The sequence below is a fragment of the Anoplopoma fimbria genome, chromosome 19 (genome assembly GCF_027596085.1).
Source record: "Anoplopoma fimbria isolate UVic2021 breed Golden Eagle Sablefish chromosome 19, Afim_UVic_2022, whole genome shotgun sequence".
Lineage (NCBI taxonomy): Eukaryota > Metazoa > Chordata > Actinopteri > Perciformes > Anoplopomatidae > Anoplopoma > Anoplopoma fimbria.
Genome location: NC_072467.1, coordinates 14,690,721 through 14,807,071, shown reverse-complemented (window position 1 = coordinate 14,807,071; position 116,351 = coordinate 14,690,721). Strand labels below are relative to the sequence as shown.

The 116,351-nt window shown below is 41.1% G+C and overlaps 1 protein-coding gene and 1 non-coding gene across 2 annotated transcripts; one reads left to right on the top strand and one right to left on the bottom strand.

Moving 5' to 3' along the window:
• Window positions 1-11,473: 11,473 nt before the first annotated feature.
• lrp5 (low density lipoprotein receptor-related protein 5) lies at window positions 11,474-75,796 on the top strand. The gene is given in 33 exon segments (XM_054619227.1): window positions 11,474-11,732; window positions 23,393-23,593; window positions 23,713-23,929; window positions 26,827-26,895; window positions 27,046-27,174; window positions 32,448-32,644; window positions 32,760-32,891; window positions 38,264-38,352; window positions 38,502-38,720; window positions 39,458-39,546; window positions 40,496-40,638; window positions 40,641-40,666; window positions 56,055-56,271; window positions 56,361-56,514; window positions 57,599-57,734; window positions 58,106-58,350; window positions 59,372-59,556; window positions 60,823-60,971; window positions 61,149-61,326; window positions 62,440-62,636; window positions 64,987-65,192; window positions 65,306-65,496; window positions 67,549-67,758; window positions 67,883-68,008; window positions 68,877-69,113; window positions 69,908-70,018; window positions 70,111-70,350; window positions 71,176-71,318; window positions 71,684-71,781; window positions 72,332-72,402; window positions 72,405-72,536; window positions 72,539-72,628; window positions 72,631-75,796. Coding segments are annotated over 33 exon segments (4,932 nt in total). The 5' UTR covers window positions 11,474-11,650; the 3' UTR covers window positions 72,654-75,796.
• A 3,813-nt stretch (window positions 75,797-79,609) lies between these two features.
• On the bottom strand, window positions 79,610-79,681 carry trnap-ugg (transfer RNA proline (anticodon UGG)). The gene has a single exon. It is a non-coding gene; the product is annotated as a tRNA-Pro (tRNA).
• Window positions 79,682-116,351: the final 36,670 nt, after the last annotated feature.

Genomic DNA, 116,351 nt, shown 5'->3' with positions numbered 1-116,351 from the left:
TTCTAATGCGGCCGACAAATGCAGCCTATTTTCCCAGATTTGGAGGATACATCTGATGGATCCTTCACGGCCCAACATATCCCAAGATTCATTGCGTGCTGGTGAAGTTGATTTTTTTTTTTTTTTTATGACATGGCGACTAATGGACCAGCAACGAGAGAATTCACATTTAAATGTAATTATTGGGTTTTAACTTACCTGAATATCTACCTAAGTGTTAAAACTAAAAACAAGGGACCTGATCAGATCACACTCATGTTAAAATGATCGGTTAATTTAAGTGATGCCATTAACTAACCAGCTAACGCTACTGAGAGCCGCTGCGCTATTTATAGCAGCTCGTCCATTTTAATCTTTTCATTTAGCTTTACCTCTTTTATGACAACCACAGCTGGTTGCTAGGAGACGGGAGTGGCAAAAGGGTGGGGGTGCGAAAAGCTGGTGACGCAAACAGGAAATCATTTGTGGACCAGACCGTCTCATTTCGGGGGCCGCTCGGTCCAGCCTTCGCAGTATTCAAAGGACCCGGCCGACGTAGACCGCGAAGGCTGAGTCCTCCGAAGGCTGCAGCCGCTGGATTGGGACACAGTTTATATGTAGGAGACACAGCAGTGGATTGTGGTGTAAGAGTTCAGAAAAAAACCAAAACCAAAAACACACAATAATACAAATAATACATGAAATTAAAAGAATGATCCCTTTCTAAAGTTTTTTTATTTAAATCTAGCAGTGGCTTCCAAAGTCACAGCCATTGTGATCCATCAGCATACACTCACTTTAAAGTACATATCTGGTAAAAAAAAAAAAAACTGCCTAATTCTGACATTAAGGTATTGGGGCATGCACTTGCTCATGTCTGTAGCCTGTCTGACCTCTGCGATATGAAATAAAGTGCTGAAATGAGACCAGCTGACAGATGACACAGTGATCCAGTGCTCAGAAAGGCTACCCTATAACTAGAAAAACCACACGCAGCGTCCAAGTTCTCATTCGCCATGCGTCCATGGCCGCCCCAAACTTGACCAGCCCAGATGGTTCAGCGCTGATTGATTATTGTTTCTAAATTTAGATTAAAAAAACAACATGTAACTCTGCCAGCACCATGTGAGAGTGGCCCACTACCAGATATGCTTGTTTGTTCCCTTTAATCCCCATTAAAAAAACACATCCGTAATCCAACCAAGCTGTTGGTGAAACCCTAGAGGCTGCATTATTCATAGGACCCCACAAGGAGCTGGAAATGTTGGACAGAATGAGCAATATTCTGAGGATTTTGAGTCATTGACTGTATATAAGAAGTGGTCACCGTGTGTTACCCATTGGTTTGTGGACTACTTTTTCGGAGTCTTAAATTTGGCATTTTTGCAGTTACCATCTTCTTTTTTGCAACCAGAAGTGACACAAGAAAGTGTAGCTCAAACGAACGCTGAATAATAAACATTTATTGTGCGACCAAAAGGTGACATTTAACTTTCATAAACTGAGAACACACTGTGAAAGAGTTAAAGTTCTAAGACAAAAACAAGGACAACTTCCAGACCTTGACAATGACCTGTCAATCACAATGTAGCCCCACCGTAAAGCATAATCTGCTTTATGGTCTATTATAAATGGACCATAATTTACTAAATGAACATCATGCTGCACTGAAGAAGACTTGAAACTAGAGATTGAGACCATAAACTCATGTTTACAATGTTTACTGAGGGAATAAATCAAGAGAGAAGTAGAGTCATTTTCTCATAGACTTCTATACAACCAGAGGAGTCGCCTCCTGCTGGTCAGTAGAGAGAATGCAAGTTTAAGACACTTCCGCATTGGCTTCACTCGGCAGAACCAGAGGTTGCTGCCTGGGCATAACGTAAAAGCAATAACTGCAGTCTTGCGAGGAACGCGTCAATCACGCTGCACCTGCCTCCCTATCCCTCATAACGCCCCCAGCTCGCACGAGCCAATGGTAGCCTGGCCCAAAAACAAGTTCGACTGTCACCGAGGAAAAACACAAAATAAAGGTCATTTACCTAAATTATCTGACTTATCTGAATCAAATAGAGGAAACTATTGCAGGAGAAAGTAGAGAGAGATTTGTTGTTCAGATATATTTTATCCTGTGAGTGTTGGCAAAGATGACGGCACATTTTCAGGTCCTGTGCTACTGAACCAAGAGACCGCTAGCTAGAGCTGCTAGCACAGCTAACCGTCGCTGCTCCAAGAGAGGAGAGACAGCAGGTGCTATGTCAGATATGAAAAGACATGTTTTATTTTACTCTCTCACTCTTTAAGATGCTGATGAAACTTTCTTGTGCACATTTCGTGTGTGTTTTACGCACATGAGAAAGTAGTGAATAGAGATTTGCTATAGCATTGTTTCGATCGAGGAGCTTAAATTGGCTTATTTGGTAGTAACCTGATGTTGGACATAATGCTGTTGTGTCTCTATGTTTTATGAGTTATTATGCAGACCTGTTTGTGTACTTAAATAATGTTCACACTAGGAGAAACGGAGCATTACTATTTGTGTCTATCATGGAGTTTTTGATGTTACTGCTATGATCTGTTGCTAATAGAGGGGCGGCATAATTGTTTTTCGCCTAGAGCGGCAGAAGTCTATGCGTTGGTCTTGTCTCTAAAGCTTATTTTCCCCCAGTTAATGACAAATTTCCAGGGGTGAATTTTTACATAAGTCATCCGTTTTAACCATATTGCGTCTCAAAATGAAGCATAATTAAGGGTGTGGCTTCTGTGAGTGATAGGCGGGTTCCGTCTCAGGTCGCTAGCTGCTAGCATAAGATGCTAACTCCCTCCTGTGCTGCGTCACCCTGGCGATCCACCTCTTCGCCCGTTTTTAGAGTTAGACTGTCTCGTCACGGCCAAGATGGCGACAGCAGGAGCCACCCACTTTGAGCTTCACAACGGCTCCTCAGAAACATGTGGTAGACATCCCGGAGACTATATCAATATTGTAAACAGTCTCATGGGTCGAACCCATGTGCAAAAACGTCTGGTTCTGCACTTGTTATTCAGTTTGTAGACAGCAGGTGGAGCAGGAGGACTAATAGCTTTACCAGACGTATTGGATGCCTTGTAATTTCAGTTTAACGTTGAGAACACTTTGTGTTTATTCGTGTCCTTGACAGCCTGGTTGTGAAGTAGAAGGGAATGGATTTCTTCGGTTGAGTCCTATAAGTCATATTCATGAGCAGGCAATGATTCACCCCTGTTTTTTATGTTTGTGTCTGTCTGTTTGTTTTTGGTTTACCAGTGTAGAAATATGGCTCAAATCACACTTTTTCCCCGCAAAATTTAGAGGGAGATGAAATCTGTGTAAACAAACAGAGAAGCTCAAATTACAACAAACACAGAGGAAGAGTAGACATTACCTCTCCACCATATCTTTACATAGATAGTAGTTGTTTGATGTTTTATTAATGCTCTGAATATTGTATAGAGAACCTTTTAGGTTGGGAAAATTAGTTAAAACAATTATAGTGTAAAGAAATGGAGATCCTTTGGTCCGCCAGGTTACAGATCATACATACCAGCGTATATGTTTATACAGGATGTAAAGGCTCTGAGCTGGTGGATGTATATATCGAAATCTCTGCTGCTGGTGAGAAAAACACTCACACACATAATCAGGACAAGAACAATGTAAAGCACTCACTGCACTCTGAGTTCTGCATATACACAGAAAACAGTCTCCAATGCTGTATATTAATGTCTAGACATGGAAACATACTCAATGTCATGTTGTGGTACACGTAATGCAGGGGTTTCTGAAGGCAGCCAAGTCTCCAACATGTGAAACGGTTCGGTTTCATAAAGAGCCCTCCTCACCGTGGCCTCAGACAGCGGGGAGCCTCCACCTGTTCCTTGTTACCCACGGAGAAAGAGAAAGGTATTTGTTACACTCAGCTATATAACTCCTAAGCCTCCCTCTTTATGGAGCGAAGAGCGCGGACCAATGCAGAGATCGTTTTGATATTTGTGGAGAGCAGTGCGTGGATCAAAGCGAGGCCGGCGGCTGTTGGTTTGCAGGTGACTGGGGAAAGAAAATATGTTTCATTACAGCATTCCAGCACCGCGGCTAGGAGCCTAGAAACAGAATGAATAGAAGGGATGTGTTACGGCCTCAAATTGCTAAAATTAATGATTCCCCTCAAGGGAAAGTAGCAGCTGTCCAACATAAATAGAGCATAAATTCAAGAACATTTGTTAGAACATGAATATCAAGATGGATGTATATTTTATATATCAAAATATATAAAATATACATCCCCTCCCCCAGGACCGGTTGCTAGTCTATCACAAGGAAGACACATAAAGTTAGACCAAGGTTCAAGGTTTATTTATTCATTGTACAACCCAGGGTTACACAACAAAATGCAGTTGATGTCTCTTTATATTACATAAAAAAGAAATCTAACAATCTTTTATAACTTTATATCAAAATGTCAACATTAACTTTTTGTTTGAGACAGGACATGAACATCGGTCTCCTGGACAAAGTGCTGTGTTTGTTCATGCTCTTTACATACATTTAATCGCTATTATTTATAACAATAATTGCTTTCCAAAAGAAACAAAGGAAGTGACTGCTACCCACACACCCCTCGATCCCAAAAAAATTCCACATATAATATATTATCCTTAACAGATGAATAAATATAAAAGTAAACGAGGTAAAGTAAGAAAAAATAAAATAAAATTGACTATATTCAATTTAATATGAAATCTGTGCTTTAGCAATGGATATTTTAACGGCTATTATGAACATGAGGAATGATTACAACAAGCAATGTCAGTGTACATATGCTGTAGATGTAATGTAAGTATGGGAACCTCACTATTGTTTTTAAACAGGCATGAAAAATTCATTTAATGCATGGGCGGCTTATGAGACAGTGGGCCCCTTGGCACAGACACGCAAAAGGCCCCACCACTTCTCCTCATAGGAGCAAGACACAGACTTTCAAGTTGTTTGGCATCTTTTTGTTTTTGTGTATGTCAGTTTTTGTGTATGTTTAAATTTCTGTGTATGTCTCCCTGTAGTTGTTACACATTTCTCTATGGTTGTGTGTCTCTTTATGGTCCTGTTGTGTCTCATTTTGTGGTTGTTTTGGTCATTTTTGTGATCGTTTTGCATATCTTTGTAGTTGTTTTGTGTCTCTTCGAAGTCATGTTGTGTCTCTTTAAGGTAATTTGTGTCTCCTTGTAGTAGTTTAGTCTCACTTCGTATTTGTTTTGGTCATTTTTATGATCGTTTTGCAACTCTTTGTAGTTGCTTTGTTCCCCTTTGTAGTTGTTTTGTGTCTCTTTGAAGTCATATTGTGTCTCTTTGAGGTAATTTGGGTCTCTTTGTCATTGTTGTGAATGTTTTGCATCTCTTTGTAGATGCTTTGTGTCTCTTTGAGGTCATGTTGTGTCTCTTTAAGGTCATTTGTGTCTCTTTGTAGTAGTTTAGTCTCACTTCGTATTTGTTTTAGTCATTTTTATGATCGTTTTGCAACTCTTTGTAGTTGCTTTTTTCCTCTTTGTAGTTGTTTTGTGTCTCTTTGAAGTCATGTTGTGTCTCTTTGAGGTCATTTGTGTCTCTTTGTAGTTGCTTTGCGTCACTATGTCATTGCTTTGGTCATTTATGTGATATTTTTACTTCTCTTTGTAGTTGCTTTATTCCTCTTTGTAGTCATTTAATGTTTCTTTGTGGTCATTGTGTGTCTCTTCCTGGTTGGTACGTGTCTCTTAGAGTGACATTTTGCAGGTGAAGGCCAGGGGTGGACCTGACACATTGGCCCCTGGGCCCACAGTGGTAGGCCTTTAATCCATCCATGCTTTAATGTATCAATAATGAAATATACTCTGATAGGATCCATCTCTTCATGATGTGTACTTTATACTTTTGTTAGCTGTACATGCATCTGTAAAATATTTTTTAGATGTTGGTATTCCTACTATTAAAGAATCTAAATTTGCTCCCGACAATGAAACGTCCTAGAAGAGCCCCTACAGCCACATTTACCACAAACACTGCTGCCAAAACAGTTATACCTGGTCTGTGCTGCATATTCTACAGTGTGGAATAACTGCCTGCCTGTCTCACATGTACACGGAGAGGCAGAGTCGGAGAACATGTGCTTTGAGTTTACAGAGCCTTTGGAGTGGAGGCCAGTTGGAGCACAGGAACAAGGCATCCAGAAAGCAGAGGAGAAATGCCAGGGTTGGCTTTGCTTCAGGTGAGAGTGAAAAGCTCTGGGACGTTTCATCTCGGTTTCCATCAGTAGTGATGTGTGTCTGCTGTTATGATGCCATAAAGTCTCTCCAGCGGCCTTATCGCTGGAGAGTCCATTGTAGAACACTGACCAAATAATTCATCCTCATTATTCAGGATGTTCTGCTGTTGTATTGTGAATTCTTGGAAGATGTTATGAAAGATCTTTTGTTACGTACTGAAATGAAGGACATTGCATCCCAGATTTCAAGATTCTGTGAGCAGATGACAAGTCGATACTTGGAAAGCACAGTGTCCATTCTTTATGCCACAAAGATTTGTTTAAAGCTGCTTCCTTCACAGATACGCACACACTGTCTGCACAAGTTTTGAATATTCACTTAAGTATGTGGACACCAGAACATGAATGTGCTGCTAAAACCCGCCTCCACACTCCAACCTTGCTGCAGGGAATTACCATCATTCAGACGCACGAGCATTAGTGAGGTCCAACACTGACGTTGATCTGGCTCAAGGCTCTGTCAAGGTCAGTCAAGTTCTTCCACAGACACCTGGGAAAACCATTTGTTTATGGAGCTGTTTTTGTGCAAGGAAGTATTGTCATGTTCAAACTGGAGAGGGACAAAAAAAAAACAGTTGACACAAATTTGGAAGAACACTTTATCTGAAACTTAATCGTACACTGGACCAGTAAGAGCTGTTGTGAAAGCAAGTTACGTTGTTTATATTGCATTTAAATGTTCAAAATGAAATGAACATTTGAATAATCTGATGTGAAAATGAAAATACTTGATGTCTGAAATTTCATGTTCATGTTCATTTTAAAAGAGCAGTGTGAAGGAATTCGTTGCATCTAGTGGTGAGGTTGCAGATTGAATACCTCTCCGCTCACCCCTCTCTTTCCAAGCTTGTCAGAGAACTACGGTGGCCATCAGGTAACGTGAAAATGTAAAAACATGAAAGGCTCTCTCTAGAGCCAGTGTTTGTGGTTTGTCCGTTCTGGGCTACTGTAGAAACATGACAAGAGGATATGAAGGCCTCATTCTAAGATAATGCCAACACAACAATTCTTGGTTTCATTATACACGAATGAAAACATAGTTAAAAACATTCTATTCCATTTCTGCTAATAAATCCCCCTAAATCCTACACACTGTAACTTTAAAAATTTTACTCAAATAAAACAGAAGTTGAACATTATAATGAAATTGTGGAATTACGTTATTATCATAATTTTGATAAAATCCCCTATGGGCTTCCACAGAATGAGGAAGGGCATGACATGTAACAAAGATCAGGATTGGCACATTAACCCCTCAGCCTCAAGAAGGCTTCAAGACATGAAATTGATATTTGTCTTATCTAATAGCTCTTAGGGAGAAAGTAAATGAGAGTAGTTTCCAAACTATTCATTTAATTGAAACTTAAAGGCAAAGACAGAACCCCAAAAAAATCAGCTTGTAGCTACTTAAGAATGATATTGTTGAGGTTTTGATACGATTATGGTCTTATAATCATGGTTTGATATTGATTTGGTATTAAATAATCATAATTGTAATTTTCTTATTGTTACCTGCCTAAGACTTTTGTTTGGTTAATTAAAAAAAAAAAAGTGCCGCCTCTTTCCCTGGAAATTAACATTTCTTCTGAACATAATCAAGGCAAAACCACAAGACACATAACACGAAGGCCACAGATTGGCTAAAAGCACACCACATAGCAATCAGGGGAGTGTTATCTTGTCACAATTAAGGAAGACAAACAGAAACACCAAACAAAACTGATTTAGGATTCTCTTCAACCTTACACACAAACAGTTTGAGCCGGTTGCTGCGTGATGCCAGTTAAAACTCAACACGTAGAAAACAAGAGAACCTTTCCAATATATACAGGTGGTTCAAATAAACACAAGCTGGATAATCCAAGCCTTGATCTTTCCCCTGGCCTTATCTAACAGATTGATATTGCACTGTCTTTGGCGATGTACGCTCTAACATCTGAATTTACAGCAAATAATGCGTCCAAAAAAGTGAAATGCCACGCATCATGTGCAGGCTGTTTCCACTGAGTAGCAACTGTTTTTGCTCTGAAGTTGCAGCCTGATGGTAAGCTATAGAAAGCTCTGGTGTCAGACTTTTTATCCCTGACTGAACCTTTGTTAAAGCTGTTAAGGCTGTAGGAGTAATACAAATGTCAGTGAATTACTGTACAACACTTCTGTGAGGTGCAGTGATAAGTGCGGCAGTGTCTGAAGAGAAGGCTAGGCTTTAAGATAAGATAATCCTTTATTAGTCCCGCAGCGGGGAAATTTGCAAAGTTACTGAAACTAAAAACACCAGCTACTGTAATTTGGAAGCCCATTTCTGCCACTGTAATAAAAAAGAGGCCTTAAGACATAATAATGATAAGCTTTCTTAAAATAGTAAGTTAGAATCTTTAAAAAAAGCTTTCATCAGATTTGTGGAAATGGGCTTCCATTGAATCAAAGCAACAGAAGCTAGTATATAGAAGCCCACTTCCACAAATGTGATAAATATTTCTCATTATTTTGAGAAACTAACTTATTAGTTTGAGATACTAAGTCATTATTTTGAAATACTTACTTATTATTGTGGGATAGTAAATCATAACTTTGAGATGCCAACTCATAATTTCCGACACTAACTCATTATTTTGAGATTCAAAGTCATTATTTTGAGAAACTAAGTCATTGCTTTGAGATACTAAGTCATTATTTTAAGATACTAAGTCATTATAGTGACTTAAAGGACCTTTTTTTTTCATCACAGTGGCAGCAGTGAGCTTCCATAACTGAACACTGCCCTTGTGGTTCACACACTTAATTATGTTTCTATGGTCAGAACAATCCCTGTTGGTCAAATATGTGTTTGGATGTACAGGGTTCACCTTTAATTTGACACCATGAAAGACGTTCTGATACACGTTGGGTTATCTTTGTAAAGCATTTGAAAAATATTTGAAAAATATTTGAAAAATATTTGAAAAATATTTGAAAAATATTTAGCCTACACTTCAAATAATTTATAGGAAGCATGTGTTAAAAAACACCTTCATATTGATACAGAATAGGGAACTGCTTAAACTTGTACACTATTCCTCAAAAATGAAATAGCATAATAATGATAATTAGAGACGGAGACAAAGGTAAACGAAAAGGGGGATTAACTCGTCTAAATGCCTCTGATATTCCCAGCATAATCATTTCTAAATCTGGCTCCAGTTTATATATTGGAGAAGATGCTGATATTTTGAGCCAAAGGCTTCTTATCTTCTTATATTTTTATAGAGCAAGTATGAAGATATTGTTAGCTTTTGTTTGTGCTGATAAGAAATAGGTAAAAACATTTTGCTCTGGTGGTTGTTTCTTCCAGTAGTTTAGTCCTTGTATGTTAAATATGTATGAAGCGTTAATGATAAATTATTGTATATTATTATCTTACTCTTCTAAGGATACATGTTTTGATAACTGAGACTAAAATACAAGAATTCAACCCAATTAATGGAACATGTGCAGTAAGTATAATAAACAATATTGTTATGAATAATACAGGTGTTGCCTTGACGCCCCAATTGTTTTAGTACAATTAATGTACAATTAATTAATCTATTACAAACGTATTGCTACACAGCGTTAACTTTGGTTATCCGGGTCTTCTTGTCACTATCCATAAAGGATTTAAATCTTTTTCACTCTGTATTCTCTTTTTTTAAAAATTGCAGTAATCTCTCTATTCTGATGGCAGTTATAACCACCTACTCATCATGTCCATCAAATGATTGCAGACTATGTTAGTAACACATTTTTTTTTCTTATTCATTTTAATACAACAAGGAGGGCAGACAGACAATACTAATAAAGTTTTGCATGTTTAAATTTTTACTTTTGTCACCTATGCAGCAAAGTACCATTTACCTATTAGTCTGTGGAGGGATCAGAGAGGGAAGTTAGTCACGCTTTACTAGATGTTTTAATTGTTTAGCTTTGTCTTTATAAGGGCGTTATTTAGCTGTATTTTTATAAATCAGTTTAATTAAATTATTCAGTTGAATTAAAGTTATGATGGGCACAATTATCTGTTTCATCAGATCTAGATTGATTATTTTATTGATATATAATTTTTGGTTGAAGACCATCTGATTTTTTTTAAATGTCCCCACTGTACACAATATATTAACTGGTGATTTACTTTGTTTCACGCTACTGCAACTGTGTAAAGGTTTATTTTTTTACTACTTTAAACCTATCACCTGATATCCTGTTTCAGAATAACATTGACCACGAATACATTTTCTGTTTTAAGGGGAAACACAAAAAAACATTTTTCATTCACTGGTAATGTTTTTTAGTTTTTGGACAGTTTTGCTTCTATAACACGTCGGTTTTCAAACTATTGGAAAGAAAACATCCAATATACACTTTTAGGTGTTTGTTTTACTACTTTCTCTATTTGCATGTGTAGATTTCTGATAAATTTACCAAAAAGATACCATTAGATAATGCCTAATTTGCATATTTTAGCATAAAATGCCAGATAACCTTTTAACCAGATATTTAAAAAATATCCTTAATGTAAGTAATCAGCTGGTAAAATTTCACTATGCTATCTTTAAGTATATTTTTTATCCTATTCACCTGTATTGTCTTCAAAATGTATGTCATTTTACAAAAAATATCTCAAACGGGCCGTTTTCTCTAAATTAGTTTTTCTCAGACTCTGAGCCAGAATTCTCCACTTCAGTAGCTCTTGCATCCACCAACACTTTACAGTTTCATTCCTATCTATTGAAAATTCCTTCTGTTAAAAACCTTTGACTCTATTATGTCAATAAAACAAAACAACCCCTGGCTTTTTGGTCATATTTCACCTCTGAAGATGTATACAAACTAGCGTGTATTCAATAAGATAATGTCTTGTTTTCATTTTTAAACATACATTTTCCAAAATCTTGTTATACAAAAACTAATTATCTTAATGTAAGTAATAATATATGCTGCAACTTTCGTGCAAACATGTATTGGAAAAGAGTAGCCTGCGCTGCAGTTTTACATCCAATACACAGTTATAACAATAACACAAAAAGTCAAATTAGAGAATTAAAATCAAATAAAAAAACCGTGCTGCCTCGTGTCGGACGTCCCCTGCCCTTTCAATCCGTGCGCGAGCTCGACAGTCCAAAGTATAAAGCAAGAAGCGCGAGCGCCTTAACTGGGAGAAAAAAAAAAAAAAAGTCTAGTCGATAGAGGGGGGACGCACAGAGGAGCAGTCAGACTCAGGCGTGCAGACGCGTATCTAGTCGGTCTACGGAACACTGGCCCGTGCGTGCACATGTACACTAGGACAAGCGGACGTCTTTACAACTTAATTAAGAAGTAAATCACCAAAAAATGGAGCGGGAGTTATGGATTTAACGCGCAGAGGACTTGAAATGGGCGGTCTGCTGGTGGCGTTGCTGCTGTGGAGTTGCCTGCTGTCGGTTGACGGTACGTTGACTTTTTTTTTTTTTTTTTTTTTTTTTTTGTTAACAACATGGATCCTCAGGGAACAAGGAACGCGGAGCCACCGGGGGGGGGGGGTCGCGACGTTAAGAACGCCGTCGTTAACGCGCTGCGCCCCGGCTGTATCCGTGCGCCCGATCCCCTCTCACGTCCCCCCGCATTGAGTCCAGCACTAGCCGTGATTCCTTGTTCTGAAAGTTGAGGTTTTTTTGTGTGTGTGTGTCCCAAGGGTACTACAACACAGTACTCGCGACCAAAAGTCTCGAAACTTTTTTTTGCAATGGGTTCGCGCGTCACACCGGAGAACCCCCCCCCCAGTGTACCGAAACAGCCTCTCGCGCTTTGTTTCAGCCGGTTCAGCTGGTGGACGAGTGTAAATGTGTCGGAGCAGAAATGAAGTTTGAAGCTCGTGCCTGGGCTATTTTTCTCGGGCCTCGGCAGCTCGAGCTCATTCCTGCTCGGTGTCGGGTGTCACGCAGGGTTTCTGCTTTGATAGTGAAAAAAGAAGCCGGGATGTCTTCTTTTTTTTTGGGGGGGGGGAGAAAACGCGTCTGGACGCTCTTAAAAAAAGGATGTTTAACAGTGATGTCTTTCATAAGCATTACTTTCTCCCTGTGCCTGATTTGCGGTTTTACTATTTAATCTCAAATTGTCCAGTCAGAGGCGGAGCTTAGCTCTCCTCTCATATGGATGCGAGGCATTAGCTAGCTCTGCTTGCATCTTAAAACTAAAGCTTTTGCAATTTAATGCTCTGATAGTTCATATATATATATATACATATATAACACATATATGGAGATAATGGTTCAGTAAAAGATGCATAATAACCTCAAGTACAGATCTGGTGATGAGAATGTAAACATTTTCCCTCAAGACATGCTCTGTTCTTTGCCTTTTAAAGCTTTGCCTTCATATAACTGTCAGCATGAGCTCTAGACTAGTTCTCATAATGGTGCCCATCACTAGTTTTACAAGAGCAGGATGAGTTCCAGTGAGCTTACCCTCCAAAGAGTCACCTCGGTGAGTGAATGTGACGCTCTCGCTTTTGAGTCCTCGCTTGAAACGTCACATTGACCTCCCCTCAGATACATTTTGGAGTGCCAGATTTCTCTGCGCCTGCTAAACCAGTCAGAAAAACAAGGTGGTTAAAGAGTCCCAAAGGTCAGAACTCAAATCAGACTGAAGTGTCGTTGTGGTCCGGGGTGCAATTCTCAAGAGATTACACCGTTGATTTCAGAATGTTTTAATGGTGGAAATGAAGATATCTAAACAAACTGTACATCCAAATTTAGGTTTGATGTTGTTAGAGATGGTGTGTGTTTTCTCTATTGGGTCAGATTAAGTATATTAAAGAACAAAGGAAATGTATCCACTCGGTCTGTGGGTATGGAGCGAGCTGCTCCTTTAAAAAAAAAAAAAAAAAAAAAAGTGAATATAATATATCATTGTACTGCCTTTAGTACTCTTTTAGTTCAGTTCTTTTTTAGGGGCAACACATTTATGATGGAAAACCGCATGGTGCCAACTTACTGAATGTGTAGTCGGCTTCTGAGTCCTCTACCTGTTCTTTATTCAGATATTTCATGCAGTTTTTTTTATTTTTATTATTAATAATAATAATAGTTTTAATTTGTAAGGCTTTTGATCATTTTGTATAATCTCTGACGGCTCTATTTTCCTAAAAGTGTGAACATCAAGTCCACTGACGAAACAGAACGGTAATACAACAGCAACAGCATTTGCAGACTTACAACAGCATTATACCCATAACGTAACATATCTAAAGTGCAAAAATAAACGTTTGCTCAAGTAAGTTTTGCCAGACTTTTACTCCAGTCAAACAAGGTCACTAATCATTCTGACTCTATAAGGGGTCAAGAGTCCAACACCAAAAGAACACATTTACAAAAGCGTCATGATTACCAATGTATGACAACTATTTACAACCTCAAACAGAATGTTATGACACTGAGGAACTTTTGGTCAAAACAGTTGTGTAGTAGTGTACTTATGTTTTATGTATCACCAATCACAAATTTGCCTGAGGGTTGTTACTGTCTGTACAGCATACAACACCCTGCAACCTTTGACCATTGATTCTGATAAGAAGAAAAAAAGTTAAACAGGAAGAAATGGAGGAAAGCTCATAAGAGCAGCCGAGGAGGGATCCCTCAGCCTGGACAGACAGACATGCCATAGAGTGCTGCAGGGATGAAGTAGGCTAACCAGGAAGTCAGCGTCACACTGGTTCCCTCAACATACATTCTTGATACTTACACGTTTTGTTCACCGAGAGAATCCTCACCAATGAACACCACTTTTACAGAATAATAGTGGTGTAAGAAAATATTGAGTCTCTTGAGTATCCTGATATAATGTTTTGTGATACTGTATTGATTAGATTGTTAAAAAAAAGTTTTTGTGGAAAAAAGCACCTTTATTTATTTATTCAGTTATTTTTGACCAATTATAGAATGTTTTCCTAAAATGACACTGAACAAAAACATCGCATTGTTTACAGTATTGGAATTCATTGAATTATAACACCAGACAGTATAACAAACAAGTAAAACAACTGTTTATCAGTGGGACAAAATCATAGACATATTGTAAACATAATATGATAAATGAATCCTGGAGGACATCAAGGGGCTTCCAGGTGTTTGCGATCACACATTCCTCATATTACATTAACAACAGGCAGCAAAGTATATTGGCTCATTTTTGCATACAAGCATCATGACTATTAATATGTTACACCACGAGTCCGACCTAAACAGTGAGTGTGCAGAAAACTCTCGCTCTGGTTTGTTCTGAACAAATAAGAAAGCAGTCCTACGTTTGGCACTGAGGTGAATACATGTACGCACGCTTCACACCCACCGGCCAGAAACACCAAAGTGGTGTCAAACACACTTCAGGGCAAACATCACAGCTGTGTGTGTGTGTGTGTGTGTGTGTGTGTGTGTGTGTGTGTGTGTGTGTGTGTGTGTGTGTTGACGGGCTGTCGGATCACTCAGTAAATGGTGCTTTTTTTCATATGATATTAAGTCCACACCACGGCGTTTAATCTTAAAAACTGCGTTCTTGTGAGAACTACAAACTTGTGTCTCCATGTCAGTAGAGACCTCCGTCCACAGTGACATTTTTTCAGATAGCGGAATATAAAATAGTTAAAAATAAATACTGTAATTCCCAAAGGGCTGCCCTGCGGTGATGAACAGGGAGGAACAAATATTTTACTTGAGTGACTGAGTAATAATTAGTATATTAAAAAGTGGTTCTCCTGGTGCATTCAGAGTCCTGCACATGCTCTGACATAGTGTTGTCACAATACTGGAATTTTTATACTTGGATTATAATTCCTATAAAAAAATACCGGTATTTGATTCCATTTTCGATACCATTCGGATAAACTGATGCAACATTGAGGGCATGAAATTGTAGATTTTTATTAAAAGATTAATAATGTGTGGATGTGTCAACTCACTGTCTGAGAGAAAAGAGAGAGCAGAAAGTGAAGCTGGTACGTGTCTATAGATATTTATGTATTTATTTTGACTACTCTGACATTCAAAAAACGTGTATCAAATCTGTATTGGGCTTCAATACCTGGTGAGTACCAGCTGAAATGTGCCTGTAGCATTGAGTTTAAAAGAGTAACATTGAATGTAAGCTTCTTTAAAAAACAAAAACATAAAATGATTGACTTCTTGTTCTGTTGGATGATCGTAACACATGTCCACTTACTGTTATTATTGTTTTTAGGCGACGTGAAGGGCAAAGAGAGCCCATTTTGAAACGACTCCGCGTTGCATTCATGGTCTCTGTGGGTAGCTCACACGCTCAGTGATGTGTCTTCAGCTTCACTCGTTTGACGTGTTGAGAGTTGCAATGGAGGATGTCGACCTAAGACTCAGAAGTGTTTAGGTGTGTGGAGCGTAGAGCGTCATGAATTCTGCTTTGACTGCAGGTCTGCTTTCACTCTTTGGTTATTTGGTCGTGCATTACTCTATCTTAAAAACTCTCCGACAATATAAAGTGGAGTCCATTTGCTGGTTCTGCTCCAACAAACATCTTATACTTGCCTTGCTAAATTACCAATTGTAGCTCTGTATCCCCTTCTAATCCTGTGTAAAAAAAGGCCAGTGTCCTGCCTCCCAACCCTTTGTTCTCTGGAAAACTAATATCTCAAGATTTGTACAACAATGCATTTATTTTTACCAGCATTAAATATAAAATAAAGCAAACAGGTTCTTTAAGTGTAAGAATGCATTTAACCGTTATTTTCCTTATTATGTTTTAATCTTTAATAATTTGTCAAATGTCAGAAAATTGTGAAAAAGTCCTGCAAGTTATGATTGCTTTACTATGGATAAGTCTTTTTTACACACAAAAAAGATTACAATCATTAATTATCCCCCAGCTTGAAAAAAAGAGGAAAGATTACATTTATTTTGGGCCATAGCTGAAACATTTCATTTACTCTGTCTTACATTCTCTTCTTTGACCAACATCCATCTCCTCTGTCTAGTTTTTCTTCTGTCTATTAGAGCGAAGTATTATTTTGAATCTATCAACACCAGCGTGAATATTAGTAGTATCGGTATCAGACACTTAAAAAATACTTTCTTCAATATGTTACTCTCGTGAATAAATGGCTGTTTTTCTCCCCAGAATTCTTTTTTTTAATTCAACAAAAGAAGCCAAAGTTCTCATATGTTTAATGCCCAAACACGAGCAGCTCTAGTGATGTATGAAAGGGAAAATTCATCTTTTTTTGGGTGGAGGCTGGTCTATTTGGGTGGGCCACTTGGAAAAAAAAAAACCTCTTTGCCAACCTGGGTATTTTCTCTTTCCACCGCTGAGACCAACCAATAGGTGATTTCCACACTTCTCTCCATTAGCCTGCTCTATAGGACCGTTGCATTCACTGCATTCAGACTGAGTCTTTTGTCTGGACGAGGCACACTCGACACCCAACAAAACAGGGCAAGACCTGGTATAGGTCGACTGAGAGCAGAGCGCCTCCTAACGCTTTTCACCCCGACGCTTTTAGTATGTTCATTCACTCGTCAGGGAAATTACGTACTTTTCTTGCAAATGGAACAAACAACCAGTGTAAACAAAATCAGTACTTTTTATTTTTCTGAAACAACGTTCAACACCTATGGATGATAATTGTCAGTATAAAATACAGTCGAAAATTGCCAGACGTGTGATTGAAGTTAGGAATCATTGGATTGGTGAGCACCGAAAAGTCTTGAGGTTTGATAGCCATCCCTAAAGATAACAATGAATGATGTGCACAAGGAGGTCCTCCCTGTTTGTATTTCATACAAACCTGATGGAGGGAGAGATAGAGAGAGGAAAGGGAATGTAGAGGAGAGGAGGAGAAGTGGGGAGGAGACCGGGGAGACAAAGAGAGGAGGAAAGGAGGAGAAAAGGAGAAATAGGATGGAGGTGGAGGGAGAGAGGAAGTCTGTGGCAGTCTACCTTGATTTCTCCAGGGTCCCTGGAGCACACACACACTCACACACTCACACACACACACACACACACACACACACACACACACACACACACACACACACACACACACACACACACACAGACCGATTGCATAAATACACTCCCTGCGCTTGCCGCACACATTTTTCTCGTCCCAACTGGGGAGGTGTGAAGAAAATCGCTTCCTTCCTTGCGACCCTACACACACACACACACACACACACACACACACACACACACACACACACACACACACACACACACACACACACACAGACACACACACACACAGAGGGTTCTGTTAAGATGGGCTCTGATAAGATGTAAAGCGAGGGAGCCTGCTTCTCCAGGCAGAACAAAGCAAAGAGCTGTGTGTGTGTGTGTGTGTGTGTGTGTGTGTGTGTGTGTGTGTGTGTGTGTGTGTGTGTGTGTGTGTGTGTGTGTGTGTGTGTGTGTGTGTGTGTGTGTGTGTGTGTGTGTGTGTGTGTGTGTGTGTGTCCAGAAAGAGGTTCAGCAGTGCATTGCCTACGCTTTAGAAACTTCTTTTGGGACCCTTCTTTCTTTTCACGCTGCCACCTCAGTATGACCTCCTTCCCCCTCACACCACACACACACACACACACACACACACACACACACACACACACACACACACACACTAAAGCCCCCCAATCGTACTTCAATTGCTTATCCCATTGACAAAGTCCAATGTAGTTTTTTGGTCTTCTCTTGTGTTGTGTCGCACCCATGCCCACACACACACACAGGCCCATCTATCCATCCATATAATGCCAGGTGCAGTGATGTCACTTGTCCTCACACACATTTAGATGCAAACTCAAATTTAACAACATTTGTACCATTTCACAGTTACAACTGTTGGTTTGTTCATTATTTTTTATTTTCAATCGAGTCATCTGTATTTCAGTGTTGGATTGAATAGTGATCATTTATATTAATTACAACTGTGTTATTAATGAGTATTGAGCAGGAATGTAGGAGAGGTAGCTAGTTGTCCAATGTCTTTTGTGACATATTGGGACATATGTTTATTTATTTTTTCCAGCGGTGAGTTAAAAAGTAATTATATGAAGGAAGAAGCTGAGGTTTGACTTTTAAACTCTGATGGGGTTAACAACTGCCAGCATGTCGTATTTGCTCACACGCTGTACGTGAGCAAAGGTTTTTTGCTTTTGTTTTGCCTATGTTTGGTAGCGTTTTCACCCATACAGCTGCGTATTTCATATTGTGCTGCTGCCCCCTTGATGTCATTGTGACATTATTCAGACTGGACTTGTGCAGGGATGACACGAGGACTGAAACTACGGTACCAAGTCGATACCAGAATTCTGAGCTTGTGATGGTACTTGTTTTTCTACAGCACTGTAGGTATGTTCAGGGCTCGAGACTAACAGCGTCCTGTCCTCCCAAAGACGGTAGAAAGTGTGTTTGGGACACAGTTAAGTGCACTTAACTGTTTTCCCTGATGATGATACATTGTGAGCAACAAATCCATGTTGAAATCAGCGGGACAAAAGCTAGGACCGTTAGCCGTTAGCAGCACAGTCCTGAGGAGCTAACAGCTAATGGGAGTTGCCATTGTTTAACATTATGATGCATTTAGGCTCTATTCATTAAAAATGAGTAGTGGGCAAAGGTAATCTATCTATCTATCAATCTCAAACATTATCATGATGTGTTCAAACGTAATCTTGTAAAATGCAGTGTTTGGCAATGAACTTGAACATGAACAGTTTTGTGTTCACGGTAATATAAAATAGATATTAGAAATGGAATTATGACCTGTTTAACTTCCTAACAAAACCAGTATGCAAATAGTAATAACTACTGAATTTCTGGTATCGTGACATCACTAGACTTGTGCTGGGTTGGAAGTGTAATGGAAATGTTAATGTCACGAAAAAAAAAAAAAAAAACAACTGCAAAATTGCCCCTCACATTTACATCACGAGCTGTATGTCTAAAAGGGGTGTTAAAAAAAACGTTCTTTTCTGTCTGTGTAATAAAGCCAGACCCTTCAAGTGTACGTATTCCATGTGTGAGAGTGAAGTTTGAACACAGCAGTCTTGTCCTCTTAGTCACCAGGAAACCCCAGCCGGTCCGAGGAGGTTAGCCAGCACTAATCCCCACTGGAGCGTCTCTGTTAGGCCAGAGGTGACCTTAAGAGGCCCCCAGTGTGTGGTCTGCCCCGCTCTCTCATATTTATTTAGATCTGTGTCAGGTCGTATGGACTGTTCTGTCTGTCTCGATGATGAGCCGGTTTAGTGTGTTTTTATAACTGCGGGCTTGTGCCCTCACTTTGTGCTATAGTGTTTTCTTGGTAGATGGAAGATTACTTCTACGGTTCCTGTGTGAGCCAGATCATTACTTCCTCTTTGATGGGAACATTTGAAACTGTGATTTATCTGATTAGTCTGACAATTGTTGTCTCAATCAATTGTTTGGTCTATAAAATATCCTCGGGCTCAAGGTGACGCCATTAAATGTCCCAAAAAGCAACACAGACCACCTTTTCCCCTGTCTTACACACAGCTATTATAGCTGACCAGGATTTGATTTCCCATATTTTAAGTGCTTTTATCAGTGAACTATTATGTGACAGTCACATCTGAAAAACTCGATCTTGAGCGCATCATGCACCAACCTAAAATAATTAAGAGGTGCACGTCTCAGGCTACAATTACGTAATTTTCTAGCGCTTGCAGCTCACGCCGGCTTCACTACAGCAACTATACACTACAGTGTAAGGTGGCGGAACGCACACTCATGACCTTTGGCTCCACATAAACGTGCGTAAATCTACACACCGAATAAAGAAAATAAACGATAAAATGGGTTGCCAAATATACTTTTACGGACATTATTATACCTGGGAGGCCCGCCCAAGTAAAGTTTATGCACGGGCAACACTAAAATAAGTCACCCTCTAGCTGCGAGTATCTGTCCTGGGTATAGGGTATGTAAGTGCAGTACTCTAGTTTGAGTCTTAAGGGTGCTGTTTTACCAGAGTTTAGTTACTGATGGCAAGTTTTTATTTTTTACTTTCCAGAACCGCTTCAGTCAAACTTCCCATAAAGATTTGTTCTTTATCTCAGCAAGTCTGCAAGCTTTTAAAGTTACTTTCCATGAGATTACTGGACACAAAGAGTTTCAAATCTAGGCATTTTCTCTGTAAGTGTTTTTCATCTTTTAGGTCTTATCATCTAACCACCAACATATGACAGAAACTAATATGAAACAATATAATACACAGATAGAGAACAGAAACAGACTCTCAAAGCTCGATTAAAACGGGAGCTTAGTTGTAGACTGTTACAATCCACATTGATGTCAGTCAATTATTGACGGATGATATAATGTTGTGTCTCTTATAAGGACACTAGTTGCTGTTTTAGGACAGCGTCCACACTGACAGAGGCAGTGTGTCTTAATGCCGTGGGATTACAGTAGGCATGCGGTGCCAAACCGCAGCGTAGCAGCTCTGCCGTCCTGCCAGGCCCAAACCACAAGCTTCCCCAGAGGAACTGCGGCAGCTGCTGGGACAGCCAGTGCCTCCGACAGTGGGAGGTCAACGTCCCCGAGTCACTGACACACACACACACTCATGGAATCTGGACCCGACACGAACAGACTTTACAGACATATATATATGTCGTCCAACTTTTTTGGTTTTGTCTTTTTATCTTGTAGTGTATGAAGCATTCAAGGAAAGAAATGTAAAACTTGTTTGTGCGCATTCAAAAGGTCTTGTTGGTCTTTGTCTTTTTTTCCTTTTCAATGGCCTCTGCAGATTGTTGTCGGTAATGTTTGTGTTTCTGACATCGCACGGTTGAGCTTTGTTCCAATGAGTAGCATTCCTGCGTTGGGGCAAACAGGTTTTTTAAATTTCTTGTTTGGTGTTTTGGTGTCTTGTTGTGAACTTGACTGGGCAGTGCGGCACTGTGGGGGTGTAAATGTATTAGTCTGGATACACTGGGCCTTTAAATGTGCAATAAACGGGATTCAGAGCATTATTATTGAAGCTAAAACTTCTGTCTATGTCAAGATATAGTGGAGTGATACCACCTACCTGAGCAGAGAATGAAGTCCCTCTGTGTGTGTTGTTATCCAAGCATCTCCTTGCTTTGTTGACGTAGCCGGGCCCGGGCGCGTTTAGTTCATCTTAGCGTGCTCTACTGGCTAGCTCTTGCCCGCCACTGATAAAGACTTGCCGGCCCACGCCGTCGTTGCAGAAGCTTAGCACCCAGCAATCAGTTCCGCCCTCAGGTAAACACTGTGAGCGCTATCAACACCACTAGCTGCAATCCGCCCGCTCAGCTGTCGCCATGTTGAGAGCCGTTGAGAGGCAAAAGATATGCTCCCAATTTCATACTTAGCACCTTTAAACAATCTGCATAACTGATCAGTGAAATTAAGCTTCTCTTAGATTGGTGGAAGACTCAACTATGCTATTTTAAAAGTTCAAACATCAGCCTGATGTATGAACAAATGTTTATTTCATTCTGACTTTAGAACAAATTATGGTTGTGACGTTGATTAAAGTTGCTTCATGATTTAGTGGCTGGCTATAAGGTTTAAGAGTGTTTCTATTGTTTGATTCTTTGGTGTTAATTATTATTAAAGAGAAACCACAGTAGTATTTTTAGAATTTCACTTCCACAAAAGTGTGAGATTGACAGTTAAAAAAGATAATGGTTAAAATGGAGGCAGCAGAGGTCGAGGTATTCTCACTTTTAGTACAGGTCAAGCTGCAAAACACTTGATCCTACATTACCCACAATGCAACTGAATAGGTAAATGCCCACACCCTTCAAACCACACGACCCCAGTTTGTAAAAAAGGCTTTCGGTAATAAATTTGAAGGTTCCACGACCAAGCTGATGACATCATCAGGGTTATTTTGTCAGAATTGATTCAGGGGTTCAGCGTTTTTTGGTGTTATAAATCTAGTTGCCTCAAGTCAGTTTTTACTTGCCCCTGTACAAATTGTTTTATATATTAGCAGTTATCAAATTACAAAAATGGGCTAAAGGGGCGACTGTGGCTCAGTGGAGAGCAGGGTCCTCCTCCAATCTGGAGGGTTGGCGGGTCAATCCCCGGCTCCGGCAGTCCATGTCAATGTGTCCTTGGGCAAAACATTTACCCCCAAATTGCTACCGCAGGCTGTTCCTGCCGTGTATGACGTTAATTAGTGTCCTGATGGCCAGGACATTGTGAACGAAGGGAGATGGCTAACTTCTTTTTATAGCTAAAGATGTTTCTTCGGAGGAAAATTGAATTGCAGTGTCACCTCAGCAGGTGATTGGATGGATTAGAATTGTTCTGTTTTGCACAGTGCAAACTAAATGTTGTCTGCCATGTTTTATTTGTGAAATACAGCCTGGGTGAAGAAAGTCTCAGGATGGTGACCCCTGAAAGAAACGGGCGCCATGAGCTTTTGAGCTGTCTGTCCGTTTAAAACGTCGTATTGAAACAATAATAATGACCATAATATGAGATAGCAACATTCCAAATTAATCATTCCTTTGCCCTTTAGGTAAATAAAGGAAAGAAATAATACAATCCTCAGATAACCCATACGAGTTCAGAACCTCAAAGTTTTCCTGTAGACAGTGTGCCAAGTTTTCCAAAACTCGCTCGGCTTGTTAATTTTTTGTAAATAGCTTTTCTTCTTTTCTCAAGCAAGGCAAGAAGTGTCATTCAGCCACTTGGAAATTACACAGTTTTCCAGAAACGGAGCTGTACACAAATATTGCAAAGCCCTCTGGGTGAATAGTCAGAATGCATCATTTGGTGTTAAGAAGAACCTCTTGTGTTGAGTCAATTTATTGCTTCTCTATTTAGAGAATTGCAATTAGATCAGTTATTTCTCATAGGAGACTGATGCAATAATAATCATTTACTGGATATTAACATAATTGCAACTCAAAACCAAACAGCAGTCAGAACTTAAATGTCAAGCAATAACAGCATTCAAAAGGTGTGAGAAGTGAGTTTCTTTAGTTACAAAACATAATTGCAGTATTTTGGACTTGTGTACTTGGCGCCGGTAAAAAATAACCAAAAAAAAAACGTTGTAATGTTTTGAACGTTACTTATCTTCTCCTTTCCAGGCTCACCTCTCCTCCTGTTCGCCAACCGGCGCGACGTGCGCCTGGTGGATGCCGATGGCGTGCGGGGCGAGTCGGCCATTGTCGTCAGTGACCTAGAGGATGCGGCGGCGGTGGACTTCCTGTACTCTGAGGGACTGATATTTTGGACAGATGTCAGCGAAGAGGCCATCAAACAGACGCATTGGAATCAGTCATCCAACTGTAAGGCTGCGTGCTGTTTATTCTCCCCCCTTCCTCACAAAGTGTTAAAGAGGTTTGATGAAGAACTAATCTATTCTCTTGCCACCGTTTTTCACACTGTGTATGTTTTGTGGTTGCAGCCCTTAAAGAGGCGCTGGGAACCGGCACTACTGTGGTAGTGTCAGGGCTGGACAGTCCCGACGGGCTGGCCTGTGATTGGCTGGGCAGGAAGCTCTACTGGACAGACTCGGAGACCAATCGGATTGAAGTGGCCAACCTGGACGGCACCTCCAGGAAGGTCCTGTTTTGGATGGACTTGGACCAGCCCAGGGCGATCGCCCTCAACCCCGCTCAACGGTAACAAAGACCCGTCTTCACAGTACTCTTAAGACCTAAATGTGTTTTTTAAACCTGCTACCAATGTAAGTTATAACCCGTTACGTTAGTTGTAAAAGTGTGGTCAGATAAAAGGTTTCAGCAGTGACGTGTCTCTAGAGTAAGTCAGAATTCATAACAGAGGCCAGATGTGGTAGCACTGAAAGTCTGTCCTTTGTTATGTTGTCCCCTTCTCTTGTCAACAGAGAGGATAGTGACTGAACAAACTGTCCTACCACTAATGTCAGGAATTCATTAGACTCAAGATTCAGATTCAACACGTTTACAGGAAGAACTCAGTGTTTTTTATTTATTGATACACTGATTTTATTCCTAAATGTAATATATGATAGAAAGCTGATAGTGAATTTGAGAATGGAATTTGGTGTGGCGGTGGATTTGGGTTAACCCCATGGATTTTTAAATGCTGTACAGAGAACATGCGTCCTTTAAAAGAAACATAGTGGCATCACAGTGTAAACAATGCCTAAATATCTGTGGTACCCTAGCATACTTGAGCTGAACGTACAGGGTACAAAGATATGAGAATTAATTAAAAAAAGATGGTGGAGGAGAAGGCCTGTTCTGAAGAGTTTGCTCACTCCATGGTTTGAATTTAGAATTGCGTTTCAAGACAAGAAAAGATTAGAGAGATAAGATAATCCTTTATTAGTCACGCAGCGGGGAATTTTGCTAAACAGTTTTCCTGATGATGAGGGGTACAAAAGTCTCCAACCATGACCTCTGCAGAACTTGTATAAACACTGCTTAAACCAAGAGGTTCAATGAGTCCACTGACCTCCTTGATCTAGGGTAAATGCACTGAACCATTTCCTTATTCTGCAATTAAACACTCATATAGACAAACATATAGATTAGGATTACCACGGGGTGTGTCTGTGTTTAGAGTTGTTGGCATATCTGTTGGTAGCACTGTAACTTATCCTCGACCGTGCAGGGCAGGAGGGAGAGAAGAGGAAACACTCAGTGTTCACTATACAGTACAACCACTAGAGTTAAGGGAAAACAAATGAGATGTTACAGCCCCAAATCTGTCCTTTTTATAATGGCTTGTAGTTGGTGAGTCAAATGTAACAACAGGAATGTAGACCACAACTACAAGAAACAATATTCACATTGTTCTTGTCCTTTAAATCAGTATACAGTAGAGATGTTCTCGTACCGTTTTTTTATTTATTTCTCCATACCGTTACCTGAACTTGTTTGTTGGCTGTTGCTGAGTTCTGATTCGATACCAGTGTGTTAAAAACACATCGCTGATTTAGTCATGGGATTTCATCATCGATTTTAGATGCAGCGATTGACAGTTTACACTGCCTTTGGTTGCACATTCTGTTTTGTCGCAGAAAAGTATTGCTTTTCATTTCTCCAGGTTAGCACAACCCCACAGCTCGTATGAGCACCAAATGTGGATAAATCCCCCGTAAAAAATAGTCCCCAATAAATGCACTATTTCTTCCTTTTGAATAACATTTGATAAAACGCTACAGTGACCAGATGTTAAAAGAATTAACTTTTTAGAAGTGAAACTACTGGTCTATATTGTATATGTGAGCTGTTTTTTTAAGAGTTACGTCTTCAGTAGGAGCTTATTGGATCTTATTGGCTTAGAGCTGAGTGACACGAACGGGGTAGAGAAGTTAGAAAGTATTGAGAGACTAAAGACAACTACAGACTTCGCCTTTAAACTAATTTACCACTCGATCGTGTCGGCTCAAATAAAGTCACTTTCATTCAGGACATTCTTGCCTAAATCTGATAAAATAGTTTTCAAACATTCATCTTTCGAGTCAGGTTGACTTTCTTTGAGTATTTCGATTTCACTCAAGCCAGTCAAGTTCATATTAGTTAAAAAAAAAGTTAAGTGATGCTCAGTCAGTGTTGAGTCAGTTATATTTAAGACAACTTCAGTTGTGTTCAAACAAATTGAATCAAATCAGCTCAAGCCAAAGCAGTTCATCTGCAGTTAAAAACAGTCCTTCAAGTTTATTTTAGTAGATGGTGTATTGGACTCCTGCATTGTAGGAAACAATCACACAAACACAATCACACCACCTTCCTTTCTCTCTCCTCTCTCTGGTTTCCTGCTCTGTAATTGTTGTGTCCACGATGCCAAAGGAATGCAGATCACATTCATTCATTCTGAGACTGTATGTACACACACATAACTCTGTGTGTGTCTTGCTCTATTTTTCACACACACACACACACACACACACACACACACACACACACACACACACACACACACACACACACACACACACACACACACAATACCACAGCATTTAATAAGTAGCATTCAAACCAATAACTATCGGTTGTACGACAGGCTGATTTATTGGGCTACACTTTATTTTACTGTAGATATAATTTATGGTGTACTACACCTATTTACCGGTACATCCACTTTCTTTTTCATGAAATGCATAGTACTTAGTTTATTGAGAAGTGTTATTATAGTTCCTATACATGAATGGACTGATCATAAAATAAGAAAATGAATGACAAGACAATAGAATGACGTGTACATGAGAAACAGAAATGGCGTGAGAAACCTTGGGGAGGAAAACAAAAGCATGTGAGATATGTAGATACAATGGAATAACAAAGAGGAGGAAGGCAAAAAAAGGATAATAAAACTATATATATATACACTTACACATACTAAATTCATTTATTGTCTATTTGACCTTGTTTAAATGTGTGGCTTTTCATCTGTGAAGCACTTTGAGCTTTAAAAAGTGCTCTATAAATAAAGTTTATTATTACCCAACTAATTTGTATAGAAACGGGGCTATACATGCCTCTAAATGACAAAATGGTGTTTATTCATTGACTTATTTCTTTCCCTCCAGCTACATGTACTGGACAGACTGGGGAGAGGAGCCCAGGATAGAGCGTGCTGGAATGGACGGCAGCAACAGGTACTATAGAACTACACAACCAATAAGCAAACCTTCTGTAGTCACAGTGATATTTGTAGAGTACAGTATCCTCCAGTGTAGCCAGATGTACAGAAGCAGTAGTGGAAGCAGCAGTTGTACATCATGTTGTGTGTCTCTGTCTCTTAACAGGAAAGTCATAGTGTTGGCGGACATCTACTGGCCCAACGGTCTGACCATAGACCTGGTGGAGCAGAAGCTGTACTGGGCAGACGCCAAGCTCAGCTTCATTCACAGAGCTAACCTGGACGGAACAGCACGGTACGGCCCTTTGTATAAACTCATGAAAGTATTCTAAAAAAAAAGGTTATTTGAAGGAGATACACTTAATCTTAAATACCTGTAATCATAAATTAACTTAAATTAAGGGAGAGGAGAGGATTGTTCCAGATACCGTTGAGTTAAACAACACACAGAAAAGTCTAATGCTATGAGAATACAGCCTGGCTGTATAGTTGGCTCAGAACTCATTCCTCCCTGCAGCTTACACTAAAGCCAGAAACAGACAGAGTCAGCGCTGTGATGATATGAAATATCTTCCCCCAGACGACCAGAATCCGGATGCTGTAGCAGTAATGATGCTAGCAGATATATTTGCAGAGAGCAGCAAAAGATCTGGCAGAACAGGAGGAGCATCTTTACATTTTTTTTTGGCACACCTTAAACTACTTAAACTTCACTCCCTTCATGGCATGTTTCTCAAGAACTCTGTCAGTGCACAATGCAAAGAACATTTCCTTAAAGATGAATTAGACTTGGCGGTCACTGATCATAAACATACATTTTTTTCTTCCAAACAAATGAATCAGGACTTCCAGTAATGCAAAAGAATCTAAGAGTAACTGTGTGTGTGCGAATGGTTTATGTATATTGCCTTTTTAGGTCCTGTTCATTCCCACTGCTTACTTATGTGCTACATCTCTTCCCGATGCTGTGAGCTTCACAGGGAGGGTGTAACGCAGGAATCTTACGCTCTCAGTATGCTCTGTGTGGATACCTGTGCGTGATTTCCTCTGTGGGTGTGTGCTGCTTTTTTCGCAGAAAATGAACGGCTGGTGGTAAAAGGTCTATCTATTTCCTCCCGTTAATTCATCAGGTATCAGTAAAGAATAAGATTGTTAATAAAACCCGATCTTTAAAATCTTATCAATTCCCATCCCTGCAATTCTCAGTTCAGACTTTTACAGTGGCCACGGCAAGTAGCTGCATTGCTTCTTCTTGTCTTGGTTAATGCGATTGTTTTTCCAAAGAGGCAGAAAGGGGAACCTGGTTCCCTCGTTGTACCTCAACCAGACAGAGCTACAGTTACTGGGAATCGAAACCCATGTCATATTTTATCATATTTTATCTCGCTAGTCCTGTAACACAACCCCTTACACAAACATTTAAATAGATACTAAGTTATTTAATTCTTCCATTAATGAATGGTTTGTGATCCATTCTGCGGGTATCTCCACCACCCCAGTAAGCCCACATACCCGGTCCCCTGTTGGGTCGAGTCTGAGCACATAACAAAAGCTTTAACACCACTAGCTCACTCCATATGGTCGATTCAATTATCAGCTGCTACTACGGACAAACATACATTGTCTGTTTGATTAAGGTGGAAATAAAATGCACAAACATTACAGCACAGAGTACAATTTTTCACGATCCCTTATTGAAACTTGAACGATCGGCAGGAAATTCTTTGAGTGTTCGCTTCGTTCAACTTCTTCCCAACAGAGAAATGGGAGGAGGGGAAGAGAAAAATAGCTGCACAGACAGAGTGAAAGAAAAATAGAGAGAGTATGAGAGAGTTGTCCAACACAAACAGAGCTGTGGTATGGAGGCCCCAGTCAAAACACACACAGCACCACACACACTCCCAGTGCATCTCTCTCACAGCTCAATCTGTGCTTCTCTCCTTTAGTCAGCCCATCTGCCCTCTTTCTCCACATCTTATCGTTAGCTCTGTTTCAGAACGTATCAGGTCCGACCCAGTAAGAATATGACTTTTAGGTAAAAATAAAAAGGTTCAGATATGAGACCGACCTGTTAAATCAGCATCCGAACAGCCAAGAAGCTTTGGTTGCATGTCGTTCCCCATCTCTCCCCCTGTCATCTCTCTATCGTCATGGACACAAATTGTTTTTTTAAAAAGTAAGGCACATACTCATAGCCTTTATTCACACTCTTATTTTGGCTCAATATTTAAAGGCAATGTATCATTCCCGTTTCCTGGTTCATACTTGTTTTTTGGGTTTCTACTAGAACATGTTTACATATTTTAATGTTAAAAAAACTCTTAATTGTCTCATACTGTCTGTCTGAATATACCTGATTTACTCTCTGTTTGAAACACTCTGTTTTAGCCATAGAGATAAAAAAAGGAGAATAAGTAGACATTCCCATTTAAATCATCGTAGCAGGATGGTCAGAGCGGCGGCCATTTTTATGTGCACTGTTGCTGTTGTGAGCGTTATAGGCGGCTAACTTCCATAAGAACTAAACCGACTTAAAGCAAGTCGCAGACTCTCTGAGATGAGGTTTTGCAGCAACGACTAAAACAAGCAGTGGAGTACAAACTTTACGAAGCGCAGAGAGCCAGAGTAAATGAGAAAAATTTAACAACTTCATTGCTTCATCCACACACTCATGTCACAGTGTAGGAAAGCACATTGCTGTCGCCAGATAATTGACTACTTTTTTGGCTCATTTTCTCTAAAGTGTAGCATTTAAGTATCGTGGAATTCAAAAGTTAGCTAGCTAACTAGCCAGCCATCCATCTCCGGAGCTGTGTCCACTTTCTTCCCTGGCGAGCCCAGACAACATTGCACTGTCGTGTTGTAACCATGACAGCTAACAACATATGCCTTTTTCTCTTTTGTACTGGTCAAATGACCACAGGAAAGAATTCAATGTCCGCTCTACTCCTGTTCTATTTCTATTGTTTTAGCGCATTTCAACAGAATTACATTGCTAGGCGAAAGCTTGGGTCCATCTTTACATCCGTCGTCACTCCTCCGCATTCCAAATATGGTAACCTCCGTTCATTGGTTGTGAGAAAGCAACATGGCAGCGGCGAAATCGCCAAACTCGAGGCTTCATAACAGCAGTCCACAAACCAAAGGGTAACATCACCATGACTACGTCCACCTCTTTATACAGTCTATGCTTTGTACGTGTACGGACACAAACTGGTACACATTTAGAATGTTAATACCTAAAACTATGAAACAGTGTATATATTGTGTAGTTGTGACATCACAACCGTACGGAAAACATGATGGCTCGTACGGGCTCTGTGTATCTCTCCACGGATTGAGCGTTTGGATACTTATACACTATATATAAAGTACCTTTACTAAAAAAGACATGGAAATGTAACGCGGTAAGTCAGAAATGACTGTAAAGTCAGCCTTTCTCTTGGAAACTACTGCCATTGCAGCGTAATGTTACCTGCAGCTAACTTCTACAGATGTTACTATTCTACTGTGTAGAGGTTGGATTAAACCCAAACCAAAATTCTGTGGAAATGTTTTCACGCTGTTGGAAAAATAGGGTATTCTCAGCCAACGATTTTCTTCCAAGGACAGCAGCACACTATGACTGTTATCACTACATCCACTAGCTAACCCTTTTATTGCTTGATGCTGCATGAAGCTGCGTTTTTATGTAACTACAGCACTTAATGTGTGTAGGTATGTTAAGAAGATAGGATATTGTGTTGTACAAATGTTCATAGAGTCACAGGAAAGACCTGTGCAGCTCTGTCAAAAGGGAGGCTTTAATGTGAATATACCTGACAGCTTGAGTAAGAAATTAATTGGCCTGTTTTACAATTAATTTGCACACACACACATTCAAAAGTTGAACACAGCTTTGAAATCTGGAGTTGGTTAAGTTTGTTCTTTCTTTTTTTTTTCCTTAACCACTGCTGGCAGCCTTCTTTGCTTTTATAGCACAACACACACACACACACACACACACACACACACACACACACACACACACACACACACACACACACACACACACACACATACACACGCGACTAAAAATGATGATTAATGAGAGCCAGTTTCTGGTGTGTTGATATTCTACATACAAGCCTCCTTTGATCCGGCGACTAAGTGCGTTTGTGCGAGTGCGTTTTCCTGTAAGTGATTTCTAAAGTGTGTTTTTAGAAAAGAACCACTCTCTCCTGATCAAATCTAACGCACACTTTGCCAGCCGTCACGCTCTTTGTAATTGTTTGGCCCTAAGGTTGGAGATAGGGAATACCTTCACCAAGGCTGCACAATCTTCTAAATGTGTTGCTGTAATGATACTTCCACATTGCACTGGAATGTGGTCTAGATATTCATGGTCCAAACTTTCACTTTTACTCAAGAAATGTAATGATCAGATCGTGATAAAACGTAACGAACAAATTTGTGCACCACAGAGAGTAACGCCTTTACATTCCAATTATTTTATTATATCAGCTTTTCTTGAAAACCACCCTAATGCATAAATGTTCTGCCAGGAGGGCAAGCTCTTGTGATTTTAATGACCGTATGGCTTTCCTCTAGCGCCACTCTCATGACACATTTTACACTTAAATTTAAGTTTCACTGCTGATGAGCCCAAATCCTCTGCTTGTTGTTCAACACAATCGTTTTGTGTGGTCTAATAAACATTGGGGTTTAGGGGTGAAAAGAGGGACTTCAGACTTTTAGGCCTCTGTTTTTCTTCCAGCACACAGCCAGCAACAATAATGCAAAGGCAGTCAAAATGCTGGTGCTGAAACAGGAAGCCAACACGTGCATGTCTTTATATTGTACTATAAGTCAATAACGTCAAAATTAACGAGGTCAGGTCTCTATATCCTACGATAAGATGATAAGGTGAAGATTATTGAGGTCTTGTCCAAATACCCTGCGATAAGTCGATAGCATAAAACTAATGAGGTCATGTCTATATTTCGTACGATAAGTTGTTAACGTAAAAAATTAACCAGATCATCTATATATCGTACAATAAATAGATATCCTAAAAATTAAAATGGTCATATCTATATAACATAGGAGAAGTTGATACTGTTAAAATGAGCGAAGTCATGTGTGAAGTCAAGTGGTCTTGTCCATATATTGCACGATAGGTTGATATGGAAAAATGAACTAGGTCATGTCCATATATCGTGCGATAAGTAGATGACGTAAAAATGATCATGGGCTTGTCCATATATGGCAACGTTAAGGCTTATTAGGTAGCGCTGTGCACTTTTCACACTGGTTTTGCCTGACAATGATGCCTTGTCTTACAGCAAACTCAAGAGCAAAATGCAATTTTTGTGGCTTAAGCGGACAACTTCAAAATTGCGTAGAACGTTTGCTCAAAACCACATGCATTTGTATGATTAAGGAATATAGGGCTCTTATGGTGACACAATTTAAGATCCATTAAAGCAATAATCCATGGCAGACAAGTAGCATTTTGTAATAGGATTCTCAAAATCAAAATTCAAACCTTCCTCTGATTCTCAATACTCTTTCCATTGTGTCCTGCAGTGAAACAGTGGTGGAGGGCACCCTGACCCATCCTTTCGCCCTAACGCTGTCTGAGGAGACTTTATACTGGACCGACTGGCAGACGCGCTCCATCCACGCCTGTAACAAACACAGCGGGGACAAAACCAGAGAGATCCTCAGTGGGATTTACTCTCCCATGGACATCCAGGTCCTGGAGTCTTATCGGCAGCCTAACAGTAAGTCAAACGTTGTGTTTATGTTTAATATGCAGTACAGTACACATGCATGTCGCTTAACCTATTTTCTCCATCTCTTGTCTTCCTCTCTCTTTCTGTGTCGGCGTCACTGCAGTCCAGACTCCCTGCAGTGACAACAACGGAGGCTGTAGTCATCTCTGCCTCCTCTCTCCAGTTCAGCCGTTCTACAGCTGCGCCTGCCCCACGGGAGTCCAGCTGAAACCAGATGGGAAGACGTGCAAACCAGGTTTGGATCCTTTTTACACCAGTATGACTACTAACCAAACAGCCACTGGCAATCCCTAAGAAAAGAGCTCTTTTCAAAAATGATTATGACTTATAAATGTTGAAACTGCAAAACGGTTTGATAAACGTGCAAGACGCTGGAGTCAGATTTAAAACATTCTATTGAAACCCAAATTGTTGTCAAAGACTGAGGGAGCACAATTTAGAGGCTATTAAGAACAATTTTGTGCTCAAGTAAACAATTTAATTACACTGACACAACAAAATAGTCCCATCAACAAACCCCGGTTAACAAGACGAGGCTCTGTGTTTTAAGATTGGTCGGTAAATTGACGATATTCGCAGACCCCTCTCACTGAGGACACTCCATCCCGGTTGATCCCCTGTGATTCCCGCAGGGAAAGAGGGCTCACTGAGCACTAAGTCCACGACCCCCGGGAAGTGAGGAGGTCCGGGGTGGGGTTCTGTGAAGCTTGCGTTCAGAGCAGCAAGCCACTTTCACCTCAGGCCTTTATAAGCCTACATACTAGAGCCGGTCACGGCCCACGGCCATGGAGGAAATGCCCCTGGCCAGCCAGCAACCAGGGAGAGGATCCCCCCTCCCACACACACACGCCCAGCAGCCATCTCTGATCCCGCCAAGTTGAATCAACCAGGCAGCTGCAGACACCATGCAAAAATATATATGGTTCATTTTAAAACTATGAAGCAGGACTGTCTAGATTGTAGGCAATTAATGAGAAGTTTTCTTTTTCATATCAAGCTGAAAAAAGCCGTTGTAAAGAAACATCGATCTGGATGCCTATATATGTTTCAGTAATCGATGCAAAGTGAAAACATTGATACATATCATCATCTTTAAAATAAGGCTTTTATCTAGAAAGTCCCATGACGCGTCTTGTGTCACCATTCCTCTTTCCAACAGGGCCCAGTATTAACATTGTCCAGTCATATTTTAGTTGCTTGATGTGAGTTGATATAAATGTAACTGATTGTTTTCAAATAGGCAAATGATATATTGCAGGATTATACAACATGTGTATCGAATACAATTACAATTGCCTTTTATAATGTGTCCAAAGTATCGTATCTTTGTCCCAAAGGACCAATATGATATGGTATAGTGACAATTCACACCGCTAGCTTGACTCGTTTAGTTAATCTAGTATGCGGCCATTGTCTGCGCTGTGTAATGTCGTGTCCTAGCTGAGAGTGCATCAGCTTGAGAACGAGTAAAAAAACGACCTCTCTGCCTGCAGAGTGGGACACTAACTGACCGGCCCGCCATGTTGATTCCCACGGTGCTAAAACAATGGATCGCTTCTTCTGCAAAAAAACACAACACTGTGTTTGAGCACGTCTGTGTCTGTTAGGCTGCGTTATGTGAACGTATTCAATTTGAACGAAGCATGCCAGCCAATCAGTTAGCCACTGTTGACAATAAAAAAAAAAAACAATGCTCTATTGTGTCAGCCCGCAGTGTGTGTGTGCGTGTGTGTGTGTGTGTGTGTGTGTGTGTGTGTGTGTGTGTGTGTGTGTGTGTGTGTGTGTGTGTGTGTGTGTGTGTCTTTGTGTCCGTGCTTCTAATTTGTTTTGCTTGGCTGGTTAAATTGAAGCCGTTTGTTATGCTGGCAGCAGAGCGTGTGTGTGTGTGCGTGTGAGTGAGACTGTTTGTCAGGGGTCTCTAAGTGTCTCAGAATGAAGTCGAGCGAAGAGAAGAGTGGAATCACAGATGCTTTCCCTCCTTCCCTTTTCATTCTTTCCCTTCATTTACCCCCCCCCCCTGCCTCAGTCATTTAGGTAACGACGGAACAACTTACAATGTCAAATCTGATTGGTGCCAAGGCTGAGAGATGCCAGATTTTTGATTGGTTGTAAAATTAGAGCTGGAACTAGAGAGGGAGAAAGATTTACATGATTAGCAGAACTATGTGTTTTTAATATCTAAACTATCTGACATTATTTTCAGATATTGAAGATGATGTACTATGTAGTATAACGAGTGCATAATTTAATAACAGATAATTTTTTATCTTTGTAGATTTTTTATGACATTTTAAGTTTCTGTATCGTTTTCTTCTATACAGTCGTGGCTTTGTCTTTGAGATTCAGGTGAATCGGCCTGAAAATGTGAGACAAAGGACGAGAGAGAAAGACGGGGAACAGAAAGATAGAGACACTTTGAACCGCTTTAAACAGGAGCTCTTCAGAGTCAGAGGTGTAAGAGACAAAGAAAAAAAAAAACAGTTAATTGTCTCCCATGAGGTGAGTTTGGCTCCTGTTCAATCTGAAGCAACAGCCCAAACACAGAGGAGGATCCCTCAGGACAGTAGAGCCCTTTGTTTCCAGACTGGATGGAGTAAGGAAAGTGATGAGCAGGAGAGCTTTGCTCACGCTTCAAATCTTTTCCACCGCAGACCGATAGATGTTTTTCGAATTGGTGTCTATGACTTTACTTGCCTGTAGGCCATTATTATTATTGGGCTATATCCCTGGGGGTTAGGGGTTCTCTCTGCTTTAGGTAGTGCTGGAAAGTAACTAAGTATGTTTACTCCAGTACTGTACTTAGAGGTGCTAGATTTTAAATTCAGAGCATTAATATATCAATCAACAACTATTAACTATGTAAAGATATAATGTCTACCTAAACAGAGAATGAAGTCGCTCTCCCACTGCGTATGTTGATATGAGAGCTTCTCTGTGCTTTGTTGACATGGCTGTTTGTGCTGCACTGCGCTCTTACGGAGTTTACAGCTGATAATGCTGTCCATACCGACGGAGCCGAGAAGCACTGCTATTGTTGGCATTTTAAGCATTGGTAGCTCTGTTAGCGTCTAGCCGCCAGCTCAGCAGTCCCCATGTTGAGAGCCGTGTGGAGGCAATCCCTCGATTGTATATGTGCTCTGAATTGTTGAATTTAGCACCTTTGAAGTCCCCGTGAAACGGAGGTCAAGAGCATCTTTAGCTTCTGTACTGTGAGGTTTCCCCGAGGAAATGGATGGTTTGAGCAGTGTACGGTAAAAAGAAGGATTTAAATCAAACCCCTTGCATTTCATTGGAACACTATAGTGGACAGGCTACAGAGGACTCTGGCTCCACACACACCTGCCTTGTCACTAAAATTTGCTGATTGATATTTGCATGGCTATCATGAATATTCTTGGTTGGAATTAGTTGGCATTATCTTAAGTAAGCACACATCATATTTTGTTTCACAGGAAAAAAGGTTAAAAAAATCCACTTTTCATTTCATAACCTAAAGTACAATTTTGAGGAACTCTTACTTTACTTTACACATATACTGACTTGTGAAAGATTAAACCACGCATCAGATCTTTGAGTTGTTAGCTGTTCCACCAGACAGACATTTTCCCCCCTGAACCTCTCAGATTGTTTGAGGCCCAAAGACGTCGTCAAATACACTTTAACATTTAACATAAATATAGAAGCAAAGATTAGAGAAAAGTTGTTCTAAAGCAGACCTTTGTGTTGTTTGGAAACAGATTGTTATTGGACCGTGGGGTTTGGCTCTAATCCAGATACCACGTACTCAGACTTGGATCTGCTGGATGGTGCCTTGACATCTATACTTTAATGACACGAGCTTTGGCGAAAAGAACAATTTTCCCCAATGGGTGGAAAATAGTCTGCTGTTCGTCAAGTTCATAACGATACTGTCTGAACAGCAGAGGAGACTTAGATGTGCAGAACTTTCTTCTTCTCTCTCTCCCATTAATCATCTGTCAACCCCTTAAATGTATCTAGTGACCCTTGGAGCTATCCGCCGGACTAAACTAGCTAACTGGATATAAAGTAGTTAAAACTAGAACAGCTACAACAGTAATATGCTGCTCACACATTGATGCAGCAGTATTAACAATCTGATAATGTCCTATATATTGATATATCAGTCACAGGGGACATTTTACTGCGCAATCTCTGCTTTTAAGGCTGATACCAAGTTCATTAAGCTGAAAATACTTCTACTTGTGGGGGAGTATTTTAACATCTATTACTGATTATAACTTTGACTTAAGTAAAGGATTTTACCCCTGCTATTACATTTTTGGGGGGGTTAAACACATTTTGGATTGGGTCTAATATCCTTGAGGCAATTTGGACCAGATCATCTTTTTGTAAAAACAATTTATGCATGTTAGGTGTTTGTAAGTTTACCATGGGTCTTTTTTGGGGTTGTGAGGACATCTAGTCGGAAGTAGCTAAGGTAATAAAGTGCACAACTGTCAACAATTTCATCAAACCCTTGTTAGACACGATTTACTGTACCATCAGTTTATAAGCGTTGTTAGCACCGTAAACTGCTAGCCGCCGGATTAGCCGTCGCCATGTTAGAGCCGTGTTGAGGCAACAGATATATCGTACCTGAGCACCTCTGAATATCGTATTGAGCATCTTTATAACAACTGAATAAAATAGCAAAAAAAATCACTTCATTTTGTTTCAAGATGAAAGAAACTGTAAATATCCCTCATGAAATCAATGGGAAGGAACTTTACCTCAGATTTTTGGTGCTGTTTTGTATTTACTCACATTTCATCATTATCTAATCAAACTTAATCTTTTATCTGTTCATGCCACTTGCATAGATATTTGCATTGGACCATTTAGATCATGTGGTATTTGTGTTGGTTCTGAAAGGTTGTTCCTCTCGGAATTTTCCTACAGACCGACCCAAACCCAGACCATTTTTCCCAACCCGCAGTGTACAGACAAGAGGAATTATACCTTATCTGATCCCAGACCTTATTATATCTTTCCAAGCTGTTAAGGATTCCCTGGATTATCTATTGCTCCTTGTAAGGGGGGGGCCTAGTTATTGTACAAAATAACCTTTCTGAGGCTCATGCAATTCGGTTGTTGTTAAAATGGTGTCAGACAGGTGTTGACTCAACTCCATGGTATAGGCTGTAGTTTGTGGTGGTGTTGTATTAGTACATTGCATTACAAAGTACCGTATACTGTATACATAGGAGGGAAAGGGGAGAATTCATGTCTCATGTGATAGTCTCATGTACGCTACAACTAGCAGGGTGGAGATCGAGCATTCTCATTTTCGCCTCTTTTTTTCTTGAATATTTTCGAAGCGGTCACAGCTGTAGCAGTGCATCTGGTGCAATTTGACCTTTGACCAAAGGTATAACTTGTATACATTTTTTAAATGTAGTTCCCCTTTAATTCTGACATTATAAATATCACCCCTATTTTGGTGTTCATATGCATTTAACCCATGAGCTCAAAGAAAGACCAACTGTCTCAGAGCTGAAGCCGCTCCGTCACCTCCTGTGAGGGTTCTGCTAGAAATCAACATGAACTGACCCTCAATAATTAACGAAACTCGTCTGGTTTGTTCAGGAGCAGAGCAGGTTTTGCTGCTGGCTCGACGGACTGACCTGAGGAGAATCTCATTGGACCTGCCAGACTTCACCGACATAGTACTCCAGGTAAACACATACACACACACACACACACACACACACACACACACACACACACACACACACACACACACACACACACACACACACACAGACGTATCAGTCCTGTCTTATGGCACCCTAATGTCTTCAACATTGTTCCTCTGCTCATGCAGGTTGAAGACATTCGCCATGCCATCGCGATAGACTACGACCCGGTCGAGGGTTACGTCTATTGGACGGACGATGAGGTGCGAGCTATCCGGCGATCCCACATCGATGGCAGCAATGCCGTGACACTGGTTACCACGGAGATCAACCACCCGGATGGTATAGCTGTGGACTGGGTGGCCAGGAACCTTTACTGGACCGACACTGGCACTGACCGGATTGAGGTACATCTTCACATTATGGTTCTCCTACTAACTAATGCTGACAAGGTACATAGGTCACAAAACCTAATATATGGATTTTTTTTATTTTTCCTTTATTTGTAATTGCAATAAGATTAACCTTTTTAGAGGGAATTATATTTTCTTTTACATTATTATGCTAATTTTCATTGCAAAATAAATTAAAAGGATTATGGTGTGATTTTTGGGTTAAACAAACAAATGTGATTTTGCAACTCTGTAGAATATAAGTAGCACCAGCTCCAAAAGAGACTAAAGACCGTCTCTTCAGGCCTCTTGCCAAAGTGGCTCCCCCCCAAATTATCATTATGAACCTAAATAACCAACATGGCTACTTTAACTTCTCACAGCCGTCAAGATAGCAGCTTGTGTAAAACTCCATCTAATCCTTACAATCAGGCCAAATTAAATTATTTCTTTTTTCTTTACTTTTTTTGTCAGAGCATTTTTTTTTTTATTTATTGCTGTCGGGATGCAATGAGAATTTCAACTAATATAATGAAGAAGTGTTTTTGTAAAACTTAACCAACCCTTGCTTTAAACAAATAGAAAATTGCAGTAAGCCATATTGCGTTTACAATAAAATTAAGATGAATAGTTTGGCTCTATTCATCAAAAAACAACAACCAACCAGTTGTAAACAAACAGGTCCGATTGTTATAAACAATGTTTTACGGCAAGTATGTTGTTTTTTAATATTGTGTCATGCGGTATTCCAGGTCACCAGACTGAATGGAACCTCTCGGAAGATTTTGATATCTGATAACCTGGATGAACCCAGAGCCATCGTCCTGGACCCCATTAATGGGTAGGTTTTAGCATGTGTGTGTGTGTGTGTTTGTGTTTGTGTGTGTTTGTCTATCAGCAAGGCAGAAGCTATCATTAAGGACAGTAAGGTCAAATTGTCTGAATTATTTCAGGGGGGTTAGCAATGTTGGGAGAGTTATCGCTCTAAAATTCAAAAATAACCAGTAGTCCAGTGCTTTTAAGGCTCAGAACATTTAATTTTGAACGAGTATATTGAATAAAATAGAAACAAATCATTGTGCGTATTCTGACCTTTCACTCTTCAATGGGACTTATGTCATCCGATCACGCCAGGACGCATTAACTGTCAGGTCTGTACGCTCTGATCAGTCAGACCACATGCCGAGGTGATGTGGCTCACATTTAGTTTGGATCTAGTGTGGACAGCATGTGGGTATAATACAGACAATTTTTCAAACGTAGGTCTCCATTGGAAAATATTCATCACTGTATTAGCGGAGCTTTGTTAGCCTCTATTCTACGATATAAACAAGTCTACTAATACAGCAGTATTAGCATATCTGATACCTGTCCTAGACAGGTCACATTGAAGTGTGGACACACACATGCGGACAAAGCTGAGTCCAAGTTGCATTGAAAAGACAAGTATAACCGCGGCCTTAGATGTTCACGTTGAAAATAATTGACAAAGAAAATGCCTGGCCTTATCAAGCAACCACAAAAAAATATTCAACCTCATTCATCAAAAAGCTTTAGGACATTACACAAAGTGTAGACAAATCCAAAAAAACAAGATTGCATTAAACTCTACTGGTATCGAGGCCCATCTTCTTTAGAAAGCTGTGGGATGAAATGCACCTCATCTACATAAGAATCTTCATAAACTGAAATCTATAAACGCCATCTAATCTACATGGGAAATGTTTAAATATATGATTGTATGACTGGAAGTAAGCTCTATCTTGTCTTACCGCCTCTGCCTCTTTCAGCTTCATGTACTGGACCGACTGGGGCGAGCATCCCAAGATCGAGCGGGCCAATCTGGATGGAACAGAACGGTTGGTTCTGATCAACAGCTCTCTGGGCTGGCCCAACGGACTGGCCATCGATTACTTGGCAGGAAAGCTTTACTGGGGGACGCCAAGACCGACAAGATAGAGGTATGTCCAACAGCAGTCCATACAACATCTATGTTTGTTTTCACCAGCTCATTCTCAGCTGGGAGACCGCTGAAAGACGGATCCGAAAGGAAAAGTGAGAAATCAGAGGTGGAATGAGGATAAATTGGATGTGTGTGCGTGTATCTGTGTTTTAATGGCGACCAAATGGAATGTGGAGTTATGCAATAGCTGGAGACCCTCGCACGCCATTGTGTAAGATTGTTGTCATCTGGCCCGGTCTCTACTGGTCCGTTGTGATCCGGCCTGTCTTGTCTGTTCTGGTTTGGTAAGGTCTGTACAGGTCTAGTTTGACCTGTCGTACATTTTGTCAACATTCATTTGTTTATGAACCAGAGTATAATGGTTACGTGGTGGAAAACACTGTGAACACAGGTTACGTCACATGGCAGCACAGTACTTTACATTAACATTACTCTCTTCCCAAACTGTTGAATAATGTTAAAATTGGTTAGCACTTGGTTGAGTCGCTAAATGTTGACAAGCACAGTAGACAGACTAGCTTGTTTTTTTCAGCAAAGGTTTAACGTTCGTGATTCAACTTCAGCTAGGAGCAATGGTTTCAAATGTGAGTCCAGAGAGTTGGAACAAAACAATGAATGGGAGCCCAAAACACCAGCTAAATACCGGCTAACGGTACTTGTTTTGCTAGCAATGCCTCTTCAATAGCAGTGGTGCGTTGTTAATGTAAAATGGACCATCACATGACATGAAATGTTTAGCTTTTGTAGCAGTAGCTCACAGTGGGTGTGAATAGTATTGTTAAACACACTTCTTAATATTGGCTTACTTGTAAAGGGTTTAAGTATGGTGAATAGATCGATAAGAGACAGTGACAGTTAGGTCTAGATTTGTCAGTTTGCAAAATTGTAGGGTAATATTTGTGTTAATTGGTGTTCAGGCAGAAATGGTTAATATAATTCAAAAGAAAAGAGAGATTCATTAGAGTATGGTGCGATCCCTGTCTATCATACCAGAGAATGGGACAGCTGCAGGTGCACTGAACTGACTAACCGGGTAGCAGAGTGATATATATACTTCAAATATTTGTACGTGAGGTGTATTGAAGAAAAGAACACAAAAAAATATAAAGTACCTACATATTTCCCACTCTCTGCAGATATTTGTCTACATTTTGTTAATGTGTCACTCAGCTGCACAGGAAGCAGCAACAGTAACATTACAAATCTGGAGCCCAGGAGGTGTCCACACCCAAGAGAAAGACCCAAGAGAGAGGGGGGTTGGGGGGTTGGTGGTTGTTGTTCTGGCTGCCCTTCCCCCCTCTCCCCAAGACTTCTGTAGCTCCTTTAAAGCAGGTGTCCTCCATCACAAACTGTCTCTTGTTTTGGACACTACAATAACTAGAAGTCCCTCTCCTGCTCTTTTCTTCCCTCTGTTTGTTGTGTTGTTTTTTTCCCCCTTTCAGTGTGAACTACTCTTTGATCAGTATTCCATTCTCTTTCCATTTCTTTCTCTTCTGCATTTGTCTCAGTTTTTGTCTGGTCAGCGTTGTCGTCGCTGAGATTTGGTGGTTGTCGTGGCGCCCGCAGAATTGGACAAGTTTAACATATTTTCATAGCAGCGGAGAGGAGAAGGGCGAACGCTGGAGCAAAATAGTGAATGCCTGAGCTTTCTGGCTGAATGCTCACCAATTGAAAAGGGGTGGCTGCTCTCTCTCTCTCTCTCTCCCTCCTCTCTCTCTCTCTCTCCCTCTTTCTCTGTCAGGGTGAAAGGACCCACCTCAAAGGGCTTTTTTTTAACGTTTCAGCCTTGTTTTTATTCTGTTGAAAAGAAATTGCTGGGTGTGAAGACATTTCTATTGTATGGCTGCCTGCATCTGTGTGTGTGTGTGTGTGTGTGTGTGTGTGTGTGTGTGTGTGTGTGTGTGTGTGTGTGTGTGTGTGTGTGTGTGTGTGTGTGTGTGTGTGTGTGAGAGAGTGTGTGTAGTTTGACTTTGTTGAGTGTTTGTTGTGACACACATGTATGACGGCCCAGGCTCCCCACCTTAACGTTTTAAGAAATGTTTGCTGAATTTCCACCTCAATGACATACTGTACATTCACCAGAAGTTGTGTCATACAGTAACTTCTTTGTTGTTTTGTCCAGTGTTCTTTTTATAAAATGAATTGCCGACGCAGCACTGTGCAGTACGCCGCTTTGTCGGACTCCCTGTTTCTCTTTATTCCTCTGGCTCACATTGGAAAGCACGGCAGTGAACAATGTCTCATTGGAGAAGTTTAAATGAGGAATTATCTATACGACACTTCCTCATTTCACTAAATTAACCTAAATAAGGAGGCAGCTTGGTGGAGGGAGATCACCTGAAAGTTCTTTACTTGCTGTTGGCTACATTATGTGTCATTTCCAGTAAATGTAACAGTATAAGAAGTGTGTTTAAAACATCAGAAGATAGAAAGTACCACTCAACCGTCTTTTAAATGCTTACGTCTGATCTGGAGCCAACTTTTATTAATGTGGCTAATGTTTTATGGAAAGTTTACAAGCAACATGGTTTAAAAAGGTAGCTTATTCTGCATCAGATGAGGCGTGCTTCAAAAGACCCCAAGCATTCAGACAATTTGACTTTGGCCTCACTTCAACTTGACTCTGTATATGTGTGTATTTACAAATCTGTCCATAAAGTTAGTTATTGTTGGAGATCATAGACGAAACAGAGTTGGGTATATTAACAGCTAAAAGACTAAAATGTAACACAGACACCTGAAATTTTTAAAAGAAAATAACTATTGACTACAGTGACTTCTGTTTTTAAGCTGCAACGAATAATTGATTAGTTGATCGAAAGAAAAAGAACCTCCGACTATTTTGATAATCATTTAATTAAAGGTGCCTTTGATGGTTCTCAAATGTGACTTTTCAGTTTTTCTTTCTTGGTCTCACATTATAGTTGATTGAACATGTCTGGGTTTTTGAGTATTAATATCTCTAACATATCCTATTATTTACTGTATGAGTGGCGTGTGTGTAGCGAGCCTGCCAAACAGCCGAAAACTGAACAGCGCCCAGCATTTTACCTTTAGAAAGGAAGAAGAGAGAGAATGATAAATGACTGAGCCAGACCGAAGACTTTGTCCAAGAACACTGGAGGAATGCTCTCTCTCTCTCTCTCTCTCTCCCCCCCCCACCCTCTCTCTCTCTCTTTCTCCCTCTATGTTTTCAAGTCTTTTTAAAGAAATCTGACTCCCCCTCTGGAACCTCCCACCCCTCCCCCTCCTCTGAGGAAAAAAAAAAACCCTCTGAAGTTACCGCACGCCCCCCCCCCCACCCCACCCCCTTCTAAAAAGGAGTGTGTGTGTGTGCGCATGAATGTGTTTTTAGAGTGTTAGCCGCTTTGACTGATGTGTTGCTTTCGCTGCACACACACACAAAACGGCTGCTTTGTTGTGATTATGCAGATTGACCGTGTGTAGCGCCATTCAATCACACTGCTGAGCCATATGGTGACTGTGTGTGTGTGTGTGTGTGTGTGTGTGTGTGTGTGTGTGTGTGTGTGTGTGTGTGTGTGTGTGTGTGTGTATGAGGTGGAGCTCAGGGAGGTGTATATGGTGGAATTTCCCCTGCTTAGGGCCCTGCACCTTGATTCAATAGCTAGTCTTCTTGCCTGTGTCTAGTTTCTGTAACCAACCAGCTAAATGTCTCTACACCAACTTAGACAGTTACGTTTACTTAAGTATTGATTTAAGTATAATTTTGAGGCACTCGTACTTTACTTGGGTATTTCCATTTTGTGGTATTGATTCTTTTTACGTCACTGCATTTCAGAGCGGAATATTGTTCTTTTTACTATATTTATCTAAAAGTTGTTTTTGTAAATACAAGACTAAAATGCACTTCCACATAAATTCATCAATAACAGCATAATTTAATAATCTTTCCATATTGGTACTATATTACTTTTTTCTGTTAATAAGACAACATGAGCAACTTGAACCGTACTGTAAATTCAGACAATTCAGAACTGTACTGTAAATTTGGACATGAGCCATACTGCAAATTCAGGCGATACAGAACCGTGTATCATTAACATTAAACATTAAATGTACAGTTTCTTTTTGTCTGAATAACATTTATATATTTGTACTTAATTGAGTTTTCTAGTATTTGTATTCTGCTTGGCTTTTGTCATTGAAAATGTGAAATAGTTGTTTTAAAAAGAATCCCCCAAAACTGAATTCCCCAAAAGTTCTGTAACTCTCACCCTGTTGACATTATGACATTCTACATGAACAAACAGCTGCAATATGCCGCATTCTATTTTCATAGAAACTGTGCTAACAGTATAATCTAATTTAGTGAGAACATCTCAACAGGGGAGACCTGACTACATATTTAACCACAGTTATTACTAGAACTTCTACACTGTAACTAGTATTACAATATAACTGTAACTGACCGGTGTTAAGGTGTTCAGACATTGAAGATGAGCCAGGAGCAGCAGAATGATGCTCTGAGGACCTCCAAAGTGACAAGGAGAACCTGCACCACAAATAGGAGACACTGCCCCAACAAATAGAGAACCAGAAAAAGAAAATCCATGCAGACAGGCGGGCCATGAGTCAACAAATGGTAGCTCTTAAAGATCGGGTTGAGGGACTCAACTCAAAGCTTCAAGATGGAAATGCATTAAATGGAAAGTGTAATGCAATGATTGAAGAAAAAAGAAGACCTCCACTCTGCACAAAGCTTGAGTGTCCAGCAGTAGGGGAAGACCTCGGAGGAAGGGAACAAGCTTCACGAAAAGGAGTTGGTGCCCAACATAAGAGAGGACTGCAACAAATTGATCAATGCGTAACAGCAACTGCATGCTGACAAAGCCAAGGCCCAAACGGAGCGAGATGAGCAGAAGCTGAAACTGATGGATGGGTACATAAAAACAACTGAGAGCTTAATAGGCGGCTCCATGAAGTTGCAGACGGAGGCCGGGGGGCAAAAATACAATACCCTGCAATGAGAAAATCAGGAGCACAAATTCAAACTCCAAGAGGAAGAATATCTTGGAAGTGCAGGAGCAGTTGAGAGCCTTATGGGGCCACAAAGTCTTGATCACAACGAGCTGGTACAAAAGCTGAGGGAAGAGTTGGACAAAACGTTGCACATGAAAAAGGAGCTCCATGACTGGGTTGCTGAGCCACCGCCTCGACTTCACAGAGGAAAAGTTCAAGGTGGTGTTCCAGGAAAATGCTGCTCGGCTTTGTCAGATCCTTGAGCTGAGCGGGAAGCTTCTGGTCAAGAAGGGCTCATTTATTCAGCAGCAGCTGCTGACTGCTAAGGACGAGGACGAGCTCTGCGATCAGGTGGATGCACTCCAAGTTCTGCTACAGCTGAAGACCAGGGAGAACGAGACCCTCCAATCTGAAATCCTGCCCCTAAACTTGAGATTAAACCCCTGGAAGAGGACAATGCAGAGAAGCCAGACAGAAGACATGGAGGGCGGAAGTCATCTTACCTTTCTGGATGGTTGTCCCGACTGGTCAAACAGGAGCAGCAGAGACACGTTCACAAGAATGGTCTTTTTGGGCCCAGTAGCCTCATGTAACGGACCTGGAAGTTTTTATACAGTTCAGCTATTATGTCAAATTATTGGCGGTCTTCCTGTATCCAGTTCTCTTTAAACATCCACGGTTCAAACCCAGACCTGGGCGGCTGTGGCTCACAGAGGTTGAGAGGTCTTCTTCCAATCGAATTATTTTTTAGACACATGTGGATGGCTCCTAAAAGCTGTGAAACAATCTGAACATGGTAAAGTTCTCATTTAAAGGCACAGTTTCTAAATATGTTCTCTGTGTATTTTTCCTTGGATTGAGCGTTTCCATTCTTGCAAAGTATTTATATAAAACTTAGTCCTTTGAAATAAAAAAGCTTAAGTGAGTTGTAGCAGGAAACAGTTATAGAATTCAGCCAAGAGGTTAAGGGTTCTGGTCATCATTATTGGCACCAATGAAATTTAAGTATATCATGTGGAATATCTTGTGAAAAATAGTTATGTAGTGAAACAGCTTTGGTTTATAGATACTCATGTTTATTACAGAACAGCAAAATAAAGAATAACTGTAAAAACAAATAATACAATAGGAGAAATGATTGGCATGACACTGATATTGTATGACCACATGACTATCTGCATTTAACATGTGACGTTCAGATAACATTAGAACATATACTATAAATAGGAGAAAGCGCATGAAGGATAAGTCCTCTACAACTGTGACATAGATGTTGACTTTTCTCTTTCATTGCGTGTCTTGAAACAACAGTGAAGATTGGGGGTTTGGTTGGCTGCCTGGCAAACGACGCGTAGCTGAATGGATCAATTAGATAAAAGATTGAAATGCAGTTTTGTGTGGACATCGGCCTCCGAGTAGCTCTTTCTGCCCTGGTGCTTTATCCCCTGTGAGGGCCGTGAAAGACGATTTGAGGCAGCTTTGTGAAACGGCGGGGCTTCTCTTTAAAACACTGGCAGCGGTAATAATGGAGTGGGCAAACACACACAACACACACACACACACACACACACACACACACACACACACACACACACACACACACACACACACACACACACACACACACACACATTGGCTCCAACTCCCTGACAGGCAGCAAGCAAACTAAGTTGTCTGTTCACTGGTTTGACCAACCACCTGGAGACCTGCTATGCTTAGCTATAGTTCCCTCTTTTGGTATATGCTGTTTGGTTTGTATATGAAAGTGAGTTTATACTGTGTGTGCATTTTTGTAATGTAATGTAATGCTCATTCCAAGGTTGAGCTGGCTGGAGTTTTTATTGGCCCTGAATCAGTTTCTGAGGCGAAGTCCCGCCCTGAACTGGTTTTCCCACTATGGGACCATATTTCGGACAAAACAAGTATGGTAGTCCCGATAATTATGCACGTAAAAAAGGTTGCAGTTTGTCACAGATTTTTCGTAGTATCATTTAGTTTTGTGTGAAACCGAACTCTCTCGTCTCGCATAATGCAGGTCACGAACACCAGCACGGCTGTTACCTCGGCTTGCTAGCTAGCTAACTAGCTTAGTTATATCTATACATAAAAGTAACGTTATCTTACCTGTGTCTCATCCAGTGACTCTTTTTATCAACCGGGAAACAAAAGAACGAGCAAATACTGTTGTTGGTTTGAGTACATCCTGGTATCACACAGGTATCACACAGGTATCTTGCTTCAGAGAGAGACGTCACTTACACCACTTTTGGGTGTGATGCTTATACTTGTCTTATACTTCATTTTCTACAACAAAATGCAACTTTCTTAACATTCAGAATTATCTTTTAAATTGAAAAACATCATATTTGTAATTCATTGCACAATTCAAATAGTACCAAAAAATGATGTGTCTTTTGCCATTGACTACGGTACATATTTCGTTATTTATTTCCGAATCAAGGTCCCATGGCAATCCACCTGAAGGGGTTGGACTTCGCCTCTCGTCTATGTACATAAAAGGATCCACATGAACCAGTACGGTTATAGAAAAACAATACACCAATCCCCTTATTTACAAGTTTATAGTTTATAGTTTGCAATATGAAACGTGTATAAAATACTACTGCTTTGACATACAAAGTATCCACTGAAACAGGTTAGATGTTGTTATGCTAAACACATACAAGTTCTCAGGGTGAAATTCAATGACAAGTCAGATCAAGTCAGTCAAGATTGTTAATACTGTTCGTCATTACTGGTGACCTCAAAGAGGTCTACAGGGGTGTACTGCTCCATAACATGCAGTTGCATTATTTAGCATAAGTACATTACATTAGATGCAACATTAAAACATTTGAATACCATTAAAACATGAAAAGTCACATAAAAAATTGTACACTATTAATTACTAGGTTTGTATTTGAGTGCACTATAAGATGTTACAGAAAGTGTCCACCCCTTGAACATGACTAACTTCATAATATATAGAGCAGTCTAGTATAAGACACATCACTCCGTCATGTCATATACTGTCCTCTGTCCAGACTCGTAATTATAAACCTGCAAGTTCTGAGGTTTTCCCCTTTCTCCCCATCATGACTGTGATGACCGATTGTTCCTCTGACGCTGCTCTGACATGTGTCCATAAATCCTGCCCGAGCTCTCGGCCAGGTTAGAGGAATAACAGAAACACCTGCTGGTGCTCAGAGTTTCCACGGCGTCCAGCCAGCTCTCCATCCTCGCTGTTTCTTGCTTCCGGCTCCCTCCGTCCGTCCCCCTCGCTGTACGCTCCCCTCCGTCCCTCTGTGTCCAACAGTGACAGTAGCTGCATGTCTCATTTCCTCTGGGAGCCTCTGGCTCACATCTGTGTGTGTGTGTGTGTGTGTGTGTGTGTGTGTGTGTGTGTGTGTGTGTGTGTGTTGTGGCTGATCTCATGTCTTGTATTAGGATGGTAATATTGTGGTCTGATGTAAGCGCTTTTGTGGTGAGCATGCAATAGCGGCTACCAGCACACAGAAGTGTGTGTTTATTTCCACTGTGTCCCGTGTAGACAAGAGGCTCGAAGCTCTAAGTCGAGTCAAGCTACTTCAAATGCGCAAAACAGCTATGTTATTAATTATAACAAACTCAATTTCATGTACTATATTCATTTTTAATAACCTTAACTACATTACAATTACTGTTTATTTAACTTTTATTTATATAAGTAGTTTAATTATATTTGTCCAAGTACAAGAAATTGATGTCAAACAGAAATAAGTATAAAGTGAAGTCATCCTAAAGCTAGAACAAGTTTAGGTTTAAGTTTTGGCAGTCCCTGTGGACAAAAGCGGTAGTGTTTACCCAGCATCAGAGTCCCTTCACAAAAGCTCTCGTTTTACTGCAGCAGGGACCTGGCAGTACGCCCCCCTCAGTCCCGGTTCTGGTTCTTCTAGTCCTCTGCAGCGGGCCCAACAAAACGACCCCTGTCTCCAGTAGCGTTGGGTCGGTGTTGGCTCCCATCGAGGCCTCGCTTTGCGTGTGCTCTCCTCTTTAAGGGGGAACCTGTTTTACCTGTACACCAGATGACATGGTGTTGAAAGAGCAACATAACGCCCAATTTAATCTTGCATTCTGAACTCTGATACGAACCCCCCACTACCCGTTGCCCCCAGTATTGTAGTATTTCTACTGCTGCTACTCTCATTTGCATGCTTGCAGTCTTTCCATACCCCATACTGTTGACAGTTGACTGTTATTTATAAATCGGGGGGGTGGGGTGTGTAGGGATGGGTGGTGTGAATGTGTCATAGTCTTGTAATTTAGGGGTGGGGGGAATGTCTCAGAGAAAGATTTTTTTAACAGATTATTTGTCTGGTTTTCTCAGGAAAAAGGAATATAACAATAGAAAACTATATAGAATGGGACCAGGATCAATATATTACACATGTGACTGTACATGTCTTTTAATAACTCATTAAAGTTGGATTAAATCTTAGGCTTCACTTTAGAGATGAGATGGTACAACATCAAATAGTATGTTGGACAGGACAGGAATGTCTTGGAATTTAGGAATTATTACCATTTTAATGTTAGGAAAAAATGAATGTGCAGCCACAGACAAAAAAACAAACCTGAACTCAGTGGTGGCTGTTATGAAGTTTTCTCCCAGGATGACTTGAGTGAATCATCCGTCACACATTGGTTAGTCTCCAGTTGCACATTCCTGAGAAATTCCTCCATTATTAAACACCCACACTCATAAGTAAACACTCCCAGGGTGTCTTTACGTTCTCTGTTTGCTTATGTAGGAAACTGATAGCAGCACTGTGTGTTTGTGGGTGTGTGTCGTGAATGTGTGTGTTCTCACCACAAACCAGCACAGTTCAGGTTTAAGGTCAGGTAACTGATATGTCACCAGTTTGATTCCTGTTTTATTAAGTAAAGTGTTCTTGTGATGTTTTCATTTTTCCTTTTGATAACCTATTTAAGGTTTTTCATTCATTCATTACTATTAAAACTAACATGAAAGAGCTCTCAGTGTGAGTACCTAGATATAATACATCAGCACTTATGCTGCATGTGATATAAGCGTCAAATTTATAGTCAGTGACAACATGGAAACGATTCGGCAGTTTATCTAATAGTTGATTGACAGAAAACGAATAAGCAACAATTTTAGTATTATTTTATCATCATTTGGATGGGCAGATGGACGGACGAATGTATAGAGAGATGGATGAGTTGGTGGAGGGTGGACGAACGGACAGAAGGAAGGAAGGCTGGATGGATGGACGGACAGACTGATAGATAGATAGATGTAGTTATTTTCAGCATGTTATCCACGCATTACATAGGATCTGTAAATATACATATCAACATAACATAATAATACAAAGAATACACAATAAAGAATAGATTACAATACACTATGAATATACCAATCTACAACAACTAGAAAATCTAATGTTTAGGGAAACAAACTTCTGTATAACATTAGACATAAGTGTGCACATTTGTTGAAGTTGTATTTAATTTGTTTAAATAAAATTAAATAAAGTAGAGTGAGAGTATAACGGTGTGCAAATTCACCATGTGCAGGTTATTGAAGGAAATTGACATGAAATCACACACACAGAATGAAAAGTATTCTCTGGTAGTATCTTCTATTGTGTGAGGTTTTGCTGCTTTATAGCATTGTTTACCTAAAATCTTTGGGTTTTTGGACTGTTGGTTTGACAAAACCTTAAGACTCAGGGTTACTGAAACGATTCAACAAATCTAGTGATCAGTCTTTAGTTGCAACCCTGCATCAGTTCTTTGTAAGCCTCTCAGAGCTCAACATGATGTGTTTAATCACCGCAGAAGTCAGGTGAGAATGGAAATAATAGTGAATGAGCCGAGGCGAAATTGGAGTTTAGCATATGGACACACAGTAAGCAGTCAAAGATTTGGTCGGTGCGAGGCTTTCAGGGGTTTCTGTGATGAAACACTGCGACCCTCCCGTGTCCCGCAGGACTCCATTCATCCAGCGTGTTTCATCATGTCCATCAGAGGACAGCGTATGTGAACTGTCCCGCGACGGTCTTGACTTCTCCCTGCGTGTCTGATGAGACCTTTGTTACTTTTCTGTTTGCTCTCTTTTTTTGTCCTTTTTTTTTGCCCCCGTGTCCATCAAGAAATGAGACGTTCTCACACCCAAAATGAAAAAAGACTGAGGGAGAAAAGACAAAAAAAATCACACTCCCAGTGCATAATTCTTCCTGAAAAAAGCCAGCGCAGAGAAAGAGGCGAGCAGAGAAGAGGAGAGGGCAGAGAAAGGGAGTCTCTCTGCCATCTTTTCACTGGGATGGCCATGTCTAATTGTGTCACGGTGATAAATGAATGGGTTTTTTGTGGCGGGGTCAGGAACCTCCCTCGGATCAGAGGCCCATCAAAGTGAATGGTTTATTTTTTTCTTTTTCCCTGTTTGCTCACCCCCACCCCCTGAATGGATATTTAAATGAGTATTCACTCAACAGATAGCTGGAAACACCACTCCTCATCACAGTAACAACACTAATTCTTATTCTTTTATATGGTCTGGGATTCATAGCAACTTAAGAGTGCAGAGTTAATACTTGATGATGGAATGAAATCAAAGCCGTGGTAGGTTTGATCCGATGTCACTAGAGCTTCTCCAGCTCCTCGTCTTTACAGTCACTTCCTTGTTGTTTTCTGTGGAAGCACATCGGAGTGTTTTCAGTTGTGTTTGGCTCTGATTTGAAGGATAAAAGGGTCTCAAAGTGGAGAATTTTAACCCCAGTATCCAGCATTTTTGTGTGTGTGTGTGTGTGTGTGTGTGTGTGTGTGTGTGTGTGTGTGTGTGTGTGTGTGTGTGTGTGTGTGTGTGTGTGTGTGTGTGTGTGTTGACAGAGGAGTCAGTGTCTGTTGGTATCCATGCATTACTGAAGATGTCCATATACCAATTTTATTCCTTCACCATACCAATTCCGAAAAACCTGGACTTGCGTATCGGCAGATACAGAGTACCAAACTGATAGTAGTGTGTTAAAAAAAATATATATCTATGTTATCATTATTATTTCTTAACAGCTGTATACTATTAACCCTGTATGCGAGGTGAAACTCTTTGTAAAACATGAACAAATGCATACCGAGTATGGATGATATAGAACTTTCATTTATTATCAAGTTCAAAAGTCAGTCGTAACTGGAAAATGGCCCCTTGGACCCCTTTACTTCCAGCGCCCTTCTGATCCATCTCTGACAAACTTCTATGCAGGAATCAGGACACCACAGATGCCCTAGCCTCTTGAATTATTTTGACTATGGAAGCACGATTTATATAGCTGCAGTTACGTCCAAATTGGTTAATCCCTCATTGCAATATAAATAGTTTATAAAATAAAAGAACTATACTTGATCAAAGCTATATTTGACATGCAAAATATTGCGATACTAACAATTTTTTATTCCCCAACCCCAAGTTTATAGCTAGATGAATAATCTTTGTTGTCTCTGGCGGCAAATGTGTTTTCCCGAGCCGCAAATATTCATGTGAAGGTAGTCAGTTTACCCTCGGTCTCTATGATCACAGTGTAAACAGAAGATTGACACTGTTCAGTGTAATCTACTGCAGACGCAGTGCTGGATGAAAAAAGTGCAGAGTGTTATGAGTCTGAACTCATACTGTAGAGCCAGACCACAGCAAGGAAGATAAACACAGGGACAGCAGTTATATTTCATAGATCAGCCTGTGATTTCACCATGTGTGGGAATCAGATTCTCGTTCCTTGTGCTTAAGCGTTGAAAAAGAAATGCTGTTGTCATAATCCTGGCTCATGAAACAAACAGGTCTTTTTAACTGCTAAACACAGCACCAAACAATTTCCCAAGCATTCAGTTTTTAACATATCCGTTTGTCTTGAAAACAGAGTGTCACAAAGAGGCGGGCAGAATTCCTTTTCCCATCTGTGAAATCTCTGGCATGGCAAGCTGAAGAATTTCAGGCAGCGCGTGGCAAACACACACACACACACACACACACACACACACACACACACACACACACACACACACACACACACACACACACACACATCCTCGGGAGGGCTGCAGATGACTGTAGTGCGTCTAAAATAAAAGCGCGCGTCTATTTCAGTCGACGGCGGTCCAGTAATAGCACGGGGCGGTGAGGAGGAGGGCCGGACACCAGTTCTAATTGCAGCCTTGTCAATTGCAGCTCTCACTTTCGGCTCGTAGAAACATGCGCACACACACATAACCACAAGCACACACACACACACACACACACACACACACACACACACACACACACACACACACACACACACACACACACACAGCGGGGGTTTGCTGGCAGGGCTGGCTGTATCAGTTTTCAACGTCCTAGTAATAGATGCCTTGTGACTGCTATGCACACACACACACACATAAACACACATAAACATACACAGAAAAGAGAGACAGGTTGTGAGGAATTGTGGCTTTTGCATTTATGTGTTTGTCGGTGTGTGTGTGTGTGTGTGTGTAATCAGCAAAAACATTTCAACTAGTTTCCACTCACTTTGCAATTTTCTCTTTTTATGCGCAATTTGAAGTATCATGTTAGAAAAGTTGAAACTTCCCTAATTTGGGGAAAAACAAGAAATGTTTTTTACGCTCGTTTGAGGTGGTTTTTGTCTTTGCTGAATAAATTCTGACTTCTGACCAACATTTCAACTCACATGACCGATCAGCTGTTTCTGCTGTTTCAGGATATATGTATAAATTGTCATGGTCTCCGGACAGCATTAAACATGGCCGTAACTAGCTGACATTAAAGAACAACTGAACAAATACCTGAAGACCTCTCTGCATTTTTTTCTCGTAGATGTTTAGACAGCCAAGGCGACTTGTTTTGTTTCTAGTTTACCTCTACTTCTTCTTCTACTCTGTTCACTGGTTGATTACAGCCACGTCTAGCCTCCAGCACAAACTACTGATCGATAGTGCGCTTTTCTTTTTTTGAGTCAATGTTCTATGAACAGTAACAAGACTATTGTTACTGGCGATTTAACAAGAATCTCTCAGCTACGTTTTTATGGAACTCTGACTCAAGCAGCTTTTATTCTGTCCTGGTTTCATTCTGCATTTTTTCATCTGATCAGGTGACATCAGAGTTTTTTTCAATGTTACTACGATGAACTTTCATTTTTTTGTTGATTTTGGCGATCTCTGTGGACGAGAGGTGAAGCGTTTCCGAGCACCAGAGTCCCCTTAGGAAACCTCTCATTTTACGGCAGCATTCTCAAGCGTGTAGTCCTGGTTCTGGTTCTCCAGTGCCTCCCTTCCCTCCATTGGGCCAAGCAGTACGGGCCCGGTCTCCGGCAGCGTTGTGTCAGTTTGTCGGTCAAGCATTTTGAATACTTATTGAGAAATAGACAATCTTCTCTCTGATGGTCTCGTTTACTTATGAAGGTCATATCGAGGCTTCTATATGATATTGTAGTCAACCTTTTGGTTTCTAACGGCTGACTCTGTTGCACATTTAAGAAGCTGTAAACATCAAAAGTTTGATATTTTTGCTTTGGAAAAAGCACTGGAGCTATAAATTGATTATTAATCAAGTAGCCCATTCATTTCCTCAACTAACTGATTAACCGACTGATCGGTATGTGTTGTACCTCAGTTCTGTTTTTGTGTCAGTTTTCTGTATCTGAAGGAATGGCTTTATGCCACGGATGTGTCATCAAATTGGCAAATTTAAATAAAATAAAAAAAATTCATGTCTGTGTTGGCCCCATCTTGGTGGAGAGTCTTCTCTCTTAACTTTCATTCACGTTTGACCGCGCTGAAAAAGACCAGGGCTTTTTTCATGCAGTGCCTCTTGTGATCTGACGCAAAGAAATATGTCAAAGTCGGTAGAATTCCCCTTTTCCTGCTGAATATCACTTTTCAGCTGGCGTTTCCATTATTTTGTCCTGCTCTCTGGATGTTTTTGGACACATTTGGACACATAACTTCCTGTGGACATTCCCGTTTCTTCACTTTTTTGCCTCATCAGTCCGTTTCTCCCTCCATCCTGTTTCCTCCATCTCTCCTCTTCCCTTTCCAACGCTTTTTAACCCAACAACCTACCTCTGTATCATATGTGCCCCTTTATTACTCCCTGGGTGGAAATGGACCCCTCCCCTGGAAGGTCAAAGGTCAGGGTCAGCTACAGAATAGCAACCAAGGACATTTAAGTAAAGTTGTCATTAGAGGAAGTGTTTTACTTTTCCATGGTATTTATTTTTTTACTACAGTTGTAAAATGTAACTTTTATATTCTACAGTAGCTTTGACCATGACGAATGTAGTTTTAAGTGCACCATAGCCTTGGAACAAGCTCTAAAAGTGTCCCCTTCTCCTCTCCCGTCTCAGATGATCAACGTGGACGGCAGTAACAGGCAGACTCTGCTGGAGGACAAGCTGCCCCACATCTTCGGCTTCACCCTGCTGGGGGACTACATCTACTGGACGGACTGGCAGAGGCGCAGCATCGAGAGGGTCCACAAAGCCACGGCCGTGCGGGAGATCATCATCGATCAGCTGCCGGATCTGATGGGGCTGAAGGCCACCAAAGTGACGGAGGCGCACGGTGAGGGGGACGGGTTTTTCAGGGGTGAACGGAAAATGAGAAAAATAAGATTTATGAAATAAACGTTGAACCTTTTAATCCGCTCCCAGGTACAAATGGCTGCGCGGAGGATAACGGCGGATGCAGCCACCTGTGTTTCTGGTGTCGGCAGGCCGTCAGCTGTGCCTGTCCCATGGGGATGGAGCTGCTCTCAGACCTGCAGACCTGTGTGGTGCCCGAGGCCTTCCTGCTCTTCACCAACAGGTACGCCTGCCTATCAACCTGCTTAAAGTTCTGCTGTTCCTGTTACCAGCTCCCATTACAGATGACATTCATGTTATCCATATACATGAGAAGTACAAATGACAAGAACGAGGACACAAAACATCAGTAAATCTTCTTCATTGGCATAACGATTCTATTTGATCAGAATTCACGTGTCAACAAGTCTAATGCACCATTCTCAATGCATCTCAATGCATTGAATCCTCAATTTTACTATACTCCTGCAAATGGTTGCTTTTTCACACAAGTAGTCAGATACATCTGAACTCCCTTTCTATTTAGAAAGTGTTATAAAAAAATCTAACTGCAACATTCTATTATATAAAAAGCTACATATTATCATAACCAGTATCTCTGTGAGCCACCTGAGTACATTAACATTACAAAAACATAAATTCTTCTGCAGTACATTACAAGTATGCTGTTATCTACAAAAATATGGTTTTCACAAAGCGAATGAATGCTTTTGGTGTTTAATACTGCATGAATTAGCCTTGCTAGCGGACTGTTTCTTACTCTTAGCCCTTCTACTCTTACTTGGTTGAAGTCACTGCATCTCCCGACAGAACACCACGGTTGAATTTCATCCCACATGCACCGCATTTTTGAGCCAAACAGAAACAGACTATATTGTCCCTCTGCTCCTCGAGATCAAAGTAAAGGAGAGAAACTAGACAGTAAATGTCAGAAAAACGCAGCGGCGACTCATGCTGACTAAGCTGGCATCGATGCAGAATTGCTTGCGTTGCTCTTAGATTCGAGAAATGTCCACCCTGATTGACACACAACAAATCACTGCTGAATTCAGACGTTTGGTGCATTGTTTATGTTTTTATATTGGTCTGGGTAATAATGAGTGGGACACAACATGACAAACGCCTATACATTATGTATGTATTTATATTAATAGTGGTGAACAACGCTTTTACAGATATTTGTCAGAATTTGGGACAGTCCCAAACAAACCAGGATGTCTGGTCACGATGTGTGAAAATTGAATGAAGTAGTGTCGGTGTGATCCTACCTCGCATTTAATGTGCAAAATGCATTGTTTTTCCCTCAGGGACAACATCAGGAGCATCTCTCTGGGTACCAACAGCAACGACGTGCCCATCCCTCTGACAGGAGTGAAGGAGGCCTCAGCTCTCGACTTTGATGTCTCTGAAAGGAGAATATACTGGACAGACATACAGGCCAAGGTGGGAGGAATGTACTGATGTTTCAGGTGGAATTCAAGTCAGTTAGTTGTCTAAGGATTCCTTTGCTCGAGGACAGCCCCTCTTAGTATGTTTTCATGTGTATAATCACCTGAAAATAGGACTTGTTGTGTCTCGTAAGCTTAGAATGAACCGTTAATATCTACGTCATGGACATCAAACACTGACTCTAGAGAGAGACATTGGCATTTTTCCGTCGGCCATTGTAGTTCCCCTACAGCTTGGCACACATTACAAGTTTTAGTTGGTTGCAATCTTCAATGTTGAATGTTGAATGTGTGTATTTTTAAAAACATTTACGTTTGTTTCATGTCTTTGAATTGAACTCTGACTCCCTTTCTCTTTCCCCACAGACAATCAGCAGAGCGTATATGAACGGCAGCTCTGTAGAGCATGTCATAGAGTTCGGGCTGGACTACCCAGAAGGCATGGCCGTCGACTGGATGGGTCGCAACATCTACTGGGCTGATACGGGCACCAACCGCATCGAGGTGGCCCGGCTGGACGGCCAGCACCGACAGGTTCTGGTCTGTAAGGATCTGGACAACCCGCGCTCGCTGGACAACCCACGATCACTGGCACTGGACCCGGGCAACGGGTAAGAATGGGAGCTGCAACATTTAGGGGCCGTTCACATGTCGTGTTTTTTTGTTGTGCTCTCAAATTCAATGTTGTCAATGTAGACGCACAAAAGAAGGCAACAGCTGGCAGATATCTTGTATTGCTTCTGTAAATAACAGTCTCTATCTCTAAGGTACATAAATGGAGGATAAGTTAATTTTTTAAGTGCAAGCGGTACTGCTTGTGTTTTTTCCATGCGTTTTTAGACGTGACAAGTGAACGACCCATTAATAAACTGGCAGACATATTGGTCAAATTGGCAAAATAATGCAAAAATCTACAGCCTGGTCATTCGACTTCCCTCATACATTTTGAACAAGCTCTTCCACTTCCAACATGGACGGTTGTGTGAAGTACAGTGTGTTAAGCTGTGGCTTCAAACAGATGAACATTTTGATAAGAACAGTTTGTGGAGCAGCCCAGTGGAAGTGAGTCACTGAGAGACAACTGTATTACACTGTAGGTCCGTGTCTGACTTCATGTAGCGTGTCTGTTCACTCCGTCTGAGGCAGCGAGAGCGCAGCGAGAGCGCAGTGATGTCACAGTGTTGGTATGTGGGTACAACAGCCAGCGCCCTGCCTCTTTTTCCCCCCACATAACCTCCAGCAGAGGGAAGGGTGATGCTATTAAACCTGTTTGTTATAATCACCGTTCAACCTCGGCCAAACCACCTCGGGACACTCATTCGCCTCTGTTTGCTTGTGTTTGTGTTTGCGTGAGGGTTAAGTACCTGTCCCAGCGTGTCAAATTCTCTAACGCATGTCACTCACTCGGTGGTATCTCGATGATGTAATTGGCACGGGGCTGTCAACACGCACGCCCGTGGGGCATCTGATGTCATTTTATGATCACATACTCATGCTCGCACGTTAATGAAGTTGTCTCATTTCACAGAACTTAACAAAACAACTGTTGCAAAGTGGAAACAGGTTCCCACTCTGGAATAGATGATCCTATCAAATATTGTATCAGAAAAAAGCGGTGTTTTGTCTCCACAGCTACATGTACTGGACAGAATGGGGGGGTCGACCTCGTATAGCCAGAGCCTACATGGATGGCAGCACCGTCACAACCTTGGTGGACAAAGTCGGCCGGGCCAACGGACTGACCATCGACTACGTAGACCATCGACTCTACTGGACCGACCTGGACACGTGCATGATCGAAAGCACCAACATGCAAGGTTTGGACACACGCAGCGACAACCAGTCACCATGCACAAGCACTGACATGACAACGTCCTAATATTCTTTGTGCATATGACTCAGAGAGTGCTGCAGTGATGACATATTTTTGTTCGAAAACCCGGAAGTTAGCATCTCACTGGTCCCTCGACTAAAGGCCAACAGAATTTTTTCCATTGGATTTAGGATTATTGTTTGTGGCAAACAAACGTTTATGGTACGTTTGCAAGTTAATCTTGACAAATGAACAGCACAATATTATTTCTGAAGCGTGAATTCAATCGCTAGAAGTAAAAAGCTAACGTTAGGGTATAAAGGATCTCCACTACGGTCACATGACTTCAAATCACCACCACTAAGCTAAAGGAGGACTAGCGTTCTAGTGATGACGTTTAGATGCCTTATTTCAGGCATCTAACTAAAAAAAACATTGACTTTGAGACGAGGGAACTGGAAGTGCAAAAATGCTGACTCATTTTCATGTATTAGGACTCATTCCTGCACCACTCTTATTTCTTTGAGGATATAAAATGTACACCTGAACAATAAACACACACAGTGGTGTGTGCTGCTTACTTTTGTAGGATAATGTTGTTATTGTTACTGCACACTTATGGCACATGCTTTGAATTACCATCTGCTCTGTGAACTATGGGGGAGGATGAGGGGGAAATTAATGAATTAGACCTCAACTGTCAACAAACCTTTTGCTTACTCATATCCAAACACACACCTCTGAAACAGGATTAGAAGTTGTAAGTGAACCTAAGAAACAAATAATATGCAATACATATACACATAAAGTGGAAATCCATTCATCAGATACATGATGTTGTTGGCAATGTTACCATTATCCAGACCTATTGAATGGCTTCTTCATTTTGCACAACCACTGAATGGTTGCTGCCGTCTGTCGGTCTTTTACTGAAGGTTATTTACTACCTCTGTCTCTTCATTTATTTGTTTGTCTTTACCAGACTAATATCTTAAACTAATAGCTGGATATGCACAAAGTTTTGCAGTTCACATTCTCACAGCAAAAGAAATGGCAAACGTATTGATTCAGGGGACTTTATGACCTTCCCTCTAGTGCCACCATCAGGCCAACCCTGTAATTTCAGTGACTCTCCTGATGATGTACACACACCTAATCTCCATTTACTTGAATGCAAATCTACAATGATGCAGGAGGCTTTGCTTGATGCTCGGATGGTGACATGGCTGTGGTTAGAGTGAGGATAAAGATGTTGTCATATCTCCTGCAGGCCTTCAGAGGGAGATCATTGTGGACGACCTCCCCCACCCCTTCGGTCTGACTCAGTACCGGGACTTCATCTACTGGACGGATTTTAACCTGCGCAGCATCGAGCGGGCAGACAAACGCAGCGGACTCAACCGCACCGTGGTGCTGCAGGTGTGGAACCACCTAGATTTAGGGGTGTCAGCAAATTCAATATGTTCGATTTTTACCTTTATTGTGATCCTAATTTGTTCTTAAAGAGATATTTATGGCTTATAAATTAGCTTAAAATATCAGTCAGTAAATCCAGAGATACTGAGCTCCACCCCCGTCCCGTCACTGTGTCCTCAGGGCCAGCTGGAGCTGATGCTGGACATCCTGGTGTTCCACTCCTCTCGCCAGGAGGGGACCAACGAGTGCTCCCACAACAACGGCAACTGCGGCCATCTTTGCCTGGCCACGCCCGCCGGTGCCCAGTGCCGCTGCGCCTCCCACTACACTCTGAACCCCGATGGACGAAACTGTAGCTGTAAGTACCGAGCTGCTAGGAGAAATATAAGTGTGTCTAGGAACGGGAGGCGCTGGGTTGAATCCAAGGACCAGACCCCTCCTTTAATAAGTGTAGTCGAGGTGTCCTTGAAAAAGGAAAGAAATACAGTACTGCAGTTCTGTTGAAATAACGGCTGCCGCTGAACAGACACGTCATACTCACCACTCTGCTGCTGTTCATAGTGAAGCAATTTAGCCAGAGGTCCAGCCTTCAAAACTAATTTATCAGCTAATGGTGAGAGGAACTAAACATTAAATCAAAGTATTCTGAAACTACACAAAATAAAGTTGGATTTTCACTGCACTTTTACTAACAAAGTGACTTCTGAAAGATTGAATAAAGCGCTGGAAATAGACAGGTTTATGTTTCCAACATATTTTGATATCTTTAAGGTTCAACTACTTTAAACACTTCACGGTGGAGTTGCAAAACATCAACAGTGAGATGGGTGGAAATGTCAAGGATTCAAGGATAATTTATTGTCCTTATGCAATACATTGTTGCACAACGACATGCAGTTGATGCCAATTCTGCTGCACAATTTCAACATAGAAAAAAATTGTTCATCAACTTTGACTATGTTTGAGCACCAAACATCAATGATGTAAACACAGAGTCGACCTCCTCCTCCCACCGGAGTCCTGCTCTCTTTGTGTCAGAACCACACAGTTTAAGTCCAATCAGCCTCCTGTGAGGAGCTAGTGGACACACAATCACTGTCATCCGAGCAGCTTTAGTTGGGAGTCGAGAACATCATGAAACAGAAATGACTGCAAGTTAAAGGTGAAAGGATTAACCTCAGTTGCCTCTTGCTCAACATCCAGCACACAGACTATGTGGCAATCTGCACACACACACGCACACACACAGAGAGACTGAAATCTAGCATGCTTGTGTTGCTTCCAGACGTTTCACACATCATCATCAAGAGCGGTTTCAGCTGGTCTTCTGTGTGTGTGCGTGCGTGTGTGTGTGTCTGTGTCTGTGTTTTGACCCTGCGTGTTTGTATTTCACAACATGCATCGAGCAAACTCCAGCTTCCCGTGTGAACACTGTGTCCACTCATCAGGCTCTCTGCCTCTCTGTCTGCAGCTCCCTCTAGCTTCCTGCTCTTCAGCCAGAAGGCGAGCATCAGCCGGATGGTGCTGGGAGAGCAGAGTCCAGACATCATCCTGCCAATCCACGTCCTCAGGAACGTCAAAGCCGTCAGCTATGACCCACTGGACCGGCTCGTCTACTGGCTGGACGGACGGCAGAACATCCGCAGGGCCAGAGACGACGGAACCATGGTACCAAACTAAGCATGAAGCACACAGTGACAACTAAATGCCCACATGTCAGATCTTGATAATGGAGTTCTTCTGTAGGACAATACTTTAGTACACGTTAACTGAGTCACCGAGAAGGATTTCCTTCAGAGGGTTAGCAGGTTGATACTCTTTTTCCTCCTCCCCAACAGAGTGGTTTACAGAGGATTCTCCCCACCGGAACCAAAACTAATGGTGCAATCATGTGCTTTTAATGAGTTGGATCACCTCGAAATTTCCAGATTTACTGCACGGAAGTTACACTCAATCCAGTGTTGAAATACCAGCTGTGACGCTTCTATGATACCCGAGTTTACATTTTGTTACTAGTCACTTCATTGCGTGATTAACATTCAGCAAACAGTCTAATAGTAAATTGACGTCTGCAGCGTTCTCCTTCAATACTGGACCAATTTCAAAAAATATTGTCCCCATTAGTCACTTAAGAAACAAAAACATGGAAAATAAGGTTAGAACAATTAAATCTAAATGGTACCCTTTAATAGGAACAAACAGTGAAATTGATCCACTTCATGTGGTGATGATCAATATGTCACAAAGTCATGGTAAATACTCTGACTAGTTAATGAGGACTGCTTAAACACGAGAAGTAATTTAAACATCAAACAATAAATCTGCAGAGGCTGCAAGTTTTTTTTCAGCACTTAAATCTGAGTTTGAAACAAATACCCAAACCTTGGGAATAGAATGGCTGATGATTTTTTGTATATGTTGCTGTAATGCCATCTGTATCTGACATGGCATCAAAATGTGCTTGATTTGGGCACGTTTCTAGATTTCTCTGCAACTGCACAGTTCAGTTAATGTAAAAAAAGAATGGAAACCAGTACCTGGGGGAAAAAAAATATATTTGCTGGAGGATTGGTGAAAAATGTTTGTGGTTGGAAATGTTTATGTGGATAGGTACATGTTGTACAGTTCAAGATTCATGACTGTGCTCCCATTTTAATAATTAGTGTGCATGGTTAACTTTGAGTTAATATTGTTTCTGGCATGAGACGCCTGCTTTCAAGCTCCGTCTCTTCGCCCTCAGGCTACCTAAACTAATCTCACTGCCATTAAGAGGAAGCCGCAAAGCCACTCCTTTATTATCATCGTTGGCCCGGTCTCATCACAGCGTCATGCTTCTCTCCATCTTGTCTCGTGTCAACTAAAGGAGCGTTCATGGTCCTTTTAGCAAATCGGAATCAGAGTGAAATTTATGCTTTTGTTTTGTTTTCGATTTAGTCTTGTTTGGTTTCACAGCGCACTAATTAAAGCGGAATAAGTCAAAATCATAATTTGCTGTATGAAGGCTTTTGTCTTGAATTATTTAATAAACTGTATTAAGTATATTCTGTAGGTTCTTCAGCAAGTCAGTCCAGTCCCTCTCATGTTATATTGTCTTTTAACCTGCGTCCATCTCAACCAATGCCCACGCAGGCAGCATGCGTTTTGGTTCACTATCTGCAACTGGGTCGGATTATGTTCTCACTGCAATGTAACTGCATTAAGTTTTGCTTGGAAAGAGTCAGAAACCTCCCTTTGCAAGCGGTCTAGGAACGGTTGTTTTGTTCGGCACCAGAGTAAGATTGCTCACTCACAACTGTCCAAACAAACCGCACCAGAGCTTGATTAGAACTGACCAAATGTTGCCTTGTGAAAGCACCCTCACATTACCAACTCTAGCACAAACCCCTGTATTATCTTTGATAACCACCTAATTTCAACCATCAATGTTTTTCAAATTCAAAACAAAGAATCAAAGTGTCAAAAAAATTGGGCCATTTTTATCTGCCAAGAACTTAGAAACAGTAATTCATGCAACTCGCACAATTAAACCTCAATAAACCTCAGATGATACAGAACCAGTCCCAACAGGAGAGAACACGTCACACCGGTTTCCCTTCATCGCTCCCAGTCTATTTAGAGTGGATATTAGAATCAAACCATCACCTTTACAGCTCGTTCTGACGTGGTTTAGCTCCACAATGAATGCATCTTCAAATCCTCTGGTAGGTTGGTCCTGGCAGTTCACCGGTCATACCTTCAAAATAAAGGTCACTGGGCCTTTTTTGATGTGATCCCTTTTAAAAATTCACTATTTCTGACTTTTTTTTATTTATTTAACTGTTGTTTTATTACCTTTTGTTGTATTTTTTATCATATTATAACTTGTTTTGAAGTGTGTTATGTATAAAGGTATTATTAGTATTTTATCTATTTGCTCAGTGAGTAGGGATTATCTGTAGAGTCTGTAAAGCGTCCCATTACTTAATATCAAAACGAGTCAAACGTTGAACTCATCACCTATAATGTGTTCTCCTATCAGTCGTCCATGATCGTGAGCAGCAGCGTCCAGCCGGTGGAAAACCAGCTCCACGACCTGAGCCTGGACCCCTACAGCCGCCACATATACTGGACCTGTGAGACGACCAACACCATCAACGTCCAGAGGATGGACGGACACACCGTGGGCGTGGTCCTGAAGGACGACACCGACAAGCCGCGGGCCATCGTGGTCAACGCCGAGAAAGGGTGCGCTCATTTTTGTTACCTCCATAAAAGAGTGTACTGTGAACCTACTGGAGTGTCTCTGCACACAGTGAGCGATGTCCCATATAAATGTGTTTTTGTCTCCCCCCCCGCAGATACATGTATTTCACCACAGTGCAGGAGCGCTCAGCTAAGATCGAGGGAGCCAGTCTGGACGGGACAGAGAGAGAGTCTCTGTTCACCACTGGTCTGATCAGACCAGTAGCTCTGGCTCTGGACAACAAACTGGGGAAACTGTTCTGGGTCGACGCCGACCTCAAACGCATCGAGAGCAGTGACCTGACAGGTGAGTTACCATATTAGTTCCCAAATTAAAAACAGATATACATAATTAGCATATTAATACATTTTCAAACCCTTTGAACCCCAAGCTTTTTTTTTTTTTTCTCCTGTCACATTTTACTCACTGTGGCTGCGACTTTCACAATCATTGGTAGAAGTACAGAGAACTCAAACATGTCTCTTGTGCAGTGTGACACAGTTACAATGCCGTAAATCATCAAAAATAAATACAAAAGTCAAAAGAAATTGAATAAAATATAATCTATATGTACAACAAGTGCCTACAAGAGTAAGCAAATTGGGAGCTATACGTTCAACACATATTATTTACATTTTAACAACCTCTCTGGTCCTCTGCTTTCTGCTCTGTGTAAACAGCCTTCAGTTCAGTCAGCTGACTGTTGGTCTCAGCCCGGTCAACTGAGGAGCGCAGAATTTAATGTTCTTTTTACAGGATCTGGTTGATGCAAACTGGTAATTCTACATGTCTAATTTAAAATTTAACCCAAAATATGTGATTTTGATACAATTTAAAATTTTGGTTACTAGTGTTTGTCACACAGTTCAAGGACCGTCTGAAAGTTGGAAATCAGACAATAATCTCGTTTTTTACAGTTTCTGGTTATGATAAATGGTGTTATTATTGGGATTAAATAAATAGACAACATGCTTTTCAAACCAGCCGGTGGCCTTTTGGGATTCAGATGAATGAAGAACTACCAAACATAACAGAAATCTAGAGTAAATACACAGTATGGCAAGAAACGATAAATGACTCAGATGTTTAATGGGACACATAAAGAAATAATCATATAGCAATAATGGTTTTGAAAATATGACATGTACGGAGCCCGGTGAGACATGGACCCCTTTACTTTATTCTGATGGGAATTTACTGTCGGTCTGAATAAACAGCTAAGTGACTTTAACAATAGATAACACATGTAATGTTCACTGAAGCCATTCCACACACACATTGGTATGTTATAGAGCAAACAACAGAGACTTATTCTGCAGCACAGTTGTGTCTGTTTTTTTGTATGGACTGAAAAGATTGATTGACTGTGACAGCGTTTAGTTACAAACAAAGCCTCTACGCCATCTTGCTCTGTATTTATTTACTTTGGCTGATACAACCACAGCCATAGGAATTCAAACAGTGTCTGTTAGTGACAAGAAATGTCATTACAAAAATCTCAAAGATATGTTTGAGGTTGGAATCTGTGGGTCATTTGTGTATTGTTATCCTAAACCTTTCACTTTTTCTCAGTTGGGTTCACAAAACTTTTTGTAAATTATAATCAATGCCTCTAAAGATGCCATATAAGGCTACATTTCATTCACAATACTGTTACCAGAGAGTAAAAGGAAGAGTTGCTGTAGGAAAGTCCGTGAACATTTTCAGCAGTGTCACTGGAGAAAACGTTACAGTGAAGCTGCTGACGACGCGCTGCACTGTGCCAGAAATAAACGGGCGGTTAGATGATAAAAAAAAACGTCCTCCCAAAGCAAAGTGGTCCTTTAAATGAGAGGAGGTCAAGAGGGCGTGACAGTCACAGTGATTAGACCAGAGGACATCACAGTCTTCATTAGGGGACAGATGATCATCCTTCAGACCTTCAGGAAAACACAAATATATCATTAGAAAACACAACATCCAAGAGAACCCTCAGTTAATTGGAAAGACACGATGATGCTGATGATACAGAATATACTGTTTGTTTTAGGTTTCTATTTCATATTGAACTCTTTTCTCATGGCTCATACGTGACTCGGTCTGGACCACTCATGAATTTTGCACAAGGACTGTCGTCTCCATTATGTTTTACCTGAGAGCACCGTCATGTTCATTCTTCAAATGTAAAATACTCTGCTTTCTGCATATCTTGATCATAATTCTTTAAAAAAATAAAAAAATAATTTAAAGGACCCTTTTCCAAAATATCAGTTGAAAAAATGAATAGCAGACATATAGCATTTTGTTTAGTTTTTTTGTCTGAATTGGTCGGGATATACTATTTTCTTACGTTTTACCTTAACATCATCATTCCACCAGGAGCCAATCGCATCGTCCTCCAGGACTCCAACATCCTCCAGCCCACGGGGCTGACGGTTCTGGGGGATCATCTGTACTGGATCGACCGGCAGCAGCAGATGATCGAAAGGGTGGACAAGCTGACCGGGGATGGACGCACACGCATACAGGGACGTATCTCATACCTGACCTCCATCCACGCTGTGGAGGAGATGGACCCACAGGAGTTTGGTACGGACCTTCAGCTTTAGTTACTGCCAGACACATGGAGTGTACTTTGTAACAGGCTACATAAATCAGGCTTTGATTGGGTTAGGCAGCAAAGTGTGTAATGACTTGTTTCCCCTCTCTCTAGCATCCCACCCTTGTTCCCGTGACAACGGCGGCTGCTCCCACATCTGCATCGCCAAGGGAGACGGCACACCTCGCTGCTCCTGTCCCATGCACCTGGTGTTACTGCAGGACCTGCTGCACTGTGGAGGTGAGCAACGAAACCACAGCAGCAGTATTGTGGCGCAGTCAGACCTAAAGTCACTCCTCATTCATATAAATGTTGAGCGGGGAGTAATGGATCAAACCAACCTGCTGAGCTTTGCTTTACAAGTTCATAGAAGAAGATATGTTGATTGTCTGCGTCATAAAACGCTGTATGAATAACAACTCTGCAGACTTCTGTTGTCAGCACGCTAGCCATGCTAGCTCCCGTGGTTAATGTTTACAGCCCAGCCCACTTCATTTCCGGTCCAGTGTGGTCCTTTTGGCCACACTGCATGACGGTGTTAATACTGGCAGGTATTTTAGATTCAGTTTTAGTCTTACTCTTGAGACAGATTTGCTTAATAGTTTTTGTCACATTTTAGTCAATTCAATCCTTCATAGTTTTAGTTTGTTTAAGTCGAAGACAACTCAAAACTATTTAAATTCAGTTTTAGTTGATAAAAAGTATTTTAGTCAGAATGTTTGCTCTCTTAATTTTGTTAGCTATCTTGTTGTTTAGTCTTTGTTCTGTGTCAAATGTCCTTTTTTAGTCTCTAGATTATTTTGAACAATTCAGTCAACCTAGTCAAGCCAAAACCAATGATGTTGTCATTTTAGTCAGACTTATTTCAGATTTTTATAGAGAAGGTCAGATAAGATTTTATCTTGTTTGATTATCTGATGAAAAGCACAGGTTGAATGTTTAAGAATACAGTTTTGCTGCCTGAGTCTCCCTGACTGTGGTCATTAGTGAGTGATTAGTGAGTTGCACCGTTCTGGGAGCCGATCTGCACCACCCAACATGCAGAGATATGTTTTAATCAATGAAATCCAGCGTCTTCTCACTGCCTCCCCCTCTCTGTCCTTCTCAGAGCCTCCCACCTGCTCCACGGAGCAGTTCACCTGCTCCACGGGGGAGATCGACTGCATCCCCATGGCCTGGCGTTGCGACGGCTTCCCCGAGTGCGACGACAGCAGTGACGAGGAGAACTGCCCCGTCTGCTCGACCTCCCAGTTCCAGTGTGACAAAGGAGGCTGCATCGACGCCCATCGGCGCTGCAACGGCGAACCGGACTGCGCCGATCAATCCGATGAGCACCACTGTGGAAGTAGGTTCACACACTGAAACTTTGAATATTAACTTTTAGATGCTATGCTAATACTGTTGAAATGAGGTTCAGAGTGTTCCTGAAGATACAGTGCTGTAATGGAATGGGATTATAATTTATCCACACATAAACCAGTAACATAAAGGAAGTCTACAGAAACCTCACATGCACTTTACATGACAACAGTGTTTGTAGCTCACAGTCTCTGAGTATCGTAACGTCCTTTCAGTTTTTTCTTCCTAGGATGGGGTTTGCTTGCAGTTATTGGTGTATAATGGTTCATAGAAAACATAATACCCCAAAGGGCACAGAACTGATGACACAACATCATAAAATGTATAAATTAAGGCCGCTTTTATAGGCTGGCAAAATCATATTCACAATTAATTTGGTCATTATTGAGATCATAATTATTTAAAAAGTGTCAATCCCAAAGATCTTCTTTTAAATCAATAAAATAAGTCACTATCTATCACAGAGAGAGGTCACCCAAAGGTGATTGAGCCCATGTCCCACTGATGGAATTATTGCAATGTTTTTATATTTGCAGTATTACGAACTGGGTGTCTTTGGCAACATTCCCGAAAAAAAAGGCTTTATTATAGTTTTTCTCCCTTGTATACACACAAAGAATGGAACAATGCAAACAATTCTGAAAAGAGCAGGTTTGTATGGAATTTCGGACGAAGCCAAAGAATGTCTGCTTAAAACTCTATAGATATGAATGCTGCTGACATGGCAAAACCTCACTACGGTGATTATAAACTGACCATCTGCTTCTTGCTCTCCTCCAGCCATCTGCCAACCCAACCAGTTCCGCTGTGGAGACAACCAGTGCATCACCAAGAAACAACAGTGTGACAACTACTCGGACTGTCCCGACGGATCTGATGAGCTCGCCTGTGGTAAAAACTCTGAAATATGCCCTAAGCACACGTGTATTGTTTCTGGTCAAGTACTTGTCCCCTGACTCTGCATCCTCTGCTTCTGCTCCTAGAGTACGTGTCACCTCCCTCCAGTGGCATCCCCAACGCCGGGCCCAACACCATCGGCCCCGTCATCGCCATCATCCTGCTCGTCTTCGTGATTGGTGGAGCTTACTTCGTCTGCCAGCGCGTGGTGTGTCGGCGCTACAAGGGCCCCAGTGGAACGTTTCCTCACGAGTACATCAGTGGAACGCCCCACGTGCCCCTCAACTTCATCGCCCCCAGTAGCTCCCAGCATGGCACCTTCCAAGGTAAGACACACAAAGTGTGTTTAAATATCTGGAGGGAAGCAGGGAAAAGGTAGAGAGAGAAGGAAGTGAAGCTCCAAAGTGAGTTTATACGTATTGAGTTTGGAAACGGTTATGGAAATACCAGCCTCAGCTTCGCATGTGACGGTCACACTGGCCCCCGTTGTTTTAGGGTTGTGTATATATGTGGCATTTCCGTAAGTGTGTAAGAAATGGTTTAAAATAAGTCCCGAGTGAACGTGCAATTTCACATTCATTCAAAACGTCAGATTGTCAATTATAAATAGATAATGAATGATAATAATAAATTATAAATTAAATGAGCATTTAGTTTTTTGATAACTACTGCCTGTAAGTTGTATTTCAGAGAGAAATTAACTTCCATTTGTGTGAATAATTCAAGTCAAACTTGATAATAAAGAATACATTTCTAAATAGTCTTTGGACTGGATTTAAATCGACAGTTAGCCTCAGAGTGTTTTTGTTTCCCCAGACCTATTTCACTTCAGAATAAAAGCAGACTACCTCAGGTTATCAATTAGAAAATATCAGGGATTTTCTGATTTGGAATTTCAAAAGTAAAGCCCTCTTAAATGTCTTACACAAGAGGTTTCAGATTAGTGTACTAGAATGATCACGTTGGTATGATCATACCCTTCAAATGGTTCAATCATACTGTTATGTCATTTTAAGGAAAATATGAAAATATTGAGAAATGTATCGAGGTAAATCCTAAATAAATGTATCGAGGTAAATCCTAAATATATTATCGTTAAGCCGTATCGCCCAGCCCTAACGTATTAGTAAAGTGTGAACTGCTGTGTGCAGGTATTTCCTGTGGGAAGTCCATGATGAGCTCAGTCAGCCTGATGGGCAGCAGCAGCAGTGGAGCTCCTCTCTATGACAGGAACCATGTGACTGGAGCCTCGTCCAGCAGCTCATCATCTACCAAGGGAGCCTTCTACCCACAGGTCCAAACACACACACACACACACACACACACACACACACACACACACACACACACACACACACACACACACACACACACACACACACACACACATATATCCTTATCTTTGTAATTCAAGGACCCTCATTACTGTAAAGCATTCCCTAGCCCCTTACCCTAACCCTTACCATCAAGACCAAACCCCAAACCTTACCTGAGAACCAACTGAATTGTCCCGACTTTCCAAAGATGTCCTCACTCTGTTGGTAAAAAGACATGTGGTCCTCACTATGTAGCTAGTACAATTACACATACACACACAGTCTGGGCGGACGCTGTTTCCTGTCCACAGTCAGATAACACAGGGTTATTTTATGTCCACAGATCCTGAACCCTCCTCCGTCCCCGGCTACTGACCGCTCTCTCTACAACACAGAGATCTTCTACTCGTCCAACAGTCCGTCCACCACCAGATCATACAGGTAACACACACACACACACACACACACACACACACACTCCGTGTTACACACACTCTCCCCGGGCTCCATTGTTAGTTCAACTTGTATTACCCACTGCTTGCTCATTGCTGCAACCCAATGCTGTTCAGTCAAACAATTCCACAAAACTTAATATTCATTTCTGGTGGAGATCAAAAAAATACCACAGGAAATGTGAGGCAGAATTTTGTTGAAAATGTGTCTAAAATGATACACAAACATGTAGAGTATTTCCATTTGACGTAACGGTGCACTGCATTGCTAAAAAGTATTTATATATTCAATGAGCCCTATGTCTTCATAAGTGACGCTGAAGAAGTTGTACACTGACGACATGTCGCTGTGACGTTACTGTAAATAAATTATAAAACTATAATGAGGCACATGTGTAAATGTGACCGGCAAATAAATTGGAAATATGAGACTTATTGTCCGGTCACTAACGGTCAGCTGTAAACTGTCCGGCTTCGGTCGCTGCATCTCTAAATAGAAGTGAACCTGATCTAAACAATCTATGTCTCCTCCCCCCCAGACCCTACCACCCGGTCCGCGGTGCCGCCCCGCCCACCACTCCCTGCAGCACCGATGTCTGCGACAGCGACTACACCCCCACCACCCACCAGCCGGGCCGGCGTCATCGGCGGGCCGCTGGAAGACCGCGGGCCACGGCGGGCACGGCAAACACAACAAGTACTACATGGACCTGAACTCGGACTCAGACCCCTACCCTCCGCCCCCCACCCCCGCTCCCAATACCTGTCGGCAGAGGAGAGCTGCCCCCCGTCCCCGTCCACCGAGCGCTCTTACTTCCACCTGTGCCCCCCGCCCCCTCGCCCTGCACCGACTCCTCGTGACCCCCTCCCAACGGCCCCCCGGAGCCCCGTGAGTAAGGATCCAGTCCACTCGCTACACTTTACCAGGGATAGAACTCACGTGCCAACTTCCAGCCCTGACCGGCTCACACTCGCTGCTTTTTGTTCCAGCTGGTTAGGCCCAAGTGCCTTGCTCAAGGTCCCCTACGTCCCCGCAGCGGTCATCTCATCATTCCAGTCCTCTTGGAGCTCTCAGGGTGACCATCATCGGATCAGTTCTACCACGTGTCCTGTTCTCACTCAGTTGTGGCAGGTTGAAGGTCCGAGGCCCTCTCTGCCTCGCTGCAGGCCACAAAGGAGGAGACTGTGTGAATACAGCCGGCAGCTCCCTCTAACATTTTCATTCCATCAAAAGAAGGCAAACCTCCTTTGCCGGTCCACTTCTCCATCTACTGACCTCCATCTGTCCAAACTCACAGTAACTTTTGCCGCTTGCTGCTCCTGGCCTCCACTAAAACTCATCAGCATCCAGCTCACCAGCCGAGAGAGTCTCCGGTGTTGTGTGAAACCTTCTCCTCTCTCACAGCGTCCTTGTTGGCAGGACTGTATATAGTGTTAAAAAATGATATGGACGAAAAAATTAATCAGAGGGGAATTATTTTACTATTTTATTCACGCTGGCTGATCCACCGCTCCGCACGAAAAAGAAAGAAAGGACAGACGGACGTGTGTGCGTGAGCAAGTGACAGACAGGTGAACGACGGGACAGCTGATGTAGGATAAAAAGAAAAAAAAAAGCTGATACCTCCACCTCATTCATGTGTGGAGAGGTATGAACGAGCGGGTGGAATAAGGCTAAGATCAAAGTGTGAAAACTTTTCTGTACATTTAATTTTTTTTGAAATGTTGTCCCTCACATTTCAAATTGTGAATTATTTTGTCGTTGAACACGGGGGACTAATCTGCCAACAATCCTTCCTTTTTAATTTCCCATGAATCCACCGTGTGACAACAACATACCAAATGAACATCAACGTGTAAAGCTATTGTACATATGTGTAATGAAGTCAATGATTGAGTTGTGAGAAGTGAATCTGAACCTCTGCCGTCGCGTCTTCTTCACCCTCATCGTCCCGTTTACCAAAAGTATGTTTGCTGCTATCGTGTACATACTCAGTTATCAATGATTATTATGACGTATAATTAAACCGAAAGCCCCAAATTACCACTCTCATACTGACAGTAGATCATGAAGCTATTTTACAGTTAATAACAAATTATTCTTATAGCGCCTTTTGTAATTCGTATTTCTTATTTGTGTGTAGATCATCGTCTTTGTGTCTGTGTCGGTTGTCATGTTTGGGTTTGAAGGAGTCTTTTTTTATTTTTCTAATTGGAAAGTGAAAGAGTTCCAGCTGAGACATTTAGTTCAGAGCTGTTGCTGGAATCAAACCGAAGGTCTCGGTGTGCTTCAGATGCATTTGTGGTCTCAACACACCTCTACACAGCTGGATGATCACATAGGTGGGCTTGAAAAAAGGGGTTTCAGACTCCGTCGGGCCCTGATCAGACAGAGAGCGCTTTGCAGGTGGAGAGAACGCAAGGAGCACCGCACTGCCATTTTGTTCCAGGAACAGAGAGAGAGTTTTTAGAATTTTTCTGTCTTTTCCTTTTTATTATTATTTATATTTCGCTAGGCAAACACGGAACAAGTTCTAACGTTAGCTTAGCAAAAACCATGAACTGAATGCTACCTAATAGTTCGATGTATCCCCATCCAAAAAAGTTAACAAAAAGGTCAATACCTATGAAAACCAGCAACAGATGTTGTTTTCTGCTCGTTGCATGCATACAGTCTTTTCAAAATAAACTTCCGTCTTCACAGGAAACAATAGTTTAGGTTCAGGCACAAAAATCACTTTGTTAGGTTTAGGAATAGATCGTTGTTTGGGTTAAAATAACTACAAAAGTGCCATAACTGAAGTATGCCAGTTAACAAATAAATCAACAATGACTTCTTGTTTCACACGGGGAACGATCAGCGGTCTGCAGGCTGAAAGCTTGCTTATTTTGTTGAACCCACCCATTCGTTGGATATCTACGAATTACTGCAAATTATTTTATCGTGGGTATAGCTATGAGATGCTGGATGAGACACAACCGGAATAGTTAATAAAACAATTCAAATGAATGAAAACAACTTCCCCAAATCAGGTACTGCACTAATTTGCCTCCTGCTGTTTTTAAGTTCATTTCATGATAACTGCGGTTAGTAAACACAAAACACTTCATTCAAAACAATTACAAAAAGGAGCACTGAGCTGCTCAAACGCTCTCTGTCTGATCCGGAGCTCACACAGTCCAACAAGCACACCGAGGCCTTAAGTTGTGCCGGTGCTCTCCTCCAGTATAGTGAACCTATCTATTAAACCCTGCTGTGGAGTCAGAATGCCTTCCCAAAAAGAGAAACGTCACCACTGCAAACATAAAGTGAAAGGTTTGATGGGGGTGTCATCAGCGCTTGCATGGTGCAGCGTGCTTTGCTTGTTGTGTTTCCCCACCTCTGAGACCTGCTCAGATAAAAGCTCAGTGATTCTCATCATGTACCGTCGTGGTCTAGCTTTCGGTCTTCTCATTCTATATGTGGAGACCAAACGGTGTCTTCAGGGTTAATCCAGCACTTAATATCATTATGTTATAATGTTATCTACACAACACCCTAATATCAAACAGTGGAAAGACGTTTCATGCACTTACAAAAACAAAAGAGATCTCATGTTTCCTAGGAAATAAAGGAATGAGAATGCACTGGCCTTTCACCTGGATGTGGAGTTACAGCAGTAAAAAAAAGGAGAACACACCAAGCTTCCTCTAAGCTGGCCTTACGGTCACCTTTGTATCACAGTCATGTTTGAGCCCACAGGACCCTCTGATGTTATATAATGGTGTAATGGCAGCAAACCCTCAGAGGGGGACATTTCTGGAGATGGATCTTTATGTGTCAGTTGGAACTCTGAGCAGCACAACTCATTTCTATATTAAAGGCCATAGGCCCCGCCTCAAACCACTGTGTCAGTAAAAACTCCTTAAAACCTGTATTTGTTGTCTCAGTTAAAAATGCTTTGTGTAATTTACACTTGTGACATTTTTTGTATCAAAAGCATTTTTATATAATAAAGGTTCTATTTTAAGGAATTTGATTGAGTCTGTGTTAGCCGTGAGTTGAAGGTCGAAGACTGCTGAGGTTTCGAGTTCAAAACCTGCTGACCGCTTTGCCTGAGAAACAGTAATGGTGGTGATGTTGTCAATATTACGCAATAATGCTAATAAGACTATGGTTGGATGGCTCAAGTGAACCATTATTATTATTTTTATTTATTCTTTTAAATTTTGGGGGGGGAAACAAAATCAAAATTTGGGGAGTGTAGTATAGATGTAACCTTTTCAAAGATGGACAGATTTAACAATTTCCATCCATTTAGCTCCCCTAACCTGATATAGTAACCTTAAATAGTTCATTTCAATATAACTAATTCATTTATATTTTCCTATTTCTTTCATTAACAATGCTAGCGCTTTAACATCTGTTACGAATACCATCACGTCATCCGCATAAAAATGTATGTTCTCTTCTCAAATTTTCACTCCACTTATTTAAAAAAATTATATTATATTTCAGCCAAGGGTTCCTGTTCTCAAATAGAATATCAGATAGTGTCCTTTTAAGTCTATAAATTGCATTTGGTTGATTGTACATTGCTTTGAAATCCAAAGGCCCTGCATGCATCAAATATAAATGGTCAGTAACAGTCGGTCAACAGCTTTTTCAGCAGTGAGAATTAACTTGAGTTTCTGCTCTGTAGACTTTGCTGAATGATAAAACTAATTTAGAATGTGTCGAACATAATCTGACAATGATCTGCCATGTAAAAGAACAGTTAGATCTAAATTGAAAAGGTGAGGGGTTACAGTTAGAGATTGGGGACAAAATCCACAGTGAGCTGACGCTCATATGAGACAATCAGTACCGTTTACTTTTAACAAAAGAGCAATAGAAAGCATCCTGGCTACAAACATTACAAACTGGCATGGGATGTGCACGGCCCAGGACAGGAGGGCTCTACAGCGGGTGATTAAAGCTCAACTAAAAGACAATATCAACCCACAACCCGTTCTGCCTGCTGCCAGAAACGGATACAGAAGTATCAGCTAGATCAACAGACTTGAGAACAGCTTCTTTCCCCTGGCTGTGAGACTCCTTAACTCTGGGGTCACTAATAGGTGGACAGCGGTCTGAGGTCTGGACCAGAAGCCGTTGTTTCCAGACCTGGACCTACAACCGATAGATAATTGAGATTTATACAATTTTGAGGGAGCTCTTCTATTTTATCGGGCGCAGCTTTTCCAGCCTTTACGGCACCGTTTAGCGGTCCAAGATAAACACAGACCAATTGCATGCGTTGTCAATCATATCATGTGATTCTACTCAGCTAATCAAATATGTGTATTCCAATGAGCATCGCAGCTTGAGTGAGATATAAAATGGATATCGTGGCTTTTTTGGTTGACATCCCTTCACATCTGAATGAACTGAATTTAAAGCTGTGGGGCAAATCTGTTCAATTCATTTTTCAAATGCTTTCCATTATGTATTTTATTTTTAAATGCAGCTCTTATTTAACTTGAAATGAGAGAAGAACATTTATTTATAATTAGAGTATGTTTTATTTATAATTCATGCTGTTCAATTTGAAAACAGACCTTAAGCATTGTTGAGATATTATTCAATTGAACTTATTGCTAAGTGCTCCTCCATAGGTGGCGTTGATTTCCTATGAAAGTAACAGTAGGACAAGGATACAATTAAAGTTGTGATACAACCAATACAAAACACCTTGTTCTTCCTCACGTTAATCTTTAATATTCGCCTGGCCTCATTCAAGTGAATTTGACCTTTAGGTCGTTTGTTTATTCACCCCCAAAACCGCCAAAGACCTTAGCATCAGTTAGCTCTAGCTTAAGCTAGCTAGCAATGGACGCAGCTAGCAGTGCTAGTGTTTATTAGTGAGGCTGTTCAGCCTCTGACTGACCTCAAATTCACAAGAAACTCTGGTTCTTTTAGTTGTTTTCCTCGAGCATCTCCCATGATAGATCTCATCCTCCATGGGTCTTCATGAAGAAGGCTCATGGGACAGATGGTCGTGTTGAGTTACAGAAGGGACCAGCGGGCTGCTTGCTGCTAATGCTGGAGTCCATGCAGTTGTTGCTCCAAACGTCGGGGGTTACAACGTGTTTGTTTTTTTGTGTTCAAAACATCCGGTATACCTTGACCGTCAGTCTACAATGATATGTTTGCTAATTCTAGAAACTGTGACTTCCGAGCTTTCAAAATAACCAAAGTCCACCATGCCTGAAAACCTCGAAACCGCATCCGCTAACGTGGAAATGAAGCAGACAAATTCACATTTCACAGTCACACTAACAGAAATCTATTTTCTTTCTGAGTTTATGTTTTCTTCGCCAAAGACAGCATATTTTAGTTAGTTGCGGTTCTAAAGGAAAGTCTGGGGCAGATGGGAAGTCAGTTAACCTGTGGGAGGAGTCAGCAGCCTTCTTAGTCAAGTTTGACTGACTTGCTGACTTGGTGGCTGCATCGACACACTGACACCAACAAGCCTATTATTAATCTATTCAGCTTGCTGAGACAAATCTGCGCATGCCTCATGAACCACTGCATATACACACATATATTTTGTTTTATTAATTTGTAATATTCACAGTAAACAGTCAATATAGTATGTTAACAATGAACAAGGCCAAAACTGGATAACACATGAGTTTATATTTATGCTGTTTCATAACTGTTGTATTTTAGTGCATTTCATCAAATTAACAGTCACAGTGGCAGTAAAGATTAGGAGAAGACATTCAGTTGCATCAATATTAATGGGATCTTGGTTATAATGGTGATATTGCCTTTAAAATTTAGATTGTATACTCACAATCAAGGTCAATACGGTGCATTATAGCCGGTCAAAATCAAACATGATTTTTTTAATAGTGTGCCATCAATTTTTCTACTACTTTTAGTTATAGTAGCAATACAGCTGCTAACTACAACTACATCTACTTTGACTGCCACTATTAAACAATGTGAGTTTTCACATTGATGCAGTCCTATTTGGCCAATCTGTTCACATATCACATAAAGTTGATAGCATACATTATGCAGAAAATACAATCCATATGTGGCTCTCTGGATATTTTAAAGTTTAGTATTGTACACATTCTCCTTCAAATCTTGACATAACCTGCATAAATAAATAAAATTTGCGACCCTTGGATTTCTTTCGCTGTTGTTAATGTGAGAATGGACTCTTCACCTCATTTAAGAAGCCTAAATCTGCATCACATTTGCAGTTAAGTGAACTGAATCATAAATTCTTTGATAACTACTGACCTCTGCTGGTTTCCGGCCGCTGGTGCAATCCCACTGAAACACTGAGTTTGCCCTTTAATTCATTAATTAAGCCTTGTCTTGTCTGTATGTTTATTCAAAAGGGAAGCTATGAAATACATATAGACGAATAATTGCATTTAGTGTCAATACAACAAAAATATACAGAACTCAAACTACTCAACTTGTTAAATTGCTTAAGCTTTAACCACGGACCTTATTCCAGGCACATAACAAAAAAACAATTAAAAAAACTAGTGCAATAATTCAAACTCATTTCTCTGAGTCTGATTCTTACAGCACTATTGTTTCCAAAAATATTGTGAGAGTAAAGATTCCAAAAATCACTGGTCCCAGATCTTGCATGGTAAGCCATGTGACATCCTGATTTGATGAAGACGACTGTAACACCAACAATGGTTGGAGGATGTTGAATTATATTAACAGTTGACAACCCATAAAATGCACTTTTAAACTTGCGAAAGTTGAATACAGATTATATCGTGTAACTGAAATAATTATATATCCTTACTCAAAAGAAGGGCTCGTCCGGGATTTGAACCCGGGACCTCTCGCACCCAAAGCGAGAATCATACCCCTAGACCAACGAGCCGCCGTGCATGCAAGCGAGCGGGTAATTTTAAAAAGATCACACTGCTATAGGGTTTGCTATCTGGTTAATGGATGACATCTACCGAAACAGGTAACAAGTAATTGCACTGTGATAGATTTTTGCTTTACACTCGTTTGATTTTTCCAACACCCCCTGAACAGCGGCGGTACATACATATATATATATATATTTTCTATAGTTACAAAAATATTGGAAAAAACCCACCTATGCAACTAAGGGTTTATCCTTCCTGTGCTTTTCTTGATAGGACACATTGAAATGTCAAAACGCTCATTAATTAGAGACGTAACCATTTCAGTTGGCTAAATAATTTTCATCTTGAAAAAAATAGGTGTACAGAGACAATTCTTTGAAATAAGAGGAGTATCTTCACGAGCAAGTACTCCTGTTTGTCTTTTGGAGATTCAGTGTGTTTAATGTGTTTACAACTTTTGAATGCACTTTTACTTCTTTGCATTAAGTTCGTTGTTTTTCCTGGTGAATGTCAAGGCTAAAGGTGTCTGCAGGATGTGATGGGCCCTCGCTAAAATACATACAGGGAAAACCGGCCCTATAAGCTGCATCTGTTTCCATGGCATGCACTTTGCAGTGTAACTATAAACAGTGTGCTTCCTCTTGGGAGTTGGTAATATGTAGCACCATATGTCATGTTAGCAGTGATCAATGTCCATGTGCTCCCTTCACTCATAAAGTGTTACTCTCACAGATAGAGTGTTTTTTTAATCCATGAGGGGGCATCAAAGCTGGACAAAAGGTTGGACAAAGAGGTTTAAAATAGATTTTGATTTTACTGAAAGGAGAAAGACAGGGATCAAAATACCAAATCTGTTTTCAGTGGAGGACTCAGAGTGTCTGTGTGGACAGGTTGAACAAATAAATAAAAAGGGCACCAGAGTGCAGAAAGTTTTCTAGCATGTATGGCAGCCTATATTGCACTGCATCATGTTTTCTCAATTAAAGGGCACCCACTAGCGCACTGCATCTCGTTTTCTCCACAGGAAGGGTATCCTAGGGCACTTTATTAGGTTATTTGTATCAATGTAATCTAATAGTTGTTGAGATATTTCAGTCTGGACCAAAGTGGTGGACCAACCAACAGATTGAAGTTGACTTCCATAGAGCTACATAAAGCATATCCACACGTAGCATACTTAGAAACTAAATTGACTTAGCTAAATTGCCCGTAGCTAAGTTGATTTAGTAGACTACGTTTAAACTACGTCTTAACTCACACACGATGCTTGCATAGTACACAAAATCAAAAAGTTACGTCAGGAAAGTCCAACCAAAGTGTTGGACCCATCTCTTTATATAAGGCCATATTGATTTCTGTTTCCAGTTTGATTGCTACCAGTGCTTTCCCACCTCTTCCAGGTCACACGTCACCTATTTGAACTTAGCCCTGTGCTGTCTGCTGCTCCCTCGTCGCCTTTGAACCCATCTAATAAGTCAGTTGCTACAGGTTTGTTGGCAGCTCCACTTACTGTACGCCAGCCTGCCATAGTTTCCCACTGGACAAAAAAACCCCCACCAACATCTGGCTTTTGTCTTTAATGGGAAAGGTAACAATCGGCATTAATTCCCATGACAAACGACTCTGCAGTAGTCAAAGGTATTTATCGGTTCTAGTTCTGAGCGCCAGTGATGGAAACATGACACCTGGGTAGACATGCTCATTTCTGCCCGTTTTATGGCAAGATCCAATGACCCATGTTGTAGCTGGAGCTGCAGGGCTAATGTATTTTTGTAGACCAACCCCAAGTTAGCATCGCACTGGTCCCATCAACTAAAAAACAATGGTATTTTCCATTGGATTTTTGCAGAAAATAAGCTCTGTGGCAAACACAAGTTACAAGTTTTGTTCAGCATGATCATTTTCACAAATGAACATCACTTTTATGATATATTTTATGAGTTCAAGCAAATACCAGAAGTAGAAAGCTTACATTAGGCCATAAACAAACTACCCCACAGTCACATGACTTCACGTCACCACCACTAAGCTAAAGGATGACTAGTTTTCTGCTAATGACGGTTTTGTAGACTCATTTACCCATTGTTTTGGACAAGTTTAAAGCTTCAAAATTCACCAGAGTGGTATTTATTGACGTATTTTATATCTGGAACAAACAATGAAAAACTCTTAAGCCTGTATTAACCGCAGACCTTATTTCAAATACCTAATAAAAAAAACAACATTCAAAAACCCATTGACCCATTGACTTCGGGAGTGCAAAAATGCTGACTCATTTCTGGGCTTTAGCATTCTATTCTCTTTGTCTCTACCCAAGCAGAGCTCGAACATCTTAAGAAATTGGTCGCCATTGAGTTAAAAGAGAGACCGAGAAAGAAGAAACCACTGTAACATTTTACTGGGATCCATGCTGCTTTCTACTGTATCCTAACTCTGTTTTATTGCGCGTCCGTGAGGTCAAATGTGACACACGCCAAAAAAGACCAGAAAGGTATATTCGTCTACTTGCAATTGGAAAGGAGTCTATTGCCTATTTTTACTGGGCTTCCTGCGTTTTATAAATAAATAAACACACCAATTTTGGTTAAAAATAAATATTATAGGATACAATAGGTTACCTCACCTTAGATGCCAAAGGACCAAGCATGAACGCTATTGTCATCCAATTTGATGCTGTTAGGTGATCTTGGTATCTTTGTACATACAAACTAGTGTGATTTTGGGTGTTATTATCTGTTTATGCAGCATATTGTAATGTTTAGGTTTGTTAGCCGTGTGTTGAGTTTCATTAGAAAGAAAGTTGAACTGAGTCTGAGACTGGGTTTCTTTTAAAAAGTCCCAAACCAATGGAGAATGTATCTACTAACAATATCAAAGCCTGATATATTTATATATATCATTTTGGACTAAATTGACTAAACTATTTCCTCCTGTTTTTTCTGTAAGTTTTGTTAAAAACCACAGTGCCCAAGGTGAAAAACATGAAACTATATATTTTGGAGGTATTTTTAAAGGTTCTCAATACGACATTCAGAGCAATAAAATAGCGACAAACAAGTAATAGCTATGTACAGATATGGATGAGTTATGTCTACCTAAGCAGAGAATGAAGTCACTCTCCCTCTGTGCTGTTTTACACAGCCCTGCCAGTCAGGCGCTTTTTAGTGCATATTTGCTAGCCAGTGTGGCCTTTTAGCTATTCCCACCGTCTAGCTAGCGGCTGCTGCTTTGCACTGCTATCATACGCCGGTTACAGGCTGTGAAACCTTACCGACCACTGGTGTTGTAGAGGAGAGCATAGCGCCCTACAGGTAAGCACTGCTAGATTTGTCAGCTCTGTTGCCTTTGTATGCATAGCGTTGTTAGCACCGTTAGCTGCAAGTTGCCAGCTCAGCCGTCACAATCTTGAGAGCAGTATGGAGGCAGTAGATATGCTTGGAATTCTTCATTGAGCACCTTTAAAGATTTACATTTCCAACAGGAACCAATGGGCTGGAGACTGATAGACACAGACAAGTTAATGAATTCAAAATATTTGAAGGCAAGGAATACATAACATTTCTAGGTTTATCAATCTTTTAAAGGGTGACTTGTCATTCAGACAGAAGACACATTTAACGTTCCTTACAGTGATATTCAGACATGACAGCACATTTAACCCATTTGTGCCCACAACTGATATTGTTTTTATTTTCTCTGATGGAAGTGTTTTTATATATACTACGATATACTCCATTATTTTAAGGAAAAACACATGCCCAAAGTCCAACTATATAGAAGAAGAAATTGTCTGTATCTCATATGATTAAATACTGATACTACAAGGAGCACAAACAAATATTTTGTATGTATTAACTCATAACAAGTTCAATATCAGTGAAGTGTTAAATATATATAAAGAAAACACTTGAACACTTGATAAACGCAATGTAAGCGTTTTTTCCAAATTTTTCATAAATCCTGACTTTTCCCTTTAATAAATGTATGAATTTTTCATCGGATCTAAAAAGTTCAAAGTTGTACCGTATATATTGTTAGACATTTCAAGACTTACAACCAATCAGAACACATTCAGACCATGCACAAGCATTGAATGTTGGAATTTTATTTGTTCATCCATGCTAACTGCTTACTGCATGTAGCGTAGAGTGAGTACTGGTCATTGCCATGGTTGTGAGAGGGTCTCTTCTCTTAAAGATCTCCTGATACATGCATATGAACAAAACACAAAGGCCTTGTCTTTTAAAAGGTGCAATGGAATCCGCAAATGATGCCCAGTTACCACTCCAGAGTCTAACCAAAACAAAAGTAAATTGGAAGTTCAAGCATTTGGAAACGGATTCAAGGAATCCTGTTGCCTATCCTCTGTTGCCCATAGGAGAGCAAACTTGTCCAGGTGAAGTGGGAAACTTTCCAGTACAGGTTGCCCAGCTGGTGGACAGGTGCTGAGGGCAGAACAGAGGCAGGGAAGAGGTGGGGACTGGGTCTACAACTTCTACAACTTTTTGTTTTTTCTTCCCCCTTTATCCTCTATGTGTGCCTGCCGCTCTGTAATTACACCAGCTGCCTGGAACCTGTGGGTTCTTTTTTTCTCACTCCCTCTCTGCCTCCCCTGTCACCTCTGTTTTATCTACTTCTCTTCTCCTGAAGTTCTTTCAATGCTCCCTCTCCTCCCTCACCGCTGTTCCTCCCACCCACCAAAAAAAGGTGTTGCACCTGCCAAGTGATTGCAGCTGGACTTGAATGTGATATCTTCGATGTGTGCACTCAGTTAACTCCCCTGTAAATCAGTATCAGTATTGGCTCTCAAAAAACCCTCAGAAGTCAAATGTTGAAATGGCTGATTAACTTTTCTTCCTAGGTTTTTCTCTCAGTTGCTGCAGTATTTGCTTTCTTTCTAATTTCCATCGGGGGGCGACTCCTCTGGTTGCAAAAAGAAGTCAGATTGTATGGAAGTCCATGAGAAAATGAACCTACGTCTCACTTGATTTATTACCTCAGTAAACATTGTAAACATGAGTGTATGGTCTCAATCTCTAGTTTCAAGTCTCCTTCAATACAGCATGATGTTCATTTAGTAAATGATGGTCCATTTAGAGTCAAATAGAACATAAAGCAGAGTATGCTTTAGGCCAGTGCTACCTGGTGATTGACAGGCCGCTACAGCTACCTGAGCCGTATGGTGCGTCTCTTCGTCACTCCTCCAAAGTCCAAATATAGGACTTGTTGCAAAAGAACAAGATGGCAATGGCTAAAATCCAAATGTCAAACTCGAAGCTTCCAAAACCAGTCCACAAACCAATTGGTGAAGTCACGCCAACTATGTCCACTTCTATGATAATGATGGACAACATGACAGCTTCCCCGAAAGGGAAGCAAAAACTTCTTGATCGCCCCCTGGTGGCTTTCTACAGTATAGATCATAAACCCAGCTACTGCCATGTTAACGGGACATGGCCAAACTAAAAAAATCAAAGTAGTTTCTGCAATTTTTTCAGCTGACTTTGTGCTAGCGTAGCAGCTAGGTGGCTCTAACGCGAACAAGCTGCAGCCATGCTCGCCTCGTAGTTGTTTGTAGTTTTATACAATGTGAGGAAGTGGAGACAAGTCTTCCATTTATTTGTAAAGTCTATGGACTTCCATTACAATTGTGGAGCAAACATTTTGTAGGTGTTTTATCCCTTACGTGTCCAATGTTATAACAACCAACAGAATAATGGGCGAAACTGTGAAAATACATTCCAAGTTATAATTAGACAGAATAATCCTTGAAGTAAAGGCCTTTTCGCACATAACATCCTATAACGGCAATGAGTTAAATTCCCTAAATTTCCACTCTCCGTTCACACGCCTTAATCTACAAACAAATTTCTCCCAGAAGCCTATTGTCAGCACAGTGTATGCCTCTCAAGAGTGTCTTACCTGGAACTTGTATAGTGTCAGGGAGGGAGGGAGGGAGGGCCTGACTTTCATCCTGTCAAAGTGGAGATGGAGGATAAATGCAGATCACATGTTTCCCACAGATCGGGGACATATGGTGGGAACTATCTGAAACTCATCATTAAAACTTTGCAAAGTGGATGGGACAGAGGCCTGCTGGAGTTTACATCACTCTCATGTTTCCCCTTCTGAAGGACAGCAGTTAAGCAGACCAGGTCATTTAGAGACGATGTGCTCAAGTTTCCAAAATAAATGTTTCAATGGGGAAGAAAACCATGGCAAATATATGACCTTCAGTTAAAAGTAGATTACTCCTTTGTATTAAGTGATAAATGCATATACGCTTAACAACTTTGAAATAAGTTATTTACAAAGTCCAGAGTCTGGGCTGGGGTGGAATGCACACGGCTCTCACCTCTGACGTCACAAGCAAAAATGGATGTGGCCAAGCCAAATGGCTGCGTGCTATTTTAATGCTGTGAATGTTGTATTGAAAACCTTTAAGTCACGTTGGTGGATGGGTGAGGGGTCCCTGGTCACCAGATCTCAATTCTACGGCTGGGAACTTGGAAATTCCGACTTCCCAGTTCAAATGGAACGCAGCATTAGTGTCTTGAACATAGACTGGGTTCAGATCTTCGCTCATATACAACCTCTTAATATCATGTGACAGAGGCGCTGCACTATATACTACCTTACATATAAACACTTATCTGCTGAGGATGACTGTGAGACGCAGTTGAAAGCTCCAGTAAAAGCTTTTAAGTGGTTCTTGTGTTGAGACGTTGATGTTGACATCTGGCAGTCCACTCTGCACTGAGATTTAGAGTTGATCCTCATCAGTATCTGCCATCAACAGACTTCTCCTTCAGCTGATGAAGCTGGTGGTGACAATGTGAGGGTGCAGCAAGTCATGTAGGTCAATTAAAGTTTCTTTCTTCAATCCACATTACTATTATAGTATTTATGGCAAACAATAAAAACTTGACAATATCAATTATTACAGTGTGAATTTTGTGTATTAGTGTATAACAGGATTTAATAAATGTGTCTTGACTATATTGACCATAAATTGTCAACAGAAGGCCATCCTCTTCATGTCAGGCATGAAGGACACTTGAAACTGCTGTGTGTGACAGTGCTCCTCCTTCACACCGTCTGTGGACACAAAGCTGTGAAGGCAGACGTCACTTCACCACTTCAGTGTTGAGGACTGAAGTGAGGGGGGAGGGGAGGTGAGCTGGGTTGTTAATTAACCCCATCAGTTCGGACAACAGAAGACTGCATAGCTTAAAGTATACTTGCATGGGCGAAGGTCTGTAAAGGCCTGTTGTTCCTAGACAAAAGAATAGGACGTAGTCATCGTGACGTCACCCATTGGTTTGTGGACTGCTGTTTTGAAACCTTGAGTTTTCAGCGAATTCGCCATTGCCAGCTTGGGTTACAACTGTCGCCATGTTGTTTTTTTACGCAACCAATAAACGTAAATTACCATGTTTGGAATGCACCATATTCGGCTCTTGTAGCGTCAGTGACCTGTCAATCTCAGTAAGCCCACCCTAAGGCATACTCAGCTTTATGGTCTATTTTATACTAAACTTGACCATAATTTCCTTAATGAACATCATGCTGTATTGAACAAGACATGAAACTAGATATTAAGACCATAATCTAATGTTTACAATGTTTACTGAGGGAATAAATCAAGTAAGAAGTAGGGCCATTTTCTCATAGACTTTCCATTAAGACTTATTTTTGCAACTAGAGGATTCACCCCCTGCTGGTCAGAAGTGAGAATGCAATTTTTAAGAGACTTCCGCATCGGCTTCACTCTGCAGAACCAGGTTGTCAACTGGTCCAGAAACACATCATGAGAGGTGTCAGGCAACACAACCAAAAGTTACCGAAAGGAATAATGCAGCCTCTATTTACTTGAATATTTTCATTTCAGCGCATTATGTTCAGATGGCACTAAATCATAAAGACATACAAATAGTCTTACTGTTACGCTTAAAACAAGGTTCCAAACTCCAAAATTGTGTATATGCCTGGTAAAGAAGAAAAGGGTGTTTTTCTTACCAACCTGAACTTTTCTAAAACCGTTTCCAGAGTGTCTAAATCTTGGAGTTTCAGTGTGTACGGGGGAAATGGCAAGGTAGTAAAACCATAAAATACTGCTTTGCTCATTGGGGCTGTCTGTCCCACTCCTCACTGGAGGTTTGCTGTGATGCTGTTTTGTTGCTAGCTTACTGAACAGAGGACGCAGAAGAAGAGATTCAGCTGATTTTATTTTGCTCAGGTGTTACACAGTGGACAGAAGTTAATGTTTGCGAAAGTGTAGCGCCCACTCTGCGGTCTCCCCCTAAGGTAAACATGTTGAGAGCCGTGTGAAATTCCTCAACCCAAATTTAACAGCTTGAAAAATTGCACTGCGTGGTGTAGACAATTCCACTGACAATACAAAGTAAGGATTACAACTGTAACTCTAACAATGCTTGTGTTTTAACACGAGCCAGATATGAGTATTATTTCTGTCTCAAGTACAAATATAGACCCAGTATGTTTGTTAAGCTTATCTTAGCAAAAAGACTTGAAGAATGAAATAATGCAAAAGTTTACTCCCAGCTGACTTTCAAATTTGATACAGCCAGGCTAGTAGTTGCCCCCACAGCTTCCGGTCTTTGTGCTAAGCTAGGCCAAACAAACCTCTTACTTATCTATGTACAGGACGGACAGAGGCGAAACTGATATTGATCCTAATTGTGTGGCTGTGGATAACACAGCAAGCAACTGTTTTCACAATATGTTGAGGAGGTGAAAGACACACAGAGATTGATTCTTTATGTTAGGCTCTTAAAGATATTTTAGGCCAATACTTACTGTCCCCCTTTTTTTTTTTTACCTGAAGTGATTTGCATAAGATGTTTTCATTGCAGTTCACAAAATGCATGAATATCTCCTTTTCTGTGTTAAAGTTCATTCCCAACCTTTAAAGTTGTAGTTAACAAATAAAACAAACATAAAACAAAAATTGAACTCAAAGTCCACTTGCTAGCTTTTTCTGCAACTTTCAACACATTTCACTTATCACAGTCAGGGTTTGCTAAAAAAGCTGGTAAGTTGACCCTACACTTTGTTGTTGTGAATAGTTGCATAGCATTTTTTCACTTTCTTGTGCAGTGAATATTTTGGAAAAGTATATGAATAATATAGATTCAAGTGATGATCAAAAAGCTGTCCTACAAACTCTGTCACAAGAGGACATTTAACACAAGGTTTGACTGTACTAAATGTTATCTTCTGGCAAACAGTATACACTTTTATATCACCACTGCTATCAACCTTAAAATAGCATGGTGTAACAGCCTCTAACTTTATGTTTGAGCCAGTCACTCTGAAAAACCTTTGAACCAGATAAATGTCATACACCAGTGTATGATCATCAACTTCACTTGAAGTGAAACTCTTACTGTCTCTAAAATGGACTAGAAGGCTGTGGAATTCAACACAGATACAGTATTACCAAGCCTTATCATAAAAGCAGATGGGCGAAAAAATAGCACAAGATAGATCTCTATTGAGATGTAAAGCAGGAAAAGATTTCCCCAATACATCACACAATAAGCTGTCCTGGTTTACTGAATGGACCAGATGTCCCCTGTGGTGCACACTAGAGCAGCAGGTGCTTCACCGAGACAGGAAGTGTGTCATTTTACTCTATCTGAAATAATCTGATTAGATGACGAAGCAGGGTGACAATACAAACGTTTTGGACTGAAATGTACTGATGATGTTTATATAGTTACTGCCTTACTGGCATCAGTGGTGGTAAGTGTGAAGCTTGTCCTGAGGGTGGCACTAGAGGAAGTGTCATGGAGTCATTAGAATCAGGGGGGGGGGCATTTAAATGATTAGGAGCAGGAATGTATCAGTATCTTATATTTCTAGTGTATTTGTGGACATTTTGGTGAAGCTAAAGGAAACGTGAGGTTTTTACCATTGCTGTTAATAGTCATTGTTTAATACATATTATGCTCCATTCCTTATTTTTTCCAGCTTTGTTTTCCTTGTTCTTGGTTGTCTGTTTCTGTGTTAGTACACTGAGAGCAAAAAAAGAAAAAGAAATCTGAGTAAAAATTCCTTTTATGTGCAAACATACTTGGCCAATAAAGCAGATTCTGATTCTAAAACGTTACGTGCATAAGAATTGGATTCATGGCCATTAGGTGCAGCACTGCTAAAGGCTTCACTTAGTTCACCAGATAGCTAACTGCCTGATAGAAATAACAGGAATAAGAGGGGTCAGATTGAACCAGAAATTAAAGCTGTGGCTGGAAAACCAAAAACCATGGGCCGAAAGAGACTGAAAACCGTCACCAAGCTGAAGGGAAACTGTACACAAACATTTCACATTACATTTGATCCATTGTTGATATAAAACAATAGAAATTGTTTGCATGTTGAACATGTTGTGTAACATGTTGTGACTGCTGAAAGGTGATAATGAAAGTAAAAGTATTTTCTTATCTTTTCAGTTCTTACAGTCCTTATCTGTTCTGGTTTGTTCAAAAACGCCGCTGTTACTCTTTAACTCAGATATGACTTTGATGTCCACATCCAGTCTAGATTAAACCTGTTAAAAGTCAGTATCAGTATGAGTTTATTATCTCTAAATATGTATATTTGAAACTAAAAAGCAATGAGGCCATCATTTCCCAGCTTTTCCCTTTTCCATAAAATTGTTCTGCCTTGCTCTCAGTAAAGAGAACTAGGGGGTTGGAAATCAGGCAGTAGACAACCTTACATCATGGCTGGATAGGGTACAATGTATAATCTTTGGTTGTTGGGTTAAATAGTCCCTTACTTCTAATGTCCAAAATAATCGTTCAGCACAGCTACTGATATATGTGCAGGGGAAGGAGTTTGGCCACTGGGATAACTGTGGGATCCAAACCCTGGGTGAAATCACTTTCCTTTATAATTGTGTAGTTGTGTAGTTGGCATAGGGTTTTGGTCATGGCAATGGTCAAGCCCTACATTATGCCCCCCTATGGTGGCATAATTGAAACAACTGATGCTGTTTCTTTAACAAATGGGATCTAAATAAATACAGCTGCTTCTCTTCCGGCCGAGTGCCAGTTCTTGATAAATGATGTCAGTGTCAACAAGTGGTCGGTCAAAATGCTGCTGGGGGATTTTTTAAACATCGACTCAATGCCACATTCAGATCTTGAAAAATGTTGGATGCTATCTGTCTCTGCAAATCAGGACGCTCCATTGTGATGTAATCCTGCACAATCTTTTGTGCTTTCTCTTCTTAATACTAATCCAAGGATATTCTACAAGTCTGATATACACTGCAGTCAAGTTAATGACTCTGTTGTGACTACACAAAGATAGTGCTTTAAATGTCTTACAGTTGAAATGTTTCGCCTTCTAAGAGAGGAAGCAAACTAAAATGTTGAGTTCATGGCATATATTCGTAAATTCATCCATCCATCCATCAACAGCTGACTACAGTGTCAGTGGGATAAGTTAAACCTGATATTCACTATTCTTCTCAAGTACGAAAAACTCTTAATTGTGAAGCTCCATCCAACTTTCATTTAAAGAATTGCAAATACATCAAAAGGTAGCAAAGTCCAATGTAAACAATCAGATTTTTCGAAACTTTTTTCGAAACTTCCAACTTTGACATCCAGCTGTAAATCAATTATTAGACCCATGATGTGTGAAATGCAAATAACCATAATTGGATGAACAAAGCAAAATTTGGCCTACTTCAGTCTGAGGGCTGCTCTGTGTGTACACGCTGTGTGTGTGTGTGTGTGTGTGTGTGTGTGTGTGTGTGTGTGTGTGTGTGTGTGTGTGTGTGTGTGTGTGTGTGTGTGTGTGTGTGTGTGTGTGTGTGTGTGTGTGTGTGTGTGTGTGTGTGTGTGTACACACACATTGCATACTCTATTGTTCAGTGAAATCTGTCTGGCCCGTATTGTCCTTATGTGATGGTATTGTTGCCGGTATTGTTTGAGCCAGTCAGTTTGTGCCGAGTTCCTGTGCATCTCGACGGCCATTATGCTGCTGGAGGCCGGAGCCATGTCAGATCGATCGAAGCGTAGGGGAAACAAAGAGACAGCACAGCTTGGCTTGAAGCATGGGGTAATGGGCTGGGAAAAAAGAAAAAAGAAAGATGATGGGTATGAGAAAAAACAGAATGCTTGAGCTGCATGGTAGAGGCATCATATGGGCAAGAAGTGACACAGAAAGAGTGTGCTGGGGAACACAAAGACATGATATCTGCATGATAAAGTCCAAATGGAAGGACTTTTAATAGGCTCCAGAAAATAATTTGTGATTTCTAAAATGAAATACTGACAAGTAATGATGATAAATGGGTTTAAACGTGATTAACTGGGACTGTAGTGAAAAGGGAAAATGCAAGTTCATACAGAAGAAACAGGTCCTCATACGTAAATAACAACAAAATCTTTGTTCAGTGCATTATAACATCATCCATATTCTGATCTGATGCCATAGGGTTGAACACAAATATTGTTAATGTAAGGTAAATCATTTTTATATGAATGTTGGTTGAAACAAACCAGTTTTGTCTGTGAGTAGAGGAGAGCCAATTTATACATTGTGTATGTGCAAATCTTCCACACTGGATTTCCTTCCAAGTCTTTACTTGTGATAGTGTACAACAATTACAGAAGAGCAGTTGTTGGCAATGTATTTCTCATTCTCAATACTCAGGAGCCTGAGCCTGAGTGAAACAGGTAATAATATATATATATATATAAATATATATATATCACAAGAGTCAACGAATGATTCAACTCTTGTCAAGCCGCGAAGCAAAATCCGGCCTGGGGCACAAAGTGGAGGGGCCGCTGGCGCCTTCCCCCATTTTCTAACCCAATGATTTTGGAACCCTTGCTTTGACAACACACATCTTCTTAACTTGGCCTTTAGTTTGACCCCTGCGGCAACCTCTGGTTCTGCCGAAAGAAGTCAATGCAGAAGTGTCTTAAAACTTGCATACTCTCTAATGGCCATCAGGGGGCGACTCCTCTTGTTGCAAAAACAAGACAGATTGTATAGAAGTCTATAGAAGATGACGCCACTTCTCACTTGATTAATTTCCTCAGTAAACATTGTAAAGATGAGTTTATGGTCTCAATCTCTAGTTTCAAGTCTTCTTCAATACATCATGATGTTCATTGAGTAAATGATGGTCCATTTAGAGTCAAATAGACCATAAAACAGGGTATGCTTTGGGGCGGCTAAGCATGATCGACAGGTTCCTGCCGCTACCAGAGCCGTAAACAGCGCGACTACGTCAATTCTCTGCATTCAAAATATGGTCATTGGTTGCAAAAAAACCCTCAAGGACTCATACCGGCAGTCAACAAACCAATGGATGACGTCAGGATGACTATGTCCACTCCCTATATACAGTCTATGGTTTGATCTCATCTACACCTCTAAATTTCCGTGACTGCACTTGTGACGCTCTGACAAAATCTTTTTGACAGACAGACAGAAATATAAACACCTGTAGTACTCCAAACCTCTTTTTGTGTTAGTTCCTGCTACAGTAGGTGTCACCTGGACATGGTGATGGTTATGACAGCAAAAAAAACCGAAATGATTGTGATGTGCAAGTTTAATTTGATAAAGATGATGAGGATGATGGAAAAGCAGGGTGGCGGCCTCATCAGAGGGAGAAGTGTCTATAAGAGAGAGAAGGGAGCGCTTGGCGTCAGAGGATGGGGCTGCTTGTTGAGCCTCAGCGGGTGGCATGGCCTGCTTCATAGTCAGCTGAATAATGTCATATAAAATTAATGTGTCTTATCAAGCATGTTCTCCAGCATTGTGATGGACAGCAGACTTTTCTTTTCCCATGCCTTTCCCTGCCCACACACACACACACACACACACACACACACACACACACACACACACACACACACACACACACACACACACACACACACACACACACACACACACACACACACACACACAGAGAAAGTCCTCCGCTCAAATTGACAAAAAAGGACTGAATTTGATGCTGGTTTGGTAGCGTCTTCAGTGCCCACCCCCCATTCCATTCCTTTCACCAGTCTGTGTTACGGTATTTGGACAATCCCATTAAAACTGCCCACTGAAGCCAACATAAAATGATAGCATTTTTTGTAAACACAGTTGTTGGTGTGTTTCATTTCTCGGTTGGGGGTTTAGTTTTGTACTACTTTCTTATTACACTCCATGAAAGGTGATGACGTGACATGTCGAGAAAGAAAAAAAAAAAAAAAAAGAAGGTTATTCTTAAGTATTTAGTATTATCAATACGCCAATGCCACCCATTTTCAGTGTTGAGCTAAATGATATTGCTTCTCCTCAATGTTGAACTTTCTACTGAACTCGGCCAAATTGCATGCAAATCTGTTGGCCAAAGGAACTTTCCAGGATCTCAGGCACCTTTTTAAAGACCTCCATAACCTTACATCCACCTCTGGGTAGTACTTCCTGCTTCCCCCCCAAAATTCCTTGCTCTGAAGTTTTCAGTAGTGATTGACACTGGCAGGTAAAGCACACTTATTTTTATCTTCTTGAAGTTCTTTGCACATAACTATCATAGAAAATTCCGCTACCCACAGCCCAAACTGCCCTCATCTAAAGTGTCCATTCGGCATTCAGCTCCTCTTGAAAGCATCGACAAGCATAATCCAACCTACTCAAACTGATCTTCCATAGATTTCTTAATGTCCATCAAAAAGTGTGGCAACTCTTCAAGCACGTTTATGAGCATTTTCTTTTGTCGATCTGGGGCTGGATCTTTGTAGAAGTCGAGGAACCCAGACCGCAATACTAGTGCTACCTTAAATGTAAAGCCTTTCTTGGACTCGAATTATTTCTCCAGGGGATGTAGGGTGATTTAGACATGCCCTGCACTGGTCAATTATTTTATCCGGAGCACGTAGGCGTTTGACTTTCATGAACGGAAAGCACATGTTGAAAGGGTCACGGTTGTGAGATGAAAATGCAGACAACACCCAGACCGGACAATGCCATGTTAGAAAACCTCTATCACAGGGCACCCCACCCCTAAATCATATCCTTGTTTGTGGTCTATTTGACTCTAAATGGGACCATTATTTACTGAATTGACATCATGCTGTTTTGAAAAAAAAACTTGAAACTAGAGATTGAGACCATCAACTCACTCACTTACAATTTTTACCGAGCTAATATATCAACTGAGAAGTAGGGTCATTTTCTCATAGACTTCTATACAACCAGATGAATCACCCCCTTATGGCCATTAGAAAGAATGCAAGTTTAAGGTTACCGTCTGGTTGAACTGCGCAAGCAGGTAACTCAGAGGATCAATCTTTTGATCCATTTTTGGCGTATCAACCTCTTCACATTGTCTGTCCTGAAGAGGCTGTAGTACTGTCGGGGGGGGGATCGGCTCGAGTGAATGAAGACCCTGTCCCTCAGATCTGTGTGGTTTCTGTGCTCAGTGACTGTGAAGGTCTGACCCTACAGAGTTCAGCATATGGCCCGACTCAAATGAGCTGAACATCATTACACAGGAACAGGCGGAACATAATTGAACAGACGACCACAGAGTTATATTCATAGATACAGGCATGGACATACCCTCGGAGGTTGATGAGGCCATAGGGTCTACTGTATGGGATCTATGGTGAGAGAGACAAAGGCAGCACCTGCTGTGGGGCAGCACACCCAGTTGGCGAACACTTCCGTGCTTATCAGCTCAGAGACTTGTTTGCCCTCTGTGATCTAGAAAGCCTTTACTTTGTACTCTCATAACCAGCATTAATGTTTTTGTCTATCGCTTTGTTTGTCGGGATATTGATGTGTTGTTCTACAGTTACCTTAAGGAATGGTTCAACTTTTTGGGAGACATTAATTTGCTTTCTTTCTGAGTCGAGATGAGGCATGAAATACCTTTTGAACCCTTTTATATCACATCCCGGTTCATATATTTCACCTATTTAAAAATCAATCCTCAAAATCCAATCATCTTTTCTTCCCATAAAACAAAATATGAGGTGTGCTTATGTAAGCTAGTGCCAGCTAGCTTACATAAGCCATCCATCCATCCATCCATCAATCTGCAACTTTTAGCAACAAGGGAGGTGTCCTCTGTATCTGCGTGTCGCGCTACATTCTAAGCCCACTCACATTTTATCAGTCTAATCAAATACAAAGGGTTTCGTTTGTATCCCTCTTTTAACAGTATACCTTTATTTCACAGTACAGAAGCTAAAGATGGTCTACAGTCTGTTTCACCCAGATTTTAAGAGCTGGGCTCAGGACTTGGTAAGCTTCGCTTGGCATAAAGACTAGCTGAAAGATAGAGCAAACAGATAGCTTATCACTGTCTCTGTCCAGAGTTAAAATATTGTGTCATGTGTATTTAATTGGTACTAAACAAGAATGTAGCTTGTGGTTTAATGGGGAGTTCAGGCTGGAACTATCTTTTGGTTACTGTGCAGCTTCCTAGAATCTCGTCACATTGAAGTTGTACCTCACTACAGCTGGAGATAGTCCTAGCACAAAACCAAAGTGTTGTTTTAAAATTTCTGTAAAGCAACATTAGTGAGCTTTAAAGGTGTTGGTAGAACCTCGGACAGAGGCAGGCTAACTGTTTACCCCTGCTTTCAGTCTTTATGCTAAGCTAGACTAACCACGTCCATACAAACATGAGATGGATATCAATCATCTTTTCTCTCTAAGAAAGAAAGATCCCTTTACATTACATACACATAAATCAGGTAATGCTGATAAATAATACAGCCTTCATAAATTCACTGTAATGGAATTGTATTATTTTGTGTCTGCTACAACAATGTAGCAACATAAATCACTTTTCCAATGTATCACCAATGTAATGAGAAAGAATATGACATTTTTATTTTAGATTTATTGGTTTCCTGAAGGTATCTCCTGAAGGTAGCTTCTGTACCATTCTGGTACAGAAGCCCTGATACACAACACAAGAGCCACAGACATTTTGAACAACAACCTACGTTAGTTTTCCTGCTAAAGTCTCCCGCTTATCTTAGGTGACAAGTTAGAGCATTGATGGTTAAACATGATAGATCATCCCTGGGCCTGCTTTTTTTCTGCTTTATGTACTGCTTTCATTTGCAGCATCGCGTAGTTAGAAAATCACAGACCATTGATATCTTAAAGACATGACACACACAAGCAGAGCTTCCTGTATTACATTGTACACTATGTTGTATTTTTTCAAAACTGTCAAAGACTCCATTCTGTCAAGTCTGACGCTTATTATTCCAAGCAGACAGGTTGTTCAGAACACCAAAATAAACACACGCACATTATGAAACAGGCAGTGAGCCTCTGCCGTTCATCAAGGTCAACCCAGCTATGGTTCACTGAACAACTATAAAACTTCGCCTCCTCTGAATTACATGCCACAAGCCAGGCTGGTTGCCAGGCAGGCAGCTGGCATCAGCTGGCATCATTGTCTCTGATTGTGGTGAGTGGAGAAGGCTTGATAGGCTCATTCTTCTCTGTCCTCTGAGCGTTCAGCTGCTCCACAAGCCCACACGTCTGTGTTAACACAGAAGAGAGCGGGGCACACGCAGGGGAACAGTTAGGTCGAAAAACAAACCCATTACATTCATTAGCTACTGGGCTGCTCTACAAGAAATTGAAGGGGACTTGCTTAAAGGACGATACAATGACATTATGTATTACCTGCATACCTTTCATACATAGTCAGCGAGTCTTACTTGGGCATGAATAATAGATTGTGTAGAAGAAGTGGAAGTAGTCACTGTAACGTCAACCACTGGTTTGTGGACTGAAAATAAAGCACATTACAAAATCTGATGAATCAGTGTTAATGACCGGCATCAGCAATCTGCTTTCCTACACTGTGAATAGAGTGTGTAGATGAAGCATTCTCATTTAGCGACTGGCTAGTTTGCTAGCTAATGTTAGCTTCCTAATTGCACCATGTTATCATGCTAACATTACACTCGTTATAGGAAATAAGCAGAAGAGCGGGCCGCTTGGTCCCACAAATAAGGCAAGAATTTCCCCACCGCCATCCCTCCGCCACACTCCCGCCGCTACAAGACTACAGACGGAAGTGGAGCAGACGGCCGCTCTGGAGACAGATGTCCCAGGGCTGGAACTGGCTGAATTTGAGTTGCTACAGCTGCGACGCTCGGTCTCCAAGGCTGGCACACACTCTCCTCCAAGCAAAGTAGTCTCCCAGCTGCGGGGCAGAGGGACTGCAGGGTTGTATTTCTTTTCTCACTTGTAGTGTGATAAATTCGTCAAATTTCAGTGCCCCATGCCATATCGCTATTTTCCAAGCTGCTGTAGCAAACATATTTGGTGAAGCTGCGTCAAGGCTTCTTGCTCACATTTTTTAAAATTATGCCGAGGGTGGACTTCAGCTCAGACCTGGAGGTGACACTGAAATGTGTCACTTGTCTGCAATGCCAAAGCTGTGTGAGGTTAAATTGCGACACTATATTCGTCGACTTTACTATTCATACATAAATCATAAAGGGTTTACAGGTGTTGAAAATTAAAGTGAAAGAAGCAAGAGGATTCTAAGTCACAATGACCAGTATATTACAGATTTAAGTCATAATCAGACTATGGTTTTACTGCATTATTCTCACGCTCTTTACAGATAATTTACTGTACACGCATTGAGTCAAAGCAGGTTATTGAACTGACTGTATGTCAGTAGGTGAGGCCCTCTTCTTCAGAACACATACTTCCACACCCACGCACTTCTCAAATCTTCCCTCCCTTTGTCACACTGTGTATGTGTGGGTAAAAAACTGTTAGCATATCTGTGCTGCTGATTGCGTACACAGAGAAAAACTCCTACACTCCTGCAGCATGTATACTGTATACTGCATGTATACATGTATACAATTAGTATACATGTGCTCCTGCATACATGTATACTAATTGTATACATGTATGTATACAATTAGACATATACATACATGTTATGTATATGTCTAACTGTAAGACATGATATTATATGATAAACATTTTTCAGTATATTCACCAGAAAAATACAATGATATTAAGCGTGGTTTTATCTTTCACTCTTTTTGCCTTCATGTAATTTTTAATTTAAAAAATCCCTGAAGAAATGTGCTTGTGACTGGAAGGCTGATAATTTGATCCCTAGACTAAGAGATAATTTTACCAACACCTCTTGCAATATATATATATTTAGACAGAGAGAGAGATAGATAGAGAGAACTGCAGTACTGCAAAGCCCTGGATATGTTGAATGTCAACCATTTTGCATTCAGTCATAGGAAGTGGCGTAGTATGTTGAGCATCACTTAAGTGCAGGTATGAATGTTATGTGGTATAATAACGAGTGTAACATGTGAGCAAGTCCACTAAGGGAAGCCGGCTGGTCAAACAATCACAAGACTTTCACCCAGGAGACTGCTGTTTGTGTTACGTGTGAAACCAAAAGTTAATGTTGCCATAATGCCTGTTACGTTACGTTGTTACATAACCGTACACAAGAAAGTCCACTTAAAGTAAACTATAATTTATTTACACTACGTTACATTGTTTCAATCAACCACAGGACTTTCACCCAGGAGACCGCTGTTTGCGTTCCGTGGGAAACCAAAAATAAACATTCACTTTACTCCTGTTACGTAACGTTGTTATGCTTGTTACGTAATGTTACGTAAGGATGCCTCATAAAGGCGATTAATCGCTTGCTCTTTTACGTTGTAGAGTTGTTATGCTAAGTTGTCATGCTACATTGTTAAGATATGTTCGTACTGCTGTTATGTTACGTTGATACTTTAGTGTTTTAACACATATCATAATGTTTATTTATACCAATAACCAAGTAGTTTTGTTGCCTAAACTTAACCAATAATCTCACGTTAACCCTTTGGCATTTCTGCAAGCATGATACGAGGCAGTAATGAAATATATTTATTAAATTATTTTTGGTTCAGAAACGTCGACATCAACGTATCCCGTGTTTTGCAGAAAACAAACAATTCCAAACATCTTTTCTGGCAACTGGGTTTGGCTAAAATGTTTCCCATCTTTAACAATTTCACTGAGTTAACAGACAAGTGATGATTTGTGTGCATTAAAAAGCAGAAGAAAGTAAAAGAAAAAAAGTCCCGGGACTCCATATATGGGCTTCCTTCCTGGCCTTAAGAAGCCGGTCGGTTTAGTGTCTGTGTCTTTCACAATGACACACCCCTAGCCCTTGGGCTTTATGTAAAACAGTGCTGTTTTATGGATAGGGTATTTACAGTGGACTGTTAACATGAGATAGCACAAGTTCAGAGGATAAAGCCGACAGTTTTCCCTGTGTGACGCATACGCCGCACTCATTTTCTCTCCCACTTATACCCCTGCATCCCTCTTCAGCTTGCTTTTATCTCTTCAACTCATTGAGCAATGATTAACAGTGCAAAACAGGCCACATCAAAAATCCATTACATTAAATGAAATTAAGAAAAACAGGCTGAAGCACACACTAGAGACAGGGACATAGAGACATTTACAACAACAGTAGATGATCCCTTTGAATGGAAGGAGTGCTTTTTCTCAAATTGCACAGTTAGCTTTGTCGCACAGAACCACGTAAACTAACTAATAAGAGCTACTAGCAATAGAGACAAACGAAAGCGCTATATTAATTTAAAAGATATTGAAGGGTGACTCCATTTTACATCTCAGATGATTAGGACCATTGATATGTGCAGACAATTATGACTGATATCAGCATCATCGTTTCTTCCTCCCTCGCCTGAGCCCCTAAGTTACCCCCCATCTCTGCCCGTCTTCTACCTCCCAGCCCCTTTCACCCATCCCTCCAGCCTTCACCCTGTCTTCCCACAGTCACAGTGTATGTGACCTTTAGTCTGCCTATTGTTCTATAAGTGGGCCAAGAGGAACCAGTCATCTGCTTATTGAGTGTTTGGGAAAATGGGGCCGTGCTTCACGCCGGTATAGTGACTATGTGTGTGTGTGTGTGTGTGTGTGTGTGTGTGTGTGTGTGTGTGTGTGTGTGTGTGTTTAGGATTTTAACCATATGTCGTTTAGTGTTAATCCCATGAGGATATCCTATTGTTTATTTAAGGATTATGGATAAGGAGCATATGCATGTGGACTGTTGCGTAATGATTTATGTAATGACATAACTACTCAGTAATCTTCTGTCTGATGAAATGGTGATTTTAACGCATTGTGCCGGTATCGTCATTTCTCCAACCACCACCTTTTTTTTACATTTCAGAACATCTGCCATCTTGATAAGCGTCACTAGTCACTGTCCACTTATCCATTTGTGAACAAACTGAGGGACCTTTCACACTGATGTCAAGTGTACATCTTTTATGCGTTTCGTTGAAGTGCTCCAACTGTCCGTGATCTTGTATTGACTTGATGCTTTGGTAATATTGTCACTTGTGCTTGTAAAGCATATTGAATTGAATTGGCTGAGAGAGTGAACCACATGTTAAGTCCCAATATTCCGGATGCCCAAAATAACTAATAACGCTGACAAAAAAAAAGAAAAATGTAGGAAATAGCTGGACTTGGAATGCAAGATAAGATAATCCTTTATTAGTCCCGCAGCGGGGAAATTTGCAGAGTGTCCCCTCAAAAAAAATCCTTAAATGGGGAAATAATTGAAGAAACCCAGATAAACTGAGGATGGATGTCTCTCACAGGTCAGACGGAAGTGCAATAGACAAAATTATAGAACGATTGTAAACATTACATTACATTACAGTCATTTAGCAGACGCTTTTATCCAAAGCGACTTACAATCAGTAGTATATTACATATCATTCACCCATTCACACACTGATGACAGCTACCATGCAAGGTGCCACCATCAGACTCTAACTAACATTCACGCAACATCCAGTCCACACCGATGGCAAGCCTTCGGGAGCAACTTGGGGTTAAGTGTCTTGCCCAAGGACACATCGACTGCCAAAGCCGGGTATCGAACCACCGACCCTCTGATTGGAGAACTACCTTGCTCTCCACTACGCCACAGCCGCCCTAGGTAGCTGTCTCTCGGTCCTCAGTCATAGACTCTATATTAGAAGTAGACATAGTTGTTGTGACGTCACCTATTGGTTCGTCGACTGCTGCTTTGAAGCCTCATGTTGGTCGTCGCCATCTTGGATTACAATGGCCGCTATCTTGCCTTTTTACAACCAGTAAACAGAAGTGACGAAGTTACATTACATTACATTACAGTCATTTAGCAGACGCTTTTATCCAAAGCGACTTACAGGAAGTGTATTCAACATAGGTATTCAAGAGAACTACTAGTCACCAGAAGTCATAAGTGCATCTCCTTTCTTAAACAAGCATCTTAAAGCATAAGCCAGAGCAAAAGTATAGTGCAGAGGCAAATTACTACGAAAACAATAATTGCAACAGACTAATACGAATATAATAAGTGCTACAAACTACTACGAATAGGATAAGTGCAGTAAACAAATACGAATTCAATAAGTGCAGCGAACTGATACGAATACAGTAAGTGCAACAACTAATACGAATGCAATAAGTGCTACGAGGAAGGCTCAGGGTAGTACTTCTTGAAGAGGTGAGTTTTCAGCCTGCGCCTAAAGATGGGCAGTGACTCTGCTGTCCTGACGTCGGTGGGGAGTTCATTCCACCACTGAGGGGCCAGGACAGAAAAAAGCTGTGACCGGGTGGATCGGCCGCAGGGACCTCTGAGCGACGGGGCAACCAATCGCCCCGAGGCAGCAGAGCGAAGTGGTCGGGCGGGGGTGTAGGGCTTGACCAAGGCCTGGAGATAGGAAGGAGCTGTTCCTTTCACTGCCCTGTAGGCTAGCACCAGAGTCTTAAACTGGATGCGAGCTCTTACAGGGAGCCAGTGTAGAGAACGGAGAAGGGAAGTTGTGTGAGAGAACTTGGGGCGATTGAACACCAGACGTGCTGCAGCTTTCTGGACAAGCTCCAGGGGTCTGATGGCCGACGCCGGGGCTCCGGCAAGTAGTGAGTTGCAGTAGTCCAGGCGGGAGATGACCAGAGCCTGGATGAGCACCTGTGCCGTCTCGTCAGTGAGGAAGGGGCGAATCCTCCTGATGTTGTAGAGGAGGAATCTGCAGGAGCGTGTGACCGATGCAATGTTTGCTGAGAACGACAGTTGGTCGTCCAGGGTCACACCCAGATTCCTCACAGTCCGAGTTGGCGTCACTACGGCATCATCAATGGTGATGGACAGGTCTCGGTGCGGGCAGCCCTTCCCCGGGAGGAACAGTAGCTCGGTTTTGTCCAGGTTGAGCTTCAGGTGGTGTGTCGCCATCCACTTCGAGATGTCAGCCAAGCACGCAGCAATGCGTGCCTCCACTTGGGTGTCACCGGGAGGAAATGACAAGACCAGCTGGGTGTCATCGGCATAACAATGGTAAGAGAAGTCATGCGAGCGAATAACAGAACCCAGAGATGTTGTGTAGAGCGAGAAGAGAAGGGGGCCCAGAACTGAGCCTTGTGGGACCCCGTAGTCAGCATGCGTGGTTCCGACACGGCCCCCCTCCATGTCACCTGGTAGGATCGGCCTGTCAGGTAGGATGCAAGCAGGGAGAGTGCAGAGCCTGAGATGCCCATCCCCTCGAGGGTGGAGAGGAGGATCTGGTGGTTCACCGTGTCAAACGCCGCTGACAGGTCCAGGAGAATCAGGACAGAGGAGAGAGAGTTCGCTCTCGCAGCGTGAAGCGACTCTGTCACCGCAAGGAGGGCCGTCTCTGACGAGTGACCCACCTTGAACCCGGACTGGTGGGGGTCCAAGAGGTTGTTCTGGTGGAGGTAGGAAGACAGTTGTTTAGAGACAGCGCGTTCAAGTGTTTTGGATAGAAAGGGTAGAAGAGAAACCGGTCTGAAGTTCTTGACATCAGAGGGGTCAAGTGATGGTTTTTTCAGAAGGGGGGTGACTCTGGCAGTCTTGAAAGCCGAGGGAAAGCATCCCGAGACGAGAGATGTGTTGATGAGGTGGGTGAGGAAAGGAAGGAGTTCAGTGGCAATAGACTGAAGAAGAGGGGAGGGGATCGGGTCAAGGGAGCACGTGGTGGGGCGGTTAGATGTAACAAGGTCGAGGACCGCGTTAGGGGAGAGGGGAGCAAAATAGGGTAAGATGGGGTGTGGAGAGGGAAGGGGGAGCTGAGGGGGAAGAGCTGGAGAGGGTAGAGAGGGAGAGGGTGGACAGGGAGAGGGGGCTGAGAGAAGGAGGATCTGATATCGTTTACCTTCTTGTCAAAGAAGTTGGCGAAATCGTCAGGGAGAAGGGAGGAAGCAGGAGGAGGGGGTGGGGGTTGGAGGAGTGAAGAGAAAGTTTCAAAGAGTTTTTTAGGATTGGAAGCAGAGGTTAGGATTTTAGAGCGGAAAAAAGCCGCTTTAGCAGTAGCTAGAGAGGAGGAAAAAGTGGAAAGGAGAGATTGGAAGTTAAGAAGGTCCTCCGGGAGTTTGCCTGTTCTCCATTTGCGCTCAGCCGCTCTTAGGCTCCTCTATCAGTACGCACTGAGTCCGACAGCCATGGGGCAGGAGGAGTTGGCCGTGCAGGCCTGGAGGTGGAGGGACAGAGGTTGTCCAAAGAGGAGGAAAGGGTGGAGAGGAGAAGATCAGTAGCAGTATCGGGGGATAGGAGAGAGAAGGATTCAGGGTCAGGGAGGGCAGAGGTAACGGAAGAGGAAAGATCAGCGGGGGAGAGGGAGCGGAGGTGACTACAGGTAGAAACCATGTGGGCAGGTGGAGGAAGTAAGGGGGGAGAGGAGAGGGAGAGGGAGTAGGACATGAAGTAGTGGTCCGAGAGCTGGAGGGGAGTGACAGAGAGGTTAGCAGTAGAACAGTGTCTAGTGAAGATAAGATCCAGCTGGTTGCCGGCCTTGTGGGTAGGAGGAGAGGAAGAGCGATAGAGGTCAAAGGAGGAGAGGAAGGAAAGCAGAGGTTCTAACTTATCAGTCTGGATGATAAACATGTATGAAGAATGGATCCAAGATGACATTGGATAACTTCAGGTGTCACCAAACCGGGAGGACCTGAGCAAGACAACCTCCCCTTCACCATGTAGACCTGGAAGAGGACACACCATTCACACAAATAGGAGGAAAGACCAAACACAGAGAGAGAGACAGTGCTGCAAAATTATAGATGTGATTAAGTTCAAGTTGTTTATTGTCATATGCGCAATGCCAAATATACACATATTCTAAATTCTTAAGTACTTTTGGTTCAATCAATGGGATAACAAAAGGAGTACATTCTTACAATTGTTTGTCTTTCCTTACTGTCTTTTCAAAATAAACTGCCAGCTGGCATGCACCCAGGTTTTTTTTCCTGTGTTTTCAAATGGCAGGAACATAAATACTTGGTTAGGTTAAGGAAAACATTTTGTAAACAATGAAAGCTCGATGAAAACCAGGGTTAGTCACGGAGTTCCACAGGGGTCTGTTCTTGGACCTATTTTATTTACCTTATATATTCTTCCCTTGGGGAATATTATCAGAAAACACTCAGTAAACTTTCATTGTTATGCAGATGATACCCAGTTATATCTATCAATTAAGCCAGACGAAACTAACCAGTTCTCTAAACTTCAAGCATGTCTTACGGACATAAAAACCTGGATGACCTGTAACTTCTTAATGTTAAACTCTGAAAAAACAGAAGTTATCCTACTAGGCCCAGATCACCTTCGAAATCAATTATCTAACGATATAGTTTCTCTAGATGGCATTGCTCTAGCATCCAGCACTACCGTTAAGAACCTTGGAGTTATCTTTGATCAGGATCTGTCTTTTAACTCTTATATAAAACAGATCTCAAGGACAGCCTTTTTTCATTTACGTAACATTGCGAAAATCAGGCAAATCCTGTCTCAAAGCGATGCAGAAAAACTAGTTCATGCATTTGTTACCTCTAGACTAGATTACTGTAACTCCTTATTATCAGGCTGCTCTAATAGGTCTCTTAGATCTTTACAGTTGATCCAGAATGCTGCAGCACGTGTTCTAACAAAAACTAAGAAAAGAGATCATATTACTCCAGTATTAGCTTCTCTGCACTGGCTCCCTGTTAAATCAAGAATAGAATTTAAAATTCTTTTACTTACCTACAAAGCTCTAACTGGCCAGGCACCGTCTTATCTTAAGGAACTTATAGTTCCATATTACCCAACTAGAAAGCTGCGCTCAATCAATGCAGGGTTACTTGTGGTTCCTAGAGTATATAAAAGTAGGATGGGAGCCAGAGCCTTCAGTTATCAGGCTCCTCTTCTGTGGAACCAGGTTCCAGTTTCAGTCCGGGGGGCAGACACACTCTTCACTTTCAAGAGCAGGCTTAAGACCTTCCTTTTTGATAGCGCTTATAGTTAGGACTGGTTCAGGTTCACCTTGGTCCAGCCCCTAGATATGCTGCTATATGCCTAGACAGCCGGGGGACTACCTAGGATACGCTGAGCTCCTCTCTCCTCTTCTCTCCCTCCATCTTTATGTATTAATCTCCTATTTATGCACATTACTGATTTTGCTTCTTCCCCGGAGTTCTTGTGCTTTCTCGCTTCGCAGGCTTCTATAAATCGTGGCTGTACCTGGACCGTGGTCGTGCATCCTGCTACGGCCCTGCTGACACCGACTGCTACCACCATTATTATTACTAGTCACATTACTATTACTATTACCTGTACCATTAAGCATTTTAGCTTTACTTCCACCCTGAAGCCCTTTTGCTTTCTCGCTCTGCAGGTTTCCATGAATCGTTGTGGTACCTGGACCGTAGTCGTGCCTCCTGCTGTGAGCCGACTGACACCCACTGCTACTTCGATTATTATTATTAATCACATTACTATCCCTATTTTCATAATTATAATTCTACTGTAATAATTGCTGCTGTTATTATAAGTAGTCTTATTATATGAATCATTTATGTCATATACATTGAATGTGTTGTATCTCTGTTATGCTGTTCATTCTGTACACATGACATCTATTGCATTCTGTCCATCCTGGGAGAAGGATCCCTCCTCTGTCGTTCTCCCATAGGTTTCTTCCTTTTTTCTCCCTGTTAAAGGGTTTTTTTAGGGGAGTTTTTCCTGTGCCGATGTGAGGGAAGGACAGAGGATGTCGCATGTGCACAGATTGTAAAGCCCTCTGAGGCAAATTTGTAATTTGTGATTCTGGGCTATACAAAATAAACTGAATTGAATTTAATTGAATTTTGTTTTTTTGCTCCCATCAGTGTGATGGGTAAATTCACAAATCTTCTAATGAATACAGCAACACTGAGTTTGTTAGTTGGCAAAACAAGACAGCATGAAGCTAGTGGACGAATTCATCAATCATCAACCAATAGTAAAATACCTTGCACAGTTGTTTTGGTTTTGTTTGCCTTACATAAAAAAGTCAGATAAGATTATTGATATCAGATTGATATCAGTTTCTGCGCATCCTGAACAGAGATACAATAGGTCCAAGATTTGCTAAGCCAAACTTTGCTAAGCCCAGTGTAGCTGCTAGCCTAGCTCTTTCAAAAGCGGAAAATAATAAAAAGTCCAACAACTCCAAAGCCTTTTTCTCTTGTTCTATCTGGTTAAATCACCAAAATACTTGTGTGTCACCTGGGTTTTCTTCACATTGTACTCTTGATTTAAAGGAGTCAAATCAAGATCTTTGTGTTTCCTACGCCTTAAAAAGCTGCTTTTAATGTCCCATGATAGTTTAAGCACTGATTTATACAGGAATCAAATTCTCATTTATTCAAAACCCAGTGCAGGCAAACTCTACCACATGCTCTAACTGGGAAATGAGAAGGAGTGGGACAGGGGGGTTGTTAAGAGGTTAAGGCAGGGGAGAAAGAGGGGGAAGTAATGGGTCATAGGAGGTGTGGTGGGGGGGGGAGCAGAAAGAGGAAGGAAAGGAGTAAAGAGAGTGCAACAGAGGGCTGGTAGAAGGGGGTTTCCAGCCATGCATCTCTCTCAGCTCCTAGATTCATGGCTGTCAAGGATTAGACAGAGAGAGACGAAAGGTCAGAGGTCACATCCCCCCCTGTCCTGACCGACCATTTGCTGCTGGGTTAAACTCTGCAGCTTGGGTGGGGAGAGACTCCTTCACACACTTTATTGAAAATATCAAACCCAGGGGAACAAAATATAACACTGACAAATAAAAAACTCCGGGTTTATATTTGCCGAAAATGTTTCACCAACATATGATCTACACATTAGACCACCTTAAGTACCACGCCATCATATATATATAGTTAATGCATTTTTATATCAAAAGACAAAGTTTCAAAGGTTTACAGAGTAACCTGGGGTGATTTAAATGAAACATTTGGTTTCATATCTATATTATATATCTATATTTTTCCTACCTCCCCTTTGTGCTATAGCCATTATTTCAGTATTCCGATGAGACGCAGCCGTAACGATATTAGCTACAGTAGTAAAAGTAAAAGTAGTTGTCATGAAAATAAAAATAAAAAAACATTTAAAATATAAATATATCTTAATGTTATCATATTTATTTTATAATTTATATAGCCCAATGTTCAATCTGTACAGCATAAACCAACCTCAGAGGAAATTTGCATTCATTTGGAGTTGTTTTGTGTCCACCTAAAGAATGTAAGTCCAATATTCACACTCTTCTAACTCTGTTTTTGGTCTCCACCAACGACCTGAGGGAACTACGGTTATGTCTCTTTAACCCTCAAGGTTACGCGCCAAAGAAAGCTGAAAGATGCTTCGTAAGAGCTCTTGTGTGTTTGTAAATAACAAATCTGGTTATAGCCGGTTTAAAGGTGCAGTGTGTAAGAAATGGCTACTATTATGGTTTAAAACATTCAAAGAATGAACTAACATTATCAACACAACATGAAGAGGTTACAGCGTTGACGCTGTGTCGAAGCATCTATGTATTGTGTTGCAGAGACATCTGCTGAAATGAGCACGCTAACCAGCTAGCCCCAGACGATATTCTGAAGAATTCATGCAAAACTAAGGGAAAATGAAAATTTCTCCCTTTTGGTGTCTGATTCTTCCTCAAAGTGATTTACAGAGCATATAGGAGTTAAAGTGGCTTTCCAACCCTCACAAGTAAAATCTTGGGAAACATGTCTTTTTGGGTGTTTTAACAATAACTAGTCTTCCCATTACTGTCACAAATAAAGTAAAAAAATAATATTAATCTGTGTCGAACTTTGAATTCTCATATCCATCTCAAATGCTACTTAGTTTAACATTGAAAGCATCAAATGAATTTGTTCTTTTTCTTTGACTGCCATATTTCATCCTTAAAAATAGGTCTTCAATGGATCAACTTGATGTTAAACTGCACCTTTTTTATGTACAATGTGATTCACTATTTAGTCTCCGAGGGGAAACGAGGTGTGGAAGGAAGGAATCTAACAGGAATGTGAGCCGTTGAAGTTCCTGAGAATCCATTGATGGTATCTTTTCTTCTTTGGAAAGCACTGGTGGTGGTTCACACTGGTGCCATCATCTTTTTGCAGGAGGAATGTAATTTGATACATAACACACACACACACACACACACACACAGACACACAGACACACAGTGAGGACAGCAGGAAGTACCTTTAGTTTGACATTAGAAGGAACCCTGAAACCGTGGAAACAAGCAAAATGAGGTTGAAGACAATTAAAGTTGAATTAGTCATTCCTCTAACTATAGAGTCTCATTCACTGCAGTTACAGCGACATTTGCATTGTACTCATGTGTTAGACTAATCCGGGGATTTGTTTTCAACCTGTCTGATTGTTTGACTGCTTGTGGCCTGTAAGTGCAGGCAGCAACCTCCGCTTCTGTTGAGTGAAGCCAATGCAGAAGTGTCTTAAAACTTGCATTCTCTCTAATGTCCATCAGGTTGTATAAAAGTCTATGAGAAAATGACCCTACTTATCACCTAATTTATTCCCTCAGTAAACATTGTAAACATGAGTTTATGGTCTCAATCCCTAGTTTCAAGTCTTGTTCAATACAGCATGATGTTCATTTAGTAAATTATGGTCCATTTAGAGTCAAATAGACCATAAATCAAGGTATGCTTTAGGGCGGGGCTACGCTTTGATCGACAGGTTCCTGCCTCTACCAGAGCCTTATATGGCGTCACTACGACACTCCTCCATATTTCAAATATGGTAACTTCCGTTTATCGGTTGTAAAAAAACAAATGGAGCCTGCGCATTTCAAGCTGCTGACGGTAAAATTGCCGAACTCCAGGCTTCATAACGCCAGTCCACAAACCAATGGGAGAGGTCACTATTACTAAATCCATTACTTATATACAAGCTATTGTAAATCTACACAAATTAACACCATTTTTTTTTCATCGGCAGAAGTAAAAAGCTAACGTTAGACTATAAACAAACTACACCACGGTTGCATGAGTGCAAGTATACACAGTGAGGCTGTAAAGGCGTACTAATCTGCAGCGGCCTTTTTTAAGACACCTAAAAGCTTCTAAATAAATAAATTTACTGATGTGTTCTATGTTGTGGAACAAAACTTTAAAATCTCTTAAGTTTGTGTCTTTGAGACGTGGGGACAGGAAGTGCAAAAAATGAACTCATATTATCATACAGAATGTATGTCCGAGGTGTCGTATTAGATCACATTAGATTTTGCATCTGTACCTTATAACGTGTTCACTGAGTGTAGAATCAATAGAGACAACAAGTTAATCCAACAAAAAAAGGGAAAAAATTCATGTAGTGTTGATTTTCCCTAGAACATAGACTAATTGGGGAAACTGGCCACAGTATACTTGGTAGACCACACTGACTGCAGATCAGGAGTAAGTACAGACCCTGGTCTCCTAGTATCCAGCCCTCCTTCTCTATGTCTTTTGGGGGGGTAGAGACAGAGTGAGGGGCACCCATTGAAGGGTGTATTGTCTTGGCGTTTTCCTCTTGTTAGCACCCTTGGCCTCTCAGCGTGCTGTGTCACACACACACACACACACACACACACACACACACACACACACACACACACACACACACACACACACACACACACACACACACACACACACACACACACACACACACTCACACACACACACCGCCGTCCACTCCACCCCCTCCCTGCCCTGTCTTTTCGGATCACTTAACAGGACAATTACTCTATCCATCTTTTCATCACGGTCCATTGTGTTTGTACCCTCGGTTTAGAAAGCTTTTATGGAGAAACCATCTCTTTCTCTTCTTTCAACTCTTTCTTCTTGGCTACATTCACATTGTACCATTTATAACAGTGATGCTACTGCTTTAGGTTCAGGGTCAGTAGCACACTTGTCAAGATTTAGAAGTGTGTTAAAGGCAGGCTTTAATGTATTGAAATTGTACTGTTTTTTTCTACCAGGCACTGTTCCCCTTATATGAAAGAAAATAAATATTGTACAACCTTATCTTCTATAATGTTATCATTTATTTGGTAAAGCAGTTGCTGCAGATAAAAACATGCCAACAAGCCTAGCTTAAAAAAAATAAACTGATCAGGAATGCATGACAAATGGGCTTGAGTTCCACTTTGTACAATCTCTATTTTTGTGGAAATTATCAAAATGAGATATAATGATTTTAGGCACAGTTAGCACTGGAGTTAGCACTTTATCGGGCAAAAAGAGTTGGGTGCAGTGACTTCCTGCATCATCTCAACAAAAAGCTTGCTAACAAGATACGATGCGTTAATGTATCTAAAAGTCTATTGTTGAAAATCTTTGTGAAAAAAATGTGAATGATGGCATACACATACTAACTGCTAACAAAATAACATCTAACCTTTAACAGATTATATTATTAAAGCATTGTTGGAGCGAATCCTCACATGCACTGTATGTTGTACAAAAAGAAACATAACGTTTTAGAAACTTATATCTCCCTACAAACCACTCTGGGTAAAGAGTTTCACTATTACACAAGGTCTAACCGCGACTAGCTTGAAATACACGAAACCAGCCTTAAAATGAAGAAAATCTGAAGCAACTGCATTAGAGTCTATGGAGCAGAGCCGGCTATGATTGGCCAATCTCATTTGAGGGCAAGACTAAGCATAGAGTCAATGGTGGTAGATGATGATTAAGGATAAAGTCAGTGTAGCACAAAGGAAGAGCCAGCCCTAGGATTAGGCGGTACAGGTAAATGCCATGGGCGCCATCAATCCGAAGGGTGCACCCCAAATGAGGGATGAAGAAAGAATCAAAATGATAACTATTTTTCACTCATACTATTTTAATACTCGTATTTTTGAAATATTACCAAAAAAAGCCCACAACAATTTAACTTCGTAGCCTATTATATAAGTACTTTATTCTGGGTTTCCCACAGCATCACCCTAATAGATGATAAAAGGCGACAATTAATGTCTCGAACCCCCACCTAAAATTTCTTAGGGCAAAACACTATCCAGGTGTTTTGTGGATAAGCTACAATATAATTTTGATAAGTATAGTTTTTCTTTTAAGTGGGATCTGCATAGCATAATCCTAAAGGCATAAAGCTGTGCAGTTTCAGTGTGAGTGTGTGAACACAATGATTGGTGAATTGGCTGCCACACAAGGGGCACCAGCTAATAATCTTGCCGAGGGCAACAAATTGGTCAGGAACAGCTCTGCATTAATATCATTGTAAATAGGTCTAAAGCACCATGGCTTTAGATTCTTGAGGATTTATCCTCGTATTGAAAATAACTCTTCAGGGGAATGAGAAAGTCCAACTGCCTTTGTCTTACACTACTATATTAAGAAAAAATTGGATGTTTATTGGGTGATTCAAGGTTTTACAACACGTTCTTATCCCCAATAAGAATATAGGGATCATATTGCCTATTTGAAATTGAAATCATTAAACACCTGTAGAAGCACCCTTTTTTCCCAAAATGAATGTCTGTGCTATCAATTGTTCCCCAACAAGTTGCAGTAAATTCTTCAGTTTTAAACCCCCCTTGGAAACACAGCACAGGACCCTCGCCCCACCCCCCCAGTTAGTAGAGCAGTTGGGGATTGATGGTGGGGGATGAAGGGCATATTCTTTGAGAAGAAGCCCTGGTCCGTTCCCTGCGCTGGTGTCCAGACATGATAGCCGTGATACCAGGCCATTCATGGACTTAAAAGGCGCTGACGCACTTGAGGAGCCTCTGGGAGCGTCCTTCCTTCCCTTAACACACACACACACACACACACACACACACACACACACACACACACACACACACACACACACACACACACACACACACACACACACACACACACACACACACACACACACACACACACACACACACGTATTACAGGGGGTGTGGGATGCTGTCGGTTGTGTGAAGCACTTCTACTTCATTAGCAGATAATTCCAATATCAGATCTGATCTTATGTGCTTGGCCATTTCTACAGAAACTTTGTGTCGATGCAGTACAGTGCAATTATCAGTTGCAGAACAAGTCCTCCAAATTATACAACAAAATACATCCTTTGTTACCGCCTTTGCAAAGACACGCGGTAGGAAACTGGAATCAAACTAAAGGCCAATGTTTTGTGGATCCATTCGTCCAACCCAACATCGTCCTTCTACCAACTCTAAAATAACGTCACTTGACTTCCTCCTTTGCTCGACAAGGGTCGTGATTAAAACTGCACTAGATGAACAATATTTGTAATTTTGAGGCACTTGCTGAAATGACAGCTTCTATCAGTTTTTAAGAAGGCTGTCTCCTTTTGCATTATTTTTACAGTTTCCATTATTTTCCCTGCGGTAATCTGTTTTGACATGCTCCTGCAAAAAAACGTTTATGAAGGAAACGTAATTCTTCCATCTACCCCGCAATAACCATAAAAATGTCACAATCTTTACACCAGTCACTTATTTAATCTTATCAGAATAAATAACTCTAAATGTATTTCTCAATGTATGTATTAAATCCTGAGACTGTAGAAGTGGTATTTTGAAGCCTCGAGTTCAGCTTTGTTGCTGTTGCCATCTTGGTTTTATGGCAGTCGACATCTTGTTTTTTTGGAACCAGAAGTGTGACGAGTGGTTGGAGATTAGTGCAACCATGCGTTATGGTCTATATGACTCTAAAAGGAACCATAATTTACTAAATGCTGTTTGAAAAAGACTTGAAACTGGTAAATGAGACCATAAACTCATGTTTACAATGTTTACTGAGTAAGAAATCAATTGAGAAGGGGCTTCTCATTTCTATATAATGTGACTTCTTTTTGTAAACAGAGATTGGAAGTTTAAGACCCTTCTGCTTTGGCTTCATTTTTCAGAACCAACGGTTGCTGCCGGATTATACCCACGTTTCCAGACACGCTATAGTTATGGCTGGTAACTTGCTGAGTAGACTTTCAGTGTACCGTTTAGTAATAAGGATGTAGGAAGAATTCATATTTGCCATTGTTTCCATGTAAATCATGTTAATTTGATGACAATGCTCATTGGCAAAAAAAAAGATATGTTAGTCAATAGCTTAAATTTAGAAGACCCAGCCCCAGTAGCCTGCTATTTTCCTCCATTACTCTCCCTTTTTCTTCTCTGTGAAGTAATTTTGTCAGGTCCATTTTTTTTCATTTATCTCCAGTGAAGGATGGTAAGGTTAGATTCCTCAGCATGGAGACCTCTGTGTGCTCTCTATAGCTGCCACCACATTCATCTTCAGCACTAATACAGGGGTTCACACACTCATCAGCCCCGTCCGTCTCTTTCATTCCACACATGCTCTGATCTTAGCTAGCATCTTTGTAAAGCTGTGGATGCATGTTTATTTGGCAGATAGGTGTCATGCGATACAGAATATTTAGATTTATTGGATCAAAGGCAAAGGGAGGCATTTTGCGTGCTAAATACAACTATTATCAAAATATCTTGTCAGCAAGTATGCGGTCACGGTATGCAAGTGGTAGAAACTACTCTATTCCTGGATGCTTATTGCCGAAAGAAAACACTATTGGCCCCGTTGTAATATCTTCACTGAGCCCTGTTCTGAAGCTCTGCAGGCCAAAATTCCGTCCTGCAACTTTAATGGACGACGTAGCAGAAGGCTAGCGAAGCTGATCACCGCGGATCGGTCTCCATTGTAAGAGGGATCAATCACGACGAATCAATAGAATCTATGGGCCACTATTGTATGCCGTGTCCAGAGTATGACCCTGGACCCGGCCACCCCGAGGAACTGGGGTTAAAGGTCACACACACAGACAGAGAGAGACATGGCTACGTAGATCTCTGTCTCCGTCTCTCTCCTGAGAACGGCTACACATTGAAGTCAATTGGTTTCTGGTCTACTGACTGTAGATATCTGTGCAATACAAGACAATGGAGATTTTACTGTGCACTTCTTAGTTAGAGTCTTGGGATTTTCTATCCTTTTCTTCCTATATTATGCTCATGGAAAAAGTTGTCAGTCCAACACACACAGACAGACAATACATATTCACACGTTTTTGAGATGCGTTCGGAATCAATGCAAAATTAATTATTTGCCTTGCATTGTTGGGAGAATTTTACCACTGAGTGTTTCATTGTGTAATGTACCCAATGTTTTCAGGATAAGGCTTGTGATTTCTCTTTACTATCAACAAATCCCATAAAAGACCATAACCAACAATGGGTTAGTTCATCTCTCAATACTGACTCCCCTGAATAGCTCCTCTAAGTCCCATTGGTTCCTATAGAGTTGCAAAGTGGGAGACATTTCTAGAGTTAAATGTCACATAACTTTTTCCCATAGACTATGACCATACATCTTGGATGATAAAAAGTTAAAGGTACAAGCCTATGTTCGTAAAAACTTTGGCGGGATAAGTCAACTATGAGTCCCAACAGGCTCTACCTTTATGCCACACTGACTTTATGCTTAATCATTATCTCGCAACCGTATTGCTCGGCAAGCTGGAGATAAGGGAAGAACAGGAGAACCAGGACAGAGCGGGGCGGACTGTCAGACCCCTGCTGCAGTAAAATGAGAGGTTTTCTAAAGGGAATCTGGTGCTCGGAAACACTACCGCTTTTGTCCACAGAGACCGCAATTTTGAGGTCATTGCACTTTACGTGAGTGTTTCCAACTGATGCAGTTTTATACTTTTACAAAACTTCACTATACTAAGAATACAGTTTGCTGTTACTACTTGTGTACTTTTACTCAAGTAGAACTGTGAACACACAGCACTCTGACTAGTTTTTCTTATATTGTGGTACTGCTACTTTTACTTATGTAAAGCTTATCTAATTGCTGACGCAATCTGCAGCTCAAAGCAACTCATTTTGAAATTCAATTTTGTATAAATTCAGCAACTAAGGTGCCATCTTTTATTCACAAATTCATCACTGAGGCATTTTAAAGGGGCCAATGTTTTGATTTGCACCTCTGACTGGTCTCTATGCCATAGTCATGGCGTTGTTTCAGTAACCTATTGGACCTGGGAGAGTCTTTTGTTTTCATGTTAAGTGACACTGAGGATATATTTTAAAGAAAACATTAAGACGGGTGGACAGAATGGGGAAAAGCTCTCCGAAGAGCAACTGGCTCATCCCACTACCAAGATCCATTTAAGATTGGCTCAAAAACTTGTAGTTTTTGTACATTTGTCAGCAGGACACATGCAGTCAAATACACACAATGATGATATATAATTGT